Raw genomic sequence first — 144,179 nt, forward strand, 5'->3', positions numbered from 1 at the left:
GATCCTGGGTTGGGTGGCCAGGGACAGGGTTTGCCTGCTCTGGTGGGAGGGACCTCTGTAACCAGAGTCCCCCCGGAAGTGACTCCCAGGGGTACTACTCCAGTTAGGAGGGTGCGGGACTCTGGGAGGGGGTGCAGGGAGAGGGAGGACTCGCCCCTGTCACCGGTTCAGCCTGTGGGTTTCGGCTCCAGGTTGGGGAGAGAGTTGTGTGAGGGTGTCCCCCAGCGTAGGAGATGGAGGAACCCTAGGAGGAGAAGTAGGGGGAGGAGAGCCTCGCCCCTAAGGGCTGGTCAGTCTGAGGGTGTAGACCCCAGATGGGTGGACCAGTGGCAGTTTGGAGAGAAGAGAGTGGTCCAAGGGAATTACAAGCCTGAGGCTAGAGCCTCCCACTCTAGGAAGGAGAGACATCCCACTAGGGAACACCAGTGGGGTGGTGATGTTGGTGAAAGGAGGGATGCGAAAAAGAACCATTGGGTTCCCGAGTGGAGGAGAGACTGCAGGTGCTCCTGTAGTTGCAGGCCTGCGTCCACCTTTTACCGCCCCAAGCAGGGAAGCCCATCAAGGCATTGATATGTCTACCCTGGCTTTTGGCTGGGGGGGAGTCGTGTTGGACTTGGCCTTTTTCCCCCAAAATTTTTCGCTTTTGACCCCCTAATTTGAATGTCTCCCCCATGGGATTAAACCTGTATAGGCCATGAGTGGTGTGAGACCCCTTTTGAAAAATGTAATTACCTGACATAATGTGAGCACTTGTAAAATCCCCCATTTTAAAACTGCACTCCCATTTTGGAAATGTACCTGACTGAAATGTATTGCTTTTAAAATGGATGCCATGGCCATGGGGTTTGCCACTGGACTGACATAGGTCAGCGGTCTAGATAATATTACCCAGCTACCCCTAGTTTTGGAGGGAAAGCCTGGCACCCAGGGTGCTCACCCCCTCCCCTAGAACCAGTTTAGGCTAGATGTGCCAACATTCTAGAAGGTCCTGGCACTGCCTGGGAGGAGGGTATAAATAGGGAGAAGTGTCACCAGAGAGTCAGTCAGCGCTGGGACAAGGAAGGGAGGGGGACCTGCTGTGAGGTGCGACCGCCACATGGGCCTGTGAGCTGGGCCCTGCACCCCTATAAACCCCCCCACTGCTGTCCCCATGGGCCCCTGACAAGGGAGGACTCTTCATAGGTCCCTGACGCCGTGGGACCTTGAACTACGCCAGCGCTGAGGGAAAAAGGTGCCCAGAAGAGGAGGAATACTGTGGGCTTGAACCCCCCAGGAGGTGAGGAGTGTGCCCCTGGGACTGGCTGTGGAGCTGTTCGCCCCCCTCCGTGAGAAGCGCTATAATTTGGAAGCGCTGGGCTGTGAGGTGCCTATGGTGAAGGGCTGTGGACAGCTGACAGGCGTAAACTGCCGTATCACCCCATAAGCGCTGGATGTCTAAAGACTGTTGCTGCCTGTGGAGCTGCCTGGGGAGGATTGTGCCCCCAAGGGACTGTGCCCTGTGAATGATGTGGCCCCCGAAGTGCTGTTGGCCCTGAGGACTGTGTGGGCAGAGGAGGGAGTAGTGCGCTGTGAATGGCGCCATTCTCCTGAGGAGAATCACGCTGGAGGAGCCTACCCTCGTTTCAGCGCGCTGTCTGCCGCATTATTAATTAATTAAGAAGGGAGCCTACCCCTTGTCGCAGCCGGAGATCACCGTCGCAGCCCGGGTGCTGAGGAGACTGTGAAGGGACTTAATATCCAGAAAGGGAGCCTACCCCTTGTCCGGTCCTCGCGCTGTGTGGCAGCGCCGAAAATCACCGCTGCCGCCCGGCGCCGCCGTGAGGAGACCCCCCCTGCTGGGGTGTGCATCGTCGCGGCAGCCCCCGATGCCAGGAGGGGGCCGCCGAAGTAGAGTGAGGGCCGCGCTAGGCCTGGAAGCCGTCCAGGCCCGTGTCATGTGACGGGGGCGCCTGGTGGCGTCATTGGCCACGCCCCCGCCACGCCGCGCACGGATTGGCTGCGCGGCCGAGCCCCCGAGAAGGCCGCGCAGGGATTGGTGGTCGGCCGGGAAGGCCAGAAGGAGCTGAATCGAAGCCCCGGGTCCCCGTGAGGTAGGAGGGGGGACCCGGGTGAAGAATCGTTGCAGAGCTCCGATCGGGAGTGACCGGAGCAGGAGCCTACCCTGCCGGTCTGCGCCCTGAGTGTGAAGCTGGGAGGATAGGCGGGGCCGGGGCATACTGTCGGTGCCAGCCCCGCCTCCCCAAACAAAGCCGGGAGAGAGGCCGGCGAAGGAGGCCAGCCGGAGCGGGTGCCCACACTGCCGGTGAGTCCCCCGCCCGGCTCGGGAGTAAGGAGAGGCCTGGGCGGAGGCAACGGAAAGGCTACGGGGCCCCCAGTGAGCTGAGAGGAGCCCCGCGACTGAGGGAACCGCATGCCTGTAGGTAGGCGCCAGAAGTCCACGCAAGGGGCCTGAAGGCCCGAAGATAGCAGGTAAAGCCCCGGGGAGGGCGGAGAACCGGCACAGAAACGGGGCCTTCCTGAAGCAAGTAGGGGGACCCAGAACTGCCCCTCCCCTCAGAAGGACTAGAGACTGGCCCCCTTAAGGTACCAGAACTGGGCTGGGTGCCTATTAAGGATTAACCCCGCGCTGGGGGTGCTGGTGATTGTAAATTCCTAAGGAAAGGTGCCTACTTACCTGATGTTTCCTGCCTGTTGGTTGATCCGTGACTATTGAAATGATGTGCAGGTGCTGGTTCCAGGAAATGCTAATTGAGCTCCTTTTTATTGCCTTTCTTGCAGGGGCGGGCTTGGTGGAATGTTTATGGTGAAGCTACCAGGGTCATAGAATTGCACCCCTGTGAAATGTTTTAATAGGGGAAGGTAGGGAGAGGTTGACTACCCCCCTTTGCTCCTGCGGTGGGAGGATTAGTAGACTAAGCTGCATTGTGATGAAATGCCCAGTGTTACGCCTAAGCTAGGGGATCGATGCCCAAGTGCAGTGGGATTCAAGCCTGGTTCAAATGTTATTAATGCCAATGCACTACCTGATGTTTGTGTTGCAGGTTGGGGGCTAAGGAGTCATGTTCCCCAGGTCTTTTCCCTAAGGCTATAGCACCGGGGTTCTGTATGCCCTGTAGAGCTTGCGAAAGTGGCTTAAGAGTCCTATGGTTATGCCCACCTGCTAGTGGATGCTGGTATGCCATGATGTCTTTCCTTACAGGGGTTATGCAGGATGCTGCCTGTTGTAATTACAGCCGCTACCGAGGATGAAGGCCTGAGTTGGCCCTGCCTGACGCATAGTTCCTTAGGTGGAGGGGGGGAAGAAACCTGATGTTTTATTACAGGTGTTCCTGCCTAATGTTAATGCCAGGTGATTCCTATTCTTTTTGCAGGAGTCGCCAATGCCAGCTATTTTGGGTTCTTACCCCTAATGTTTGATTGCATGTTTAATGGGCAAATACGCCAAGTGCATTTTTCCCTTATATAGGTGTCACTGATGTTACATGCCAAATGCTAACCCTTTTATATTTCAGCTAGACACTATGGACTATGGACTAAACCCTTTTTGTCCCATGTAAATAATCCCCCACTGAAATACTTGGCTTGGGTGCCAGTTGGCGCCATGTTATGATTACCAGTGTATTTTTCCTTTTTACCTTGCAGGTTGGAGATAATACTAAAATTATTCTTTTCCAACTAAAGGTGGAGTTGCGTCTCTTTTGTAGTGTGCCTGGTGTGTCGTTTGTGGGTACTGCGTGAGTGCTTCACATGTCCTCCAAGTTTGGCCTGCCCGCTTGATGCCATGCTACCCCCTTTGAGACTTGGGCAACCCCCATTTCCAACAATGACCAAATACAAACATACTGATAGCCAGTGATTGAATCTAATGGTTGCCCGCTTGGGCTGGATGAAGAATATGCACAACATTTTTGTTTATTATGAGATATATATATTTCATTTTGCAAACGGGCTCACAACGGGATTACTTGTAACATGATTGCAAAACATCAAGTGTATATATTTACAAATATACAGTTATGTTACCTTACAGGATACCACTGCTTTAATTTGAATTTTGCTTTTGAGACAGCATTGTAATTTAATACATTGTAAGATACTTGATTACATATTGTATATATATTTCATGAAATGAAGAGAATCAGTCTAAGATGGCCGCCACTATTCTGGTTGTCGGAATGCCCTATGTGGGGGGAGTCCGTTTTCACTTTTTATAATGAATTTAAATAAGGAAATGTGACACCGTGTTGTTGATGACCGCGAACAAGACGTAATGCCGAAACGCATCCTTTTGTGTCATTAACCTGGATTTTTAGAGCATACTGGAGTGTCTGAGTATTTTCTGTGGACTGGGAGGAGATTGAGTTGAATGTCAGGGTAAACCGGTAACCCAAACTCAGACCGCCATTTTTGACAGCTAAGTATTCACCGGGACTGGTGTTTTGGATACATCTAAATGTATATTTTTTTTTCACAGGAAATAACAAATGTAACATTTATTAATATTTAGGTTGTAGTTTAAATGTTTCTAGTTTATGCTTATTGTTTTTGTTGGTGAATGTATTTCTATAGTTTTTGCTATATATTTTTGAGTGTGAAAAGTAAATGTAGTATGTTTTTGGTTAAATATCAGTATGGGTATAACATATTTGTTTGTAATTGTTTGATGTCACAAGTGTTTATTTAATATTTTTTTCAATATTATGGTCATTGCTTTTGTGTTTTTTGATTTTTTTGACATATTAAATATTTTTTATAGGCAACAATATTTTTGTAGGCGATATTTTTGTTTTTTATATAGTTAAAAATCAATATTTTTAACGATATTTGTTCTCAATATTTTTGCTTTTCCTAGATAAGTATAGGAAGTCTTTATTTTTGTGATCGATATTGAATTTGATATAATTTTGTGTTTCATTATTTTATGCATCAATTTTGTCAGTGATCCGGGTAGTTATAGTTAAAAGGTCAGCGTTTATACTGGAAATTCCCATTTTGTTTTGATGCTAATTACTTTAGAACCATATAAAGATTCTCACAAAACTTTCTCTAATAAATGATATTTTTTGCCGAGTTTATGCATGGTAAGTTTTCAGGTAATCTGTCAAGCAGAGACTGAGAAAAATGGTGATAACAAAATGCAAACTCCCATTTCTTTTCCATAGACTTTTATCAGCAGCGCTATCGCAAATACTGCTGGCAACAAATTTGGCAGGATGCTAGATCTGGGTTCAGAAAGTGTGCTTTTATGATTTGGTGTAAATCTGTTTATTCGTTTGTGAGAGATTGTGGATGAAATATATTTGAATATCTGGATGGTTGAGTTCAAAGAAACACTCATTGCAGCCCCTTAAACCCATTTTTTTAAAGCATTCCGACCAGCCTAAGGACCTATTTTTCCTTGGCCTAATTTGTTGCTACAGGAGCTCTCTGATTGGCTGCCTGCAACATTAAGAAAAATGTTGCATGCAACCACTACAGGACACGTGACCTTTGTCCGCTCTCCTGAATTCAAATGTGAAAAAATATATAAGTGGAAAGGGTAGGGGTACCCTGCCCGCTGCATCATGTGGTTGTGGTTGTCACACATGATTGTTACAGCAGAAAGCAAATAAGGTTAAATAAATCAAAAGAAAGTGTCTCCAACGCTCCACACCAAATAATCTCTTGTGCCAGGTACCTCTACCAGTATTATCTACTCTCGAATATTGGTTTCACAGCAAATCTGTCCGTGGTTAGTTCCTTCTTCTCAGTTCAGTATCCTGTCTATATGGACAAGTGTCCTATTCAATGGATTTATTTTGAGCTCTATTTACAGTCTGGTCTAATAAAAGCCAAAATATTCACCATTAGTGGATTTAGCTTCACTCTGTCATTGAGGTACCATCTCCTCCATACGGTTTCTGTTCTTAAAGGAAAGTGTCCCCATGAACTTATTGGTGAGTATGTAAGTCCTCCTCCATACTGACACTATTTGGTGATTTGGCATCAGGCTCAATAATGTATTTCAACTCTAACTGTCTCAATAGTTTTTCTCCATCACCGCTTCTTATATCTCTCAGAACTGAATCAATGACATACTATTTGAGCTTTTTGTCATTACTGAAATGCTTCTCTTCAAAATCTGGAGCTTCTGTATAGCTCTCATCCCTGATCTTTGTTGCACTCACATATTGAAGAATTCTCTTATAGACCTGCAAAATCGGACTACTTACCAAGAACTGTTTACAAGGGCATGTGAGGGCATACACTGCTTAATCTATTGTGCAGTGAAGCACTTATTTGATTTTTCTAGGTTTCATTTCAAATAAGGAAGAAACTCTTTCTTGTTAGTGCCATTTTGGCATGCTTTACATTAGCTATTTTTTTTCAAAGCCAATATGGCATGGGGTGTAAAGGCTCCTATATTTTTTTTTATTTGACTAATACGTCAATTCCTAGCTTAGTTATAACACATCCACATCACTCCCCAGTAGGCTATAGTGATTCAAATCACACAAATAGATCCTTGTACATACAGGAAATACTAAATATTCTCATAGATCAAAAATCTCAGAAAGTCCCCATAGATCCATATGAGGTAGACTGCAAAAAAAATACATATATGTAGGTTAAAAATTGTAGTTTTCACAAAATTGCAGCCCCAGTGTGCGACATGTTTATATATAAAACTGAAATGCTTACATTCTAGAAAAATCGTAATATTAAAAGAACCCCAATAAATGATCAACGTGATTTGGCACTAACCTTCTACCGGACCATAATACGCTAATTATTCTATCCTTAAATATAGGCCATTCTGTATTCAGATCAGCATCTAGCCTCTAACCAGCTCACACAATAAAGCTCTTCTTTTGTCAGTGACAGCTCCTGAGGCGGAAGCCAGGAGACTCGAGCAAACCTTAGCACTGCAATTTTAAAAATCTGTTTTTACTTGTGTGAATCACTTCTGCCCTGAGCACTCCCCCTACACCATTCGCCAAATCGCACCGCGCAGCCGACTTGAACGCTGCCGTGGCGCGCTGAAAACTTTCTGCCGCCATAACAGAGAGAAGTTAGGCCACGCCCCCCTTCTCCCTCACAAAATGTGCCTGAACCGGTCGCGCAGCGGACGCGCTCAGCGGGCGCACCGCCAGCGCGCCGAAGGCGCGCCAAAGGTAAGCCCGTCTGTGCCAGTCCGGGCCCAGCCGGCCCTAGGCCCAGAACCTATGCCCGACACCACTAGTCATCGCCTCAGGTACACACCAGGAGACCTCCTGGCCCTCAGACCCTCGAAAAACGCTAACTGCCGGTATATTCACGAAGGGGAGAAACCCTTCATTAACTGCGATCTCTGCAGCTCACCCCACACGATGGCTAGAGACTACGCCCTACAATTGGGCCTTCTGAACTGCAGATCTCTTCCGAAACACTCTCTAGAGATATATTTCCTTATATAGGACCACAAGACAGACATACTCTTCCTCACGGAAACGTGGCTTACCCCCAACTCGGAAACCGACATCGTAAATGCCCTCCCCCATAGATTCTTAATCCACCTTCAGAATAGACCCCTCGGTAGAGGAGGTGGCCTTGCCATAATATATAGGGAAAAATTTGTTTGCAGAGCAAAAAACAGTGGCATCGAAGACTGTGAGATTTGCCATTTCACTATGCAAATCTCACCCACAGTTTCCCTCTCCGGCCTACTCGTATACCGCCCACCCGGAGTCCCGACTCGGTTCTCCAGCGCCCTAATAGAAACCGTCACTACACTGGCAGCCTCCACCCCCAACTTCATGATCCTGGGAGATCTCAATCTTCACTTCAACGACCCCCACGACTCGGTAGCGTCCGATCTCCTTCTTGACCTCACCTCGTACGAACTTATACTAGCCAGTTCAGAGGCTACGCACAACAAAAGTCACTTACTTGACCCCATTTTCTCCAACATCCACGAGCTCAGAACCGCACCCCCTCTTCCGATCCCGTGGACAGACCACTTTTTGGTACCACTATCCTGGCAAATCAGTGCCCCACCACCCCAACCCCTTAAGACGCGGACCTTAGATAGAAGGTGGTCTAAACTTCCTGTTGAAGACTGGACCTCCTTGCTCAAACAGTCCTACCCCCCCCGCACTAGACCCAGTGGTCGCAGACACGCAGTTTGAAAAATGGCTCTCTCATTCACTCGACTCCATCCTTTCCAAAAAAAAAACCTGAAAAAGGAAAAGAGAGCTAACCCTGCCCCTTGGTACACATCCGAATTAAAACATCTACGGAAAGAATGCAAAAAATGGGAGCGCTCATGGAGGAAAGACGGAACTAAATCCGGAAAAGACGAATTTCGCACCGCCATGAGAACATACAAAATGGCCCTGCGGAACACAAAGAGGCAATTTTTCGATGAAAGAATCAAAAAGTCCTCCAACTCTGCTAGAGAAACATTCCTTATCATGAAGGAACTGCTCAAAGTGCCTGACCCTCCCCCAGTTCAGGATACCTCTGAGGATAAATGCAACAAATTGGCAAACTATTTTGACAAGAAGATTCAAACCATTCTTGCTACTCTGCCCCAAGCCAATCCCAGGGCAGACACTAACTGTCAAGCCAATCTAAGATCAGACACAATCACTCAGCCATCTAAACCAGCTATCCTCCTGGATACCTTTGGACCTGTAACAGTGGAAGAAGTTCTCAAAACACTGGCTATCATTAAAAGTGGCTCTCCTAGCGGCCCGGTACCTATGCGCATCCTTAAGTTGGTTGCACCCACAATCGCCACACCTGTCACTGACCTCATCAACTCCTCGCTCCTTCATAGAACGGTCCCCCCCCGGCTGGAAGAGAGCCATCGTCAAAGCCCTTCTTAAAAAGCAGCTCCTAGACCCCTCGGACCTGGCCAACTACAGACTAATCTCCCTTCTCTCCGGTATCAGCAAGGTCACGGAAAAGCTAGTCAACAAAAAACTTTCCCAATTCCTGGAAACAAACAGCCTTCTCCGGAATTCGCAGACTGGCTTTCGCCCAGGACAGGGCACAGACACCGCCCTCCTGGCAGTGGTGGAGGAGGCCAGATGCATTCTGGACTCAGGAGGATCGGTGGCAGTGATCCTCCTAGACCTCAGTGCGGCCTTCGACACGGTTAACCACCAGGTCCTTATCCAGCGACTAACTGACATAGGGGTGACTGGAACTGCTCTGTCCTGGCTCACGTCATTTCTAAGCAATTGCACCTTCCAGGTATGGGAGAGCAACTCCCGATCAGCAGCGATTCCCCTCCAGTGCGGGGTACCACAGGGCTCCTCCCTTAGCCCAACTCTATTTAATGTGTACATGTCCCCACTGGAGGAGGTAGTCGCCCCGTTCGGAGTTAAAATCGTGAGCTACGCCGACAACACCCAACTTGTCGTCTCCTTATCCCAACCTGACCAAGGATTGCCCACCCTCCACACCTGTTTATCTAAAATATTCACCTGGATGGGCGAATCTTCCCTTAAACTTAATGGCTCCAAGACAGAGATCATGATTTTGGGGCATAAAGGATCCTCCCTGCCTCCGAACATCTGGCCCACCTGTCTGGGGGAACCCCCTTCTCCTAAAAAGGGGATCAAAAGTCTTGGGATCTGGATGGAAAATGACCTATCCTTCAAGACGCAAGCCAAAAAAACTGCGGGAACCTGCTTCGGCCTCCTCAGATCGGCCCGGAAAATTCTGCCCCTTCTCCCCCAGTCCTCCCGCAAATTGCTCATCCAAGGACTGATCCTGTCTAGGCTGGATCACAGAAACGCCATCTTCTTTGGAGCACCGGAATCCACCCACAATAAGCTTCAACAAATTCAGAACGCCGCAGCACGGCTCCTCACTGACACCCCGGCCAGATCACCAGCTAAACCTGCGCTGAAACTGTTGCACTGGCTCCCAGTACGAGAAAGAATAAAGTTTAAATCCCTTTGTCTGGCACACAAACTTCTTCAGGACAAGGGTCCCTCCATTCTCAAAAACCTTGTCGTGCCCTACAAAGCTAATAGGCCACTCCGCTCAGATTATGAACGTCTAATCATTGTGCCTAGAGTGAAAAAGGCACGCACTGGAGGACGGCGATTCTCAGTCAACACAGCCAAACTGTGGAACGCCCTTCCCCTCAAACTCTGGAGCGAACCCTGTCATCTCCGATTCCGGAAACTCCTGAAAACCCACCTCTTCCCCTAAACCCCCCCGTCTTCCCTGTTCACTACCTCTGACTCTGCTGTCTTGGTTTTAGCGCTGGGATGCTTCCGGGTTACTACGCGCTCTATAAACCCACATTCATTCATATACCTTTGATGCTGGTGAACACAATCAGTTTTATAAACTTACAGCATTATTTATTTTAGAGGCTGAGATAATATTTTAATCTTACTTATAATGGGTGCAATAGCAATGCTTGTGCTTTTAATCAGCAATGCATCACCATTAATCTATTTACACGATATTGTTACTTTTCGGCATTATCGTCCAAAATCAATGGTCAGCACTTTTTTCATAAGCAAGCACTTTTTATATGTGATATGGATTTATAAGAATATTTTAAAAATCTTATCAAATTATCTTTCAATGATATGCTTTGAAACTATATCAAATTATGCTGTTTTATATATTTTGCAATGGCTTTAAGCAGTCGAGCAAAATAAAATAAACTTGAAACTAGAGAGAGCCTTTGCAGATGTCATGGATGCTGGCAGAGAAGTAGCACTGAAAGCAAGCACAGCTGAAGGAGAGAAATCTTATTTCTTTTATTAATACTGTACCTTGCTGGATATTTGTTCTTAGAAACTTCTTATGGTGTACTGTTTGTCTAAAAGATATCCCTATCTACAGATGAACAGGTGACTCAATGTTGATATTACAGTGGTGAAGAGTTTTCTTTGCTTCCACATGAGGATACAACGCCTGGGAAGATCCTGAGGCAGACAGTCCAGAGGCAAACAGAGAGAGGCACTCACTACTCTCTATTATCAGCTTCTGCTGTTTGCAGTTCACACATTATTAATTCAGAGAAATTCAGAGTAAAATGTTCGCACTTTAGACTCCGCAAATGGATAAAAACAGGTTCCTGCCCCTGTGCGGAGCCAGCGCAGCTCTTCCTGATGCTGCTCCGCGTATTATTTTCTGTGCCACAAATTGTGCTTCAGATTTACCAGGACTCGGTGCCAGATTCACAAAAGTGTCAACCAATGACGCACAGCAGACAAAAATGCTGCGCTGCGTTATGAGACAGAGATGGAGCATTAAAGTGCCTCAACTACAGAGATGGGGCTCTCTCCTCCCCTCGCTCTAGCGCCGGCGCAGAAGTGTGCGCCCGGGTGCCACGCACACATCTTTGAGCCATGGTGCAAGGGGCCTCATTTATGAGGCTGTGCGTCACTTTTACGCCGCCGGTGCGTCACTTTTTGTGACGCACCAGCAGGGTAAAAAACTGTGCCTTGTTGCACCATATTTACAATGTGACGCATCTAGGTAGATGCATCACTTTGTAGACCCCTGCGCTACATTATACCTACGCCAGGTATAATGTATGCAGGGGGGCGTTCTAACGCAAGAAAGGGTCATAGAAGTGACGCAGTGAAATCTATAAGATTTCACTGCGCCACTTCTAGGACACAAATGCGTCAATTTCTTACGCCTGCCTCACAGCAGGATTAAGACTGACGCAGGCCCTTTCACATGGGGCTTGCCCCATGTGAAAGGACACATTGCTGGAGTTGCGTCACTTTTGTGACACACTCCAGCAATGCGTCACTTTTGCGCCATACAGATACGTCAGAAATACTGACGTATCTGTAACACCTTGCGCCATGATGCGTCATACTGTAAATATGACGCATCATTGGTGTCGCAAGGAGGGCGCAGTGAAAAGTGACGCATCGCTGTTTTCACGCAGCAATGCGTCACTTTTCATAAATGAGGCCCAAGGTTTGTATGTGTGAGTCTAGCATAGGTTTTGTATTAGAAGGCTTAACTTCCAGCACAAAATACAATGCCTAGACAACGTTTGAAACTTGTCATACTTTGTTTACATTCTGTACAGTGAGGCACACATGCCAAGCCTGAAAAGAAAAGAGAAATTAAAACAGTTCCCCTTTTAATGCCTGCTTTCAAGTGGCATTAGTTTTTAGCACAAAACCATGTCTACTATTGCTAGTAGATAGAGTTTTGCGTAAAAAAAAATGGGTAGTTGCAAGGAAATGCCCTTGTGCCACCCTTGGAACACTCCTCCTTTACACTAAGTAAAGCAAAGCAGGGCTTCGTGCTGCTTTGCGTTACTTTTAGGCAACTTTCTAGTTCACAACTTGTGAATAAAAAAAAAATTGTGCTGGTTTGCGTCACTCTTGTGATGTAAACCAGGCACAAAATATTTGTAAGTCTACCCCTGGATGTCAATGTTGCGGTGCTTTTTTAACACAAACCCGATGCAATCTCTACATGTCGCTGATTTTCCTTTTCTGTGTATCCTGTAAGTTGGGTTACATGTTTGTGCACAATGGAGCATGATGTTTCACAGTTACATGTTTCACATATCAAACGTGCCCTGGCCTGTCCCACTCTTTGGATCGGGGGGCGTTATTTACACCAACCCTTGGATTGAAGTGTCTCAAACTTGTATTTGCTGTTTGATGTGATTTGTGGCGAGTATTATACACCGTATTTAGGCAAATTAGCTGATTTTTCAAAAGTCTGGTTAAAAGGTGAAACAGTATTCTAAAGCAAGACGCTAAGTGCAATGCACATGTTGAACCGGAAGTTCTTGCTTGTCAGTTACACACCCAGCACGTGTGCGCTTGACTGGGCCCACCTGTCTGTGGTGAGGGCTTGGACGGGGCGGAAAGCAGCTTTAGACTCCCGGTGGTGACGGCTTCCATCCGACAGCCACAGACTTCCTGCGTCGCAGGCCGGGGTTTCTTCTACAAGGTACATGGGAGTCACTTGCCTAGGGAATGGCCGGCGCCTGCAACTACGCCTCCCTGAGGTTCGTGAAGGCGCCCCCGAAGCCTCCGGGGTCTCATCCGGCAGGTGAGGTCCCTGCGCACCCCCTTACTCCCTCGGGTCGCACCATCACCCCTGGCAGGTGGCTCACCTGGTATGTTTTCTTCCCCAGGCGGCAGCCCGGGCTGTGTGGAGGAGGGGCAGCTCACCTATGCCAATATCAGGAGAAAGGGGGGTGCGGCGGAGCCGACCCACGGTCTGGAAGAGAAGCGTCCGGACACCCAAGGTAAGAGGCGCCCCTCGATGGGACCTCCCCTCCCCCCCCACACAGAGCTTGCCATGCCATCCACACATGGATGCTGGCCTCGGATTTCACGCCATTTGGGTGAAATGAGACAGTTGTCAGAGATGTGAATTGGGGGAACCTCAAAGAGAGCGTCTGACATTTGGCCGGATGCCGACAGGTATTGAATGCTGTTGGAAGCGCCGGTGTGAGTTGTGAGTTATGTGAGTGTGTGTGTGAGTGAGGGGTAGGGGAGGAGGGGGCCAGAAGGCAGGGTTACGGAGGAAACAAACGAACCAATAGAAAGCGTGCACGGGAGGGAAAGAATGACAAAATCTGCACAAAACTTTCGAAAAAAAGTTTGTCGTCCTTGGGTCCTTCATATCCATCAATCCGTTAAACGAGGACCATGAAAATGGGAGATTACACACATTTGCCGGAATAATTCCCATAGGAAAATGTGCTATTGAATACAAAAAAATGCTGAAAGAAATAATAATTTACTCAGAAAGTGTGGGTTTTATTGTGATTTGGTATACATCCGTCCAGCCTTTTTTGAGAAAAAGGTATTTCAAAAGGTTTTTGGAGGTGGGTTTGCAGGGGTTAGAAAGTTATATATATATATTATATGGTAGAAATTCTTTATTTAGATATAACACAGATATCTTTAAAAGAGGATTACATAGTTCACGTTGTATACAACTTATTAAAAATAAAAACAACAAGACAGTCAATTAGCCAGGCATGATAAAAATAGGGGTCTTCAGCATCCTCAGCCTCCTAGGTCCATAAAAAAAAATTATTTTTATAAAGGATAAAAACCAGAAGAAAAAATAAAAAAATAAAAAATAAATAAAAATAAAAATAGTACAAAAGTTAAAATCTAATATACTGGGAACTTCACCCCATTTTCTTTACTCTCACTGAGTTGGATATCAAACAACTAAAAAACGACCCAATTCTCCTAGGGGTACTACTCATATTCTTTTCGTTTCATCCCCCTAGAAATTTGGGATGTATCGTAAGGGTCATTAAGTAATAAAAAAGAAAAAGGAAATAAGAGGGAGGATTTAGCAGGACCTCTTTAAGTTAAAATTACGATAAGCTTGCTGGATGAACTTTGTGAGTCTGATATTCAAGTCAGTGTTTTCAGGGTTCAGAGCCACAATGATGGCTTGCCTGCAGGTTCGGGCGCCCAACCTATTCCATTCGGGTTTTAGTTTGCACCTGCGTTGGAGGTTAAAGGCTGGGCAAAGGCAAACCACGTGTAGCAATGTTTCGGCTGTTTTACCGCACCCTCTGCAGGTTAGATCTTCCACTGTCCGTCTCCAAGGAGGTAAATCTTGCAGAAAACGCCAATCACCCATTCTAATGGCTATAAGGGTTCGTTTTAGATACAGTATTATATATCTGGACGGTTGGCCCTGAAAAAACATTTATTAAACAGGGCTCTCTGAATGGCGTAGGGAACTTTTACTCCCATTGATCATTTCAGTGAATTGGCAGAAGGACTTGCCTCGCCGTAACGAATGATGGGGCATATTATCAAGAACGGCGTAAAATTTATCGCCGGTTTAGCGGCAGAAAAATGCAGCTAAAATGGCGATAATGGGCTTCATAATATTTCCTGGAGAATTCCAATAGAAGCCAATGTTCAGGCTCCATAGTTTGGTAATATTGGTATCCTGAGTTGGGCAAAATGGAATACAACCTTAGAGCCATGCTTACAATGCCAGTGTGAGACAAGCCACGTCACCTTTACATTGTGAAATAATCCGGAGTTCCACTAAATTCTCAGCAACTTTCTGGGACTAAGTTTCCACACCCTATAAACACAGAAATTGTCCATTACACTGCATTACAACAAAATAACATGAGCATGTGCACTTGTGGATAATCTCTTGTCAGCAGAAGCTTTAGCCTTTCTAACAGATTTTTTGGAACTGACTTTGGCTTTAAGCCGCAACCTACTTTCAAACATACCTCTGCAACTCACATCAGTTGCACTGATCCTTTATATTGTTAACAGGGAGTAATACTTGGAACCCAAATTTAAGTGATTTGTAAATAATGCACCACATAACTTTCAACAATCACAGGTGCCTCCATGACTTATGCTATTTCCATGATATGGACCCACACGTGCATGCCGAGTAAATCTATGCTGTTTATGACAATGGTGATATTAGTGATGTTACATCAGAGACCAAGTGATTGATATGCTGAGTCCCACAGGGATCGTCCCTCAGCCACACCCTTTTCATCATATACATGACACCGTCTGCCAACATCATCCGATCACAAGACATCACTGTCTTTCCTTTGCCAATGACACCCAATTTACCCTTTCGCTTATGAACAAGACAACCACCACCAGAACCAATTTCACCAACTGCACAACAATGGTAGCAGACTGGCTGTAAATCGTCTGCATGCAGGTCACCTCCAAGCCAGAAGAACTGGTGTTTGGCAACAAGAGCTCCACATGGGCTCCACCTGGTAGATGTTGAAGCTAGGAGCAACACCCACATCCACCGACCACACAAGATATCTAGGACATGACTGCCCAAGTCAATGCAGTGTGCACCTCCTGCTTCCACATCCTACACACACTATGAAAGATCTTCAAATGGTTGCCTCAGAACAACAGAAGGACCGTCACACAAACACTCATGACCAGCAGTCTAGACTACGGCAACACTCTCTATGACAGAATCTACAAAAAACTCCTACACAGACTCTAGAACATCCAGAACACCTCTGCAAGATGTTGACTCGACCTCCTATGCCACACCCACATTAAACCACACCTCAAGAAAATTCACGGGATCCCCATCAACAAGCGCAGCCAATGCAAACTTCTCATGCACATATACAAGGCCCTACACAACTTAGGAGCAGAATACCTGTATCGCTGCATACACTTTCACAAACCCATCAGAGACCTACGTTCTGCCTCATTTTCACTGGCACACATTCCCCACATCTGAGAGCATTCATTCTCCTACATTGCATCCAAGACATGGAAAAACGTCCCTCAACCCATCCAAGCCTCCTACTCACTTCTTTAGTTCCGCAAGAAGCTGAACAGATGGCTCATAGAAGCACGTTGGGCACTTCACACCTAGGCCCCTGCCTAAGTTCTGAGATGAGTATCTGAGTAGGTTACCCCCTAGTGAGGCCTTCTGGCCCCAGGCCTATACTATGCACCTGTGTTAATTCAAAAGCTCAGACTAGCTGCTGTTTGACATAGCATACCCTCAATTGGATTCCCTGTCGCCATCAGAGAAACCCTCCCCATTTCCAAATCATAGTCTGCAATTGCACACCCAATGACTTGTAAACTTAGCCTGCAGTACTAAATATTTATTCTTCATATTTGGTGCACCAAAGCAGTCCTTGTTGAATGACAGTTTTAACTTTACCCAGCTAATTCTGGGCTGCTTTCCTGCCCACATTGGTTCAATCATGAGCATCTTGAGTTGCATGAAAAATGCTTTGTTTAGAAGATTAAAAATAAATTGGTAAATGAATAATAGTGTTGGCAGGACCACTATCATCATCAAAGCTTTTCAACCTGCCTCCACTAATGGGAGTCCGATCCACTTGTAGCAAATTAGCAATTGAGGATATATATTATCCACAGTTCTCTGCCTAGTAGTTCTCTGCCTAGAATTTCTCTAAGCTACATTATCAGTAGGTATCTGATTGTTTTCCTCTGACATTGTAATGGAAAATGTATGCTGGAGCTGGATGTGCCAGACTGGGGCAAAGTCAAAAGTTAAGGCCAGCTACAATGGAGCATGCGGCAGATGCACAAGGTGGGTTGGGTACCGTCTAGGCTTATTTTTGGACTTAGAAGACATTTTAAAGAAAATTCCAAGAGAATGTAGAGTTTAGCAGGGCAAGGCAACATGCTGTGCTCGAGGATTCATCATCACTGAGGAGCTCTGGATCGAGTCCAGTGACTATTTTCACCTGCAGACTTAGACAAAGTTTTGGAAGTTGAAAACCTCCAGTGGGATGAAGCTGCAAGTTGTAGCCTAAGGGGGCTCCACAAGCCTAGATACCATTGCTCGAAGGTCCCACTGAACAAAATTTGCTGCTGTGGAAAAGCATCTACCATGAGCTACTGCAAAGGGAGTCTGAACTGCAATGTACCTTGGGTAAAGCAGATGGCAGGTAGGTTCTAGTCTTATGTTGTTTCAAGTTTTAGAGTTAGGCAGGAGTAGCAGCTCTAAGTTCATGTCCAAGGGGCCAGGGCCTGGGGAAAACCACTGGTGGGTAGGACTCACTCCAGGAGAGGCCAGGTGCAGGCTCCAACTTCTCTAGAGCTTGATATGTCCCTCTAGCTCAAGCAGGAGGCCAACCAACTATCACTTAGAGTAACTGCTGGTGGTCATGGGTTCAAGGAGATGCTTCAGTTGTCTTTCAAGAAGCAGGTCAAGCTTTCAAGCAACAGGGCAATCCTCTTAGGAAAAAGGCATGCATTAAGCAACAGGGCAATCCTCTGAGGTATAAGGCAGTTCTTCTGAAGTCTTCCCCATATCATAGAGTGTACCGAATATTTGTTCTGAGGGTCGAATATTTATACCTCCAGCTAGCTTTTAATGTGGGGAAATTTTTTATGCTCACCCCACATCTAACTCTGGAAAGTCCTTCCCTTCCCCTGCCAGGCTCCAAGAAGTCTGAGGTGGCAAAAGTCTATTGTCACTGTCAGATTCCTTTATGTCTGCTAAAGGTGAGCCTTTTGAATTATAAGTGGAGCAGGGAATAAATGGCAGCCAAGACATCCTGGCAGAATTGATTGCTCATACTGCCAAGATTTAGTCCCCTTTTGTCTCAATCTTGCAGAATGGCCCATACGGCCAAGACTTAGTCCCCTTTTGTCTCACTATCTGGGAGGAATACACATAGTCCAACAGAATGGCCATTTGACCAAGGACACTCAAGCAGGCACCAAATGGTCTGGACAAGAAAATGGCAAACTTTAAAAGTAGCATTTTCAGAATTGTGACTGAAAACCCAACTTCACCATTAAAGAGGAATTCAGGTTACAATTCATTTGAGTCTAAAGTTGATAACCCTATCAGCTCCCAGTCAAAAGGAACCACGTATTAAATGTAGTAAAGTAACACAATGTGATTCCATGTGAGAGAAAAACCTCACAGTAGTGAAAACAACTCTACCATGACATGTAAAACCTAAATAAGTATTGATAAACTCTTGTATATGTGGAATTCACTGATGGTAGTTGACAAAAAACAAGTGAGACCAGAGTCAACAGGCGGGCACCTGCCTCTGACAAATTGTTTCTAAAGTAAAACCCAAGAACACGTGTCGTACTTTTTAAAAACAATGCACCCTTACCAATTGGCCTTTAGGGCCTACCTTTGGGGTAACATTGTTTTAAAATAGAAGATTTAGAGCTGGCAATAGGTTTATTTTGCCAGGTTGAATTGGCAGTTTAAACATGCACTACATGCTGCATGAACTGACCCTTATTTTAAAGGGCTAATTTAGTGGGTGGCAGAATATGTGCTGCAGGCCCATTAGTAGCATTTAGCTTACAGGCCTAGTGTACATGTACCATATACACAGGTAAATTAAAGGTGCCTTTCAGGTGTAGGTCAACGTTACCATGTTTTAGGAAGAGAGCACAAGCATTTAGTACTGGTTAGCAATAGTAAAGATCACAGAGTCAGAATGATATAAAAGAAATTCTGAAAATAAGGGCGATGGAATAAAAATTGGGGGAAGACGATACCAAGGATGTTAGGTCTAACCCCTCTCTAACTATATCCCCCATCCATGGTGATGCGGGCGCAGGATACACACCAATGGATCTACCAATAGGGCAAACAGGAGGGAGGAGAACAGATATCCTTGACAGGTTCCCCAACTTACAGGCACTGGATGTGAACGTCTTTTATATAGCTTATTTCTGGCCAGTGGGTATGTATAGTTTATTGTAATCCAGTGCAGAAAGGCACTAATAGCTCATATACTGCAGAGCAGTAGAAGGCCACCCAATAAAGACAAATGCCTTTTCTGCATCAAAAAAAGTTGCCACATCTGGGTCAATGTAATGTGTGACCGCAAATAGGGTGCACAAATTATCAATGGTGTACATATATGGAATAACAATGGCTGGATCTGTTCAATTCAATGCAAGCTGGAATAGCAGCACTGTATTGGCCAATATTTTAGTACATATTTTACTGTCAACATTTATCAGAGACAAGGATGAATATGATCAGCAAAACTCAGGAGAGTTTTCTGGCTTTCGGAGTGGGACAACTATCACATCCTGAATAGTCTGCAGGAGTGTGCCCCTCTGGTATGCCTCATCATATACTTCAAACAGAATCAGAGACATGTCTTCAGAATAATAATGTAAAACTATGCTAAGAAGCCATTGAAACCTGGAGCCTTGACATTCTGTTTATTAACTCACAAATTTCCTAAGATGAGATTGGTTGACAAAGGGGCATTAGTCGATCTAAATCCACCGATGCTAAAGTAGCCCTGTCTAGGTATTTTATAAATATCAACTTCGGTAAACTGGAGCTGTATATTGTAAATTTGTACAAAAGCCTCCAGAATTTCAGGGGAGTCATATACAGCATGTATACAAATCCTTTGCAGTAAATATATAAATTTTCATAAAATATCACAATTATGCTTGTCTTGTATTTTAAGATGTCTTTAATTCGAGATCTTAAGCTTTCTTAGCCAATACATGTTTCGTCGTTGTTACAGGGGATTCCCTCACAACTTCTTCAGTGCTAAGGGAATATATAAACAAGAACTTGTTTGTGTATGCAATGGTAGTAAGGAAACTTTATCTTTCACATTTTTGACAAAGTGACTTTGGTGACTTGTGCGAATGATAAAATAGTGACTAATACTGTGTGGAAATCAATGTGAAACTGGTGTCGTAGGTGATTTTCCCTAAAATCTTCCCCTGAGGCGGAAAGCCGGGGGCTATCTAGCTATCCTCTTAGAGTGCCACAATTGCAATCTTGAATACGAAGTACTGCAAATTTTAAACTGTGTATATATTTTACTGGTGCATTTTTAGCCTTGTATTCACACGCACTTTGGGCGAGATTAGCGTTGCGCCAAAGACTTGATTTACACTCTGTGCATCCACGGGGCAGCCGATCTAGGGGCTGTTACCGGAAATACACATACCTCGGACGACATCTTGAGGGGAGGAAACGGGCGCGCTCCAGTTGTTGGACGCTCCCCGCCCTCCCAGCATATTTAAGGGACGGTAAACAGCAAACCTGTGATTTTCCCTAAAATCTTCCCCTGAGGGGGAAAGCCGGGGGCTATCTAGCTATCCTCTTAGAGTGCCACAATTGCAATCTTGAATACGAAGTACTGCAAATTTTAAACTGTGTATATATTTTACTGGTGCATTTTTAGCCTTGTATTCACACGCACTTTGGGCGAGATTAGCGTCGCGCCAAAGACTTGATTTACACTCTGTGCATCCACGGGGCAGCCGATCTAGGGGCTGTTACCGGAAAGACACATACCTCGGACGACATCTTGAGGGGAGGAAACGGGCGCGCTCCAGTTGTTGGACGCTCCCCGCCCTCCCAGCATATTTAAGGGACGTTAAACAGCAAACCTGTGATTTTCCCTAAAATCTTCCCCTGAGGCGGAAAGCCGGGGGCTATCTAGCTATCCTCTTAGAGTGCCACAATTGCAATCTTGAATACGAAGTACTGCAAATTTTAAACTGTGTATATATTTTACTGGTGCATTTTTAGCCTTGTATTCACACGCACTTTGGGCGAGATTAGCGTCGCGCCAAAGACTTGATTTACACTCTGTGCATCCACGGGGCAGCCGATCTAGGGGCTGTTACCGGAAATACACATACCTCGGACGACATCTTGAGGGGAGGAAACGGGCGCGCTCCAGTTGTTGGACGCTCCCCGGCACCCCCTCCAAACCTTCCCATCGACATGCACAAATACAATCAGCCTTCTCGGCCGCGCAGCGGACGGGCGCAGCGTGCGCGCCGGCGGTGCGCCGAATGCGCGCCAAAGGCAAGCCCGTCTGCGCCCGTCCGCGCTGAGTCCGGGCCTAGGGCCATGACCCTTGGTCGGCCTCGATCGGATCAAAGGTTGGTGTACTCTCGCTCAGCCTTGATAGAGCTGCAATCTTCCCCCAACTCTCACTGCACACGCCAAGATCTATACAGTCCATTACACAATGTTAACACCACATGTGCGGACTGTAATACTATGATTCATATTTATAATCACAAGATTCGAACCAAGCCTCTAACTCCACATAGTGACACAGACATCCTCATGGGCCTAATTAATGCGCGCTCTGCTTGCAAACATCGTCAGGAAATAGCGGACCTAATCACTGATTACAATTTAGATGTCCTGTTTATAACAGAGACTTGGACCGACGATGCTTCCGGTCCGGACCTAGTAATCGCCGTACCGCAGGGCTATAAGGCTTATCGATTGGATAGACAACGGAAAAAAGGAGGAGGACTGGCAATCATAGCGCGAGAAAGGTTTTCAGTTAAAACATCCTCTATTCCAATCACCACTTGCGAAGCTCTTCAGTTTGGCATTAAGCTTACCCCCCTTATTAATTTAAACGGTATACTGCTATACCGACCACCGGGTGGTAGGTCGGCGTTTTTAGCAGATATAAGTACTTTAATGGAATCTCTAATTTTGGAAGAGTCGTTTACTATTATGGGGGACATGAACTTCCATCTGGAACTAGAAGACGATAAGGACACTCAGGCACTCATCTCTGATATGGCCACATTGGGGCTCAGACAAATGGTCACAGCTGCCACCCATCAAGCAGGACATACTTTAGATGGCATTTTCTCTAATATGGAGAGTCTACACATATCCAACATCCAACCAATGCCTTGGACCGACCATTATGTAGTATTTAGTACACTCAATATTAAAGAAAAACGGAAGAACAAGAGTAACAACCTAATCCCTCGATCAGTCAAAATCTGGAAAAATATAAACCAGACTGAACTAAAAAGTCTTCTGGAAAGTACATGTCCTTTGTTGTCTAAGGATCCAAAAATTGCAATTCAACAATATCACGATTGGATTGCCTACGCCACGAATATGTTAGTACCAACCAAAACATTATCAAGTAATAGAAATACCCCAACCGCGCCTTGGTACACGGAGGAATTAAGGAGACAAAAACAGTAGAACAGACATAGGGAAAGGCAATGGCGAAAAAACTATAACACTGAGGACAAGGCAAAGTATAAAGAGTCACTGAGTGTTTATAAAACCATGATCATAGAAGCAAAAAAAAAAGTTTTTCTCAGCGCAAATAGAAAACGCCAAAAATTCAAGTAGGCAACTTTATGACATTACTAGATCACTGTCAGGCAATGCCCCCGATCTTATCCCACCCCCCTCCCAACTTCTCTGTGATGACTTGGCACAATTTTTCTTTTCGAAAGTGAATGACATCTATCAGGCTTTCACGTCGCGGCCCATAATACTCGCCCCATCGGTTCTTCCTATCGATAATGCCTTGACAAATTTTCACCCACTCACCATAGATCAGATAAAGGCTCTGGTCTCTACTATTAAATCTGGATCGTCGCTAGACCCATGTCCTCTATCAGTGCTCTCTCCGGTGATGGACACACTCATCCCTGTCATCACTGCAGTCTGCAACTTGATATTGACCTCCGGAATCTATCCAGATTCCTTAAAGAACACGCTGGTGAAGCCTCTGTTAAAGAAAGAAACCCTTGATAAATTAGACTTAAAAAACTACAGGCCCATTGCAAGCCTTCCATTCATAGCCAATGTGAGAGAAAAGGCTATGAATCACCAACTAGTCGAGCATCCAGAGAAACATTCTCTCCTGGATGAATCGCAATTCGGTTTTCGAAAATATCACGGCACGGAAACCGCTTTAATCAAGGCCGCCGATGAGATTAGGACGATCAGAGACCAGGGAGCAGCGGCAATGTTAGTAATGCTGGACTTGTCAGCGGCTTTCGACACGGTCGACCACAAGATCTTGCTCGACCGTGTCGGAAAGAAAGCCATTCTTCTCACTGCAAGGGATCTAATTGCATCTTTTCTGGCTGACAGATCCCAGGCAGTCACCTTGGGCCCATATCAATCAGCTGAGATGTCGCTCCCGTGTCTGGTTCCACAAGGCTCATCTCTAAGTCAAACACTATTTAATATATATGTGTCAGACCTTGCTAATGTCATCAAAGCATTCGGGATGAGCATAACCTCATACGCCGACGACACTCAACTTGTTCTAGCCATCAAAGACAACGGACCTGAGGTGGCAGAGCGCTTCCAACGTGGAATGTTAGCAATTGGAGAATGGATGGCAGCGAACTGCCTTAAGCTGAACTCCGGAAAAACGGAGGTGCTTATTTTTGGACCGCTTTCTCCTGACTGGTCAGTAACCTGGTGGCCTGCTGCTCTGGGTGACCCCCCCAGGCCTGCCTCCAAAGTTAGGAATTGGGGCATTATTTTCGATGGTGACCTCAATTTTCTAGCACATGCAAATAAGGTAGTGGCCACAGCCCACCACAAGCTAAGGCTGATCAGAAAAATTCTTCCATTTCTGCCGGACTCTGCCGCCAAAACCCTGATCACCACTCTAGTGCTATCGTCCTTAGATTACTGCAATGGACTGTTTCTAAATGCTCAGGTAAGGGTTACCACCAAGCTCCAGACTATCCAGAATGCAGCTGCTCGGCTGCTCTCGGGGACACCCAAGTTCTCTTCCATAGCAAACACCATCCGGAAATATCATTGGCTGACCATCTGCAACCGAATAAAATTCAAATCTTTGTGCATTGTATATAAAATACTGAACGATTCAGGACCTCAGTATTTTAAGGACCAGCTCACACCTTATAAACCAGCCAGACAGCTTTGATCGGCTAATCTAAATCTATTAGTCACTCCACGATCAAAAACCGTCTCTTGGGGGGACCGTCGCTTTTCGGTTGCCGCATCCAAGCTATGGAATTCTTTACCTCAGCACATTAGGTTGTGCCCCTCCCTGCTACAATTTCGCAGGGGCCTGAAGACGTGGCTTTTCGACCAATAACCAGTTAGCACCTGATGAGCGAGCGGGAGGATCTAGGGAACAATCTAGCGCCGAGACGCCTATGGGTATTCGCTGCGCTTAATAAATGGCAAAAATAAATAAATAAATAAATACATTTTCGTACGCCTCATTTGTGTATCAATTTATCAATGGGACAGAAAGAACAAAAAAAGGCCCTGTGATGTTTATGTTGTCGTTATATGACATACAAGTGCAGTTGGTATTCGAGACTCCATTATATGAGTAATCCTGTGGTTGGCAAGGTGCGGGCATGCAATGAACCCATTTGGTTTTATAATCCTGAGATTATTCATTAATTCTATTTCATTATATTTGTAGCGAAGTCGTGCTGCCTCATGCTGTCACTCAATAATAAATACATGCTGACTATATTATGTAGTTAAACAAGTGTATGGGAACGTAATTTGTTGAAATACGATACCTGAGGTCAGTTTCAAGTAGTCTCTAAATAAGAGAGAAAAGGGCACATAAGTTAAAGAATGGCAATCGGTACATTCTAATACGGTGTACTCGGTAACCATGATGGATCCCCCTACCTTAGTTCCGGTGATAATTCCAATCCGGAAGGGGTTCCTATAATTTCTGCCCCTGGAGAAGTCTACTATTTAGTCTTGTATCCGAATATCTTAATATGCTTCCAAGTGTAATGGAGTTTCTTTTAGAAGAACTTCTCCATCCTAAAGTGAAATTAAACATCGATTAGTACTGTTATCCCTTATTTGTCTGTCTAGTATTTTGACTATAATAAGTCAGTTTTTTCACTCCTTACCAGCAGTATTAGGTAGAACGCCTTGGATCTCCAGGCCATGGTGTGCTCGTCGAACAAATCAGTAGTTTACAGCCGGCCACCCCAGCAATGTCTTGAGTAATGGAGTGCTAGGGCGGACTAAACCGGTTTCTAGAGCCATTTTGGGGGCCATCTTAGAGTGGTGTTTTGGAGCCCCTGGGGGTACTGAACCCATTTTGGGGGCCATCTTAGACTGGTATGTCGGGCCCCCGGGGGTACTGAACCCATTTTGGGCGCCATCTTAGAATGGTGTATCAGAACCCCCGGGGCACAGGAATTGAAATTAGTGGGAACTAGCGAAATGTTGATATCAAAAGGCCTGTGGTATGCCCAAATGCTAAAAGCTGTACTTTACCCACCCCCGCATGGGAAAGGGGATGTTTCCATCTGGCCGCGCATCCCAACCTTGACAGCGGAGTTCAATGGCATGAGTAGAATAAGAGCTCTTTTGTCCCAAAAAGAAGTGGCCTTGAGTTCGGCTCGAGAAACATTTGTGCTTCACATAGCTAACACCCGCACAGAAGTTCAAGCCCTTTTAAATACTGATTTGCCATTGCATTTCAGCGAACTAGTTCATTCAATCTTTAACGCGTCCTCCACGACTGGGCTGGCGCATTTTTTTTAAATTGTTAGCAGCGGTCTCATGACTTCATTTGAAAAGATATTTGGGGTCATTCCTGCTTTCTTCCATTCTATTTTTTCAAGTCTGTTTGGTGGATTCCCGGTTTTACTGGCACTGGCGGCAGGCGTTCTGGTGAAATTTTGCTTCATTAAAAATGGATGTCCTTCCTGTGCAAGAAGCCGCGCAGCCCCTCCTGGCACTGTTTCGCAACAGGATGCTTGAATAGTATGGCACTTTGCCGCTTGCGACTTTAAGCACGGCATATGGATTATCATTTCGATTTTCCTATTTTACATGTGTCCCGCCTGTATTTCATTGCCTCAGCTGCGATTTCGACTGGGCCCTTGATTTGTGTCTCTGCAAGACGGTTTCTCCTGACGTCGAATTTAATCAGCTAATGGGTCCCGTCGTTACTCACAAGTTGGTTAGTACTGATGAAAGGATTATGGCCTTGTCAGCGATGCATGGACTAATTGGTCATTGGAACATACTCGAAGCAGCGCAAGATTTCTTGGCACATAGCTTTCTTGAGAACCCACCGAGTTGTCCTCTGATGGTGATAGAGGCTCCGGCACTAGAAGAGCATGTATGTTCTTTCCCACTGTTAAATTGGATGGCTGAACTGTTTTCGGATGAAGACGGTGATTTCATGTTGGAGGCTGTTGCTGCATATTTTGCATATTCGGTCTTGTCCTAAAAACCTTTCCAAGTTTCGGATCACGGCCCCTAGTTTTCTACTGACATAACTTTTAGTAAATTTTGCTTGCATTTTTCTCCTCACAGACCTATTGGCATGAGCAAAAGTGAACAAAGTATTGACATTTTGGATTTTTTAAAATGGATTCATGAAAAAAAAAATCCCATTCATTTTTAAATTATAAGTATTGGTCATCGTTCTTGAACTCTGCTTTCATGAGGAGGCCCTTATCTTATCTTATCTTATCTTATCCGTGCTCGGATCATGGGGGGTGTCATATAGTTAATGCTTATCTATATACTGTGTTAAGTTAGCATGAACTTATTAAATGTTTAAACGCCATTTTTCCTTTTTGCTGCTTCTGCACACGACACATAATTGTTGATTTAGCTTTTAACCTAGAAGAGCGTTGTGATTTACTTGAGAATAATATGTTATTGCACTGATATCAGCTTTGCTTAGTAAACTATGTCTGTACAGAGAGTGCTGAAGCTTCAAGGATAACACGACACAGAATTGTTATGAGGTCTGATCTCCGCACCTTCATAGACATAACATAAGTGCCGCTCCTGCCAAAATTCTGGCTTTAGGCGCGTTTTATATTGCTTTGCTAAGAGCACACATACACACTTGATGCGGTTCGCATGCAGAGAGCTGGTGGAAGCTGATGTGATCTCTTCATACTAGGATCTTGAGGTATGGGCCCACCCTGCTAAAACCCAAAGAGACCTTCTTAGATTTAATATAATATGCTCGTGAGGGAGGGTGAGAATTAGGCGTTGTTAACCCTTATTCATTTCAGCATCTTAGCATGCTGTCACCTTTTGCTTTCTATGGACTAGTAACTATGCTGATAACTTTGCTTCTGATAATATATTTCCTTGTATTATCTAAGATACTGCGTTTGAGAAAACGGCATTAGTAAATAAATATTTCAAATATGCATGTGTCCTCATTTATTCCACGTTCTGGTTTGGAATGATTGTATAACGAAAGAGTGCTCATGTGTTCCACGTGACCTGAGGTATCGTAAGTTTATGTTCTGGTTTGTCTAAACATTGGAAGTTTGCTATGACCAATGAGACACTGTAGCTAGCCTGGTAAGGGGATTTTGGGTACTGAGGAGAATTTTGGGCCACCCTAATTCGCCGAGGTTCCAAATCTCTATGCACAGTTCTGTAGGAGAACGGAATTCCCGCTACAATACAATGGAGAAAACATTGAACCCATATTCACCCCTTGTTTTTGTTTGTACTACCCTTCCTAAACAGGAAGATATTGTTGTCCAAAAGCATTTCAGTGTGCTCCGACACACTACTCTAAGATGGCCCCCAAAATGAGTTCAGTACCCCCGGGGGCCCCAACACACCACTATAAGATGGCCCCCAAAATGGGTCTAGGAACCGGTTTAGTCCGCCCTTGCACTTCATTACTTAAGACAACGCCGGGTGGCTGGCTGCAGACTGCTGATTTGCGCGGCGTACACGCCACTGCCGGTAAGGAGTGAAAAAACTGACTTATTATAGTCAAAATACTAGACGGAATCACATTAAGATCTTTGGAGACAAGACTAAATAGTATCCTTCTACAGGCGCAGAAATGATAGGAATCCCTTTAGGGATGGAATTATCTCCAGAACTAAGGTAGGGGTATCGTGCATGGTCACCGTATTAGAATGTACCGATTACCATTCTTTAGCTTATGTGCCCTTTTCCCTTTTACTTAGAGACTACTTGAAACTGACCTCAGGTATCGTATTTCAAAAAAATACATTCCCATACACAGGTTTAACTATGCAATATAGTCAGCATGTATTTACTATTGAGTGACAGTATGAGGGAGCGTACTTCACCACAAATATTATGAAATAGAATTAATGAATAAAGACATCTAAAAATACAAAGACAAGCATCATTGTGATATTTTATGAAACGTTATGTATTTACTTTTAAACGTGTGCACAGGATTTGTATATATAGTAGAGTGGTCTGCTTGCAACACACGTGGGGATTTGGGGATTTTCTCTACCTTATGCACCGTGCTAGATTACCTGTCTTAACTGATTTGTACTTGTGATAGACCTTAGAGCACCATGTTGCCTAATGATGACCACCGACTCTATACCTCATATATGTCATGCTCATCATCAGTCACTATATTGAGAACAGTATAGGCCACCCATTTTGTCTGATTATTGAGGCTAGCATTCAACCCAAGCGTTCTCCATATTTTCTTGCCATGGAGTATTTGCTGCTATGTTTTGCCTCCCGTCCAGCCAAATCTCTGAACTCCCTGATCCTATCTAACATCTGTTTGAGGATCACATGATTACTAACATCATCTTCCACTCTAAAATGTACATTTTCCTCCTGACCTCTGATCTTAAATTTATTTTGTTACATTGCTACTCTTGTGATACATTCCTGTTGAATCAAAACTTTATAGGCTCACCATAATGATGCCAAAAGTTGATTAACCCTTTATAGTTGGCAAAAAAGGATAGGGTAGCTCCCTTATCTCCTCCCTAAATGCTTGGTCTAACAAATATGTAGCATGTAAGCACCAACATTATTGAGGCAGCTAATTGTTGGGAAGAACTAACGATAGTTCCACAGTTGAGGGGTCTGAGAATATTCTGGGAAGGTGTATGGTTGATTTGTACTAGCCCACTATGTATTTAGGTCCATACCAGAAATACAGTTGTGAGTATGGATCAAGGACACAGGAGGGACATGTAAAAATCTTTTTCAGCTCTTTCTCAAAACAGCCACTGTTAGAAATGGGATTTCTGGTTGGCAAGGCCATGCGCCTAAGCCAGGCAGAAACCACCACTCTAGTCAGGGCAAGGGACTTACATTCTGAAGATAACCGCTGCTCACCCCCTTTGTAGCTTGGCATGAGCAGTCAGGCTTATCCCAGAGGCAATGTGTAAAGTGTTTGCGCAACACACACACCAGCAACCCACTAGGCACACCACAAAAGGAACTCCACACAAGGTTATATAAAAAATTGCCTTTGTATTATCATAAACACATTAGAAACATATTCACACATTTACACTGTGCCAACTGGCACTAGGCAACATTCACAAGGGATTATATACATGACAGGGCCAAAACGAGCCACTGTCAGAACCATCAAAAAGCGCAAGTAGAACATTTAAAACACTACCAGTAACTACTGGAAAAAGTAGGGCAAAGCACTGACCCCAGGAATTATCATATGATTGCCTTATTGGACATTGAGGGCAAGGCTTATGCAAGTACTCCTTTGGTGGAACTAGCCGGCTGGGTAGCAGTTACGTCTCTTCCCCTTCTACCAGACCGGATTCCGATCAGGAGTTTCCACCATAGATAACATCATTGTCCTAGCATACCTAGTACACCAAGCGGTGGCTCATGGCACCCTGCCGCTTTTTGCTTGTTTTATCGAATACACAGCAGCGTTTGATGGGGTTGACCGCAAAATCCTGTGGCAGAAATTGGCACATTGTAACATCAGCCCATCGCGGCTACAATCTATTAGATCCCTGTATTGCCGAACCTGGGCGAGAGTTAAACTCTCATGTGACTCTGCCACAGAAAAAATCGCCATGGATCACGGGCTAAAGCAGGGTTGCGTCCTCGCCCCGTTGCACTTTAATTTATACACATCGGATATGGGCAGTGCTCTGCACAGAGCCACTCTAGTGAACCCCAAGATCGGGCAAAACAAGATTCAGCTGATTAAATATGCTGATGACCTGGTCCTTTTGGATCATACCAAGATCGGTCTCCAAAAAGCATTGACAGCACTCTCAGAATGCAACGCCAAAAACAAGCTGGTCGCCAATCCAACTAAATCCAAGATAGTGATCTTTGGCCACTATCTGAAAAAAAAGTGACAATGTGGAGGCTAGGCCCATTAATCCTGAATTGTGCACACTCGTATAACTATCTTGGGGTCTGGATCTGTGAAACTTGCCGTTCACGGGTTCACCGCCACAAGCTCCAGAAGAAAGGGAAAATGGTTATATACCCTATCTGCAAACTCTATGTTGTTTTAGAAAGCCCACCAAGAATGGCTATTCAAAGAATCTTGAGGGCAAAACTACTACCCTCCCTCAACTATGTGCTACAGGCATTTCCAGGTAAATTGCAGTTTACAAAAAGTTATTTCATTTACCAGCCACCGGGTATTCTTTAATTCGGCTGGATTTCAATCTCAACCGACAAACTTTGAAAGAATTAGCGGCTCTAGCGAAATATTTGTATTTAACAACTGCAGCACCAGAGCACTCGATTAAGGCTGTCACAAAGAATATCTTTCAACAACCTAGGAATTCCTGGTCCACTGGCCTCACCTCAGCCAAAGAACTCTTGAAACTAGCCCCAGAGAATTGGGACTCCAAAATAATTGAGTATACCACCATCAAAATGATCAAGGTCTCGTATGTTGGACATTGAAGCTCTGGCAGCCAGAGGCTTTCACGAGATCCAAACTTCCCCCCACACATCACTTGGCATTACACTACTTCTTATGCAGCCATGGGGAGACTGGCCCTAAATAGGATTCTTTCAGTCAGATTACACCCTCTTTTACTAAAAGAACTGTACACAATGGTGAAAGTAAGACCGGTCATCATGGAGTGTCGCCTCTGCAACTATAAACGAGAGTCACTGGCTCACATCCTACTTTGCTGTCCCGCCTTGCAGCTAGCTCACCAAATCCATCTTACACCCATTCTCCTTCAACTGGGCACGCACACAAGAAACTAGGCAGTCTAACAGTTATATTTATTGGACACTGTGAAGCACATGATCAACTTTTCTAAATTTATTTAACACACCCGCTCAGCTCTTATGGATAAGTCTACATTGGATGTCTGTGGCAATCACCGGTTGAGGGGCCTACCCAGATTGGCCACCATCGAAAGACTGACTTGTTGCGCCAAAAAGACTGTTATTATTTCCACTGTTTTAAATTAACAACAGCAAAGGAAGTTTTATAAATATGTGGTGTACATATATTTAATAATTTTTTATACTTATATATAGGTTGTTTTTGTATTGGATTTTATTAACCATGCAAATAAATAATTCATTCATTCTTTAATGGTAAAACAATGACCTCAGCATTATATCTAGCATCATGAACGCATTAGGTCTGCATCACAGTAGGCATAAAAAACATATTAGGCCCAACCCTCCTAAGCGTAAAACATCTTACGCAATAGGCCACACAAGCATAATTACATTATGCTCAGCTCAGAGTGCATAAATCACTTTTGGCATATACATCACATGAATCATATTAGGGAATAAGCATCACCAGCATAAACACAGTATGCCCCAATCACACCCTAAAATGACCGAAAGGCCAACTGGCCTTCCTATAGGGCTCAAAATGCCCTCTGTCCACTAATGTCAGGGCATGCACCTGCCACCAGCAGCTAAAGAAAAACAATGCCCCCTCATTGCAGTTGCCCGCTACGGCGGTGCAACTGAAGAACAAAACAGCGGTGGCACAACTGTGCCACCAGAGCCCTACTCCAGGACTCTTAGAACAAAAAGTGCCCCCAAACGTTGCAGCTGCCTGCGCTCTCGCAGGGCAGCTTTGGTCAGCACCAAAGATACAGGCACCAATGTTCTGGGAGGGCTCCCCTCTGGGCCTTAACGTTGCAGGCACAAACAATGGTCCATCATGAAGCCCCACTCACCGGGGCTGCTTGGGATTCCACCTCTCTGTAACCGGTGATCTCTGCAGCCTTCCTTCCACTCTGCCAGGTGGGGAAGGCTGAAACAATGCCACTGTCGCCCACGAGGCTCCGTCGCCTATCACTCTGCTTTGCGACTCAGGGCTTCCTGCTACCACTGCACAACTCTTCCGGTCACGCCCACAGCCAGGCACACCTCGACCTGCCCTCCGGGTCATGTGTGGTGGCGGTGGCTCTCTTCTCCTTCGTCTTCGGCTGCGGAGGTGAATGCTGGCCAATGCGGGGAGGGTACCTGCTTCAGAGGCACAAACGCTGGATGGGCAACCACCGATAATTCAAATGCGGGGTGGGCTCCCACTCGACAGGCACAATGCGGGGTGGACTCCCGCTCCACAAAGCAGCACGGGGGAATCCTATGATGGGGATTCCCTCTGAAAGATGGGCAGCTCAGCGCTGAGAAGCCCACGCACTCCTCTTCTTGAAAATAGATAAAGCGCTCACGAGGTGCTAAGTCCTGCACAGTTCAAGGGGGTAAAGCTAAGCCAAGGCAGGTCAGCACATAGGACCCTCCAGTAGGGAGGCAGTCCCTCGTGGCAGTTCCTCCTGGAGCCCAGCAACAGCAACAGGCCCCCAAGTCCCAGGAAAGGCTCTCTTTCATGGGGTCACAGCTCCAGTATTTAAACACATATTCTCCTTTGTCTGCACTACAAGGCTTTGGGGGAAACAGTCCCAAATGGTTCTGGGGATTTTGGAGCACTCTCTTGACAGGGCTCGTCTTCCCCTATGTTAGGTGGGGGCTTGGTGATCAGACACACAACCGAGGGTGGAGCCAGCATTGTACAGGCTAGGCCCAGACCTATTCAGGCACCAGGGACTTCTTCTCCCACTACTCCAAATTCAGATGTTACATTCAGCCAGTGCTGACTCACCCTGCCCCTCCTGGAGCCACACACACCTCACCAGCCCCTGTCACTCAATAGACAGACATGCAATCCACATCCGGCAGGCAGACACATAGCACACAGAAATTCCAACTTCTAAAAGTTGCATTTCTAAAATAGTTATAATAAATCTGCGCACACCATTGGGTAGCATTTATTAACACTATTACAAACATACCAAACTTGACCATGCTGCTCCACTCATATCAGGAAATACTACTGGAACACTTATCATGGAATGCCCAATGCATTCCTATGGAAGGGCAGCCTCACAGTAGTGAGAATCCAAAATGGCTGTTTGTCACTACCAGGACATGTCACACACTTAAGGTACATGTCCTACCTTTTACCTACAATGCACCCTGCCCATAAAGCTAGCTAGGGCCTACCTTAGGCGTGACTGACATTGAGAAAAATGGGGTGTCACAGACATGGTACACAATTTAGGTGCCACATCACAGCGGCAGTAACACTGCGCACAGGACATTCGGCAGAGGCCTAAGATAGGTTTGAAAGGCGACTTTGGTGGGTGGCCTAATCAGCGATGCAAGCCCAGCAGTAGCATTTAATTTACCAGCCCTGGGTATCTGAGATACCACTTTACAAGGGGCTGACAGGTGAATTAAATAGGCCAGGCAGGTGTAGACCAAAATTATACTATTTAACACAGAGAGCACATTTACTTTATACTGGAGAGCAGTGCTAAAGTCCCCAGAGTCCTAAACCACCAACACCATGTCAGAGAAAAGGCTAGGAGAAAAGCAAAAAGTTTGGTGATGACCCTGTAAAAAGGGAAAAGTCCAACCCAACCCCCTTCCAGCCAAAACGCAGGGTGGACCAATCACCACTTTAATGGGCATCCCTGCTGTGAACACGGACACGGGCCCGCAACTGCAGGGATACACTGCAGTTCACCATTTTGAACCCATGTGGTTCCCTCTGTTAAACCTCCCAGGACCACCTAAGCTAACCCATTGGTACTCCCTAGTTGTCCACGGCCAGGACCAGGCCCTAGGCCATCCAGATGAATCTGGTCCTTGCCAACTCACAGAGTTGGGGGCAGTAACCCCAGGCACATAGTACCTCTTCTCCACTCTAACCCTCATCAGGGCAGTTCTAAACTAAACAGGTTGCACTGGGGTCAAAGGCGAGGACTCCCAACCTCTTCACTCCCTTCCAGGGTCCTGCACCCTCCCAACTGGAGTGGTACCACTAGAAGCTACATCGGTCAGGACACTGTTTACAGTTGTCCTTCCCTCCAGGTCAGGCATACCTTGAACCTGGCCTCCCAACCCAGGAATGGTACCCTACAGCTGAGCACCCACCTGGCACACCAGGATTTCCTGGGGAGCATGAATGCCCCCCCCCCAGAGGGTAACACATCTCTCATGTGTTATGTGACAGTCTGCCTGGTGCTGATCTCCCGACCCCTATCCATCTGACAGTGCATGAAGACCCCCCAAAACAGACGTGTTGTCACCATGGTCACTTCTAGAAAACTGAGTCCTTCTGGCTAGTCCCTGACCCATTGGTTCTCCCACTGGGAACTCTGTCCTCCTCTCACCCCTCCATCTGGACTTCTGCACCCTCCACTTAGGAGTGGCACCGCCAGACACAGGACCACTGGAGCTCTGCTTACAGACACTCCACGTTCTTCTGACACTCGGAGATCCCCGTCAAATCGACTTCTAGTACAGCCTAGGCTCACTACCTGGTGTTCCCTTAAGGAACCATCCAGGCCCTAAAACTAAGTTTCCGGTACCTTGGGACGCATCCCATTCTCACTCCTTCTCCGGAGAGACAGGCCATGAGTCCCTACAGCCCTCCCAGTACACCTGGACCTAGCTGGACTACTCTGAACCTTTACCACCACTCTAGACTGGGAACTACCTGAGCCACTCCTATTAGGGTTACTCTCCAATGCCTCGTCAGACCCTCTGGCACTCACCCAGAGGTCTGCCTCTCATGCAAGCACCCTGGGATCAGAGAACCCACACTCCAACATGTGTTGGCACAACCCTGGAAAACAATGACTGAACATGTACTCTTTGACAACCAGATTGAACAGCCCTTCAAAATCAAAATCATTTACCGTGCTAACCATCACCCACTCTTCCAGTGCATCATAACATTCATCCACAAACTCCCCCAATACTGGTGAGACAGTTTCCTACTGCCCCTTAATCTCAACCTATACCCTTCAGGTGTGACACCCTCTTCCTGGGAACTAGGTACCATGCTCTGTGATCTGGGACTTCCTGCACTGGACTCCGTATTGCTGCCACCACTGTACCCACTGGTGAGTCCAGACAACTAAAACTGCACTCAGGGGCTAATCTACCCTCCAGAACTAGTTTCTGCCGGGCAAATGCCCTCTCAGCCTCCTCCCTCCTCTCCTGTGCCTGGACCCTCTCAGTCTTTAGCTTTTTCCATTCAAGGCCCACAGCGCTGAGACTCAACTCCTGAGCCAACAATGCCATTTTTTCCTCTAAGGCTCTGTGCCCTGCATCCATAATGCGCTAGCACCATAGCATGATCCTGTTGGAGCTTCTCTAAAGCCAGCTGATGCTCCCTCTACTTCTGCCTGTCAACCAACTCCTCTGGGGACCATGAAAGGGATTGTTATATATGATAAAACAGTGCTTCCAGTGGATAATGGGAAAACAATGTAAGCACTATGTACACACAAAGGCAGTAAGCCTGTAAAGGACCTAGTAATATCAGAGTTCAAAATGAACTTTCTACACAGTTTGCTCATTAACAATTTTATAAATACACAGTAAAATAGTATAAACACTTTCTTCAATTCAAAAAGTGCTACACTTTGTGCATTGTGTCCCCAAGTGAAACATGGAATCAAAAAGTGACTATATACAGTGAACAATTTACAAGGGGTTTACATAAATTGCAAGAAGCGACCATTCAAATATACGTTGTCAGCAGCCTAGGTATATAGTGATACTAGCTGTGTGATGGACCCTCGTATAAATGTGTGGTCTCCTCAGGACTGTTAATGTGGGGACATCTACAAAGGATATGATGGGGAAAGCATTAGGCCCAATTACCGGCACATATATGAGAAACTTAATGAAGGACTAGGATTGAAGGCAATTACATGGATTATAAAAGGGCGCAACTTAAATGAAAGTGACGTGTTCCGTGCGTGATGAAAAATAAGAAAGAAGGACTCACGTGAGGACCCAGCTGGGTTCTTCAATATGCGGTCAAGCGAGGAAGGGGACACAGTTACATAAGTTGCTTGTTAACAATGCACAAATGCTAGCACACTGATGTGCCTTTCCTCACAGTAAGGAAAACTGGCTCTTTTTGGTGAAGGTCAAGGGGCTCTTCCAAAGCCTTTCTACAGCCATAGCACTATACTTTCCTTGTGTATAACACCGGATGGTTTCATGTGTTTTCATGTGCTGCAGGAGGAATGGGTGTAGTTTTAATAAAAAGGGTAACAGGGGCTAAGGGGTGGAGGAGAAAGGCATTTTCCACACTGTGGTGGAGTGCGGGGAGTTAATTACTTGATTAGTGAAGGGCTGAACGATCTCCGTATTCTGCCGTGGCAAACGTCTGAATCAGCTGCCGCCTGGCCTTGTAGTGTGGCTCTTGGTGCGATGACACAGAGAGCTGGAAATGCACTGTCTTATATGCCTAGACTCCCGCCTTTCAGTGCACAGAAAAGAAAATGCTTCAATTTCAAATCATCAAATGTATTCTTATAGACATAAATTAATACAAACAAACATTCAACACCAACACTCACTCTAAAACATCATCCACCCTACAACTAAAGCTAATCTATCAAGTGTCCTCCACTCACTCTGAGGAGAGTCCCGGCAGCTGTAGCCCTGGTCTCGAAACGCGTTGGCAGATTTTCCATGGATGATATAAAAAATGAAATAATTCCTGCATTCTGAAAGGGTAGATGATGAGTTGTATCAACCAGTTGCATTAAAAGCATTTCCCCTTGTGTGATAGAGTGAGTGGATGATGCTATAAAGTTAGGAACAACTCTGAGGATGGTCTGGAAGGTGGTAAGGAACCCTGACCCTATGGTTTTAAATAGGTGTACAAAAATGCTCGTATCTGACATAGTTACGATACGACCCATTATTTCTCCAAAATGTCGGGGGCAGTTTGTGTGGATTAGCACCTGTATCTCTGTCGATGTCCTCGCAACTTGAAGTTCAAAGATTTCTCATGCAGAGGTCAATGGCACGGTTTGCTGTAAAAGCATGGCTTTCATTCTGCTCAAATGTAAATGTAAATGTTAAAAGTTCTTATACAGCGCCTTATCACCGCAAGGTCACAAGGCGCTTGCTTTGGGAACCCGTCCTGGCTTTTTCCCTGTGAGATAACCCGTACTGGGCATCCCCAAGGTGAAAGCCAGGCATCCCTCCGTGGGGGGGCCATAGTGGAGATTAAGCAAGCTATTGCCCAGAGTTGCAGAGTGTGAACCCGTGATTCGAGTAGGCACCGAAGCGAGAATTATCGAGTCCGTGGACATTGGACTCAAGACTCTGCCGCGTCAGTAATTGAACCCTGGTCCCGGGTCTGACCTCTGCTTCAGGGTCTGCCTCCTCTAACCAGTGAGCCACACTTCTCCACTATATATCAAACTGTATAAAAGAAAGATTCAGTGAAGGCCATACTGGTGCCTTACTGACTGTATTTGTTGGAGGAAACAATACTTGCATACAGCAAGTAACCCTGGTGTTCACGGTGACCAGATATACAATGCCCGGAAGCATCCCACAACAACCTTGATCGTTCAGCATCAAGTAACTCCCATTTGAAAGTAACTCCAACGCTGGTGTGATCATGTGATAAGACAGATTCGAAACTGAACCACTACAGGCCCCGTGCAAAACGATATCTTTGCACATGAGAGAACCGCTTAAAGCACTCTTGCAGTTAGTACCACTAAGAAACACTTCTTGATCTCCACTCCGGCATCACAATCTATATGGTAAATGCCAGGATTTCTTAATGTATTCTTTGTCCAATTTTTCATATTTGCTTGCCTGCCTTTGTTCAAGGCAATAGTGAAACTGAAAGGCCGTGACCGGGAGATTGATTTGGCTGTGGGTTAGCCACTCTGTGGATGGTACTTCTGCCACTGGGAATGGAAGCCTGTCCAGTTTTTCAATTTGCAGCAATGTATATTTAGCTACCCTTAGTGCCATTTCTATATGTGTATCAGTTAGATTGTATTCTGAAAACAGAGACATACTGTTTATAAAACGCCAAGGCAAAAAGCCTGCATGGAAAGATTGTTATGTCCAGCTCAATAACATATTAGAACGTAACTGAGATTGGCTGTGTTGTAATAGTGCCAAATCCTGTTCCAGTATGTCAATAGCAGAAGATACAATGTTGCCCAATGAATATTTTCTAAGTTTATATGGTCTATTTCCCGTATTCTGTCTGCGGCTTCTTGTTGGGAAATCTTCCAGATTTCATTATAGGCAGCATAAATGCCTGCATATATGAAATGTTTTTGACGTTGTTTCCTAGGTCCTAGTAAAAAGTCCCTAAGATCCATGTCTTGTGGGAGTAAAGATAAGTGTTGTTTCACTTCTGCAAGTGTTGAGTTTTCCAGCCATTTTAGGCACAACTTCCCAACACTATAGGATGTCACTACCCGTGGATGTTCTCTCTGTACATATTGTGGATCTGGCCTATGAATACTGAGTCCCTTGGTTATGTGCAGGAACCGCCTATGACATGTGTTTGTGTCGAAGGGCTAAACCACCCACTCCTTTCAATTTGGTCTGATGTATTGTACTTCAGTATGTCATCAATTGTTGTCCCTTCCTTTGAAGAATAATTCTGCCACCCCTGTGTTGGTATAGGAAACTTTGGAGTGTTCAGGTCCATTTTCTCAACTATTCCAAGTCAGGATGTTTGTTGCACAGTATTATTTGAAAAGTTAATCTGCTGTGGAATGAGGCATGCCCTAAATAGTGCCTCTGGGCCCGATTCACAGAACTATCTTAAGACAAAATCCTAAACTTACTACTTTTGGTATTCACAGAAGGCATTTAGTAGTAGTAAAGTTAGGATATTGTCTTAAGTTTGACTTAAGTTTGACTTAAGTTTGACTTAAGACAGACTGAAGACAGTCATCATTCATTCATCATTCATTAAGCTTTATTGCGGCTATTTCTGCCAAAAAAGCACAAAAGTAATTTTTACAATACATTAAAACATAATCAGTGCAAGCATTGTCAATTGCAGTTTCACTTCATATAAATTCATACATTGTGCAAAGAGTCGCAGTAGGAGTGAAATAAATCAACCATATAGTTAAGGCTATATAAAAACATAATTTAAGATAAAAGGTTAAAAAGGGAATCTAAAAATCAGCGAACAATAATTTTTAAAAGAGAACAAAACATCCCAACGTAATACATAAAAAATGTATCCAGAAGAAGGGAATCACTAGTAACTATATAGCTTCCTTCACCAAAAACATACGCTTAAGCCACATTGCAAAGAGACATTTTGAGCACACTACAGCATGTACTAATGCAGTGTCAGATTTTAGAATCCTTAGAAGATCTTGATAGTTTCTAATGCCCATGTTCTTACACAATTGGATGATCCACTTTGCCCTGGATGTTTAATACGCAGGGCAAAAGAACATTACATGGGTCAGAGTTTCCTCCTCCACCATGCAGCCTGGGCATAGTGATTTTGCGTGTCCAGCCCACTTATCAGTTACTGCATAAAGCGGGAGGGTTCCGTATCTGAATTGCAAGTATAGCCTCCTTGCTAACGGTGGCTGAATCTGGTCTAAAATCAATTCACATTGATAAACTGACTTAAAATCCAGAAACACATGTGTTAAGCTTGTCGTAGCTACTCCCTGTATTACTCTTGTGAGTTTATAACCTCTCACAGTCTTAGCTAATTGACTTTTGGAGATAGCTGGACATGCTTCTTCGGGCGAGGTCCATAGGTCCTCCATGCGCATGGCACGGAAGGAGTCCTTTATAAACAACAACCAGGGTATACGGCCTGCAGCCCCCAACAATCAAAGTACCGCTTTCAGTTCATCCCTAAAATGCCTTAATTCCGGTGTGCTCCACAGCCGCTGCCAATATAGCAGCGGCCTAGCCGAGATAAGATCTTGTGTTGGGAGAATTCCCAAGTCCATTTGTTGCGGGACCAGGGGGGTGCTTGTTGGTAAAGCTAGAATGTTTCTTATAAGGGTATTTTCCGTAAGTTGGAGGCATTTAGGCGAGCAGTGGCCCCAGAGTCCTGCCCCGTAAATGGCAGCCGCCCTAGCTACGACTTTATAAATCTCAAGTAACGGACTTAAAATCTTTAAACCTCCTACAGCTTGTATTAATTTCAAATTTGCCTTGGCAATTTGGGTGCTCCATCCCATCTTGTCATTTAGTGACAGACCCAGATAGTCAAATGTTTTAACTTGCTCTAACGGTCTATCATCCATCAGAGGATATGGGCAGTTAGTGGTGGTGGTGGTATTGAAGACCGTATATTTTGTTTTATTAATATTAACCACCAATTTTTGCTTCTTGCTAAGCATGGGCGGATTTTGCGAATTGGCAATCCACGAAATTGCGTATTTACGGATTCGCAATCCGCAAAATCCGCGAACTCTCGCGAATTTGGCAGATTCCTTTTTTTTTGTGTGTTCACAAGTGTTTCTGCCATTTCGCAAGGGTTTTTTTACCAGTTCGCAAACGCGAACTTACTTGTCGGGTAGCAACGGTCGCGACCATGTTGTGTCTACGTCTGGTTCATCACAGCACCCTCTGTTTCACCACTGCCACCCTCTGTTTCACCACTGCCACCCTCTGGCTCACCCATGCCACCCTCTGGCTCACCCATGCCACCCTCTAGTTCATCACTGTAGATTATGGGGGGAAAAGCACACCTGCCCTGCCTCAACTGACATGAATGAATTAGGGGCTGATTAATGTGTCACTGAATTTGAACTTCCAGGCTGGCACCTGCTTCCTTATCTGTAATTGCTTTCTGTTGCAGTGTAATTTTTTTAACAGGACCTTTGTTGTATACTTGTAGCTATTCTCTGAGCCTGCTGTGAGGGTCAGAGCAGGGTCATAGAATAGTTGCAAGTAGGCAACTGAACTCTGAAGGGGCCCCTCAGGAAGCACTACAGGGAATGGTTACTAAAATAAGGATAAGATTGAACTTTTGCACCTGCTGAGTGCTTTCAGTTTTGCAAAAATCCAAATATCCAGCAGCATCCACAAAAAGTAATCCTTCCAGGTCAAGATCCAAATCAAAGTGACCAGCACATAAAGAAAGCACTGGGAGGAGCCTGCTGGACAGGAACAGGAAGTTGGAGACTGTGGGGCACTTCCTTCCTCCCCCCCCCCCAAAATGGACTCCTTGCAAAATAAAAGTGCAGGCAAATGTCAACCTGAGGAGTTATTCTGATAAAAATCATAAATTTCGAGGTTTATGCTGCCTGCTGGTGGATTTCTTGTGCGAAATTGCAAATTTTGCAATGCCGCAATTGCGAGATTGTCGCTGCCCGCCGAATCTACGTGTTCGCAAGCGTTTACTCCCGCGAAATTGTATAGTATTCTAGTTGGCAAGTGCGACCAAGCAAAAAATCCGCTTCGCACGGATTTACGAATTTTCGGCAAGTTCGCGAGAGTTCGCGGATTGCGAATTTGCCGAAAATCCACAAAATCCGTGAGCGGAACGGATTTTACGCCCATGCTTGCTTCTTGCAGAACTGGGCAAACTCATTCAACACCTTCTGCATCCCCATTGATGACTTAGAGAGGAGCAGGGTGTCGTCTGCAAACATTAGAGCAGGAAATTTAGATGACGAGATTCTCAGGGCATCTAGATCTTTTGCGAGAAGCAGGTCATCTATCAGACCATTTAGAAATAAAGAAAAGAGGGTCGGGGCCAATACACAGCCTTGTCTGACACCCTTTCCCACTGGGAAGGACACTGTTAAAGAACCTTTCTTCCCGTATCTTACCCTAGCATAGGTGTTTTCATGAAGGCTTTTAAGTTGAAAGCAAAGATAAGGCGGAACCCTCATGTCCAGTAAGATCTTCCACAACTGGTCACGATCCACCATCTTCGAATGCCGACTTCAGGACTACAAATGTAAGATACAAGCTCCCCCTTCTAAAACTACATGCTTCCAGTAAATTAACTGGAGCCTGAATAATTGGTCTGTAGTAGAAATTTTCGATCTGAATCTTGCTTGTAATGGAGTTAATATGTCTCGGTCCTCAATCCATTCCTGTAATCTGCCCAATAGTATCCTTCCATAAACTTTCTGTGTGACATCGATGAGACTGATTGGTCTGTAATTCCCAGGCTCAATCGGCGACCCTTTTTTAAAAATGGGGACAATCTCTTCCCCCACCCATGTTGAGGGTAATGGAAGACCATGTAGTATCCCATTAAAACAACAGTAAAAGATACAGTGCCCATACTGTCTGTTCATTTTTAAACAAATCCCCTGGGATCCTATCCAGCCCGGGCGCCTTGTTGGGTAGTCATTTTGCTAGAGCTAATAGAACCTCGCCACTTGTAAATGGGGGTGTTTCCTGTATTAGTTCCGAGTTAAAATAACAATGGAATGAATTACTATCAGGAGGAGGAGGGGACGATCCAGAATACGATTGTTTTAAAATATAGAAACCTTGATTGTTTGTCAATATTAGGATCAATATCTGTCCTTCCCTCAGATTTCCCAGTGTGAACAAGGTTCCAAAATGATCTGCCGTCCTTAAGTTCTAAGGTGGTCTTATTGGCCTGCCATCTGTCATCCTCCCATTCCAATTTAGCTTTTTTAATTATTCTTCTAAAATCAGCCCTGGCATCCCTGTTGCGAACCCTGTCACTCTCCTTGAGTGCACAGAGCAATGCCTTTTTGGCTACCCTGCAATCCCTACTATACCAAGATTCTTTATTAGACCCGGATTTCTGCTTTTGCGAACTGACATTAGAAAAGAAAAACTCAGCTAAAATCTGTACCATTTCAGTATGTATTTCCCCGAAATTGGTTAAAGAGGCCGTGTTTAATCTATTCTCAGTTAGGCCACTAACCTTTTCCAGTAGAGGAATAACACTTGTATAAAGAATTAATAGAATGTCCGGAGACTGGTTGATTTTGCCCACCTTATACGCCTACCTCCATGTGCCACTTCTAGATTATTACATAGCACAGTCTATTGACTGGTGGCCACTCCCACCAACAGGAAATCCAGATTCATAATCAGTGGGTTGTGGTCACTTTCAGGGCGTGCATTGACTCTAAAGTCAGTCACATGGTGCCAAAGTTCCACACTAAGCATTAGGTAGTCAATTATTGATGATACATCTCCTGACCTGAATGTGGGATTACCCGGATTGTCTCCATTAAACCTCCCATTACATGCTCTTAAGGAGTAGGTCAGTGTTAGGGTTGTTAACTGTAAAACAAGAGGTGTCCACCCCTTAGTGGGATAACTATTAGGAGGGGGAATTGACCATAATAAATCCTCTTTGGAACTTATGGGTTGTGTCATCTCTTTAAGTGGCTCATAATGACAATTAAAATCCCCCTCAATAATGAGGTGGATGCCACCCTCAAGTGTGCCGAGGAAGTCTGCCAGAGAATCTATAGTTGGGGAAGTGGACTAATATTGTACTGGCCTCGAGTAGGTATTAACAACAGCTAATCTAGGGAGATTACTGTGTATCAGGAGTATGCACATAATATCGGGGGAGTGCGTGTCTACCCGCCTTATTTTGAAGCCCAAATGGGTGCCTACCCATATACAGAGTCCTCCTGATGGTCTACCCATGGGCCCCTTGGACACTGCTTCACAATATGCCACATATCCTGTTCTATACTGAGAATCAATTGCCCATGTTTCCTGAAATAAGCAGATCTCATGTCCATCAATGAAGGACCCCCAGACCGGTTGGTCCATTTTGGACATCAGACCTGCAATATTCCAGGATAAGATTCTAAGACCACCTACATCTAGACTTTTCTCCCCTTGGGGGCTTATCTCAAGCATCTCAGACCTTGAATAAGAGTTTCAGAGTCTCCCCTAGGTCCCTGGTCTAGCGCAGGGTCTTCACAACTGGGCACAATAATTCTAATGGAATTCTCCCCCACATCAGCTGTATTGGGCCACAATGTTAAGTCATCCAAAGCCAACCCCTTGTTTACCTTTGGCACAATTCGGGGCAATATCCCCCCTCCCTAAACCCCACTAGATATTGGTTTTAGAATTGGCATAACATCCCTATTAGTGAGCGTGGGGTTTAGTCAGTCTACCAGATCTAAACCACTGAATCTATTACTAAGTGGGACCATGAATTGCAAACCGTTGTATCCGACCCTATTCCTTTCTTGGTGGTCATAATTAAACAGTTGTTTTAGAGGGCAGTAGAAGTGGCTAAGGTTGTAGGCCCTGATAGTTGTGCCTGTGGGTCTCAACAGCCATGCACATACGTGGATCACTGCTCTCAGGTCCCTAAAATTTACAACGATGCAATCCCCCACTTCATTTTTCTGTTGGTTCCCCACCCAGCTCACTCTCCTCACACACCGTATCTGGCTACGAACTTCACCCGGAAGGGGTCTGATAGCGTTTAGCCAGTGAATCGTTTTACATTTAAGTTGATCATGTGTTTCAGACTTGCCCTGTTCCAGTTCTGGGACCCGCGTCATTGTTACCACCTATGGCGCACAGTCTGGAGGAAGATCCAAATGGGGCTGGTTAGTCTTTGCAGCTACCCCATTATTAGTTCCCTTGCCAGACATGGACTTTCTTTGCGTATTTGGAGCCCCAGGGTCCTTCCCTCATGATCCTGCTCCCGAGTACCACCATTATTCACATTAACCCTTACATTAGGCGTGGGCCTAAAATCCGTTTCGTTCGCGGAATTTTCGGATTTCTGGCAAATTTGCGGTCCGCGAATCGCGCATATTTGCCCAAAAAAACGCAAATTCGCAAGCTGCGGATTTTTTTGCTTGGTCGCGCTTGAAAAATACAATATCGTGCGCACTGCGTTGACTAACCGCGATTCTGTGTTCGCCGAGTTGTTTTTCTGCCGGTTTGCGCGTGCTGCGCCATTTTGGATCTTGCTGCGTGATCGCGCGAGAGTTTTTCGACCTCAATTACGTCATCACGGCACGCCATCTTGCACAGCGAGTGTTTGACAACGCGAGTACGTCAAAAGGGCCCGGGATCACGCATTGCGGGAGTAAACAATGTCGAATACGTAGATGCGGCGCGCAGCTAATTTTCAGCGGGAGATTTGAACAGCTCGCTTTGACATTTGGCTGCACTTTTTGGTGCAAGGAGTCCCTTTTTGGGGGGGGGGTGGGAGGAAGGAAGTGCCCCAGAGTCTCCACCTTCCTGTTCCTGTCCAGCAGGCTCCTCCCAGTGCTTTGTCCATGTCCTGGTCACTTTTGATTTGGATCTGGAGCTGGAAGGATTTCTTTATGTGGCTGCTGCTGAATATTTGTATTTGAGGACTTTCTGGACTTTGGAGTTTGGATCACTTTTGGACTTGAGATTTTACAAGTAAGTTGGTGTTGTTTGTTTGGGGCATTGCAGTTGCTACAACTACAGTTTTAAAACTTTTTTCACAAAAAATATATTGTGGGTAGCCACAGTATCCAGTAGGCCCAGGGTTAGTCTCGGGTGCATGATACAACTGTTTCTGTGATTTTTTTTTGTAACTTCTCATTTATGTCATGAAATTTTAGCTCACTGTTAAATGTTTTTTTTTTTAATGTTGGGGTGCCTGTTAAGCCTCACTAGCCAGTAGGCCCAGGGGTAGTGAGTGGTGCATGGACCAAGTCTTTCTGTGGGGTGTCTTTAATTTAGACATCATTGAGGGCATGGATGGCATTGGATGGTGGTGTTTTTTGTGTGTTTTTTTACTTTTTGGGGTGTTGTTGGGGCCTGGACATGTGGGTTGGGGCCATTTTGAGGCCTGGTACAGGCAGGGCCTGACCATGTAGCTGAAGGTCAAGGGTCCATTTTGAAGCCAGGCAGTGTGCTCAGGCCTGCACCCAGTTTGCCTTGCTTTCTTCCATTAGGCACAGGGGCAGTGAGTGGTGCATGGACCAAGTCCTTCTGTGGGGTGTCTTGAATTTAAACATCATTGAGGGCATGGATGGCATTGGATGGTGGTGATTTTTGTGTGTTTTTTTTACTTTTTGGGTTGTTATTGAGGCCTGGCCATGTGGGTGCGGGCCATTCTGAGGCCTGGTCCAGGCAGGGCATGGCCATGTGGTGGGGGTCAAGGCTTAAGGGGCCATTTTGAAGCCAGACAGTGTGCTCAGGCCTGCACCCAGTTTGCCTTGCTTTCATCCATTATGCCCAGGGGTAGTGAGTGGTGCATGGACTAAGTCTTTCTGTGGGGTGTCTTGAATTTAAACATCATTGAGGGCATGGATGGCATTGGATTGTGGTGATTTTTGTGTGTGTTTTGACTTTTTGGGGTGTTGTTGGGCCCTGGCCATGTGGGTGGGGGCCATTTTGAGGCCTGGTCCAGGCAGGGGCTGGCCATGTAGCTGGGGGTCAAGGGCCCATTTTAAAGCCAGGCAGTGTGCTCAGGCCTGCACCCAGTTTGCCTTGCTTTCTTCCATTAGGTCCAGGGGTAGTGAGTGGTGCATGGACCAAGTCTTTCTGTGGGGTGTCTTGAATTTAAACATCATTGAGGGCATGATGGCATTGGATTGTGGTTATTTTATTTATTTTTAGACTTTTTGGGGTGTTGCTGGGGCCTGGCCATGTGGGTGGGGGCCATTTCGAGGTCTGGTCCAGGCATTGCCTGGTCATGTGGCTGGGGGTCAAGGGCTCATTTTGAGGCCAGGCAGTGTGCTCAGGCCTGCACCCAGTTTGCCTTACTTGCATCCATTATGCCCATGGGGTAGTGAGTGGTGCATGAGCCAAGTCTTTCTGTGGGGTGTCTTGAATTTAAACATCATTGAGGGCATGGTTGGCATTGGATTGTGGTGATTTGTGTGTGTTTTTTTTACTTTTTGGGCTGTTGTTGGGCCCTGGCCATGTGGGTGGGAGCCATTTTGAGGCCCGGTCCAGGCAGGGCCTGGCCATGTAGCTGGGGGTCAAGGGCCCATTTTGAAGCCAGGCAGTGTGCTCAGGCCTGCACCCAGTTTGCCTTGCTTTCATCCATTATGGCCAGGGGTAGTGAGTGGTGCATGGACCACGTCTTTCTGTGGGTTGCCTTGAATGTAAACATCATTGAGGGCATGGATGGCAGTGGATTGTGGTGATTGTTGTGTGTTTTTCAACTTTTTGGGCTGTTGTTGGGGCCTGGCCATGTGGGTGGGGGCTATTTTGAGGACTGGTCCAGGCAGGGCCTAGCCATGTGGGGGGGCCAAGGCTCAATGGGCCATTTTGAAGCCAGGCAGTGTGCTCAGGCCTGCACCCAGTTTGCTTTGCTTTCATCCATTATGCCCAGGGGTAGTGAGTGGTGCATGGACCAAGTCTTTCTGTGGGGTGCCTTGAATTTAAACATTATTGAGGGCATGGATGGCATTGGATTGTGGTGATTTTTGTGTGTTTTCTGACTTTTTGGGGTGTTGTTGGGGCCTGGCCATGTGGGTGGGGGCCATTTTGAGGCCTGGTCCAGGCAGGGCCTGGCCATGTAGCTGGGATTCAAGGGCCCATTTTGAAGCCAGGCAGTGTGTTCAGGCCTGCACCCAGTTTGCCTTGCTTTCTTCCATTAGGCCCAGGGGTAGTGAGTGGTGCATGGACCAAGTCTTTCTGTGGGGTGTCTTGAATTTAAACATCATTGAAGGCATGGATGGCATTGGATTGTGGTGATTTTTGTGTGTTTTTCAACTATTTGGGCTGTTGTTGGGGCCTTGCCATGTGGGTGGGGGCTATTTTGAGGACTGGTCCAGGCAGGGCCTAGCCAAGTGGGGGGGCCAAGGCTCAAGGGGCCATCTTGAAGCCAGGCAGTGTGCTCAGGCCTGCACCCAGTTTGCCTTGCTTTCATCCATTATGCCCAGGGGTAGTGAGTGGTGCATGGACCAAGGCTTTCTGTGGGGTGCCTTGAATTTAAACATTATTGAGGGCATGGATGGCATTGGATTATGGTGATTTTTGTGTGTTTTCTGACTTTTTGGGGTGTTGTTGGGGCCTGGCCATGTGGGTGGGGGCCATTTTGAGGCCTGGTCCAGGCAGGGCCTGGCCATGTGGCTGGGGGTCAAGGGCCCATTTTGAAGACAGGCAGTGTGCTCAGGCCTGCACCCAGTTTACCTTGCAATCATCCATTATGCCCAGGGGTAGTGAGTGGTGCATGGACCAAGTCTTTCTGTGGGGTGTCTTGAATTTAAACATCATTGAGGGCATGGATGGCATTGGATTGCGTGAGTTTTGTGTGTTTTTTGACTTTATGGGACGTTGTTGGGGCCTGGCCATGTGGGTGGGGGCCATTTTGAGGCCTTGTCCAGGCAGGGCCTGGCCATGTAGCTGGGAGTCAAGGGCTCATTTTGAAGCCAGGCAGTGTGCTCAGTCCTGCACCCAGTTTGCCCTGCTTTCTTCCATTAGGCCCAGGGGTAGTGAGTGGTGCATGGACCAAGTCTTTCTGTGGGGTGTCTTGAATTTAAACATCATTGAGGGCATGGATGGCATTGGATTGTGGTGATGTTTGTGTGTTATTTGACTTTTTTGGGGTGTTTAACTGATGTTCCTCTGGTTTCCATTGCTTTTAGGTGCACAAGAGAACCACCAGTGCCAGGAAGAAGTCCTGCAGCGGTGTGTGCAGCACAACGTCACATGACGTCACGTGTGGCCACTGACAAGACAACTCTGCAACTCGTGCAACTGCGGCCTGTTGTTCTGACATCTGAAGAAGATGGGCCCAAAGAACGGTGGCCGTAGTGCCTCAGCGAAAAAAGTTGCCAGTGCCACTGCCAGTAAGAAGGAGCAGAAGAAGCAAGTGGCACCACCTACCAAGGAGACTGGTGTGCCCACCGACACCTTTTTTTGGGGAAAAAAACCTACGCCTACAGCAGCAGCGGTGTCCGCCGGGGACCAATCTGGAAGCCGCACCTCCCCTTCGTTGGGCTCAGTGCCACCATGCCAAGTTAGGTCCAAGACCATGAGTGCTGCTGAGGCAGCCACTTTAGTTTCTCAATCCCCGTCGACTAGTGATGTAGGCTCATCACAAGAAAGTACCATCCAATCAACGCCGGGTGTAACTCAGCTGACGAGTGTTCAACAACCACAGCCGCAATGACAACCACAGGTGCAACTAGTACAAGCGCAAGTACATGGGCAAGGAGAGGCGCAAGGAGAGGCGCAAGTAGAGGCACAAGTAGAGGTGCAAGGAGAGGCGCAAGGAGAGGCGCATGGAGAGGTGCTACTAGAGGTTCATGGAGTGCCACACGTGCCTACAACGCTTGTTCCTCCAGAAGTAGGGGCACATCAGCAAATTGATATTCAAGCGGAGGTATCATCTGAGGAAGCCACTCCACCTGATGATGATCCATTGTCTTCCAGATCCCCAGCAAGAAAAATGTCAAGGAGGGCTACTACTACTACTACAAGTTCTTCTTCAATCCCCCTTCATTCTGATGACCTTGATCTTGATTGGAATCCACAAATGCAGTCTGAGAGTGAGGCACGCCATGAGCCGACAAAGGTAGCTAAGCCTAAAAGGAAGGTTCCCACAAGGCTTCTACTTATGGGTGATGACGACGAACAAGATGTGGTGTCTTCTTCTACTGATGAACAGTCTGACGACAACCCAGTCATCACAGTTGTCACTCCAGCCCCAGTGGGCATGCAGCAGACAGACATTTTCACCCTATCCCGAATGGCTGCTGAGCGGGATGTAGGTGGCGTGGCACTGGTACAACTACCAACACAGTTAAGTACAACACCAACACGACCTACAGCTTCCATATTTTTTAGTCAGAAGGGCTGGCAGGGACCTCCATCCAGCTCGACCTCCATTACCTCAAGTAGTGGTGCTGTAAGTGAACGACAGAAACAAATTCAGCCACGCCCATCCTCCACTTCATCTGGCATTGAAACTCAAAGTAGCACCTCCACCACCAGCAGACATCTCCAGTCCCCAGTTTGGGACTTCTTTACTGTTAGCCAAAAGGCGGAAAACATGGTAGTTTGTTCGATTTGTAAAATATTAGTTAGTCGGGGTAAGCTTGGTACCAACTATGGTACCGGAGGCCAGAGAGGTCATCTCAAAAAACACCACACTATCCAGTGGGATGCGCACCTAAGGAACATCCGGGAAGCCAAAAGTAGAACTGATTCAAATGTATCTGTTCACATTGCATCTGATGCTGACGAGGGGCTTATTGTGCAGGGGGGAAGTCAAGAACCGACCGACATTTTTTCTGGTAGACCCAGTACCCCTGGCAGCAGCACTGCAGTGGTAGCGCCCACATTCTCAACCCTGCCAACATGTAGGAGGCACACTAAGAGCGTGGGACAGACACCAATGTGGAAAAGTACATCAATAAACCTAACTGGTTGAAGAAGTCTGCATCCTGATCATCACGTCAAACGGTCCAGACCACCATTAGCAGAATGTTTTGGTCGGATGCGCCATTTGAACGCAACCACCCAACGGCACGTCTGTATAACTCAAAGCTGGCTAAAATGCTAGCGCTGGACCTTCTCCCTTTTTCTTTTGTGGAAGGGGTGGGTTTTCTAGAATTAGTGGCAACAGTCTGCCCTAAATGGAGGGTTCCTAGCCGGTCCTATTTTGCCAGAGTTGCGGTTCCAGCACTACATCAAGATGTGCTGGATGTGATTGGGGCAGCTTTGCAGAACAGTGCTGTTCACACTATCCACTTGACAACAGACATGTGGACCAGTTGCCAAGCCCTTGATTACATGTGCATCACTGCACACTGGGTCACTTTTGCAGGGGTTAGAGACAAGATAAATGCAGGTGTTGACCCGGACACAGTTTTTCAAGCTACTCGGAAACATGCAACTGTAGCCATGTTTGCTATGGAGAAAACTCATACTGCACCTAACTTTTTGGAGGAGTTTGATAGGAAGGTCTCTGAATGGCTGCATCCAAGAAATCACATAGTTGGTTATGTTTCCATGGATAATGGCAGTTATATAGTTAAGGCCATGCAGGAGGGTGAGTACTTCAGAGTGCCGTGTTTGGCGTACAGTTTTAACATCATGGTGCAAGATTTCTTGAAAAAAGAAAACACAGTCAGCAAGTTACTGATCACCTGCCGAAGAATCTGCACACATTTCAGCCATTCTTTTAAGGCCCGGAAGTAGCATTCAACATGAAAGTAGACTGCCAGTCAAAGGACTCATCCAGGAGGTGGCAACACAATGGAACTCAACCTTTTACATGCTTGAGCGTCTGTCTGAGCAATGGGGGGTAATAAATGATTATGTCTGTAAACTGGGTTCTACTATGAAAGACATGACGCTAGAGTTGGAGGAATGGAAGCTAGTTGCAAGCCTGACAGACATGCTTCGTCCTTTGGAGGTCTTCACGCTTGAAGTCGGCTTGGAGGACTGTTCTTTGGGCAAAGCTATCCCATTGTTGGTCATCTAGAGCACCAACTGAAGGCGGTGTCTTCAACGTTCCGTGATGATGCTGAAAAGGAAGACGCATATCAGTTGGCGGAGAGGTTATTAAGCCGCCTAGTTGACAATGCAAGGCTTAAAAACATACATACAGAACAACATTACATTTGCGCCGGTACAAAAAGGCAGTGGCCAGGAAAGCATTCATTCCTTTTGATGAAGTAGATGTTTAAAAGTACAAACATTGGCTAGCTGTGTCAGCCACTCGGTTCGAAAAAGAGCGGCAGAAAATTCAAGGAGCCGGCAGAAGTACAACTGAATCAGCAGGCCATCCGGCGTCAAGTTCCACTTCTGAATCTGTGGCCGAAGGGAATCACTTTCCCTCACAGCCGTTAACAACACCAGCAACCGTATCATCATCCTCACCTGCACCAGGCCCAGCCATAATATTGTCGGAAGCAGATTGGCTCGTTCCAGTGCTGCAAAGGCCACAGATCGTACGCGAAGTGGAACAACCCTGGAGAACCTTGAGTCGATGATGCAGGCCTATCTGGATGACCCAACAGAGGTCTTTGTTAATCAGAACCCATTGCTGTATTGGTATAGGAAAAGTCCTCTATGGCCACTGATCACCAACCTGGCTCTAAATTATTTGTCTTGCCCACTCGCAAGTGTGTCTTCTGAACGTGTTTTCGGTGCTGCTGGTGCCATTTTAACTTCAAAAAGGACCCGCCTCTTGCCCAAAAATGTGGAGAGGTTAACACTTATCAAGATGAATCAGCACTTCATACCACCAGATTACAAAATACCTGAATGCACGCAGGAAGAAGAGGACACCGACTTAGGTGACGGAAGTTCTTCTCTGTTAGCTGACCTACTCCCGTCTCAATTCCTAGAGTTTGAGGACGAGCTCTACTTCCCTGACACCGAGGCCTGAAAATGACTTCCTTTGTTTTCGTCCTTATTCACTTTTATTCCTGTGTGTCTTTCTTTGTTTTGCAACTTTTATCACAACAAAACTGTAATCACCTAATCACAACAAGTCCATCAGCAGCACTGTCTTCATCGTATTTTCCTTATTGATTTGAATGTGCCGCAGTCTGCAATCCTTAGGTTCACAAGTTCACAACTCAATCATGCTCCTCTATCCTCCTGCTCCAGACTCCCCCTATCCATTTCCCTCAAGGCAGATGGATGGATTATGAAGAATAAAGAAACTTTGTTTTCGTAGACGAGTCCCCTGAAATGGGACTGAAATTACTGACTGACTACATGCTTGCTGATTGCTGACAGAGTTACTTCTGAAATTGACAGGAGGAGAGGCTGCCCTGTGGGCCCTCCCTTTCCGAAGAAGATGCGGACAAAAAGTAGAACAGGTAATGAATAATGAGAAGATGGCATGCAGTGGACAGCAATGGCTGTCTGGCTCTGATGAAACCAATTGCTGTTTGTTTTTTGTGCATGAAATGAATCACATGTCTTGTCTTAGTTAATATTTAATCTTTTACACAGTAATTGTAACTCATGTCTACTACTCTGTTGTTTTTTTACCTTGTTTAATTCAAATTGTACTTCAACTTCAGGGGCCACTATGTTGCATTTTCCAATATGCAAAATGTCCTTGGAGTGGACTCACTTGCCAATATACCATGATGATTGATTAAATAATATATCTTTTTTCTTTACAGTCACTCACTGGGATGGATGGATCATCAGCGTCGGTTTACGGAAGAACTATGGCCAATTCATGGGTGGCAAACAGGTAAACAAGTCTACAACAACTACTACAGCAGAACTACATGTCTGTCTATTCGTGGTATGTAGTGGTCGAGGGCGAGGCAGTGTACTGTTGTTGTTATGCCAGGTGGAGTCCACTCCACTCCAGACATCAGTTCATGTAAAATTGGAGCTATGTGGCTTCCTGCATACAATTAGATATGCTTTGTCTGTCTGACAAAGAGCCATGGTATGCTACATCAGGTTGCTTCACTCAGTGGTGCCTGCTTTGACCGTCTGCATGGCACTGCCTCAAGCTTGGGCCAAACAGCCGTTATGTTTGCTAAATTTGCTGACAATTCGCAAATTCTTGAGCGGAACGTTTTTTTGGTCCATGCTTGCGGCAGCGCCATGCAGACGGTCAAGGCAGGCACCACTGAGTGAAGCATCCTGATTTAGCATACCTAGGCTCTTTTACACAGACAAAGCATATCTAGGGTTTAGGGTTCAGTGCGATTTACTAGGGTTTTGGGGTTTAAGTTGGTAGGGTTCCCGCTGAGTCTAGGGCTCAGGGCCCAATGCAGGCTCGTTCATAATGATGTTGGCATGGTTTGAGGGGGGTTTGTTGTTCTTTGGTCCAGAATTGGCAGAATTTTGGCCTTTTTTGGTGTTTTGCGGGCGCGTGTGTTTGGGTGAAAAGTGAAAACTAGTCGTAGACCTTCTTCTTCTCCAAAGAGCGCAGTGGTTCGATTTTGTTCTGCCTTGCTGAGATTCTTTGGAATTGCTGGAACAAGTGTCCAGGTAAGTTTCAAGAGGATCGAAGTAGTGGAAGTGGTGAAAACAGCAATTTTGTGTGAACAGCGCAATTTACCCTGTTTTGGATATACCAGTATTGCATGTTTTTTGGGGGCTGCTTGTGGGTGTTCTAGAGTTGTGAGTGTGGGTCGGGGGGTCTTAGAGCGTTGCTGGGAAGGTCTAATTTTGATTGCAAGTGGTTTAAAGAAAATCCATGGTGGAAAAGGGGGGTTTGGGCCTAGTTGCAGACAGCGTTTTGGCAAAATTTAAACTGAGGCCTAGCAGTATTGTGTGTTTTTGGGGGGCTGTTTGGGGGGGTTCTAGGTTTTTGGGGGTGAGTCGGGGGGTCAGGGAGCACTGCTGGGAAGGTCTAATTTTGATTGCAAGTGGTTTGAAGAAAATCCATGGTGGAAAAGGGGGGGTTTGGGCCTAGTAGCAGACAGCGTTTTGGCACAATTTAAACTGAGGCCTAGCAGTATTGCGTGTTTTTGGGGGGCTGTTTGGGGGGGTTCTCGGTTTTTGGGTGTGGGTCAGGGGGTCTGGGAGCACTGCTGGGATAGTCTAATTTTGATTGCAAGTGGTTTGAAGAAAATCCATGGTGGAAAAGGGGAGTTAGGGCCTAGCTGCAGAGCGCGTTTGGAGTGAATTTTAGGTAGGCCTCAAATTTTCTAAGTGTGACATTTTCCATTTTTGCTTTTGACCTGTTTGGGGGTGTTCTACTTTTTTGCGGGTGGGTTGAGGGGTCTGGGGGCATTGCTGGGAAGGTCTAATACTGGATGAAAGTGGTTTGGAGAAAATCCATGGTTAAAGTGTAAGAGGTGCACACCCTTTTGACATTGTAGGAGCTGGTACGCGGGCCCGTATCTTCCACTTGTCACTTGATACTCAATGTCAGATGTCCAGTGAGGTGATTGCTGACCGGCAATGAAACATGTTGGCCATCCTTGAATTGGTTTACAACATGCTGTGTTTTTAATGCTGAGCAAGCTCACATTTTGGATTAAAAAGTTGTAACTATATATGTGAATCCTAGCTTTATTTTACCGCTTTTTGAGACTTACGGTCTTTACTTTCTTTTTTCTTTTCTCAGCGATATGCTTATCACCTCCTACATCTCTTTACACTTTCTTTACTGGACACTAATTTCTTTCCTACATGAGAAAGTTACCGATGATGATAAAAATGGGGGCAAGCTGATGAGAACCTGCCAGTAGCTCCTCTAGTGGTGCGCACGTGAGGTGCTTTCTCATCTCTATACACATTTTCATTGTGATACACATACACCTATTTGCTGAGGGTATGTTTTTTACGAGTGATCCGACTTTCATTCTTTCTTTCATAAAACACTAGCTTACCCGTCGCACGTTGCTGCGATCTCAGAAGAAAGCAAATTTATGGAAACTTGTTATGGTACCAATACACAGTATTTTTTGTTTTTCCGTCGGGTGCGTACATGAATAAATCAGAAGGTTTTCCAACGCAAGACTTGGCCACATACAGTTGTCCATGTGAGAAGCACCGATACTCCAAATGTAGTCCACACACTTGCAGCGATTGTCCTTGTGCTTTGTTGATGGTCATTGCAAAAGCGAGTCGCACCGGAAACTGTAAACGTCCAGTATTGGAAAGATTTTGAGGGCCCTGAGGGTCCGGGGGGCTGATATTTAACACATTATTTTAATTTTTTGCCAGAAACCTTCGCGGGAGTGTAGTCAACAACTTTTAACAATTTTTCTTTTTCTTTTTTGCCAGAAACCTTCGCGGGAGTGTACTCAACAACTTCTTAAAGTTTCATGCCGATCGGATGAATGGTGCAGTAATGCATAAAGGACAAACAGACATACTTTCGTTTTTATATATATAGAGTAGAATAGTGGGCACAGGGGACTGGATTAGACTGTATAATTGATGAAACAATGGTTGGGTTGAGGTAGAGACTTAAAATGAATGGTTGTTGCCTGGTTCAGCCAGATCTTTTTCGTTTGAATGTCTGAATCTAAATGCCATTTTATTTATGGGATTTGGATTTTAGCGGATAGGATATCCGTCACCATTCTGACGGAGTAATTAATTTGCCAAAATCCTAATCAGGCCTTAAGCCATCTGATGGCAACATAAGGTGGTACCACCTGCAGGTATTCTACAAAGAGTTTACACTCCTAGCCACTTAGGGCTTGGAATGTGTTGAACATGACTCAGAAAGGTTTGTGGTAAGCTTGTGTTATTTAATCTCTGCTACAAAGCACATTTGAATTTTGTGTTCTTAAGGTGTTTACTCTTCGCTAGCAGATCATTGTGATTAGAAATTACTTAATTGTCTCATTCAACAACATCAGAGAATCAGTCTATCCTCACCCATACATGATCTACCCACATGCATTTATTTTTAAATCCTCTTCTGTTCTGCTTGGGTTCTCAGATTAGATAGAACCAGCTCATCAGAGCCTTACTAACCCAGCCAGAACGTTACCCTCTGTCCCTCCCTAGGACCTATTCACAACAGGTATCTACCCCCTAAGGACAGGGAATTCCTAAGATACATACCATGTACCTCCTATAATATTAGCAATCAGTGGCCTCGCGGTCCCATTCGAACCCAGACCTCTCTACCCAGACGGCAGTATCAGAATCGGCGATCTCGCGGTCCCATACGAACCCAGACCTCTCTACCCAGACGGCAGTATCAGAATCGGCGATCTCGCGGTCCCATACGAACCCAGACCTCTCTACCCAGACGGCAGTATCAGAATCGGCGGCCTCGCGGTCCCATTCGAACCCAGACCTCTCTACCCAGACGGCAGTATCAGTATCGGCGATCTCGCGGTCCCATACGAACCCAGATCTCTCTACCCAGACGGCAGTATCAGCATCGGCGATCTCGCGGTCTCATACAGACCCAGACAACCTACCCAGACGGCAGCATCAGAATCGGCGGCCTCGCGGTCCCATTCGAACCCAGACCTCTCTACCCAGACGGCAGTATCAGAATCGGCGATCTCGCGGTCCCATACGAACCCAGATCTCTCTACCCAGACGGCAGTATCAGAATCGGCGATCTCGCGGTCCCATACGAACCCAGATCTCTCTACCCAGACGGCAGTATCAGAATCGGCGATCTCGCGGTCTCATACAGACCCAGACAACCTACCCAGATGGCAGCATCAGCGGCGATCTCGCGGTCTCATACAGACCCAGACAACCTACCCAGACGGCAGCATCAGCGGCGATCTCGCGGTCTCATACAGACCCAGACAACCTACCCAGACGGCAGCATCAGCGGCGATCTCGCGGTCTCATACAGACCCAGACAACCTACCCAGACGGCAGCATCAGCGGCGATCTCGCGGTCTCATACAGACCCAGACAACCTACCCAGACGGCAGCATCAGCGGCGATCTCGCGGTCTCATACAGACCCAGACAACCTACCCAGACAGCAGCATCAGCGGCGATCTCGCGGTCTCATACAGACCCAGACAACCTACCGAGACGGCAGCATCAGCGGCGATCTCGCGGTCTCATACAGACCCAGACAACCTACCCAGACGGCAGCATCAGCGGCGATCTCGCGGTCTCATACAGACCCAGACAACCTACCCAGACGACAGCATATCCTATGATTACCATTACATAAAGGGATCAGTCTCACTATTCATCAGGGGTATAGTACTACAATATTCTGGATCACACAATAGTTGCCAAATTAGATGATGTACAACATGTTCTCTAATTCAAGGGGCTCCCCTCTCCCTTATTCAGTTACCACTTGCCTGATCAGGGTTAGCATCTGTTCACATAGCAGCATCTGACTAGAAGAACAGGTTACACACGGCACATGTCGGTTCACTAAGAACTGGGGTATCTTTATTACCTGGCAGTATCAGTGTCCTATGATTACCATTACATAAAGGGATCAGTCTCACTATTCATCAGGGGTATAGTACTACATTATTCTGGATCACACAATAGTTGCCAATTTAGGTAATGTACAGCGTAGTCGTTAATTCAAGGGGCTCCTCTCTCCCTTATTCAGTTACCACTTACCTGATCAGGGTTAGCATCTGTTCACATAGCAGCATCTGACTAGAAGAATAGGTTACCCTCTCATACAAGAACACACGGCACATGTCGGTTCACTAAGAACTGGGGTACTTTATTTCCTATTACAATAAACAAACATATAACACCATACTACAACACATAATAGACACATACACAGTTCTGCAGGGTCTCTGTAAAGACCACATCCACACCTAACTAACAGGGACTGTAAATAGACTGCACACCGCTGAAAGGAAAAGGATTAGTAATAATGATTCATGGGAACTAACATAACAGGACAGATATCACCTGATTAGTATGGAGTCTTGTTCTAGCTGTCATCTGGATTCCTCCCTCGTCTGTGATTCTCCTCTGCACTCTTGGACATGCATCTGCGCTGATCACTCTGCACTGGACACCTCTCCCCCACGAACTGTCTCCGCCTTCCAGCTTCAGTCTAATTGTTTCTGCCTCTCTGATAACCGTTCGCTCCACTAGCTTCTTCATTCTGTCTGATTATCTCTGTTCAAATATCCAATTCACTCAAGCTGCTCTCACAGATTAGTATAACTTTAGTCTCTTCCAAAAGGCATCACCTCAGACTCCAGCTGATCACAACTCCTCCGGATAAGTAACTACTTCTAACTGCTGTCTTCAGCTCCAAACATTGCTTCATCTCTCTCTGTTCAGAACACCATCTACTCACAACTGCTTCTAGTTTCTCTCTCTCTGGTTCCAGCTCACTGGCTGTCTGTCTTCCCTCTGTTCCAAGCATCCACCGTCTCTTCTCCCCTGCTCCATCTCCTCTCCTTCTGCACTCTAACGCTCTCCGTTCCAATCCACGACTGCACTCCTTCCAACCCAAAGTCCTTCTCCCTGACTCCGCCTCTGCACTTCACTAATATGGAATGCTGTCTCCTCATGGAAAGTTCCAGCCATCAGCCTGCCGCCCTCCAAATTCCTGTACCACTCCGTGCCAAGGACGCACCCCCAGCTGGCCAGCCCGATGTTGCGTCTTCAACATAGAGAAAAATACAATCCTTCGACAAGGGCCGGCCTGAACCGGTTCTCTCCAAGCGAACAACACCTCATAACTAAAACATCACCTTTACCCTGCAAGCATCTCAGTCTGCAGGGACAGAAAGCAAAATGGAGTTTCTCTAGTTCTGGGCCTTGTAGGCCTGAGAAGGATGAAATAACACCTAGCTCTGTCAGAGTACATACACAAACCATACCAATATGTAATATAAAGTCAAGACAACAGGATCCACCCTCTACTAGGTAGAATCATGAAAGGACACATAATTATGTCAAAGCCAATAGGCAATAGATGGATTAGAGTCAACAATAAGGGATCTATCATCATATTAAGCAGCTATCCTCTAGTTTATGCTTCTAGGTATGGCAAAAAGGCCTTAAAAGGACCAACACAAGGCAAGAATAGAGCTTCAGGATGGTAGCAAGCTTAAAGTCACCATCACTCATAAATAGAGCCCAAAAATCGAGCAGAACATTGCACCCTTGACTTTAACTTGCTAACATCAATAAACAACAACAAACAAATAAACAAACATTGACATGATCTATCAACAAAATCAAAAACAAAAAGACTCCCTAAAATAAATGACAACCAAGGAAATACTACCTAAGGCTTGATATAGTGAATGTAAATCTAACAACCAATTGAAAACAAATCAAAATATCTGATAACCACAGAAACCAACCTAAGCACCCTTGAACTAAATGTGCCTCAACTTCTAGTACTAACTCATGAAATTTATTAATGTAGGGACATGTCTGTGAAATAAAAACGACAAAGGGCCTAAACGAGGCCTACCTACTTCGGTCAACTTAAGAAACTAACCTAAGCACCCTTGAACTAAATGTGCCTCAACTTCTAGTAATAACTCATGAAATCTATTAATGTAGGGACATGTCTGTGAAGTAAAAATAACAAAGGGCCTAAATGAGGCCTACCTACTTCGGTCAACTTAAGAAAGGATTTGGTAAAGTCTGACAAATAACATAACAAAGGGTCCTCAATGTCTGGGCAACTATTACTAGTAAATCTAGGACATGACCTAACTAAATGACACACCTCCCGGGACAACTTAAAGTCTAGGGTGACCACCCTTGGAACTAATCCCACTGCTCCAATTAAAAGTTGATGGATCAAAGTAAAAGTGTAATAACAGGAAAACAAGGATAACCCCATTCCTACAAAATAGCTGGTGTAGCACTATGCATATCAAGCAAGAAATCAGAAACAGTGATCTAATTGTGGTGCATATACTCTTCTAAAAGATAATTCAGACATAGTCTGTCCAGAAATCCCTATAGCTAAAATAGCTGAATCAGAAACTTAAACTTGAAAGACTAAGTGATAGGAGACCATGCCAAAGTCAATAGGCAAAGGTCATAAGTCATCTAACTCAGGAAACAGTGTGCACCTAATCCCTCTGTATCAATCTGTGGAACACATGTGTGCACCATCATGCAGAACACTATAACACTACTTTCCCTTCATTGGCAAAACTGTTTTACAGAAAACAGGAAAACTATCCAATAGGTGAAAGATAAACAAGTGTAAAGTCAATCTGTAATAGCATAGTATACTAAGATCAAAATATCATGTATCACAGGGCATCAGATTACTAAAGCAGGTCACTAATTATATACTGCACCCTATGACTTTCAAACAAAATCATTTGCATAATCATTAAACCAAAGGCCAAATTATGAATGTGGCACTGCATCTTTCAAACTGAAAAATCAAAAGCATAAACAGGACTGCAAATTTAACATTATCATTGGGGCCTGTTTGTGGTAACTGCAAAGAGTGGCATAATGTCCATCTGAAATAGAAACATGGGAAAAAATGCAAGACTCAAGAATGCAGGCCAAGGAATTACATTGTAGACTCCTTTCATAAAGGAGCATCATCATAACCAATTACAAATGGGTTTCCATTTTTCAAACACAGAACTATTGACTTTGTCACAAAAAAATTTTTTTTTAGGGGGGAATCCAAACATGATTATCAAAAGTTCAGTTAATGTACAAGTTCTCTTCTGTAGGAATCCATCGTTGGTTTCTCCTTAGGAAAACAGTTCATTCGTGTAGGCCACGACCCTCCGTCTTCATCTGCATCCGGTGCCAATGAAGCACACCCTCCCGTCTGGTCAGCCTGGTACGTCTGCTTCTAATCCTGGATTCAGCCTCAGGGGGGGGGTTGGGAAGGGCAACACTCATCCAAAAATAACAAAGCCCATCACTCCAAAATAAGAAAGTCACACTCATACAGGGCCCCCATAGATCAGCAATCTGGAACGAAAAACACGTATCATCAATCTTGCTAAAACAGATTTTCCATTCAAAAAAGCACCCCAAGTGCTTTTCATTTCTGTAAGAAGAAAACCTCCTAATTCCTGAAAAGAACTCTCTAAATCCAAGGGATGATTTGAACACTCTCTTTAAATTTGTTTGGGCAAAATCCCAATTTTTTTTTTTTTTACACAAGTCAGAAGGGCTGGGGCCCAGTCACTCCTCACTCCTTTGAGAAACAGCCCCTCCCTCTAAAAGATGGTCGCGCTCAGAGTTTTGAACCAGCTCCAACCATAACAAGCAGGAGCCGAGCTTCGCTGCAATGCTCGCACAAGGCCCCCACCATCTGGTCTGAGGACGGGCCTGAGTTATCTCGTTCAAGGTTACAACAACAATTTCTGCTTTGTGGAGTTTCTCACACATTTTTAAATGAAACTCCACCCAGCTGGTATTTTACCTTTTCTCCTTTCAGACAAGCACCGTATTTCTCTAACTAATGTAATCAAGTTCTTAAGCTATTATTTTTTCTATAGCCATATGAAAAGTTAACCAACATTCAAAAGACGGCATTCTGCACTAAAGCAATTTTAAACTGATGTAAGGGATGTGAGTGTATTAAAGTCAAAATCAAAATAGAACCTCATAGCCACCCTTGACTGTATACACGAACATCAAACAATTCTGTCATAACGGTTCACTATTTGCTGAAAGGGAAAAAATATTAGAACAACAATGCATGCAGACACATTTCATTTTTTATAACATGTGAAACACCATCAAATTAAACAAGGGGCAACATATAATTTTGCATTGCATAACCAAGAATTCATAATTAAGTGAGCAAACTTTTCCATTCTACCTATAAAAAGGGCCAGATTCATCATTTCATTTAAAAGCACACGGTTGCATTTCACCAATTAAAGCACATTCTACAGTGAAATAATTTCATTTCCACAACCGAAGATTGCACCATCTGTGCACAGCTGAAAACGACCAAAACACCCCCTCGCATTCCGACAGGTTGATGTACACCTCCGAGTCAAACTCATTAAATCATGTGTACAAAGGGAATACACACAGAAACCCGTGGATGCATTCCAAACAGTACGTAAAAATGAACACTGCTGTCTCAATTCAAGATATTAACCCTTTGGCAGCTGAAACCTAAGCCTTCCCCGAGCGCTGCAGACACAAGGGAAAGTCCCAGGACTAATCTCTCACGTTCTCACATAACAGTCGAGCTCCTTTCAAAAACACATTTTCTCCCCCAACAGACAGAAAGGATCCGACCCTTCCCTGCTCAATGGAACAAACTATTCACCAATCTCAAGCACAAAGCGCTACACACAAGGCACACAAGCCTTAGTTAGAAGGCGCTATGCACAAGATCCTTAAAAAGCTACTCGCAAGTCAGAAGCACAAGGCGCAATTCACAAATAATTCAACTAGTCACCCACAAAGCGCTATGCACATGGATTCAACAAACTATTCACCAATCTCAAGCACAAAGCGCTACACACAAGGCACACAAGCCTTAGTTAGAAGGCGCTATGCACAAGATCCTTAAAAAGCTACTCACAAGTCAGAAGCACAAGGCGCAATTCAGAAATAATTCAACTAGTCACTCACAAAGCGCTATGCACATGGATTCAACAAACTATTCACACATCCGAAGCACAAAGCGCTATGCACATGGTCGTAAGAAGCCACTCATACATGTTAAGCACAAGGCGCTATTCACAAGAAACACAATGATAACACGCTATTCAGAGGCCAAATATACAAGGCACTACAGACCATATTTACAAGGCGCTACAGACCACATGTACAAGATTCAAAAGCCGTAATCACAAGGCGCTATCCACAAAGATTCAAAAGCCTTAACCACAAGGCGCTATCTACAAAGTTTCAAAAGCCTTAATCACAAGGCGCTATCTACAAAGTTTCAAAAGCCTTAATCACAAGGCGCTATTTACAAGATTTTCAGCAAGTTATATCACAGAATACATTTCACACTTCACAGCATAAGTAAATGCAGCAAGCAATGTGATAAGCAATGTACAAGCCTTTTTCATACACAAATGCACAATCTCATCAACACCAAAATGTAATTGGCTCCCACACACACAGTCACCCTTCCAGCCTGACAGTCCAAACACCAAGATGAAAAGCATTTCTCCTACACTGCATAAGTCAGATGCCATGATGTACCGCAATCTCCCTACACTCCAACTGTTCAAGCCAATAGGTCAGGGACCACACCTCACCATGCAATTCACAGACTGTTCACAGATGTCAAATTTTCAAAGGATTTTCACACAGGTGAACGTAAACGGTTCGTGACGCCAAATGTTCTGCTTGGGTTCTCAGATTAGATAGAACCAGCTCATCAGAGCCTTACTAACCCAGCCAGAACGTTACCCTCTGTCCCTACCTAGGACCTATTCACAACAGGTATCTACCCCCTAAGGACAGGGAATTCCTAAGATACATACCATGTACCTCCTATATTATTAGCAATCAGTGGCCTCGCGGTCCCATTCGAACCCAGACTTCTCTACCCAGACGGCAGTATCAGAATCGGCGATCTCGCGGTCCCATACGAACCCAGACCTCTCTACCCAGACGGCAGTATCAGAATCGGTGATCTCGCGGTCCCATACGAACCCAGACCTCTCTACCCAGACGGCAGTATCAGAATCGGCGGCCTCGCGGTCCCATTCGAACCCAGACCTCTCTACCCAGACGGCAGTATCAGAATCGGCGATCTCGCGGTCCCATACGAACCCAGATCTCTCTACCCAGACGGCAGTATCAGCATCGGCGATCTCGCGGTCTCATACAGACCCAGACAACCTACCCAGACGTCAGCATCAGAATCGGCGGCCTCGCGGTCCCATTCGAACCCAGACCTCTCTACCCAGACGGCAGTATCAGAATCGGCGATCTCGCGGTCCCATACGAACCCAGATCTCTCTACCCAGACGGCAGTATCAGAATCGGCGATCTCGCGGTCCCATACGAACCCAGATCTCTCTACCCAGACGGCAGTATCAGAATCGGCGATCTCGCGGTCTCATACAGACCCAGACAACCTACCCAGACGGCAGCATCAGAATCGGCGGCCTCGCGGTCCCATTCGAACCCAGACCTCTCTACCCAGACGGCAGTATCAGAATCGGCGGCCTCGCGGTCCCATTCGAACCCAGACCTCTCTACCCAGACGGCAGTATCAGAATCGGCGATCTCGCGGTCTCATACAGACCCAGACAACCTACCCAGACGGCAGCATCAGAATCGGCGATCTCGCGGTCCCATACGAACCCAGACCTCTCTAACCAGACGGCAGTATCAGAATCGGCGGCCTCGCGGTCCCATTCGAACCCAGACCTCTCTACCCAGACGGCAGTATCAGAATCGGCGATCTCGCGGTCCCATACGAACCCAGATCTCTCTACCCAGACGGCAGTATCAGAATCGGCGATCTCGCGGTCTCATACAGACCCAGACAACCTACCCAGACGGCAGCATCAGAATCGGCGGCCTCGCGGTCCCATTAGAACCCAGACCTCTCTACCCAGACGGCAGTATCAGAATCGGCGATCTCGCGGTCCCATACGAACCCAGATCTCTCTACCCAGACGGCAGTATCAGAATTGGCGATCTCGCGGTCTCATACAGACCCAGACAACCTACCCAGACGGCAGCATCAGCGGCGATCTCGCGGTCTCAAACAGACCCAGACAACCTACCCAGACGGCAGCATCAGCGGCGATCTCGCGGTCTCATACAGACCCAGACAACCTACCCAGACGGCAGCATCAGCGGCGATCTCGCGGTCTCATACAGACCCAGACAACCTACCCAGACGGCAGCATCAGCGGCGATCTCGCGGTCTCATACAGACCCAGACAACCTACCCAGACGGCAGCATCAGCGGCGATCTCGCGGTCTCATACAGACCCAGACAACCTACCCAGACGACAGCATATCCTATGATTACCATTACATAAAGGGATCAGTCTCACTATTCATCAGGGGTATAGTACTACAATATTCTGGATCACACAATAGTTGCAAAATTAGATGATGTACAACATGTTCTCTAATTCAAGGGGCTCCCCTCTCCCTTATTCAGTTACCACTTGCCTGATCAGGGTTAGCATCTGTTCACATAGCAGCATCTGACTAGAAGAACAGGTTACCCTCTCATACAAGAACACACGGCACATGTCGGTTCACTAAGAACTGGGGTATCTTTATTACCTGGCAGTATCAGTGTCCTATGATTACCATTACATAAAGGGATCAGTCTCACTATTCATCAGGGGTATAGTACTACATTATTCTGGATCACACAATAGTTGCCAATTTAGGTAATGTACAGCGTAGTCGTTAATTCAAGGGGCTCCTCTCTCCCTTATTCAGTTACCACTTACCTGATCAGGGTTAGCATCTGTTCACATAGCAGCATCTGACTAGAAGAATAGGTTACCCTCTCATACAAGAACACACGGCACATGTCGGTTCACTAAGAACTGGGGTACTTTATTTCCCATTACAATAAACAAACATATAACACCATACTACAACACATAATAGACACATACACAGTTCTGCCGGGTCTCTGTAAAGACCACATCCTCACCTAACTAACAGGGACTGTAAATAGACTGCACACCGCTGAAAGGAAAAGGATTAGTAATAATGATTCATGGGAACTAACATAACAGGACAGATATCACCTGATTAGTATGGAGTCTTGTTCTAGCTGTCATCTGGATTCCTCCCTCGTCTGTGATTCTCCTCTGCACTCTTGGACATGCATCTGCGCTGATCACTCTGCACTGGACACCTCTCCCCCACGAACTGTCTCCGCCTTCCAGCTTCAGTCTAATTGTTTCTGCCGCTCTGATAACCGTTCGCTCCACTAGCTTCTTCATTCTGTCTGATTATCTCTGTTCAAATATCCAATTCACTCAAGCTGCTCTCACAGATTAGTATAACTTTAGTCTCTTCCAAAAGGCATCACCTCAGACTCCAGCTGATCACAACTCCTCCGGATAAGTAACTACTTCTAACTGCTGTCTTCAGCTCCAAACATTGCTTCATCTCTCTCTGTTCAGAACACCATCTACTCACAACTGCTTCTAGTTTCTCTCTCTCTGGTTCCAGCTCACTGGCTGTCTGTCTTCCCTCTGTTCCAAGCATCCACCGTCTCTTCTCCCCTGCTCCATCTCCTCTCCTTCTGCACTCTAACGCTCTCTGTTCCAATCCACGACTGCACTCCTTCCAACCCAAAGTCCTTCTCCCTGACTCCGCCTCTGCACTTCACTAATATGGAATGCTGTCTCCTCATGGAAAGTTCCTGCCATCAGCCTGCCGCCCTCCAAATTCCTGTACCACTCCGTGCCAAGGACGCACCCCCAGCTGGCCAGCCCGATGTTGCGTCTTCAACATAGAGAAAAATACAATCCTTCGACAAGGGCCGGCCTGAACCGGTTCTCTCCAAGCGAACAACACCTCATAACTAAAACATCACCTTTACCCTGCAAGGATCTCGGTCTGTAGGGACAGAAAGCAAAATGGAGTTTCTCTAGTTCTGGGCCTTGTAGGCCTGAGAAGGATGAAATAACACCTAGCTCTGTCAGAGTACATACACAAACCATACCAATATGTAATATAAAGTCAAGACAACAGGATCCACCCTCTACTATAGGTAGAATCATGAAAGGACACATAATTATGTCAAAGCCAATAGGCAATAGATGGATTAGAGTCAACAATAAGGGATCTATCATCATATTAAGCAGCTATCCTCTAGTTTATGCTTCTAGGTATGGCAAAAAGGCCTTAAAAGGACCAACACAAGGCAAGAATAGAGCTTCAGGATGGTAGCAAGCTTAAAGTCACCATCACTCATAAATAGAGCCCAAAAATCGAGCAGAACATCTTCCTACTCGTAATTACCCACCCATTACTGTATCATCTATTATTCCTTCACTCACTAAACCTTCATCCACCCACATCTGGCCACATTTATACATCCATTGACTTATCCCTAAGCATTTATCATCAACTCTCACCCATACACATGTATATCAACCAACATCAAGACATATATGTATTAATTCACTATGTAACCACATGCATTGATCTACCCACCCATTATTATATGCACTTGCAGCTAATGGACCATCTATTTATCCTTGTATTCAAGAAACAATTCCTCTATCTGAACATATCATGCATGGGCCCATATGTGTATTGTCTGACTGCATTTGTGTTCAGGGGTGTATATTTTTGTCCCCATTGTGTGTGTGCCTATGTGCCTATATGTGTATCCAACTAAATCCAACAACTTACACCTGGTAATACAAAACAACACATAGACTAAAAACAAAACTGACCTATTGGCTTTGCCAATACTTAGATTTTAGCATTGAGCACACTTTGGGAGTGCATTTGTTTCCTTGCTCGTTATTTTGCTTGTTCTTCTGCCTCCCACACCTGGTCTTATACCCTTCGCTTCCCCCTTTCCATATTCATATTTATTGAATTTTCATGAAGGGTTTGCAGCTGATAACTGATTTTGGGCTGCTCACTTCCATTTGATGCACTGTTACTGGCACATAACATATATGCACAAATATTTGCACATCAATGGCATCTTTAAATGGGCAATATTTCATAAACAAAACATTGCAACACTGTTGTTCATGCTTGTGCATGCATCATGATGTGTGGTGACATGCGAAAAGCAACGAAAATAACACTGTCAAAGCATATAGCTAGACTTTTATCAGCAACATTGGCTTTGCCAGGGCTAGTTCATATTTTATTCCAATTACTATACTCAAGAGGTGTTTATTCAAAATGAAATCCATTTTTAACCTCTTGGCCGCGGCGGTAATTCCGAAGCAGCGCTGGGGGGTAGGGTGGGCCGCGCAGCGCCACCGTGCCTGTGACGGAACCACTCCGTCATGAGCCACGGGCCCGCTGTGCTTGTGACGGAGTGGGTCCGTCACGGCCCCACCCGCTCAATAAAACCACCGCGCAGGCGGGGAATCGTGGCAGCACCGTGATAGAGACACTCAGTCACCAGCACAGCGCGTCCGTGGCTCGTGACGGAGTGGTTCCGTCATGAGCGCTCAAGGGGTTAATAAGTGAACAGCTACACAGAATGTAGCTGTATAACTTCTATAATTTCAATAAAATCATAAGCATATACTAATAATGTACATAGGTAGAGTTCTATAACATATGCAATGTTGTTTAAAGTCAAAATAAACATCTTTTATTTTTTAGCTCTCAAGGTGCTGCCTTTCTGGAAAAAACACAATATACAAATCCTGCTGATGATGTGCCTCATTCTGCTGGCATCATGCATAGGAATAGGGTCACAATGTAAGTATTCAAAGACCTATCTGATGTGTATCTCATACAGTCACCAATCCAAAACATACTCACTGTTAATAATTCACAGTACATGGAAAATGTACAATGACATCTGAAATGTTGAAATCCAACACAACACAGGGGATCCTTAACATGTTGGTTTCAAGAGTGCTGTGCACATAGGAATGTCTATACTGTTTGCCTCAATACCTGTAATTAAATCTTTCATTTCTTTTCACCTGCATTAGTTTGAAGGTTGAAATTAAACTATTCATCTTTTTACAAATCATCATTTTACAAGAGAGACACGTATAGGTAAAAGAAAATGGTCCTTTAGGAAATACAAAGATGAAATAGATTTAATATTCAAAGTCCTTTTTATGAGACTAAGGAAGAATTTCCCAATGGCTGCAAATTGCTGATGACTTCTGATTCCAAATGTTAATGAAACATGTTCAATGCAATATCCAAAGATGATCTGTATGTCTGTATGCATCTTTTGGTATTTCTATAGCACAAATGTAATGGATCAGTGTACACGGGGCAGGCCCGGGGTGGGTATAAATATTGACTGGTAGAAGTGGCAGGCTAAAGTTATATTTCTTTGACTGGGTAAGACATATTCTTATGAGAAATTGTTATCTGTGAAGATATGAATTTTCAGTTTCTGCCCAAATTATAAGTCAATAGGAATGATTTAATTCCTGTGTAAATGAGGTACACAAGTTGTGTTTTCTGGTTTTATCCTTCTTGCAGTATTTAGTTTCAATCTGACAAAGTCAGTGCTCCATGTCTGACATTAGCCTCCAGACATGTTTAGTTGGTAGGGGTCTCAGTACAGATGCCATCCTTGTACAGGATGCAGCATGTTATAAAGATGATCTGGGCCTGCATGAGGAACCAGTGTAGCCCATTTATTGTGTTGGTGATATGGTTTAATTTCTTTAGAGGGTTGCCGAGATGAGTGTGTGTGACCTGACAGCCTTAGGGTGGTCTTCCCCCAACATTGTGCCTCCCGCCCTTTACTTTTTCTGACCTCGTTTTCGCTGACTTTAGGACTCCAACACACTTTGTCACTATTAATCAGTGCTAAAGTGCTTGGGCTCGCCTCCCTGAACATGATAATATTGGTTCATCCTCAAGTGGCATATTACTTTACATATAAGTCCCAAGTAAAGTGCACTACACCTGCCCAGGCCTTAAATTTAATTCTACCAGTGGACCTGCAGCACTGATTGTACCACCCACATAAATAGCCCCTTGACCATGTCTCAGACATACCACTGCAGAGCCTGTGTGAAGTTTCACAATGCCATGTTGACATGACAAGTAAGCCCTCTTGCCAAGCCTTAACCGTCCTTTTTTTTATACATATGTCACCCCTAAGGTAGGCCCTGTATACCTGACAGGGCAGGATGATATGTGGATTAAAAGCGGTACTTGCACTTTACATGTCTTTGCAGTGGTAAAAACTCCCAATTTCATTTTTTTTCACTATTGGAACGCCTCGCCCGTAGGATAACATTGGGCTTACCTTATTTCATCTTTTAAGTGTAACTCCTAATTGTGAAGAAATCAACTTTTCAGATTGAGTCTCACTGTACTGACAAGTTAAAATCACTACTTATGGTGAAGTTGGATGTTAGATGCCAGTTTAGCAAATGCCACTTTTAAACAGTTTTTATCAAAACATGCTCCTGACTGATGACTTATTGAGGCTCTTTGTTTATTAATTAGATTTAGACACACAAAACCTCTATGCAGTTACGGTCCACTGCATTGGACAGATTAACACGGATGAGAATAATTTATTAATAATCTAACCAGACCTGCAGAATACCGGTACACTGGCAAACACAAGCCTCATAACGGAAATTTGATTTTATCCTAAAATTATACAGATATTATCCAGTCCCTGAAGAGAAACCCCAATAACTGATGAAGGGGATCGAAGCACATTACCGGTTTTTCCTCCCGGGATATAAATAGAATAAGATTGATCTATGCGGAGTCAATTGTGAAAAATGTGTTTGCCCTCATAGACATAAAATGTTTACCCAGTAGGCCTCAGCCTAGACAACCACATAAACTAATAGTATTGAAACAACTCACATATAAGGCTGTCATGTCTAAAGATGACTGGTTAATGTTCAAATGTTAATTTGTTTTTGCTGACAATGTTTGTTTAATTCTATGTTGAGCAATGTATTTGTATTTTCAATGTATGTCTTAGGTAGTCGATCTTTTTAAAGGACATGCTTTAATAATGTTCAATCATCAACTGGAATACAAATAGGCCTTGAAGGCACATTATACTAAAATCCAGGATGACAAAAGATGCTATCTAAAAGCTAAAACTGAGACATCTGGCAACAAAGGCAAGGAGATCTTTAAAATTGTGAAAGACTTCTCTGCCCATCATCTGTTGCTAGGGCTATTCCCCTATCTCTCTAATGGACCAACCAACTTGCATATTTCTTTAATGACAAAATCATGAACATTCAAGACTCCTTCTCTAGGGGGTCTCTTTTGAGTCAGGACCATGCCAACAATTCAGCCCCTGTGGCGTTACCCGTCTCTATGGTCAGCCTGACTCTTGTACAGTTCCCTCTGCTTCAACCTGAGGTATCCTTGGATATCATCAATAGTCTGAAGTCAGGGTCCCCCTCTGACCCTCGCCCAGCTAAACTGTTGGCCTCAGTGGCCACATCTGTTAACCCTGTTGCAAATAAGATACTTAACTCATCCTTTGTGGCAGGCCATGTGCCTGGTTTTTGGAAATGTGCTAAAATTCTCCTTTTACTGAAGAATCCCTCTGCTGACTCCTCAATGTCTTAAAAGGGGGTGGTGATGGACAGAGTATCTGAATTAAGCAGAACACTCCTACCCAGTCAAAAGATCAGGGCTTGATCTATCACCGTTTTTTAGCTCACTGCACCATCCCAGTTCAGAACCTGGCTACATGCAAATTAGTCTGACCCTGGCCCAGTGCATCATGGGAACAGGGCAGACCAAACTACCAAGCCAATTCTTTACTGGAAAGGAAACAAGCTTCCGGGGACCGGTTTCTGGCATTACAGCCGTCTTTGGCCCGGCTTGCTTGAATCCTGATGGTGCAGTGAGCAAGGGACTCACATCTGAGCATACCCTTCCACACTTGTGGTGGCCAAAACGATTCAAAAGGGGGTGGTGATGGACAGAGTATCTGAATTAAGCAGAACATTCCTACCCAGTCAAAAGATCAGGGTTTGATCCATCACCGTTTTTAGCTCACTGCACCATCCCAGACAATAGGTAATAGTGATATAGGTCTGTAATGTGCTGACTCCTCAATGTCAGCACATTACAGACCTATATCACTATTACCTATTGCCTGTAAGGCCCTAGAGAAATATGTTGATTCAGTGATTTCTGATTATGCTGAGAAATTCAGCTCCTACACCAGAGCCAGTCGGGTTTCAATTTCAGAGCCAACTATAGTACAGAGACTGCCCTGCTCGAAGTCTCTGAGCTCATTAAGGAGAAGCTGGATCAAGGTGGTAAAACCATTGTGATTTTATTAGATCTCTCTGTGGCATTTGATACCATGCCGCACTTGAGACTCCTGAACAGGCTACAGGACTGTGGAATAGGCGGCACTGTCTTGAATTGGTTTTCCTCCTTCCTAGAGGATAGATGCCAGGAAGTCTAGACCCCCCCCCTTTGTGGCCCCATCCCAAGTTTGAAAGTAGGAGTTCCTCAGGGCTCGATACTAAGTTCCACATTGTTTAAGCTATATATGTCTCCCTTGGCTCCACTGGCAGAATAATGATCTCTTAGGCTGATGACACACAGCTCCTATTTAACTGCGACAAGGGAGCCAACTATGGAGGTGACAAGATCACCTCCTCTCTCTCGAAAGTGTTCTCATGGTTGAGGAATAACCAGTTAAAATGTAAGGTCATCTTCTTTGGCTCCCCTCATGGGGATGAGTGGAAACGCTGTTGGCCATCGGATATGTCACCCCTTCTTCCGCTCTTAGCACTGCCACAAATCTGGGTGTCCTGATGGACAGCACCCTCTCAATGAGATATGAAGTCCAGTCTGTAGCAGGCACCTGTTTTGGGATTCTTCCAATGCTAAGAAAATGTCTCCCCCCTTTTCCCTCTTGAACATAGGAGCACGTAGTCTGGGCATTGATTACTTCAAGACTGGACTACGTTAACGTCCTGTACCTAGGCCTCCCTGAATATTTGTTCATCCGCTTGCAGGTGGTCCAGAAGGCAGCCGCCAGAGCGGTCTTTTTGCTCAAACCTAGGACTCATATTTGCCCTCACATAAAGGCCTTGCACTGGATCCCTGTAAAAAAAAAGAGATCAGTTTTAAGGCCCTGCAGGGAAACAGACTGGAGTATCTCAGAAAGAGAGTCATGCACTATGTGCTACCAAGAACCCTGAGGTCCTCCACATTTATCATGGCATCCGTCCCTAGGATATACCGCTCCCATTCTAGCTGTCGCTCTCTTCTGTTACTTGGAGCCAACACCTGGGACATTCTTCCTTTGACTATCAGAAAAGAGTCTGACCTAACTGTTTCTAGGAAAATGCTTAAAACCGGGCTTTTCCGTAATTAACGTCCAGCCCCCCCCTTTCTTTGGGGGAAGAAATGGGTTTGATAGTCTTTTCAGCGCCAGGACACTCTTTTGTGATTAGCTGCGCGCTCCACAAATGCTCTTTCATTCATTCATTCATTCATATGCTTGTCAGTCTCTTCAGCCAAGTGGTGCCTCCCCTGCCCTGGACCCTCAGAAGTGGACCTAGCCGTTTGCTCCAGTGCTACTGAAGCACCGTCCGAGAGCAGAATCAACGCTTCAAATCTTTTGCGGGAACTGGCCAGGTGCATCACATTCAGAATCGCTGCATCGCATCCAGAAGTGGAAGTCCAAAATCAACACATCACTGCCACAGTATGTAGAAGATCAACATACTGCCCTTCCAGCATGGATTAACCAGACACATTGCCTTTGGAACCACCACGCTCAGAACTGGTTCTTTGCTCAGCAGAACAGATCCATCACCACAGTTAAGGGAAGAAATCCAACACAACACTCCAACTGTGTGAAGTTCATTAACACATCTCATGCTGAGACAAGGATTAATGTATTTGTGCTGGGTGTGGCCTGCATGGGTCCTATAGCTGGTCTAAACTCTATTTCAGGTGGCCCAAACCCTTGACTTTGTCCCAGTCCAGCACAACCAATTAACTCTTAGAGCGCTATTTGTTTCTAAGCTCTAATTTTGTGTTTAAAAAATTCATATCACTACTTCTACTGGATGGATGTTTCTCATTTTGGTCTTGTTTTTTTTCATAACATCATAATCTATTTTCTCATCTTGTGTGGAATTGTTATACAAATCTGTTGCACTTTGCCTCTTAAGTTAAGCCTGATTGCTTTGTGCCAAGCTACCCGAATGTGAGCACAGGAGAACTTAGGTTGTGTTCCTGCTTGGACATGATGCATACCTTTGCCAACCAGGAACCCAATTTCTAACATTGCTGATCAGCGGTGAGGATAGGGCTTGTGTTCATGCAGTGCCATACCGTAGATAGGTATAAACTACCCATCCATATCCAAGACCATTTTGAATTTTATTAATTTTTCCCTGCTTTGCCTTTTAATTCATCCTCTACATTATGTCTATAGCTGGTTCTGCAACTGGAGCCATGGAGCTTGAGCTGGCCAAGCTAGAGGATTACAGAGTGGCTCAGTTGAAATGTGTTTGCAAGGAGATGGGGGTAAATGCCCAGAGAGCCACCAAGAAGGTGGAATTTCAAAAGCCTTGAGAGCCTGGGCAGAATTCCTCTCTCTGGAGAGTGATGAGATGAGAGAGCCTGCGAACGGCTCTTCTGAGTAGCGAACCTGCAACATTTGAGGGCTACATCCTGAACTTTGAGCTCCCTGTGAGAGCAGTAGGCAGTGTCGCCTGTGGCCGATGCACAAAAAAGCTGAGTGCGAGGAGGGAGGAGAGAGAATTAAAGCTACAGATGGACAAATACTAAATGGAAGCTGTAGATTACAAGGCTGATTGGGAAGACAAACAGGCCAAGGCTGACAAAGACTTTGCAGAGAAGAAACTATTTTTGGCTTACAAACTGAGACTAAACGAGCTGAACATCAAGGCCAAATGCAACATGAATAATTGATAGACAGAATGCTGAACAATATCATACATTCACCCCAGTACAGAGATCTGGGCCTAAATCCATTGTTTTATTGCTCACCATGCCATTCCAGTTTGGACCCACCATATGCAAATCAGTCTCGACCCTGGACCCAATTAGAACAGTCCAGCCCGACCTGCCGGGCCAGGTCCTCCCTGGACTGGAAACAAGCATCTTAGGAGCAGTTTCGGGGTTTCACCCCTCATCAGCCAGGCCAGCTTTACTCCAGTGGCAAGGAGAGCACTGGACCAACGTCTGGGTATACCCGTCCCACTCGGGGTGACAAATACAAAAAGAACAGTTGATGGACAGAAAGCAGAGCAGTGTCAGACATTCACCCCAGCACAGAGATCTGAGCCTAAATCCATCATTTCTTTTGCTTACCATGCCATTCACAGTTTGGACCCAGCCATATGCAAATCAGTCATGACCCTGCGCCCACTGGGAAGAGTCCAGCCTGAACTGCCAGGCCAGGTCCTCCCAGGACTGGAAACAAGCATCCTAGGACCGGTTTCAGGGTTTCACCCCTAATCAGCCATGATAGCTTGCCTCCAGTGGCATGGAGATCACAGGACCCACATCTGGACATACCCGTCTCACTCAGGGTGACAAATGCAAAAAGAACAATTGATGGACAGAATGCAGAACAATGTCATACATTCACCCCTGGACAGAGATCTGGGCCTAAATCCATAGTTTTTTTGCTCACCATGCCATTCCACTTTTGACCCAGCCATATGCAAATCAGTCTTGACCTCACGCCAAATAGGAACAGTCCATCCAGCCTGAACTGCCAGGCCAGGTCCTCCCTGGACTGGAAACAAGAATCCTAGGACTGGTTTTGTGGTTTCACCCCCTCATCAGCTAGGATAGCTTGACTCCAGTGGCATGGAGAGCACGGGACCCAAGTCTTGGCATACCCATCCCTTTCGGGGTGACAAATGTAAAAAGAACAATTGATGGACAGAATGTAGAACAATGTCATACATTCACCCCAGTACAGAGATCGGGCCTAAATCCATTGTTTTTTTGCTCTCCATGTCATTCCAGTTGGACCCAGCCACATGCAAATCAGTCTTAACCCTGCGCACAATGGGAACAGTCAAATCAGAAAAGCCAGGCCAGGAAAGAATCATCCTAGGACCGGTTTTGGGATTATGCTTTGTTTGCCCTAAGTTGGTAGGGTATGCCCAGACGTGGGTCCCTTGCTCACTTTAACACTGGATTCAAGCTAGCCTGGCTGATGAGGGCTGTTAGCCCGAAACCAGTCACAGGATGCTTGTTTCTGGTCCAGGGGAGACATGGCTTGGCAGTTCGGGTTGGACTGTTCCTATGAGCCATATGGTCAAGACTGATTTGCATATAGCTGTGTCTGAACTGGGGTGGCGAAGTGAGCCAAATAACGATGATGGATTCAACCTAGATCTGAGACTGGGGGTGAGTGTCTGAAAAGTGTCAGCGCTCCGTCCATCATCTCCTTGTGTTTGCTTTGTTCGTCCTAAGTTGGCAGGCTATGCCCAGACAAGGGGTCCCTTGCTCACTTTGCCACTGGATTCACGCTAACCTGGCTGATGAGGGCTGTTAGCCGGAAACAGGTCCCAGGATGCTTTGTTCCGGTCCAGGGAAGGCATGGCTTTTCAGTTCGAGCTGGATCTGAGACTGGGGGTGAGTGTCTGAAAAGTGTCAGCGCTCCGTCCATCATCTCCTTGTATTTGCTTTGTTCGTCCTAAGTTGGCAGGGTATGCCCAGACATGGGTCCCTTGCTCACTTTGCCACTGAATTCACGCTAACCTGGCTGATGAGGGCTGTTAGCCTGAAACAGGTCCCAGGATGCTTTGTTCCGGTCCAGGGAAGGCATGGCTTTTCAGTTCGAGCTGGACTGATCCAGTGAATACACCTAACAGTAGTTTCAGGGTAAAGATCACTTAAAAATGTGTAATCGATCACATCAAGTTTGGAGTTATAAGCAATAATGAATAAGCAATAATAAATCTGTGAAAGGAAAAAGAAAAAAGTGAAGAAGCCCTTCAATCAAAAAACAATATTTTCAATATCAAAAAGTTATTATTTATTCTACATGGTACAAAAACTTCTAAAATAGCTACGCTCAAGACAGGGTGCTGGTATACAAAAAAAATATCACAAACCAGACAAGTGGCAAACAAAAACATTATATGTTACATTAAAGGAACAACATAAACATAAATATTGTGTCCTTAAATAAGTTTCTGCCACAAAAATGCGTCGATGGAAAGCCCTGGTTATCGCCCCCACTTGGGGTGGGAAAACCGGCAGGAAAACCTAGGAAGACAAGGAGGTGTGCCCACCTTTGCCAAGATCATCCCTCAGGTGGAGGAGGCAAAGTTGAGCACACTTTTCAGTCCCCTTCATCATAAAGATGAGAGTACATCTCAAAGCAGGGCTAGGCCAATGCCTCATCCCACAGGAGGGTGGTATAATAGCAGGTGTATTCACCTCATGGAAGGTGCCCATATGCCCTACCTGCTACTCCCTTAAAATATCCCCAAAATATAGTATTTAGGTTGCTGCCCCAGACCTAGACCGCTGGTGGTGTATGTTTGGTGCTGCTTTGTGACCCCCCCTGTGCTTGCTCTCACCCTCAAGGTTTGCTACTGCAGCTAACTTACTGACCTGCAAGCAGTGTGACTTCGAGCACCCCCAGTCTCCATTGAAACCGATTAGACCAACTCTGATTTTGACCTCTGCACCCAGCCACTCCTGCGCCACTGGTGGTGCAGTGCTGGTACTTAGCGAGCTTTGCTCCTTGCTGATCTTTGGGCCTGAAAACTGATATAGTAAGCTGCTTACCTACCTTTGTAACCACATTATTGTTATTCTTTTTGAAAGTGAAAAGTATTTTTATTTAATAACGTACTTACCTCATTGCATTGATCTTGATCTTAAAATGTAGTTAAATAAAGTACAAACAGAGCTTAGTTTTACAAAATTGGTCTGAATCTCCTTCTTGAGTTGTGTGTCCATTATTGATCACTATTAATACATGTCTTACACTCCTCTGTGATAGGCTGAAGGCTGCTCACCTGCACTACTAGAGCACTTTGGGTTTTACTTTGTGCCCTATACACTTTTGGGGAACCCATGGACTGTATAACCACCTAATGGCAAACCATATGCAGAACCAGCTTCTTAGACTCTATATCTATTCTACACAGTTGCACCGGCACCTGGTTCACAGTAAGCTTACTGACTGCAGGAAGCAACTTGGTGAGGAGGTTGACCTCCGGGGTGGCACCAGAGTGTCTAAAAAGCTCTCTGGGGGGGCCACCCACAAAGGTAGCTAGGGTTCCCAACAGAAGAAAAAGGGATGAGAACAATTAAATAGAAGTAATTCTCAAAAGGCCACCAAAATAATTCACATGGGAGTATTGCCAACTAGTTCCAGTCAAATCCAAAGAAGAGCGTGTTCTTTGACCATAAGGCAGGGAGATTAGTACCCCAATGAACAGAGTGCTTTAAGCATGGTCACTCTAAGGACAACTCCAAATGTCTGTCAAAAGCCCAAATGCCTTCCAATACTTTCAAGTATAGACAGTAGATCACCATTAATGGGCGATGGGTGCCTTCCAATTCTTCCAAGTATAGAAAGTGGGTCACCATTAATGGGCGATGGGTGCCTTCCAATACTTCCAAGTATAGACAGTGGGTCACCATGAATGGGAAATGGGTGGAGGCTTTGTGAAACACAGGAACCAGCATGATACCTGTCAAGTGTCAGCTGGTGTATGCAGAGCCGGTCCTCTCAAACATATTTCACCAAATCTTAGTCAGTGACAATTTGAGAGTACCAATGGCTCTGGTAATCTTTGAATGAAGGGGGTCTCAGGTTCTCTGTAAGTTGCTGTGAGCCCACTCATGCCGGTAGAATGTAGGGTAGGCAGTGACCTGGAGCATGCTTCCTGGGGATAGGTAGAGCTCAAGTCTCACTTGGAGATGATGGGATTGCCTGAGCGGGTCTTCATGAACCACACAAGCCATGGCTGCCCGGAAATGGAGTCAATGAAGTCTGGATTTAGGAAAAATGAATCAGACTTCTGCCAAGGTAATGGGCAAGGGGTGCATGACACCAGTCCCTGAAGTTCCCACAGTGAAAGTAGATAGGATCCCTGAGGAGGAAGCTCTTGAGGAAATCGGAGAGGACATTTCTAACCTAGGTGAGCAGGGCTCAGGTCCCCTGACTTCTCCAAGGAATTTATGGTGCAGACAGATGCTTCAGAGTACGGCATCGGGCAGTGTTAGCATAGCTGTCAGTCAGTCAAGAGCGTTAATTGGGTGAGTAGACATCAAAAGGCAGAACATAAATACATATATACGAACATTGTCAAAAGGATAAAATGATAAAGTCCAATTCATAAGTTTAGTAATTCGAGCATGGAGCCATTGAATTTGCGTACAATATTGTTTGTGATTTATAACAAATTAGAGATAAAGTTCAGCACCCTATGTTTGCTTTAAATCCTAATAGTGAGATACTGTGGACAATATTTGATATTTCAAAACTCTGGCTTTGTTTTGCTGATGAAAGAACATGGCTGCATATTTAGTAGAAAATCTAAGAGCATGGAGCTGTGTCAAATGTGTAAATATTGAAAATAGTTCTACACCACCGGAGCACATAAAAAAGTCATGCCCCTGTGGCGATAGGGGCTTGTAAATATGCCCCATGATTTTTACCTTGTTTTTTGCACTACAATTAATTTTATTTGTAGAAAGAAAAGATTTGGCCCTTCAAGATCCCAAAAAGTATGTTTAACATATGATAACCATAGCATATTAGCAGCATTATCTTGCCTTAAACAATAGGTATACGTTGAGAGTTCAATCTTCAGCCACAATAACAGCGAGGCAAAATGGACTAAATCGCTTCACCATTGAGTAGCAGGGAAAACTTGGACAGAGTTCTAAAGCCAGCAAACATATAAGATCCAGCAAAAATGAAAAAACTCTAAGGGGGGGCCATGCAGAAAAGATGAGTTTCCTACAATCATAAAATCCGCACTTAAAAAAAATCTGTGAAAGCCTTTCTCACAACCTTGCTAAATTTCCCTACATACACCTTTGTTAGCAAAGTAAACATAGACAAAGAGGAACGAAACAAACTCTATTTACAATGGACATTGATGATCAATCTGCAGTTTGTCTATGTGCAGAATTATTGCACTAATATATTAGAAATTTACAAAATATGTGCACACATTTACTAAACATCCATACATTCTATTTCATCCATAATCCATAATTTGTCCCCATGAAATATTTTGATCAAAACGATTATAATAATAATTGCTGGATTTTGCTTTTAAGGGTGCTTCGCATAAAACGGGTAAAGGAGGCAATTCTTGTGATATGGATCACAAAAAAGTATGGATTATTATATGGTGTGGTCATGCAACCTCACCTTGCAAAAAAGAAATAATTCTGTATCAAACTCCAGTCAGGATCATCTGTAAGTCCTTAGCTCAGTCCTGGGTAGCTGTGGTTTTATCAAAGAAACATGTGTAAAGGATTAAAGTACCAAAACAGTGAATAAGAAGACAATACAAATCTACCACTTAATTATAAAAATAGATTGTATTTTTGTGTTTAAATAGGCAGCTCTGCTCAACAACAAACATCTACTTGAATCGGTTTTATTGCACTGATTCTTTTGATACCTTAAAGTGCTGTACTTAGTAGTCTCGTTTGTAAGTTACTGCTGCCGAGTTCGCAATGAGACTTCTAGCCATGCTACATGAAAAGTTAGAATGCCGGGTTTTTACAGTCATGACATTAAACATGAAAGTTGAAATATTAAAAAGGAATGTTTAGGCTATACCATTGGTTTAAAAGGCAAATACGAGTAAGCACTTTAAAAACTGCTTTTCTACTTTTCAATGGCAGACTGGGAGGCAAGCTCTGTTTTGTCACACTCTTGGGGGCACTAAAAGTGGTGCAGTTCATGAGAGAACCCCTGATATAATTTACTAGGACGTAAAAAGTCAGTACATGTAAGTTAACTTATGTTAAATGTCTGTAAACCAATTAGATATACACCCTTTTAAGGGTCTGACCACTGTCACTGAGGGTTCATTAACAGGGCTCACTGAACTTTAAGGGTAAAAAAAACCAGCAGCATCAGTCCAAAGGTTTTGGGGTAATTATGCAAAAAAAGGCATTTTCTTTCATGGTTTCTGTATTTTTAATATACTTACCAGTTGCTAGCGTTACATGCCGAAAAAATGCAGCATCTACATATCTGAAATTGGTTTGATGCATAAAGATATATTGTGTGGGCCTGTGTATAGTTAAAAAGAGCATCAGATGAGTTCTCCTTTACATTTGTGTTATTATTGTGAAAGTTAGATTTTGTGATATTGAATGATGTTGTGAATATTATTTTAAGATGAGAAACACACATCAGAGAAACATAACAGCAAACTTTCAATGCCCAGTCTTTCAGATGTACAAGAACAACCAGAGACAAATCAGCAACCTTATACAAATTATAGAGATGATGAATTCGACAATGCAAATTGAGCAGCAAAGTTGCCAGGAGGCTCACCTAGCAAGTAACCTATCAGCTACACAGATGATAATCAATTGCACTAGCTTGTTGCATATCAGTTGGGAAAAACAGGAACTATCAAAACGAGAATTGCAAAATGCTACAGAAAAAGGTAAACAAATGGAAACTAAGCTGAACAAAATGGAAACACGACTGGAAGAAGTGGAAAGCCCACTAAATAAAGCAAGACAACTTCTAGATGACTATGAGGATACAGGTATTTATTTCTCGAGTTTTAAATTTTAGCTCATAATATTATGGTTAATTATGGTGAAGACAGGGACATTCTGCTTTTGGGAGAACTCATTTTATTCAACATTCAAAAGGACTACCTATTCTTATGACTCTTGATACATGTGTACATTACCTACATTTTATTGAACATTTAAGTATTCATTCATTTTTTTTAATTTCACATCCATAGCATCTTGAACAGAAACCTTCCACTAAAGAAACACGGCACATAGCACAGTGATAGATAACATTGTAGATGTTCAACCAAAGTGATCAGGTGTGGTGTGGGTGATTAGTCAGTGTGGATGTCAAAGCCATAAGCACATTGAGGACTACAACTTTGACTTGTGAATCCTAAAGGTGAAAAATATATATATTTACAGCAAAACAGGTTCAGAGTTTACTTACTTACAGTGGTGACTAGTGAGTAGGACAGTAGTCATATGTGGCCTCCTAGTTACAAAAGATAATGTTTCAGTTAAAGTTGAATGCCTACATCGAATGGCTTGCAAAAACATTGTTTAGTAGGTAATCCAGTGTAAATAAAAGAGATTGCCAAAAGCCTCGGGGGTGTTGTTATGCCCTCACCAGTGGACCCTGACTGTTAAAGGACCCCGGAGGACCGACGCTGCAGCCAGTCTCCCGCCGCCGCATTCTCTGTCATCTGAGTGCCGCCGCGGTAGAGAGGAGAGCTGAACAGGTGGGACTTCAATCCCCAGCACCCTCAGCGGCCGGAAGCCGCGCACCGCAAGATCGCGCCAGGTGGTGCATAAAGACCAGCGCTACTCCCGGCAGAGCAGGGGAGATTGCCAAAAGCCACGGGGGTGTTGTTGTGCCCTCACCAGTGGACCCTGACTGTTAAAGGACCCCGGAGGACCGACGCTGCAGCCAGTCTCCCGCCGCCGCATTCTCTGTCATCTGAGTGCCGCCGCGGTAGAGAGGAGAGCTGAACAGGTGGGACTTCAATCCCCAGCACCCTCAGCGGCCGGAAGCCGCACACCGCAAGATCGCGCCAGGTGGCGCATAAAGACCAGCGCTACTCCCTGCGCGGCGGGAGCAGCCCGGGAGAAGCCCGGGACAAGGGCGGGGCCGTCTGCAGCCGTCAGCGGCCAGAAGAGGCCGGGCCGGGCCACCTCCCCAACAATACTTCTTCCAAGGTATTCATTTTTTAAAATAATTCTGGCAGGTTTTGTGCCCCATTGCAATTTAAGCCAAAAGTATTTTTTTTTAAAACGTTTTGGGGCCTTGGGGGGGGTCAGGGTGTTTCTACCCTGCCCCCTTTTCTTGATTTTAAATGCTTTTTCAACTATTGTGTTGTGACTCGGTTCTACTGAGTCACAAGATGGCTGCCAACACTTCCTGATTCAGAGTGTTGGCAGCCAATCACAGTGAAGCTCGTGGTCGGGAGAATTCGTGAATCCACCGCTGCCCTAGATATCAAAACGTTTTCTTTTTCGAATTTCTCAGGAACTACTGAACACAATTTTACCATTTTTGGTATAATTCCTTTTAGCAGTTCGGGCTGCAGCTGTGTCTAAAGTTTCCTATGGAAAATTACATGGGGAAAGCAAGTTTTGGAACACCCATTTTTTATCAGCCTCCACTTATTAAATCACCCCCAAACTTTCAAGACAGGAGCTGACCGGAGCGGGCCACTTGTTTTGAACATTTGGTGAAGATTTATCAACTGGCGCAAAAGATATTGAGAAAACAAGAAATGTTTTTCCTATGGAAACTTGGTCCTAACTATAACTATCTACTGGCGACTGCCAGTAGATAATATTACATTTTATATACGTATGTTTACAATTTTTAAATTACTTTTATTTGTTATGTTTGGTAAAATGTATATTAAATCAAATTTATTTTTTAAGTACATTTTATTATTTAATATATTTAATATTATTTTTTATAAACATATTCAAATCAATATTTTGACCAACTATATTTTTACATCAACATTTATAGCTCGATATTTGTGTATGGGGATGTTTTGAGGGTCAATTTTTTATGAGTGGACCGAAGTATGCCTATGTGGCTGATACAAACAGTGCACTACACTAGTTGACCAGTGTGGACTATGGTGAGATGATGTGGCCTCATGCAACTGTGCGCCCTAGAACTATGACTAAAAGAAAACCCTACACTCTCTCCCATGCTAGACAAGGGAATTAAGCCAGACTAGCAATGGCAAGTTTCCTGAAGGAGGGCAAACTCCATCGCAACACTTAAGGCCAGATTATCATAGAATTGCATTGCCCATGAGTCACACATGAGTCGCAAGGGTAATGCAATTCAAAAATCTGATTTACCAAGCAATGTAAGACACCTTTTGTTGACTGTGAAACATAGGAATGCGCCAAAATGCCATGCCTTCCCAGGGGAGGCACAATATCTGTATCTCTCCGTTTTGTTTCCTATTTTTACGTGTGCTGCTTTCCTGTGTTCTTTTCCATTCAAAAACAATCCTGGGGGCAAAGGTGCCTGCATTGATGATAGGCAGCAAATTAGGCCCCAGTGCAAGCAGAAATCAGTAATGCACCATATATTGGTAAATATGGCGCATTCCTGCCCTCTCTCTTTCACAAAGCGCATTGCAGGTGGCTGACTTCCTGCATTGCATTGCTATAAAAATTGATTGATCTGGCCAAAGTTCATAACAATGGACTAGTACTCGGGGGAAGGAACTCTGACATCACTATATATATATTAGACTACCTTAGACTAAGACACACAAGTACGCACATAAGTGTCTACCTTTCCTGGTGAGCCCCAAGATTTCACTACACTCATGCAGATGATACTGCACTCACAAGTTAGAGCCTGAATTTCCTATCTGTATAAGCCATAGAAGGGATAAAATACTCCCTCTTGTACATTATAATCATATTGCAAGTCACAGAAGAGTTATGATTCTGAACTCTGAGATGGCTTGAAATATCCTTATCCTTATCATGTACATCAGTGGGCACTCTATCCAATATAATACATGGGCACACCATCACCTTTCCCACCAACCACTTAAAACCTTGGTGCATAGCTCTTTCATATGAGAGACCTTTTTTTCTAACTAAGAGTGCAAAATATAAAGATAGTCTCACTGCTTGCCTTGTGAGCTATTAGCGTAAATCGGAATAAAGAAACGTTTTATTTTCATTGCTTTAAAATTTCACCTTGTCGACTAGCAGCAGGTATTGTAACATTAAAATTTTACTGTAATAAGTTAAAATAGCTGTGTTCTGATGTCTTTTCTTAATAATCTGTGACCAGGTGCGTCACAAGTGACATATTATGTTTCAACATAATGCAATGCATGAGCCCTGCAAGATCACCCTACATGGCCCTGAATGAATTTATAAATCAGGAGTAACGCAACACAGTGCAATTCGCTGTATTGTGTTACTCTGCCCTGGGATTGTGTTGTGTGAGTGTTCCAACACAACTCCAATGTGTTTTTATGCATTCCCAGATTTACCAAAGAGACAGACTAAGGAATCCACTAAAGGAAGACTAAGGAATCCACTAAAAGGATACACCTTCTTAAGGGAGGCGTAATGATGAGAAATATATTTATTTTATTTCTCCTAATTTCTTCCTCACTTATATGTGTGCTGCATTCTGCATCACGCATAGAAAGAGGAATATGCCTCTCAGGATTGTTTTTGTGCAGAAATGTGTCCCTTCCTGCACAAAATCAATCTTGCCTACAACACAGGCACCCTTGAATCATGGTGCAGGGGTGCCAGCATTGGCACAATGTAGCCAAATTGGAACCAGCGCAGGGACAAAGGCAGAAATGTGTAGTATTCTTTAAAATAAAGTGCATTGTTGCCCTTTTCCTGTCACGTAGTGGAGCGCAGCTAGTTGGCTTTCTTCTCTGCTCTGAGTGCCTTCCTCATACACATGCCCCATATATACTACTGTTTACCCAGGGATTACAGAATCCCATGTATTATGCACCTATTCTGTAACCATGGCTGCGAGTAATATAATAGACAGACAAGAGGCTGACCTGTGAGACTGTGTGGATCCTGATAAATGGAAAGGTTGTTAGTCAGAAACGCATAGGGTATTCATTAATTACAGACATAAGTTGATGCACTTCAAATTCCTCAACAGCTGTATTGGTCCCCCAGCTTCCTGCATTGGCTAAATCTCGAACAGCCAGTCTGTTGCTTTAGGAGTGGGCAAACCCCAGTAAATTTTTTCTCCTAACATGTATGTGCCCTGTGGTGACTACTTACTGGAGAGAGGAAGTCAGAGTTATTGGGGACGTGATGCTCCTGAAATACTACTTTTGGGATTTGTTAAGCATGTTCAACAGTAACCCAGACAATTGGTGGCATTATTAATTCTCTTTTCTAAAAAAAAAAATCCTGAGCCTCGAGAATGCCTGGGTGGGGTGTGAGGCTGCTGGTGAAAGTATTGCATCTTACTTTGACAAGATGCAGGGCCTGCAATGCTGACCTTGACTGAGCCAGCTTTAGCACTGGTGGCTCCCAGTGCGATAATGTTTTTTGGCGCCCCCCCAATGACCACCTAAGTTGGATTCCCTCCCTACCACCCTTTAACAGTCTCCATAACCTCTCTCTCAGGTGCATTTAATACATTTTATAGCATCACTCATAAAAGTGAAGGGTGTCAGAGCACTTTACATAACACACAAATTACACAGAGATAATCATATGTGTGTAAATCAGTGTATAGTAAATTTTACATAAGACAGAGGACAACAAGGGGTGGATTTACATGTCATCTATACAGATAGGCAGTATAGTTGAAGAGTACTTGGTCTGGAGAAGCACAAACTGTGAATTTAAAATGTAACACAATGGATTGGGGCTCTCTTTAATAACAAGAACTGATTTGCACCCAAATTAACCCTTTTTGCAACTTTAGAATAATGAAAGTCTGGGAAAAAAATCCATATGCTCTAATCTATACTTTAACGTCTGCATGCAGTTCTTTGATGACAGTTAATAACTCACTGTAAACTGCTACTAACAAAAGTAAGTCTGACAAAAGCAGTAACCCACTGACCTGTATACATTATATTCACTTTGTGGTCTGCATGGTGCATGTTCTTTGAAGCAGGCATATTAACCCTCTGCACTACCTTACTATGAATCAAAATGTCCACGAGTCAAAACTTCTATAGACAAAACTCCAATCTCACCTGGAAGAACATTAATCACCAGAGTTTTCTTCACATTTGTATTTTTGACTGAAAATTGTGGACACCAGGAACAGGGCAGCAGGTGCTTTTAAGCACAATATAAACTAGCAAACAGGCGCCCTTATGTGAAGTTAGCACCCGGTGCTGTGGCACTGGTCGCACCATCCTAGAGCTGGCCCTGGATCTTGGGAGAATTGGGGCCCCTCAGAAATTACCAGTCCTCACAGCAAATAGCAAGATGAGAGTGAATTGGCAGTATCTGATTGTCAGACACCGTACTGAAACTAACCCGCTGTGCGTTTGTATGGCAATACATGAAAATGGGCCTCTTTTTGAAGAGGAGATATGTGGCCCTTATGATTCTGACAGAGCCATGAACCTTTTTCTCATATGAGTGAGTGCATATTAACTATATTTTTGCCCTGGTACTACTTTTTGTTTTGCTCAACGCAACTTTATTGAAGCATGCCACATGTACCTGTTTGTTATATGGTTGGGTTTAATTTCCATATACTCTGGATAACTTAAATGAAGTTAAAAAAAAGAAAATGAAATAGCAGGCAGGGATGCACACAGTAGAGCTACTTTTAGATACAGAAAAACCTCATAAGCTTGTTATGGGGAAAACTGGTTTCAGAGCTCTCAGTTCATAAAACAGTCCTGGACAGTTGGCATTGAGCAGATAAGCCACCCGCGTGCCAGGCCTAGAATTCAGAATCAGGTGCCTTGAATCTGCAGTGAACCTAATGGCTCATGTTCCTCTATCCCAGCTTCATATCTAAAATGGCATACTTTTACTTTGAGCAAACCTTCTTCTCTCTGGCGGCACCTAGACCTTATGAAAAATTGGAGGTGACCGTTTTGACCTTGCTGCTGCATGTTCACCTGCAACTGCCATTTATGTCTCTATCTGATATATGCTATGTGAATAATGATATTTCCCTTTGTTACAAACCCCTTATGAAGGTATAGAACTTTGATGCATTCCTAGGTCTACTACAAATGGTAAAACTGGGAATGTGCCAAAATCCGTAAGTGGATGCATGGGAGCACCCTTTTCTCCACCCATGGAACTCCTCCAAAGGGCAGAATAACCCGAAGCGGAGATTTGCACTTCCTTACGTTAATGTAGATAATCAAGCCAGACAGGGCCACAAAAGGTGTCCTTGTTTAGCTTGATAAGATGCCTTTGTGACCCCCTTGCATGGCACAAGGGTGATTCAAAACCTTGCTAAACCTTCCCCTGTGTGTGTATATATATATATACACATTTTTTTCACTTATTTAACACCATTCTTTTGGGATTCATTTTAAGTACTTGCCTTCATTATTTTCTATGTTAGTGTATTTTAAGATCTGTGGACGGCCATGCGTGGTGCTGGACTTACTCCTAGACAGTGTTGGGCAAATGTTTTAGGACCTTTTTGGCTGTAGTAAGTTTAGAAGTGTAGTTTGTGAGTAGCAATAATCTTACGCTCCTGTAAATGAGTGAATGTATTATAATTTTCCTCCGTTAACCCTTCCCTTTCCTGTCCTGAGCCCCTTCATAATCTAACCTTACCCCTTTTAATCAGAGGTACATATTTCTGGTTTTCCAGCCACTGCTCCTTCTCCCTCTTTCAAGTACCAACCAAACCATAGTCTTCCATGCTTGGAGATCTTTGCACAAGTGCTAGAGATGTCTACACAGAACACATAGGAGTAGCTTAGTTTGTGTAAATACAATTTTTTAGTACACATGTAGTGCTACTGTAACACTACAAAGTGCAGGTTGTCAAAATGCATCACAGAAAATTGTTTACTGTTAAAGGAAATCAAATCATCCTAAGTGAGTGTTATCCCTTCTATTTACAGATTCATCTGACAAGTTTACTGCTTCCTAAATGAGATCTGGCTCCGAAAACAGAAACTATCACAAGGATACAGTGCTGCTTGTTGAACGTTCATTGGAGAAGACCTCTAGCAACAAAGACCAAATGACCCATTGACTTTTTAATGGTCCTTGCATGTGATATTCACAAGAAAGTTTCTTAGACTCATTACAGATATTGGGTAATTAACTATTTCTAGAAGGATGACCCTAGGCAACCAACTATCACATGCAAAGACATAAAAAAAAAACATTACAATGAGCTTAAAATATACTTCTTTCTTTCTTTAAAATGGCATAGATATTTTCATGTCCTGCCTATTTTGTAAAAGTCGTATTGTATATAATATTGCAATAGATAGAGCAGGCATGGGTCAATCCCTTGAACATGATTGGAATGCTTTATTGTTTATTTAGCTTCAATATTCCTTTGCAATTGCTATTATTGGAGGAATTGTATCTTTCCACGGCTGAATTTGGATGCGACTTTTCTTGCCTTGTAGCATTCCACAGGACTGCATGACTGGCCTACATTGTCTGCCCACAGTTGCATCTATTGCTTGCCACAGCCAACCCCACTTCAAGCTACATTGCTTACTTGTAATACTTTTTTACCAATAGCTTTTTAAAATACCTGGCAGGTGCAAACTGCTACTAGGGTATCTGATCATCTGACCCTTCTCTTCCAAATTGTTTTTTTAAATAGTTTTCTAGCAGTTGTGGACTGCTACCCGGCTATTTGTTTAATTTCGTCTTTCATCTTGTACTCCTGCACATACCTTTTACATCTGGCCTGCAGGAGTAGGTGATGACTATTAAACGTGGTGAGGCATAACACTTAGCAAACCCACTGACCTAAGGAGAGTGCTTGGCGATTCTCCCCATAGAACATTTTGAAAATAATCATTGGTAAATGCATTAGGTTTCACCAACGAGATTATTAATAAGAGGTGTGGGAACAGTGTATGAGTTCAGGGAGAATGGTGTGAGTTCTCTTTGTGCAGGGAGTGTGGTGCATAAATGAAGGTTGATAAGTGACTGAGTGCAGGGTTAAAGTCCTGAATGTATGGTGATTGATGTGTGTTCTGTGCAGAACGAGAATTTTGTGAGTGTACAGGGTGAGAGATGTTACACTGCACAAGGTAAAACATGTGCAAGTATAGTGTGAGTGGTGTATCAATGGTATAGGTGCAGCTTGAGAAGTTGGAGTTCAGGGTGAGAGGTGTGGGTGGAAGGGGGTGGGGCAGAAATGTGAATGCTGGTTGAGAGGTATGTCAATGATGAGTGAGACCAAAGTCAGCACTGTTTGAGTGATGGGTGAGCAGTATCTGAATCTGACTGCCAGTGCAGTGTCATGTTGGCTGTGCAAAGTAAATGGTGGGTGAGTGTGCTGGGTGAGTGGTGTTTGAGAGTTGGTGAAAGATATGTAAGTGTTGTGCAGCAGAATACATTTTATAATATGGAAAGGTGACCTCTTTCTAGAAAATCTAATTAAAACAGTGCACAATTGTTTCCACCAATTCACCCTTTGCATGTGTCCAAGTTTATGCAATCATGAAACATGAGCACGTTATTAAAAGTAAAAAGATGGAGAAACCCTTGCTTCTGTTTGATGAAATGTTCAACCAGCTGCAAAACTTTCTCCCTTGTTGGTGTAGACCATCATTTATAATGGGTGCTCTAAGCCACTCGTTAGAGACTAATAGAACTATACCCTACTGCTGCAAAACAATTCTCACCTGGCAGCATGGCACATTGAGTTAAGGATTGCTGCTTAGATGTCACCACCTTACAACAGTACACATAGTAATCAAACACAGAACATGCACTCAACTCATCCCGAATATGAAAGCCAAACAACAACAATTTCTACCATCAGCTACTTTTGCCAGGCAGTAATCACCTAAAACAAATGATGACACATCCAAGCAAGTTATTACAGACTTGGTCCTCACCCACAATAAACCACACAAATCAACATTGCCATACTTAACCTTGACTGCACATCTCCACAAAAGCACTCAGACTGCACTCTGTGTTTAATCTTAGACACCATCTTGTAAAGTGAGTAATTACTTTTGGGAGTAAATGTCATCACAGCTAATATTATGTGGAAGTCCTCACATGAGAGTGCTGGTGCTCATGTAGCCTCTAAACACATTTGTAATCAAATGTAACTGAAATTGACAGACTCTTAAGGTGCAGTCTTTCTGAGAGAGAAATGCCTTTGCTGTCAATTTGTGCGTTCCTTCACATGCAAGGACATAGCTAAAGTAGGTGCTAGAACAAGGAGGGCCACTTTTGTTTTCAAAACATTCCTAAAATGGCCCCGGCTATATGCTGCAAGTGGTTCTGCTTCGTGCTAACCAGAGACAAAGGTCTCCTCTTCCCTTAACTGCTGACCTGCACTTCAACCGCTTCTCAGTTGTTTTCTACTAAGTTCTAATACCGAGGGTCAAGTGCTGCCCAGTCTTAGCTGTTAGACATGCCTTCGGTTTGAATTGTGCCTCTTCATAAAAACGTGCACGATCATTGGCCAGTATCAGGGAACTTCGTAGTAAATTACATCAATCCCCAGAGATCTAAGAGTCAACTTGCGTACTTTCATGCAATACAACATCCTGAGAGGCGGCCATATTAAAGTGAGGCTCACTGAGTGTAACCAAGCTAATAATAAGAATCATAATAAGAATCATAATACTCATAATAATAATAATAATATAGTAATCATATCCTTTTACATCTAAGAGTCAACTGGCACACTTTCATACAAGTCAATGACCTGAGAGGCGGCTATATAATAAAGTCAGGCTCTCTGAGCATGATGAAGATAATAATCATAATAAAAATATCCAGTGAAATTTAAGAGTCATCTGGTCCTGAGTGGCGGCCATATGGAAGTCAGGCTGCCTGAGCACACAAAGATAATAATAATAATAATAATGCAAATTCTAAGAGTAAACTTTCATGTGAGGCAACGTCCTGAGAGGCAGTTATGTTAAAGTCAGAGGGCGTGTGCATGAGAAAGATAATGCTAATAATAATACAAAAGAAGTGCTGGCAAGAAACTAACAAGGCACATTCAGTTCCATATGAGAGGGGGCGTGTTAAGATTTGTCGGCTATTTCCACAAACTCTGTGCAAGAAAACCTAAAAAAAAAAGTTCCACTTCAAAAGTGAATGAAAAGAGTGCTTGGCCCTCGGGACACTGATTAGAGAGATCACATGAGGATGAACAGGAAATAGCATATAACAGGCAATAGAAATGGAGGGAAAGTAAGTGGCAAGCACAAGAAACCAAGAAAGTATGGGGTTGAGATGTAAGCCCCTTTTAAGCAATATATTAACAATAGATGTTCCACAATTTAAAGCTACATGTTTTGATGAAGGATTTGGTGAAAAAAACATAAAGATTGTAAACGAAATCTGAGAATGTATGCTTGAAATATTAAAACATGAAAGAGTGACCGACATTTCACAGCAATACATATTTTTTTGGGATATAAATTTAGCATTTTGCTTTAAATCACAGTTATTTCAAGGAGCAGGACAACAATTATCTTCATACATGAATGGTACCTTTATGGGTTTTTTGAGGGCACTGCGTTTTGCAAAAGCATTCATGGCTTAATTTGAAGATAGGCATGTCTACAGGGAATGGTTCTGGGAGAATGGTTTACTAATGAATGTAGGATATATCCATGATATTCTTGTTAATTTGGTAAGAAACTAAAGACAATTTGGACATGAACATCAAGAGGTTAAAATCCAAATTTGAACACCTTACTTTCACCCGTAACCTCAGTCAAAAAGAGATTTCATATATGGATGTACTAATGAATTTATCAAATGGTAGAATCACAATCAATCTATTTATTATACAGTCAGTCACGTGCCCACTGAATCATCTATATAGCACTCATATACCTTGTGAATCACCAAACACTCACAGACACTGTGGGAGAGCATTATAAGCTAGGACTCACCCACGGAAAACCATTGATAAAATAGACTGCATCTGTTTTCTTCCGGTGTCCCCCTTGTGAGATAAGTCCAGGTTAAGGGGGACCGGACTGGTTACAGGTGGACACATGTGCACCCGTGTGTGTATCTGTGTAAGAGCTGTGCAGGTGAGATTCTTGTTGTGTGCTGCCCAGGAGCTAGGTACAAGTAAAATGTTGTAGAAGGTTCAATGCAGAGTTGGGTGCTGACATGAAATTGGCCTTATAATGTGGGGTTACACATGTAAGGGATAGTCAGTTTGGGTTACTGTTTCACTGTAGGAACCCTCCATTATACTCCTATAGAGAAGGAGACCCCAGGGGGTAGTTTCAGTTCCCTTGGGCCCAAAATCTTCAAGAAACAAAGAAAGGTACACTGTGGGATGTGTGAAAAGCACAATTCGGCTGTGTCCAAGGTACACCTGTCCTGCTTATGGGTAAAGCAGAAATGTCATATTTCTCTGACTCAGCTCAGAACCAGAGCCTGGACCTGGTGTGACCCTACTAGGCTGGATTAATTGCCTTCCCCCAAGTGTAGCACTAGAGGCCTAACCCGTCAATGTAAGCATTCCACAGGGCAGAGGTTTTCTCTCCAGGAGTGAGAGGTGGGATGAAGCTAAAGGACGTCAATCAGCAGCTATCACTTAGTGCCAGTCTGCGGGTTGGCTCCAGGCCCGAGCTGTGAGGTCAGTAAGTGGGTGGTGGGGAAAGGGGCTTTTTAGAAACCAAGTGGCATGGGACCCCTGAACAACGCCATCTTGAAGTAACCCAAAGGCCTGTGTAAGAAAGATGGATCCAGGGCAGAGAAGTGATTTGGCACTGCAGGGCAGATATGCATACCTTATAGCCCCCTGCGCCCCTTCTTAAAAGGTTTTGCACAGGAAGAGGAGCTCTCTTTGGGAAGTGGTATTGCTGAGGAAGTCTGGTGCTAGACACTGTTGCTATGGGAAGTTGGAAAGAGGAACCCCCTAACTGCCCCCAGGACTTTTGACTGTGCCTCTGAGGGAGTCTCGTACCAGTGAGGGAAGTCCTGGGTCTCTGCTCATAGAAGAGGAAACCAAGTGAAAGGCTGGAGCAGGGAGCCAGTGAAACCTCCTCCCTGCTGAGTACATCCTCTGGGACACCAGGAGGCAGATGGAGACTGCTCCCAGTGGCTAGGACTGCCTAGCAGGAACAAAAAGAGGCTAACATTGTCACAATTGGGCTCATGAGGGCTGAGAAAGGCCCCCAGAAGGTAGGCGACCTTTGACCTCTACTGGACCGACAACTAAGCACATATGCTCCACCACCGGTCTCTGATGTGCCCTCAGGGTGGGTCCAGTCCCAGGGGCTGACCCCAGAAGAAGACAAAGCACCCTGATAAGTGGCCCTTGTGAAGACAAAGTTGGGGAGTGCTGTTGGGGGCCTACGATCCTGACCCTGGTCTACAGAGGGAAAAGAGAAGTCCGAGAGCACCATTGCAGTACCCGTGAAAAGGCCTGGGGGCTCCAGGATCCCAACCCTGGGCCCCAGAGAGGTACAATGTCGGGGAGCACCATTGCACTCACAGTGATGTTTCCTGGGGTGCCAGGATCCCAACCCCGAGTTCCAGAGAGGTGTCAGAATCTCAGGGAGCACCGTTGCGCTCCCTGAGCGATGACCACGGGACCCAGGATCCCAACCCTGGGCTCCAGAGAGGGAGGGACACGTTGTTGCACTCCCTGTTAAGAGCCCCAGGTGGCTAATGGCCCTCCTGTCAAGAGTGCATCTGCCCGCAGGAGTGGTCAGACCAGAAGAGAAGGGGCAGGCTCTCATGAGTGTGCTGGCTACCCAGGAGATGCCGGTAAGAGCAGCCATGGGTGGTATCCCCAAGCTGCTCTCCAATATCATACCTGTGTGTTGGATGCCTGGGTGGTACTGGGCCCCTGAGAAAAGGTAGAAAACTGTCAAGGTCGCCAGGAAGTAAAGCACAGCTCTCCCCAGAGCAGTGGGGGAGCTGCTGCTCAATGATACATTCTCTAGAAGTAGCGCCCCATAAGTCACTGCAGGGCATGGCCACATTAGTATGGAAGAACTGCTTTTTTTAGGCTTGTAGTGACCCCAGGAAGAAGGGAGAGGGCTGATATCATTTAAGATGTTATCACTGATATAATCGGTGATGTCACTGACCATATCATGAAGGATGTAATAGGTGAGGACATAAGCAGTGCATTGAAGAGGTGTGAGTTATAGTTAGCTCAGCTATATATAACTACTGAATTTCTCTGGTTTTGTACAAGTGAAATGTCAGCCTGACTATAACGTCCCTGTAACTTTTGTTTGTCAATTAATTTGTAATGCTTTTTTAATTATATTTTCTAATATGACGTCCCTGTAACCTTTGTTTTTTTTCAGTGAATTTCTAAGTATTTTTTAAATGCTAATTCTTAACTATAACGTCCCTGTAACCTTTGACATTTTCAGTGAATTTCTATGGTTTTTAAAGTAGTAGTCAAGCAGTAATGCACCAGGAGCCATGTTTTCAGAGTGGTAGAGAAAGGGGGCGTGGCCTTCAAAGACCTCATAGCAATCCCACTGTGTGGGACATGCTAGAGGTAACAGGAGGGGTAGTTGGTCCCCAAGGACATCCTTGGGCACCAACACCCCTCCTGTTAAATCCAGTAACTCACAAAAAGCAGGATTGCCGAGAAGTTGTCAAAGGTCTTGTCCCCGTTGGGGGCCAACAAGTCTTCCTGTTACCTCCAGTGCATCTCGCACAGTGGGTTTACTGAGAGATTTTAGGTGGCCAGGCCCTCTTTCTCCACCACTCTGCAAAGGTGCCCCGGCACAATAATAGTTGAAGGATGATGTCCCTTGGCTTTTCATGGTCCTTGGGGCCAAATAGCTCCCCTGTTACCTCCAATAAGACCTGGGGGCCCCTTCCCTATGATCCTGTGCCCTGTTTAATTTCCTCTGTCCCTTTTGAAACTTTTGTTTTGGTGGGTGGAATGTGTTTGTTGTTGTGGGTGGAGAGTGTGGGAATGCGGGATTTGCGATCATGGTTTCTGGACGTTGTTCTTTTTTACAGACAATGATTTGGGACAGGGATATTTCATTTTTTTGTGAGAGGGGTGGGCCAGGTGTTGCTGTTGGTGGATGAGTTTTTGTTTTGTCTTGAAAAACAAATATTTAAATGCCTTTATGCCTCTAATGTCTAATCAAGGTCTTTGGGGGTGTTTTACTTTTTAAAGTTACCTTTTAGTGCAAAATAATAATAAAATATGCTGACAGTTTGTAACTAACAACAATGTATGTGCTATGCTTGTGTCGTACTTTTGGACTACAACTCTTGTAGTCTCTGCAGCCTAGATGCATCTATGTTGCCCAATATAAGGGGGTTTGGGTGTTTGCCAATGTCTTTCCTAGCTACAACAACTTAGTTGAACAACAAACTATAGTTCTCTTTCCGACTAGAAGTAGGAGCAAGGGCTGCAGGGTTTCCCAAAGTGCCCTGGTGGTAGTAGTACCAGATTAGTGCACTAACACCGGTGCGGGAATCAGAAGTCAGGTTCCGCTCCCGCCTAGTTGAACTGCAACTGTAGGATTTTAATCAGCAGCACTACTCCTCATAGGCAACAATTTGAAAATAAAAAGAACTGAGTTTGTGTGGTATGATTATTAGTAGGCTTTACAAACACTTGAGCGTTGATACCAGACTAGTCTAGCACACAACAAGAACCTGATACAGAATAGCAACAAAATTAGAACAATGGATAGTAAGCTAGTTTTTCAAGGAAACTAAAGTGACTCTTAGTCTTGCATTGTGATTTATTAAGAAGAGACTTAAGTCTGAAGGGCATGGTTATTGTAAGCATTTAACGCAACACACAATGCCTGAATGCTGATACTTATGAATGATGTTCCTCTATAAGTAAAATGTACACCTTTTATGGGCGGGGCCAGCTTGGACTATAGTTTCAGTAATAGGAAAAAACCTGAAGATCCTGCACTGAGTTGGTGTTGCTTTAACTACATTTGCACCAACAAGTATGTGGTCCAATGATGGTGTACATTAAGCCACACCTCAATGAATCACACAGCCCGGGGAAAGATGGTTAGAGGCTGATGAATGGTTAGAAAGGAGATTTGGGGTAAGGTTTTGACAAAGACAAACACTACACAAGGACGACATTCATCTGGGCAATGATCAGCCAACCATCATAAATCCGATAGGAGAGTAAAAAGAAACAATGGAATAAGTACAGATAACTTAAATGCACAGCAAACCAAATTGTCTGTCTCTTCCCAGAGAGACCCAAGTTACATAACATTATATATCTAAATGTCCTAGCTTTCAAAGATAGCAACTATTTTACAAATTCTGTAGGAGTCAAGTGAACAACACACACAATTCTAAGGATTATCTAAATGATATTGTACTGCCAAATTGATAGTTGCAACTTCATTCCTCTTGGACTGTCTGTCAATCTAGGGTGTCTAGGGTGTCTGACGCAGATGCAGTCTGAGAAGGTACGCATAAGTGTTATGCTGCTTTTCCATTTGGCGCAGGTTAAGAAGAGGGCCTATGTATTGAAAAACAAAAATGATATTGTAGAATCAAGGAGAAAGAAAGAAGTTGACCTTCATAAGGAGTGCACCGAGAAGACTCCGAGGCAGCGCAAGAGAGAAGAGACTAGCGTGGCTAAATTCATTAGTTGGGCTTGGATTCTTCGGTCTCGGAAGATTAGCTTCTGATTTTCTGGTCCACAAGATATGCTGTGGCTACTGGGGTAGCGGCTATTATTAAGGCCGCAAGGATAGTTGAGGAGGGTCCCATTTGTTTTAAATAGTTTCATTAAGCTGTCAAGTCTTTTTGCAAAATTGTATATTTAATATCTTTTTATGACAGGTTTTAGCTATCTATCTATTCATATGTTTTATTTTTTTACATACTATGGATAACTAACTTTATATATTGTTTTGGAATATTTGTACCAATGTAAATTATGAATGGTATAGTATGTCTTTTATGATGAAATATTCGCAATATAGACTTTATGACTGACTGACTGACTAGCCCTTTTAGCACTCATTCATTTTTATGACTGGTCTGTGAACATTTAGGTGAGGGCAATTTTGTAACAACCTAAAACCATTGAAAAGATTTTGCATGTAACTATTAGTATCATGATCATCAATTCATCATCATTTATGAATCATAAGAATAATATGTAGCTTAACAGCACAATCATTAATAATGTGATGATCATTAATGACTAAATTTCTGTCTCCAGGTACCTATACAACATCATGATCCCACCCAACCACCACTTAACTTTAAATTGGAGCCAGACAGAACTGACTAAGCACACACATCCAGCAATATTGCATTTCCAACATCCAATAAATTAATCAACGCACCCCTGTCACCACTCACCACCACTACACAGAGTTGGGTAGGCCAATTAAAAGTCGTCACCAAGTGTATTGGTTTCAGTCAAGTTGGAAAACTTATTTTTCTGGTGGCAGTTTCAAAGTAGTCACATTTATGCCTTGAGTCCTTCCATCATCCCTGATCCTCCTGACTTTGAGTAAGGTGTCGAACTCCTTACCGACTCTGTCACAAGTCCAACTCAAATGCAATTGATGGACCTGTAGTACAATGCTGTTGATGCAAAACAAGAGAAACAATGAGTCATTTTTTGTTTAAACTAGATGTGGGTTATCTACTCTGGAGGGATTGGTTGGGTGTGACTCTTTAAGGAGTATAAACTAAAGCAGAAACCTATCATCATATGTAAATCATCACAAACACATTTAAGAGCAGTAGTTGTAGATAAACAAACACCCAGTGTCACAGTCACTGCCTGCCACCACATCTATCATCTCAACAACACACTCAGAAACAACAATAACTCAGCCTGCAATGCATCACATTTACCTGTTCTTCTAATTCAGGTGTGGTCACTGTGACATTGGCATGTCTAAATCAAATAATGTGGGGCAGACTTGCTAGAGGAATAATACACTAGGAAATGATAAATACTCATGGGTCACAGCCCAGGTTTGGAGACAGGGGCAAACTTCTTTGTATCAATTCAATTTCAAAATCCAATGTACTGGAGGAAAAAGGGTGGGATGTGGGATTTCTTCACTGCACGCTGTTGCATCTCCAATGTCCTAGAGGGAAATGGCCGGAGTGGGGAATTCTTCACTTACAACTCCAATCCGGAAATTAAATGTGTCTAAGAGTAAGGCAGTGGGGCTGTATTAGTCAATCAGACACCAACAAATACAACTAAATAATGTTCCCCTAGCTACTTTTCTTTTAGGGCATCAAAGAAAAGAAGGAAGATCAGCGATAGAGAGAGAAAGTTCTATGGTTGTTGGCCAATGCCTAGTAGTCAGGGAAGTGGGGCTCATCCTCAAACACAGGTAGTTTTCCCAGAAGTATGTCATCAAACACACTGCATTCATGTCATGAGTCTCCCTCGTCTTCCTCCTGTCGTACTTCAGGTGTGGAGTAATCTGAAAGTATTAGGTGCTGATTGATTTTAATCATGGTTAATCTCTCCACATTTTGGGATGACATACTGGTCCTTCTCACTGTGACAATGGCATCAGCAGCACTGAAATCACACTCAGCTCAGACGGTGACTTCATGGCAAGCCAGATTGTTTATCGCCAGACTGCTGAGCACTGGCCATTTGTGCCTCTTCTCATTAAAATACACCAATGGGTTTTGATCAAGGTAGCCCTCTTTTGCGCCATCCAGATGGTTCTGGGCTTTTGTTCAATCTTCATTGCTGATGCTTCACTTTGCTCAACCTCTTTTGCCTTCGCCTCTGCACTAAAGTTAAGCCCTGCCAGTAGAAACCACTCAGTTTGAAGATGTGGGATCTGATGCTCCTGGTCTTGTTGTTGATAGTGTTCCTGTTGTTGGTTTTGGCTGATATAAGCCAAATGCACTGCCCTCAGGATCAGAACCTGAAGGCTAGCCTGCAGAGCTTGTGCCCTGGAAGAGTGGGCCTCCACTTCCTGGCCATTCTTTTCTAGCTCACTGGTTTGCTCAGCTATCCATGTTTTGTATTTTGCAACATCCCCGTCTAAAAAAGGAATGACAGTAGACAGTTTGTACCATGGACCTAGAATTATGGCACAGATATAATGTTTGGATGACACAATGTCTTAGTGTGCCCTTACATTAACATATAAGTGAAGGAATGTATTTTCCTCCACATGTGCATTCATTGCAGACACCTTCTTCAGCTATCCCTGTAGCATGTGCAAAAATGTGATAGCTTGGCCCATTGTACTGTCCTTCTTGCTGACTTCCTGTGTGAACACCTCAAAAGGAAGCAACATCTTTGTCTGGAATTTGACAAGGCTCCATTGTTCCGTCTCAAATGATCATGCCTTCATAGTTGCATCCCCAATTTGCATGGCATATTCATTGATCCGTCTGAACTGCTCAAACAGACGTTGAAGCATATAAGTCACGGTCCAATATGTTGGTACTCCCTGTATGAGGGCTTTGACTGGCATTAAATTATCACGCTGAATGACTCTCAGCTGTATCCTGCCTTTAAATGAATAGCTGAATGATGGTTCGTTGCCTACTTGGTCTTCTTTTTTGAGAAAGTCCTGTAAAATTATGTTTATTTATTTATTTATAAAGTTTTATATATGGCAAACTTGATCCCGGAGGATATCAGAGCGCTTTACAATTTGAGGCAAATACAAAATAAACATGAGTCTAACATGGCATTGAATCTAATAGTACTAACGTAACAGCTCATTTATAAACCTGAGTGATTGAGTATGAATGGGCATAAAGACATAAAGGGATTATGTCCAGTAAATGTATACAGGACTAGTGACCAGTACCAAGACAACAGTCAACACATAAGTCAAATGGGGAGTCTAATAGGCATTGAATCAAATGTTGAACCAACACATCATTTATACTCATGGGTGAACAAAGAATGGGCTAGACGATGGAGCATAATGTCTTAAAGGGAGAAAATTCAATAAGCATGTACAGGAGTACTAAAAACAAAATAGTGATCGTATACAAGAATGATATCCAATACTATAATATGTGCAATGTGCTTAAAGCAAAAAATTGCCCCTCATGTTAAGGTAAGAACTTGTTCATGAGGAATCTTTTTGCATCCAGTTTAAAAGCAGCTTTAGAAGAGATCCTCCGTATTTCAGGTGGAAGGTAGTTCCAAATTTTAGGAGTGGCGCCAGAGCAGGCTCGTTGGCATGTTCTATTTTTGCAGAAGATCTGTGGTTTCAAGAGGAGGGAGTTAGCACTCCTTCATGGTCTACCCCCTCCGGATAGTTCTAGTTTTTGTGCAAGGTAGATGGGGGTTTTGAAGTGGAGGGCTTTGTGTGATAGGCAGGCAATCTTCAGTTGAATTCTAGCTTTGTAGGATAGGCAGTTTAACGATTTTAAAACTGGGGAGAAGTGTGCATTTCGCTTGGTTCCCATGACCAATCTGGCCGCAACGTTCTGTGAAGCCTTTAGGGGGGCCAAAGTATATTTTGGGAGGCCACATAGCGTAGCACTACCATAGTCAAGTCTCGGCAAAACTCACGCTTGGACCACTTGCTTAAAATCTGCTTGAGGTAGGAAAGGTTTGAGATTCCGGTGTGTTCTCAGAAGGTGGTTAGCTCCCTTACACACATTGCTAATGTGAGTCTTCATATTCAAATTCTTGTCCACGGTAATTCCTAGAGACTTAGCTGAGTCAATAATGCAGGGGGAGCAGTTGAAGGCGGTGAGTTGGATCATCCATTCGTCGATTTTAGGAGTATGTTTCGGGGGAGAAATGAGGAGGAATTCTGGTTTGGAGGTGTTTAGAAGGAGGTGGTTTGCAGTTAACCAGTTTTGGGTAGTCAGTAGGGTAGAATTGAGTGATGTGATGTCATCCGGGGAGGAGATTTTCCGATAGAGTTGGGTGTCGTCTGCATACATAATGAAGTGAATATCCAAGGATTTTAGAACATTAGCTAATGGTTTCAGGAACACCATGAAGAGAATGGGAGATAGTGAGGACCCTTGGGTAACCCCCATGCTGACTGGGGATAGCTGGGAGAGTATGTGGTTTGATTTAACTCTTTGGGTTCAGTGCTGCAGGAAGGACGAGAACCAGTCCAGTACCTGACCAGAGAGGCCCATCCTATGCTCCAAAATGAATATTAGGTTGTCATGATTGACAGTGTCAAATGCTGAGGAAAGGTCAAGTGGGATAAGGAGGCAGGATTCATTTCTATCAAGCATTATTAGGATGTCATCCATCATGTGGGTGAGAGCCAATTCAGTGCTGTGCCCATTATGAAAGCCAGATTGATGTTGGTCCAGGAGATGGAAATGTTCGATGGGCGCACATAATTGTGACTGGACGCATTTTTCAAGGAGTTTGGCTAGAGCGGGGATGCTGGAGATAGGTCGGAAGTTGTTAAAATCTGTACTGTCGGCTGTGTTTTTATAGGTGTTACCTGAGCCTCTTTTAGGCATTCTGGGATCGTGCCTTGCGACAGAGACGCATTGACGATCTTGGTTCAGAAGGGGGAGAATTCATCCTTAATTACTTTGAAGATGGTAGGTGGTAACGTGTCACTGAAGTGATTAGATGGGTTTATACTCCGAAAGACCTTTTTGATATCAATTTCATTGAGGGGGGTAAAGGTGTCCCAGGACGCGTTGTTCTTGATACCCCTACTACATGATGCTGTCTTGTCTAGTATGGCCTGTGGGGGTGCAGGTTCATTGGGTAGCAATAGAGCCTTCCTTGCTTTCATATTGATGCCAATGAAACAAGGTTTAGAATTGTTTGCAGGTGCATTTATTTGTTGTAGTGGGGCCACAGAGTACATGATGTTGGAAATAGAAGAACTGTAGAAGTCTGTGAGAGCCTAAACTTCAAGTATATCCAATTGGGGAGAGAGGGCCTGATTACAGCGGGTTGCTGGGTCAGCTGTGTTTTTATCTCTGAGGTCCCTTTTCCATATCTTTGGTTTGTTTTTTTGTGACTTACACTGATGAACTTCAGAGTTGACTTCGAAGAAAATGATGTGATGGTCCGACCAGTCACATGGTATGATGGAATCCAATGAGATGGTATGAGCTTTGGAGATGATGAGGTCTAAAGTTTCACCTTTAGTCTGAGTAGGCTGGTCACAGTGTTGAATCAATTTGTGGTCATGCAATAAGGAATTGAGGCATGAGACTACTTGATTATTAGTGTTGGACCAGTGAAGGTTAAAGTCCCCAAGGTAGATGTGGGACTGGACTGAGTCCACATTGCCAGAAATGATTTCCATGAATTGTTCAATGTAGCGGAGATTCTTGCCTGGGGGGTGATAGAATGTGTATAGTTTGCAGACCAGCTGATTGTTACTAGAGATATTCAGACAAAGGTATTCGCAAGTTACTGGCAGAGATGACTCTGAAATGGAGACCGCAAGAGTACTTCGAGGTATACAAGCTAGGCTGCCACCCAGCTTCTTACCTCTGTCAAGATGAATTATGTCGTGGGTGGGGGGCACCTGGAGGTCAAGAATTGGAGTGGACGAAGGGTTGAGCTAAGTTTCTGTTAGGATAATGATATTGATCTCATTCTTTTCAATGAGGTAGAAGATCTCAGAGGCGTGTTTGCTAGCTGACTTACAATTGAGTAGTATGCACTTGAGTGGACCCGGAGTATGGGGGGAGGGGACTGAGTGATGTTCCAATGGGTGTTGCCATAGCCCTGGAAAACAGAGACTTAAAATATGGTCTCCAACAATTGAGTCACACAGCCCCTCACAGGTGTTAACCACGCTACCCTTCACCTTACCATCCAGTGCCTCGCAAACACACCAAAACATCACTCTCCTGAAACTGGCAAGATAGTGTCTGACTGTATCTGTCATCTAACCCACACTCTTTTGGGAAGTCTCCACACACACATCCCAGGACTCCGACCATGGGGGAACCCTTCTCCCTGCACCTCTCATCTAGTGTCAGTAAAGTATCACTCCCACTGTTAGTACTATGAACCCCTGTGCCAGTTCCCCAATCCACATCAGGGACACTGCACACCATTGGAGCTACCTCATAAATATGAACCCCCTGTGTATGTCAACCCACTCCTTCAAGTCAGGTGCCACATATGGGTATATGTACTTCTCTCTCAGCACTAGACACCACATGTTTGCTGCCACCATATGAGCTGGAATCCACACTGGTGGCTTCTATCTCCAGCCAAGCTCAGTTCCTGAGCGAACACACATTCCATTTTGCTTGGCTAAGGCAGGACTCAATCCTTTCAAACTTCTCATCAAACTCTCTAATTTTCACTGCATGCCACAACAGCATTCTTTTTCTTGTCTTCAAACATTTTGCTTTCCATTTTGAGGTTCTCAAGCAATAACTCATAAACCCTGGCCCTCTTCTGTCCACCAGAGCCTCTCTGGAAATACGCCTAGAAGATACATTGCTGCCAGGCCTGGAGGTCCTCACTCTCACAGGCAGATTTTGGGCTACCAAACCCCCTGACTGGTTTTCCTCTACAAGTTTCTCGTCATCATCCTCCACTCTCCGGTTTTTGGCTGTCCACCAGGCAAACAAGGACTCCTGCAGTTCCACTCTCATGGTGGAACTTCTCACATGACATCCAAGTTCCTGACAGAACTGCTTTACATCACTCATAGTACAGAGTAATAATAGAACTTGTTAAAGTTAAACATACTTCCTGCCACAAGAAATTTTGGATCACCCAGGTGGGAAATAACTGACTTTCTAGGAATAATAGCAACAAGGGGTTTATTTGATGCTCATTTATGCATAAATAAGTGTAATTTGTTCTAGACCTCAAGCCAATATCAATTAAATTGTTGGTTCAACGTCTGATAAATTAATGTAGCAGCATTTAAAAGGTGACAGCTAGGACACTTCTTGCTCTTAGTTTGACTTTCTAGGGGTCTCACAAAAAATAGAAGAACTCAGTGGTCTAAGTGCCGAGTTTGTAGTGCAACCATTAGTCACTGCGTTACTCTGCAAATGCAAGTCCTATACTCACTGCTGACAACCAATGTTCAAAAAGGGGTTTCTGGTTGGCTAGGGTATACACCTAAGCCAGGCAGAACCCAGCACTCTAGTCAGGGTAAGGGAGTTACACACACAAGATAATCCTGGCTCACCCCCTTGGCAGCTTGGCAGAGCAGTCAGACTTATCCCGGAGGCAATGGGTAAAGCATTTGTGCTAACCAAAAAAAGGGAGGTAGAGCTATTCGTCGGATTTGTGCTCCACTCTGATACTTACATAAACAAAGAAAATCCAACTTTGGGGGGGAAAGGGAAGAGTGATCAAAAGGATATTGAAGCACTCAGTGTTTGATAAAATACCCCTCACACACCAAAAGGCCCCTTGGTGTCATGCTTCATCATTGGGGTCTTCGCACCCCTCTATCGGGATGCGGCGTGCTGCGACCTACGGATACGCGGGAGCACTTTCAAGTTGGCTATGTGTAGTGTACAATGTGTGGGGTATGTGAATAAAGTGAGTAGGGAACGTAGTGAAGGTTTAAAAAGTACCTGGCACTTGAGAGAAAAAAGATTTTTATTCCGAACTCTGGCTGGTACTATTAAAAATAAGTGCAGGGCGAGATCAACCTGTTGTGTTAATGAACAGGATCTCTGGTGTGCTATGTTGTCGACATGTTTCGGAGACTGGCTCCTTCTTCAGGACAGGGGCACAAACTCCCTTCCCTACTCACGTCTTCTTCTACAAAAAAAGGGTGATTTTTACAGAAAAGTGAAATTTTTGTAGGAATAGGCTAAGTGTGCCTACAGCGGTCTGCTACAAGTACAATGACCTGCAGAAAGACAAAAACCAAAAGACTAATGGTTACCCATGTAGCGGGTAGTTGCAAGACGCAGTCGCCTTGAACCACACCATTTGCTTGATAATAAGCTAGTAAAAACGGACTCACACCACATACAACATAAAACACATAAAACTAGGATTTTACTGCCAGTTGTACTCATACTTGTGAAGCCTGGTTGGTGGGCTTCATGAACAGCGTGTAGGGGTGTTGCTCCAATGGCTATCTGTAGTAGAGAATGATGTAGCTGTAATTTTACAATTCAATCTCACTTACTTTGGAGGAAAAAGGATCTCTTGTAGGATGTTCTTTTCTAGATGATATACTCACAAGGTCTGGACACTCTGATCGCCGCCTACCCCTCGCGCTACTCCGCTGGTGTGGAGTCATGCGAAGGACATGGGTATTTATACTCTGTTTCGTTAATTGGGCGGAAACGAGAGTGACACCATGTATGGGTGTTCCGCATGTCAGCCATACAGGGCGATCGTATGTTACTGCTGCGTGAGCACAGGATCAGTGTCTGTCTGGTATGGTTAGTTTCCCATTGTGCCGCTATGTCTTTGCGCATGCGTAGTGCGAGTTCTGGTTGTCTAATCACTCGCGCATGCGCGGTAAGCCCCAAGCGCCAAGCGCACTGGGTTCTTTTATCGGGGGAGCGCGATTACGGTCCACGTGTCTGCTGGATGCACCAGTTATTTGTTGAATGGTGCTGAGTGAGGATAGCGACCTTGTACATCCGAAGTGATTAGTAACCCCTTGCTAAGGTTGAGAATGAATGACAGTGGATCATGGCAGGGGAACCTTTTGACAGATGGGAATTACTCTATCAAGTACTGTACTGATGTTTTAGTGGTACTTATGCTGATAGTTGGCTCCAGGGCACATCATCATTAAGCCCAATGATATGGGTGCCCAGACGGAACACCCATCTTTGTTCCTTTTGGAAAAGACCAGCATCAGTGGGCAACTGTTCGATTATTGTCCATTTCAAATCGTTGACGCAGTGCTGCATAGTGAGGAAATGTGTGGCCATTTTCGTCGTACTTTTCTTACATCTCACATTGCTTTTGTGTTCATTCAATCGTGTTTTGACGGCTCGTGTTGTCATTCCCACATATTCAAGATTGCATGGGCACTTGATGAGGTAGATAACGTTTTTAGAGTTACAGTTCGTAAATCTCCGCTGCTCCCATGTCGATCCATTACGGAATGTGAGTTTTTTGCTTTTTTCGGTTAAATGGCAGCTGCTACAATTGCCGCATGGGAAATGACCTTGAATCCCTATGGATGGTTGAGGGGATGCTGTTGTAGGTTTCGGTCTGGTGTGTACCAAAATATCTCTGAGGTTGCGTCCTCTGCGGTGGGCAAACATTGGTTTGTCTAGATCCAGATCACCGCTCGTCAGTATTCTCCAATGTTTGTTCACAATCTTGGATACTGCATTGGACATTGTGTTGAAAGTGGTCACACAGATTGGTCTTTTGTTTTGAGTGGGTTCCTTGGTTCGTTCCTCCAGTAATGATTCCCTGTTATTGTTTCTTGCTCTTTTTAGTGCTTTGTTGATGATCCTGTCTGGATACTCTCTTTGTCTGAGTTTGTCTTTAAGGTCGGTCGCCTGTTCCTTGAAAGCAGACACGTCAGTGCAATTTCGCCTGAGCCGTAGGAACTGCCCGTAGGGCAGGTTTTCTCGTAGGTGGCGAGGGTGAAAGCTATCGTACCTTAGTAGGCAGTTCCTGGAAGTAGGTTTAAAATGGGTGGTTGTTTTAAGTAAACCAGTATCTGCATAGATGTTGAGATCCAGGAACACCAACGTTTGGTTTGAAATGGTGCTCGTGAATTTCAGGAATGTGTTTTGGGTGTTCAGCCATTCCAAAAAGAGCTTCGCTGATTGGTGGTCGCCTTGCCATATGACCAGGATGTCATCTATATATCTTTTCCAACATTTTATATTTGGCCAGTACGGGTTGTGTTCATGGAGTATCTTACTGGTCTCGAGGTGGTGCACATAGAGACCAGCTAGGCTCGGAGCAAAGGTGCTTCCCATGCTGGTCCCATGGCATTGTTGGTAAATAGTGGACTTGTACTGGAAAAAGTTTTTCTGCAGGGCCAGTGAGATGCATTCCAGAACTAAGTTACGTGGTGTCTGGTATTTCCATTGGGTCGAAAAGAGAACTTCTTCGATGATCATCAAAGTTTCATCGTGGGGCAGGCTGGTGTATAAACTTTCCACGTCAAGAGACATTAGTAGTTGGGTTTGAGGGTCAAAAGTCATTTCCTGGAGGAGTTGTAGTACTGCCTTGGTATCCTTTAGGTACGTATTTGTGGACTGCACCAGGGGTCTCAGGAATGCGTCCGCAAACTTCGACAAAGGTTCTAGAATAGATCCAATGCCCGAGACTATAGGTCTACCCGGCGGTTTTCTGATGTCCTTATGTATTTTGGGGATACTGTAAAAATATGGAATGCGAGGTTTCTTTTGCATAAGGAATTCGCCTTCCTTTTTGCTCAGCCAATTGTGTGTCAAACCTTCCTCAATCATGCATCCGATTTTTACCCTGAGATGTTCAGTTGGGTCCTGTTGTAAAACCATGTAGTTTCGTCTGTCAGACAGGAGGCGCATGCATTCATTGTCGTAGTCCTCAGTGGACTGTAATACTATTGCTCCCCCCTTGTCCGCTGGCTTTATTACCATGTTGATATCTTCAGATAAATTCCTTAAGGCAAGCTGCTCCTCCTTGGTCGTATTGTGGAAGATTTGTGTGGGTGACACATCCAATTTATTGACATCCGTCATAACTGCCTTCTCAAAAGCGAGTAGCTCAATGGGGAGTGTAGGGTCAGGAGGTGTGAAGGTCGATTTTGGTCTCAGACCAGTGTCTGTCATCACAGCTTGTGTTGGTTTGTCACTGAAAAAGACCTGTAGTTTTAGTTTTCGTACAAATTCCTTCATTTCCACGTTTACTTTGAAGATGTCCGGTTTTTGTGTCGGTACAAATCCCAAACCTTTATTTAGTACCTGTCGTTGGATACTCGTCAGAGGTTTGGAAGTGAGATTTACCACTAGGTCCCTCTCTGGTTGCTGGTTGATGCCTGGTTGGGTAGGGAGCCTGTCATGCTCCTGGTTTGTCTGGGGTTCCCTTGGTCCGTTGATTCCCAGGTGACGTTGTTGCCCTTCCGGTTCTTTCCCCGTGTTCCTGGGCGGGAGCCTAAAAAAGGCTGTGGATCGTAAAAACCTCCATTAAAGTCCTGGTTCCATTGTGGGAAACCCTGTATATCCGGTTGGTGGTTGAACTGGAAAGGTTGGAAAGGTGGGGGTGCCATAAATTGTGGGTACTGGGGCGGGTATCCCCTCCATCCTCTTTGTCTTGGGAATTGTTGTCGTCTTTGTCTCCACCCGCCTCTATTCGGGCGGTTCCTTCTGCCACCGCTGGAATTCGAACCGGTGGAGCTACCGTCTGACCCATCACTATCAGTGTCATTTCTCGTGGACACATAGTCCGCCTTAGTGTAGGGGTAGGTTCCCTCTGGTGTGAATTTGTCTTTGTCCTTACTCAATTTGTTAAGTTTGCTTTGTTTCAAAGTAAATTCAAATTCTGTCATTTGTTGGTTCAATTCATCCAATCTGATTTTAAGGTCTTCCGTTGACATGTATGTATTGAGTTTGACCTCAATTTTACCGATCTCTATTTTAAGTTCTTGTGTGATTCTGGTTGCTGTTTTAATTATTAGGACCAACCAGTCCCTGGTACAATGCCAAGAGATCAACGACCATTCTTTTTTAAATTGCATATCAGTCTGGAAGATAAATGGTTCATTTTTTACAATTAGTCCAGCTGGTCCCATCTTGTTCCTCAGGTATCCTGTCATTATCAAACCATGTAAAGCTGCCTTTATTTGGTTGCGTCTTAGTTTTACCAATTCATTCCAATCATCAATGTTTGGGCCGGTTTCAGGGTTAGTGAGGCCCTCAAAAGGATTTACTGCTGCCAAGATCCTGTCAATTTCATCCTCGCCGAAGGTTAAGCCATGTTCGTCCTCCATTTCAGAGAGACCGCTGTGGTCTACAGTTACCTAGTGTATGTGATTATGTGTCTGTGGTGTGATAGGAATACTCCCGCAGCTGCACGCTGCCTAGACTATAGTTTAAACCAAAAAAAGGGAGGTAGAGCTATTCGTCGGATTTGTGCTCCACTCTGATACTTACATAAACAAAGAAAATCCAACTTTGGGGGGGAAAGGGAAGAGTGATCAAAAGGATATTGAAGCACTCAGTGTTTGATAAAATACCCCTCACACACCAAAAGGCCCCTTGGTGTCATGCTTCATCATTGGGGTCTTCGCACCCCTCTATCGGGATGCGGCGTGCTGCGACCTACGGATACGCGGGAGCACTTTCAAGTTGGCTATGTGTAGTGTACAATGTGTGGGGTATGTGAATAAAGTGAGTAGGGAACGTAGTGAAGGTTTAAAAAGTACCTGGCACTTGAGAGAAAAAAGATTTTTATTCCGAACTCTGGCTGGTACTATTAAAAATAAGTGCAGGGCGAGATCAACCTGTTGTGTTAATGAACAGGATCTCTGGTGTGCTATGTTGTCGACATGTTTCGGAGACTGGCTCCTTCTTCAGGACAGGGGCACAAACTCCCTTCCCTACTCACGTCTTCTTCTACAAAAAAAGGGTGATTTTTACAGAAAAGTGAAATTTTTGTAGGAATAGGCTAAGTGTGCCTACAGCGGTCTGCTACAAGTACAATGACCTGCAGAAAGACAAAAACCAAAAGACTAATGGTTACCCATGTAGCGGGTAGTTGCAAGACGCAGTCGCCTTGAACCACACCATTTGCTTGATAATAAGCTAGTAAAAACGGACTCACACCACATACAACATAAAACACATAAAACTAGGATTTTACTGCCAGTTGTACTCATACTTGTGAAGCCTGGTTGGTGGGCTTCATGAACAGCGTGTAGGGGTGTTGCTCCAATGGCTATCTGTAGTAGAGAATGATGTAGCTGTAATTTTACAATTCAATCTCACTTACTTTGGAGGAAAAAGGATCTCTTGTAGGATGTTCTTTTCTAGATGATATACTCACAAGGTCTGGACACTCTGATCGCCGCCTACCCCTCGCGCTACTCCGCTGGTGTGGAGTCATGCGAAGGACATGGGTATTTATACTCTGTTTCGTTAATTGGGCGGAAACGAGAGTGACACCATGTATGGGTGTTCCGCATGTCAGCCATACAGGGCGATCGTATGTTACTGCTGCGTGAGCACAGGATCAGTGTCTGTCTGGTATGGTTAGTTTCCCATTGTGCCGCTATGTCTTTGCGCATGCGTAGTGCGAGTTCTGGTTGTCTAATCACTCGCGCATGCGCGGTAAGCCCCAAGCGCCAAGCGCACTGGGTTCTTTTATCGGGGGAGCGCGATTACGGTCCACGTGTCTGCTGGATGCACCAGTTATTTGTTGATACCAAGGCAGTACTACAACTCCTCCAGGAAATGACTTTTGACCCTCAAACCCAACTACTAATGTCTCTTGACGTGGAAAGTTTATACACCAGCCTGCCCCACGATGAAACTTTGATGATCATCGAAGAAGTTCTCTTTTCGACCCAATGGAAATACCAGACACCACGTAACTTAGTTCTGGAATGCATCTCACTGGCCCTGCAGAAAAACTTTTTCCAGTACAAGTCCACTATTTACCAACAATGCCATGGGACCAGCATGGGAAGCACCTTTGCTCCGAGCCTAGCTGGTCTCTATGTGCACCACCTCGAGACCAGTAAGATACTCCATGAACACAACCCGTACTGGCCAAATATAAAATGTTGGAAAAGATATATAGATGACATCCTGGTCATATGGCAAGGCGACCACCAATCAGCGAAGCTCTTTTTGGAATGGCTGAACACCCAAAACACATTCCTGAAATTCACGAGCACCATTTCAAACCAAACGTTGGTGTTCCTGGATCTCAACATCTATGCAGATACTGGTTTACTTAAAACAACCACCCATTTTAAACCTACTTCCAGGAACTGCCTACTAAGGTACGATAGCTTTCACCCTCGCCACCTACGAGAAAACCTGCCCTACGGGCAGTTCCTACGGCTCAGGCGAAATTGCACTGACGTGTCTGCTTTCAAGGAACAGGCGACCGACCTTAAAGACAAACTCAGACAAAGAGAGTATCCAGACAGGATCATCAACAAAGCACTAAAAAGAGCAAGAAACAATAACAGGGAATCATTACTGGAGGAACGAACCAAGGAACCCACTCAAAACAAAAGACCAATCTGTGTGACCACTTTCAACACAATGTCCAATGCAGTATCCAAGATTGTGAACAAACATTGGAGAATACTGACGAGCGGTGATCTGGATCTAGACAAACCAATGTTTGCCCACCGCAGAGGACGCAACCTCAGAGATATTTTGGTACACACCAGACCGAAACCTACAACAGCATCCCCTCAACCATCCATAGGGATTCAAGGTCATTTCCCATGCGGCAATTGTAGCAGCTGCCATTTAACCGAAAAAAGCAAAAAACTCACATTCCGTAATGGATCGACATGGGAGCAGCGGAGATTTACGAACTGTAACTCTAAAAACGTTATCTACCTCATCAAGTGCCCATGCAATCTTGAATATGTGGGAATGACAACACGAGCCGTCAAAACACGATTGAATGAACACAAAAGCAATGTGAGATGTAAGAAAAGTACGACGAAAATGGCCACACATTTCCTCACTATGCAGCACTGCGTCAACGATTTGAAATGGACAATAATCGAACAGTTGCCCACTGATGCTGGTCTTTTCCAAAAGGAACAAAGATGGGTGTTCCGTCTGGGCACCCATATCATTGGGCTTAATGATGATGTGCCCTGGAGCCAACTATCAGCATAAGTACCACTAAAACATCAGTACAGTACTTGATAGAGTAATTCCCATCTGTCAAAAGGTTCCCCTGCCATGATCCACTGTCATTCATTCTCAACCTTAGCAAGGGGTTACTAATCACTTCGGATGTACAAGGTCGCTATCCTCACTCAGCACCATTCAACAAATAACTGGTGCATCCAGCAGACACGTGGACCGTAATCGCGCTCCCCCGATAAAAGAACCCAGTGCGCTTGGCGCTTGGGGCTTACCGCGCATGCGCGAGTGATTAGACAACCAGAACTCGCACTACGCATGCGCAAAGACATAGCGGCACAATGGGAAACTAACCATACCAGACAGACACTGATCCTGTGCTCACGCAGCAGTAACATACGATCGCCCTGTATGGCTGACATGCGGAACACCCATACATGGTGTCACTCTCGTTTCCGCCCAATTAACGAAACAGAGTATAAATACCCATGTCCTTCGCATGACTCCACACCAGCGGAGTAGCGCGAGGGGTAGGCGGCGATCAGAGTGTCCAGACCTTGTGAGTATATCATCTAGAAAAGAACATCCTACAAGAGATCCTTTTTCCTCCAAAGTAAGTGAGATTGAATTGTAAAATTACAGCTACATCATTCTCTACTACAGATAGCCATTGGAGCAACACCCCTACACGCTGTTCATGAAGCCCACCAACCAGGCTTCACAAGTATGAGTACAACTGGCAGTAAAATCCTAGTTTTATGTGTTTTATGTTGTATGTGGTGTGAGTCCGTTTTTACTAGCTTATTATCAAGCAAATGGTGTGGTTCAAGGCGACTGCGTCTTGCAACTACCCGCTACATGGGTAACCATTAGTCTTTTGGTTTTTGTCTTTCTGCAGGTCATTGTACTTGTAGCAGACCGCTGTAGGCACACTTAGCCTATTCCTACAAAAATTTCACTTTTCTGTAAAAATCACCCTTTTTTTGTAGAAGAAGACGTGAGTAGGGAAGGGAGTTTGTGCCCCTGTCCTGAAGAAGGAGCCAGTCTCCGAAACATGTCGACAACATAGCACACCAGAGATCCTGTTCATTAACACAACAGGTTGATCTCGCCCTGCACTTATTTTTAATAGTACCAGCCAGAGTTCGGAATAAAAATCTTTTTTCTCTCAAGTGCCAGGTACTTTTTAAACCTTCACTACGTTCCCTACTCACTTTATTCACATACCCCACACATTGTACACTACACATAGCCAACTTGAAAGTGCTCCCGCGTATCCGTAGGTCGCAGCACGCCGCATCCCGATAGAGGGGTGCGAAGACCCCAATGATGAAGCATGACACCAAGGGGCCTTTTGGTGTGTGAGGGGTATTTTATCAAACACTGAGTGCTTCAATATCCTTTTGATCACTCTTCCCTTTCCCCCCCAAAGTTGGATTTTCTTTGTTTATGTAAAGCATTTGTGCCCCACACACTAGCCCCAGACCTTGCTGGGGATGGGAACTTGAGGCACGGGGCCTAGGGACTAGCCAGCCTCCAATACGGTATGTATACACAAAAATGGGCTGGCCCTACTTTGGGTTCCTACAGTTTTCTACAGAGTGATCTTAAGATGCAGCACCAGTGGGGACATCTCATAAAAAGTGACGGACTGGCCTCACACACCGCCCTGTGTCATGCTTCATCATCGCCTGTCCTCACCCTCTAAAAAGTTTGTTTGATAGAGGGTGGGCATACACCTGGAGACAGGGATACATTTCTAAAGCTAAGTAGTGGCCCGTGAAACAGTGCGAGGTGATCTAAAAACCATTACATTTGTCAATAGACTGTATTTATTCAGGGAACAAATGCATGGTATTAAAAGAGTTGAACGGTGATCTGGGACCAAACTCTCCCTTCACTGTGTTAAAGTGGTCAACATGTTTCTGCATTTGTGTCCCCGTAGGGTACGTAGTATTCATCAGGACGAAAGGGTTTCCAGATATGGGTGCAGCCTTTTTGCACATAGTGCAAAAAGGACCTACTACTAGCTACCCTGTCAATGTAGTACCGGTGTGAGTGATTTTGTAAGAAAAAAAGGAAACAAAAAGAACATACATACCAAAAGTGTAAGTATATTTCAAGTGGCACAATTTTTCTTCCATGCAACGTCACACCTATTGCGTGAGTGGTGTGGTCTTTATGAGAAACGTGGCAAGTATAGGCTTCTTACCCTAAATTCCTATTCTACTTGCTCCCTGGGAGGTCGAGGGTGGAATGGTCTACTGTGACTTTCTGTAATGGAGAAGTACAAAGGGTCATAGCCTGTGTGTGCAGTTACAGGTCTGTGACTCCAAAGCCAACATATACTACTATGTGGTTTCAAAATTGTATGCCCTGTGTAGGCAACACACACACACTCAACAGAAAGTGATGCAAAGTTACACCTTCGCAAACATATGTGGCAATCACACTCTTACTGTCTTAATTCAGCGCATCCAGCCATTCCATCTACAGTCGTCCTCTCGGTCTCCCCGTCGATGGAATGTGGTGTGAACCCGGAGGGTTTAAATACTGTTGTTAAGTAGTTGGTTAATTGCCTAATACGTGCTAATTGCAAGCGCATGATGTATATCCTGTGTTTTTCTGTGTAAAACCGAAAGTTACGAAGAAGTCGAGGAACCAGAAGGAGCAGGGAGGCCACATATATTTGTGAAGCTGTCACTTTAGGACTCACAACCGGATTCTGCCTGTCACTGCTACGGAGTGCCTGCTTGCCTTGTGGAAGGGATAATACCTCTACCGGATCACACGGACTGAACACAGGGGCCAAGACTGCGAGAACCAGGGTCCTTTGCGCACTTCCAACGCAGCGCACCTGGTGTCTCTTCCCGCCCCTGCTCCGCCCTGTTCCACCGCCTACTTACAGCTCGCGGCCCCCGCTTTGCGGGCGCCGCTCGAAGCTGTCACTTGGGACTCACAACCGGATTCTGCCTGTCACTGCTACGGAGTGCCTGCTTGCCTTGTGGTAGGGATAATACCTCTACCGGATCACACGGACTGAACACAGGGACCGGGACTGCGAGAACCAGGGTCCTTTGCGCACTTCCAACGCAGCGCACCTGGTGTCTCTTCCCGCCCCTGCTCCGCCCTGTTCCACCGCCTACTTACAGCTCGCGGCCCCCGCTTTGCGGGGGCCGCTCGAAACTGTCACTTTGGGACTCACAACCAGATTCTGCCTGTCACTGCTACAGAGTGCCTGCTTGCCTTGTGGAAGGGATAATACCTCTACCGGATCACACGGACTGAACACAGGGGCCGGGACTACGAGAACCAGGGTCCTTTGATACTATGGATAACTACCTAGTTCAGGTAGTAGCTAAAATAAATAGCGAGAGGAGATCCTCATTGGGGTTGGGTGTATCTCCTAAAACTACTTTGCCGGATCCTGATCTTGCCCAACTCCCCGATCTAGATAGCAGTAGCAGCGCTGTTGTATTATTTGACCCCGCTGACAAGGTCATTTCGGCTCAGATCAACTGTGTAACTGAAGATAGTGATAGCGAGGGGAGGTTGAATTACATCAAATTGAGGAAAAAGCCCCAACCCCAGTCCCTGCACTGTGTACCACCAGAGGAGTAAGAAAGGACCAGCCTAAACGCGGAGGGTTACGCTCGAGCCGGAAAAGGCCTGCTCCTCCACCTAGTAATACTGTTGTGGTCGAGGAAGTAGGGTCAATTGATGAAGTTTGTATGTCTCTGACTAATGAGCAATTTAAGAAGCTGTTGGGTATGATAGATTCGAAAATTAAGGGCATTGTAAAGCCTTTGGTAGGCAGGATTGAGAAGTTAACTGCTGAGGTAGACAGATTAGGGCATTTATTGAACAAAACTCTAGTTGAAGTAGAAAAGCTGCCTGACAAAGTAGTATCTAGAGTGGAGTTAAAAAAGGGAACCTCCAGACCTGAGGGTGGAGATGGAATTATTCCTTTGTTTAATCACCCGGCGGTCCCTCAGACAGCCATAGTGGATGATGAGCTAGGAGAAGTTGCCTCTCCAGTTGTATCTACTGTCCTGAATCCCGTGAAAGGCTCGGCTGAGCTTATTGTTGAGGCTTCCCCCCTGGTTCTTGTTTTAGCTAATGTCCCCACCTTGGCTCCTGGACAGGATGAAACTACTTCATCCCTGCTGTCTAAGGCCCTACATTGGCTGACTAACAATATGGTTATAACTCCCTGGGGTAAGCAACAGTTGGCAGAAGAATTAGTTATGGCTAGGAGGGTGGAGTGGATTGGAAGTAGCCCTAAAAGATTTAGGGCTGATTGTGTTGTACTGAATTTTTCAGATCCAGATGTATTAACCAACATTCTGCCCAACCTTCTCCCGCCACAGCGAAAAACAACTCATATTATTCCACTCACTTTAGACTTTTTTTTATCTCCGAAGAGGGAGGAGTCTTAACCCGTGTACACTAAGGACAAAATGGAATGTGGTGACAAACAAGGGTAGGAGGGTTGCCCAATCTACTGAGTGGGGATTAAATCTCGAAAACAGGTTCTCAGCCCTCTCTAACCTGAACCAATGTGATTGACTTTTGGGGGGTAAAAGTTCTGTATTATCAGCTTCAACGGTTCAGAGTAGTGGTAGCCTGCCTTCCCAGAAGGGCATGTGCCCTAGAAACAAGATGGTGCCTAGGTCTGGGGCCGGGTTCGGCCTGACGGATCCCCAAACGGTCACGGCCTTACCCTCTGCATGCTGTGATTTTGTAGTTGGCTTACCGGGGTGGGTAATAGTGATGTCATATGTAATGTAGCCCAGGCAAGTTCTGCAGTGACATTAGCGGGCGAGCCTAGTAACCCGGGCCCTACTCCTAAGTTGCAAGCTGGTACTTTGATTGGGATGGGAAACCTAATCTCTTGGAACTTGGCCGGGCTGTGTTCTAAATTAGATTGTGGGGACTGGCTTGGCTTTGTTAGTTTATTTGATGTATGTATATTCCAGGAGACTTGGGCATGCGAACCCGTTTATGTGTTGGGATATTTAAATTTTTCTGTGCAAGCAATAAAGGGCCCTAAAGGGAGACCAATGGGGGGTCTCACAATTTGGGTTCGACAGTCCCTTAAACAAACAATCAAAAGTATGGTGACTAGCCATAATGATATCCAGTTAATCAGGATAACCAATAATATTTCAGGTTCACTTGATATCTATAATATATATGCCAGAAGTACTAAGGTTGGTCGATCTGAAGTTTTAATTGCCTTGGGTAACCTTCTTGATACATACTCGCATGATAACAATATTGTTATAGCAGGTGACCTTAATCGGACTTTTGAGCCTTTGGTCACTGGCGAGGCCTTTCTTGGAGTCGAAGAGGATTCCCTTTGGAGTATCCCTGTGCTAGAATTGAAGCCAGTCACACGTTGGACTAAGGACATAATAGGTCTGAATGCTATGTTTCTCGAAAAAGGATTAAGAGCTTTGAATGGAAGAACAGCACTGGACAAAAAAGGCTCTATGACATTTGATAACGGGAGACATAAAAGCAGAATAGATTTTGTAATTTGCAGTATGACATTATGGCCTTCTGTCTGTGACATGGAGGTTGTTGTGAGACCCGAGAGTGACCACAATCCCCTATGTGTGGAGCATACATGGTGGCCCACTGGGAATGATTCATTTTGTCCTAATGCTCTTGTACCACCTCTGATTATTCCAGGAAACGATATGCGTAGGCTCAGATGGGCTAGCGTAGTAACAAACCAACAGGTCATTGATAATATTAATTTTGAAACCGATAAAGCTATATTGGCCATGGAAGTGTCTAGCGTTTCTCCCTCGGGATTGGGCACGTGGCCAATATTCATGATACCCTCTTTGGCAAGATCAAAAATTATTTCCTGAAACCTGCTAAGCGCAACGGGGCAAGAGCTTGCAAAAGTGCAAAATGGTATAATGCCGAATGTAGGGCGGCACGACTTGCTCTGGGTCACGCCATTAAGATGAGGGAGCCCGTGGCCACCCGCCTAGCCAGAAAGGACTATAAAGCTTGAATAGCGAAAGCAAAGAGAGCCTGGGATGAGCAACTTTGGTGTAATTTGAAAAGAGCTAGTGACAGAAAGGATTCCAGACTGTTCTGGAACATCGTTAAATGGGGATGCGAGAGAGTGGAGGACCCCATTAATAACAATGTCCCACAAGACGACTGGGTACAATTTTTTAGTTCCCAGTACGCTGCTAATAACCAGATCATCGTCGAGGACAGTATTATCCCGTCTTTTTCCCAAGGTAATCTTTTTACTTACAAAGAGACTATGTCTGCCCTAAATTCAGTTAATAGAGGGCGTGCTCCAGGCCTAGATGGTGTCCCTGCTGATATTTTCCTAAATGATAAGGAGCGATGGTGTAAATATATGTACTTACTTATCAACTTCATCGCTAAAGGTGCTGAGGTTCCGGCATCGTGGCGGGGTGCCGTGATTATCCCAGTGTTCAAAAAGGGAGATCGTGCTCAGCCAGGTAACTATAGGCCAATAAGCCTAATTGACACTGTGCAAAAAATAGTCGGCCGTGTGGTCGTAAACAGGCTCCTTGACTGGGCAGAGGACAACAACATCTTATCACCCTTTCAAGCGGGGTTCCGAAGGGCAACAAGTACGGTGGACCAAGTATTCCGCTTCCAATTGCTGCAATGGAAGACTGTGGTGCTGGGAGGAGGTAGCCTATACGCGGCTTTTGTCGATCTTCGGGCTGCCTTCGACCTGGTGCCACGGGTTAAACAGAGTTTTACAGAGTTTTACAGAGTTTGGGGGTCCCTGTGGAGCTATTGACTTTGATAATGCGCCTCCACGAGCTTACTTTTGCAAAACTTCAGTGGGGTGGCCATGGGATGGTCACAGTGGACTTTCCCGTTGAGCGTGGGGTTCGACAAGGGTGTTCAATGGCCCCAACCTTGTACACTTTATACATTAACGGTGTTGTCTCCCGTATGGTATCAGCATCAGTAGATGCTCCTTCTCTTTCTAGTCTAAAAATCCCTATTTTAATGTTTGCGGATGACACGCTTATTTTATCCAAAACCCCTTGTGGCTTGCAGCGTGCTCTGTCCATTTTTGATACATTTTGTGGGGAACACGGTCTAGAGGTGAATATGACCAAAACGAAACTCATGATTTTCATGACTAAAATCGTCATGAGTGGCCGGCTTCTCGAGGTGGTAAATTCATTTACGTACTTGGGTATCTATATAGCAGATAACAACAGGTGGTGTCAGCACATAAATATTGCTACTCTGCATCATAAGCAACTAGCTGGTGCTATCAGTTTGGCTCACAGAAAGTCTTTGACCAAACCCGTCAAGCCAGCATTGCTGGTTTACGAAGCAAAGGCAATTGGGTCCGCACTTTACGGTGCGGAGATGTGGGGGTTTGAAAAGTTGAGTACTTTACAAGCCTCTGAGAACAAGTTTTTACGGTTACTCACTGGTACCCCGAAAAGCACTCCATTGTTGCCTTTAAGATATGATCTTGGTAGGAAACAAATCATGGATCTAGCTAGACTACGACCAATTCTGTATTGGCGAAGGCTCTGGACTACGCCAGAGCTTTCTCATTATGCTGAAGGTTTTATTGATGTCATCAAGGCGGACTGTTTTCATAAAATTAGCTGGTTCAAAACATTGAAAGCAAAACTGTTTGAGCTTGGGCTAAGCTTGCTATGGTTAGACCCAGCAGGTGCAACATTTCCCACTAAGTCTGTCTTAAAAAATATATTTTGGGAAAATGTTGCGAGCAGGAGCCGGAGTAGATCTAGCATTGAGTCCATGACTGCGGGTTTTCTTGAGGCTAAATTGTATCCCGCTTTGGAGTCGTACTGGGATATTATATCTAAGCCGGGAGATAGAAAGCTCCTATTCCAATTGAGAACTGGTGCCCTCCCCTTAAGAACTCTGTCAGCAAAATGGGGAGCAGGGGGGTGTGACACCTGCCCAGCCTGCGGAATTGGAAAGGAAACACTTGGACATTTTTTGTTTGCTTGTAACGCCTACTGTGCTCCAAGACGCGTCTGGTTAGCACCAATGTGCAGGAATCTCGGGACCAACTGTAGCTCTGTTGCCCTGCGTATCATATGTTCAAGCTCACTCACATGTATATCAATTGCCACTGCTAAATATATTGGATGGGTCTGGGCGATCAGACAGAGACTGCTAGTTAATTAACTATTCTCTGTCTGTAAAACCTGTTTTCATGAATTTGTTATTATTGTTTTTAGACCGTTAATGTTCTTACAACTCTGCTATTCCTAACAATGTATTAACCTTTTTTTTACTTGCTAAACAAGTATCATGGGAAACTTTTTTAACTGAGTGTATTTTATGGATTCTATAGTGCACTGTCTTTGTGATTGACTGTAAATTTAATTGTATTTTAATTTTTTGTGAATGTCTTGCTTTTATGAGTAATTACTCGAATAAAGCACTATTTGAATTGAATTGATATCCTGTGTCTCGCTGGGGCTGCGCATGGTCGCCTGGTGTAGGGCGTGCCCAAGTACTACCTCACAAATTGGGGGAAAGGGAGTTTTCCGCCCAGTTGTTTAGTATTACTATGGTGCACATGCACTCCCAATAGTAGCACCCACATTATCAGTCTGCCATCACTCCGGGGCCTGTTGCCATTACTGAATATGCGCAGTCCGAGTCACTAGATCGAAAGTCGATTTGTCGCTGCTATGCACCGCTCAATGCACGTACTCATTGTGGGTACGAAAATGCTCGTCCTACTCTAGCACCTTGATCTTATGGAATGGTGGAACAAAAAAAAATGTCCACTCCTTTCTAATCGCTGCTTTTATCCATGGTGGCCTGAATGTGGGTGCAATGATCTCTATTCATTCGCATGTTCTGCGTTTGAGCCAGCTAACTTGCTCGGAGGTGGTTACGAGGCTGGGCATAACCATCCCAATTTTTCTATTTTGAGTGATTCCTTGTGTACTAATTCTTGGATATTGAAGCGGTTGGATATTGCTTGTGGTTGTTATTCTGTAGCCTGCGGTGATACCTCTAATTCTAACCCCGTGGACTGTCCAAGTGTGGGTTTGTTACAGTGTTTATCTACGGTAGTGAACAAATGCGTGAGCAGATGGTAATTCTGTACATCGGGCTAGGCTTGGTCACTTTGCCAACTGTAGCCATGGTATTTCGTCATTAAGGCCTGTCTCCCATGTATGTAACGTGTACACCCAACGGTGTTTGGGATGTGTTGTTGTCTGCTAATGTCAGTTTTATGTTTTTTCATCACCTCCAAAATGACCCAAAATAGATCAGAATCATTATGGTTTTTTCGGTGAAATGCTTTGTCAGTTTTGTGTATGTTATCCTACACCGGATTGTGCTGCGATGTTCGCTGATCCCTGTTTTCACCTTCCTTGTCGTCATCCCGACGTACTTAAGATTGCATGGACAGGTCAGGAGGTAGATCATGTTTTCCGTATTGCAATTACTCAAGTCTTTTAAACTCCATGGGTTGTCTGTGCCAATGTCTACTTCCTTGGTACTGGTGGTCAAGCGACAGCACACACAGTTGCCACATGGGTAGTGGCCTGTTGGTTTTGGGTGGCTCCATAGGGTCATTTGGTTGTCATTGACTTTGTGTGTGATCTTGGAGTGCACCGGGTCATTCCTCAAGTTTCTACTCCTTTTGAAAGCGAAAAGTGGGGGTTCCCACTTTCGATGTCCGCTGTTCAAAATTGCCCATTTCTTCTTAAAGATGTTCTGTATGTTTTTTTAAACCAGAGTATACGTGGTTACACACACCATGCGGTCTGAAACCATTGGCTTCCATATTATTTTTAGGAGTTCCAATGAACTCACAACATTGCTGTTGAATTAACCCATGTGACCTTCCCATCAACCCTCAGTCAAATATAAGTGGGCAGGTAGGTCCTGCGAACTAAGCCAATGACTATCATGTATCAGGTCACCGGTAGGGGCCTCGATAAACTAAAGGAAAGCATGCACCCGGTGAAAACCCTGATCTATTCCACAGATAGATAGTTGCACCGCAAACAGATCTGAGGTAATGACCCCAATAAAACACGTGTAGCCAAATGCTCACATTCTCCATAAATACCACAAAGCTAGATACCACATGTAGATAGGTACACTCAGCCAATCAGTTAATGACATGCACACCACATATAGTGATTATGTGCTCCTCATGCCGGACATCTGAACACAAATGTAATGACCATCTCCCAGACGGTTGATATCCATCTGTGTCCTTAGCAGATGCACACATTTGATTGTTTTACGACTTAGATGCTCTTTAGGAATGTAGAGAACATTTTATTGCACCTCATGAATGGTATAAATAGATAGGCAAAACTTTGTACATCAAGAAATTTTGATAAGACACACTTTTACGAAGGCTCTCCTTGCTCACCGTTTAATTAAACAAACTTGTTCATGTTTTGACAAACACCTCTTGTCTTTTCATGTATTTAAGGCAAATTCATTTCTGAGCAACACCTGATTTTATATGCATTTTTCTGCTGTTCCCTATTGACTTCAATGGTGTGTTATTGCACACAAAAGTGATATATTTCCTGAACTCTCAAAAATCATACTTACTGTAGATTTACATTCTTGGTCTTAAAATATATATAAAAATCAATATAATTTGTATACATTCTTCTCAGATGTATTCTTGAGTGTGTCTCATTCATTGCCTCAGTGAGTAAAACAAATGGTTAGTACTACCCTCTAATAAGCCTAACTGCTCACCCACATTATCACAAAAAGAGCATTAGTATTATCTACGTTAAACTCATTGTAACAGTAAGGGACCCACTAGACTCTCTTCATAGTTTACTTTGTTTTAGGACACTATATAGAGAGCCAGATTCCTACATTAGTGATTCAGCAGTGGGATAGAAGAATTTGCATTTTCTGGAACCACATTGTCAATAAGTGACCACATGAGGAAATGCAAAAATTGTATTAAGTCTAGCTGTAATTTTCTATTGGCTTATTTTTTTCTAAATTTCTAAAATTGACTGCTAGGGCCTTGGCCAAGTCCCTGAAACTAAGTGGTTAGAACGGTAAAAGTATGTTGCTATAGTTAGCACAACGTATTTGGTGTGAGAGTTGTCTTATCTTCATAAAAAGTTCCCAAGTTTAGTAAAATAATGAGTAATGCAGAAAACCAGGCTCAGTAGCTCAATCTGACCCCTTACATTGACCTGTCATATGCCAGTATGAGGGCCATCTGTAAGGGCTATGATATCAATACTAGCAATCATTCTAAAAAAGACAATCTTAGAAGACTATTAGCAGAGTTTGAAAGAGGCCATCCAGAACTAGTAGCTGACTCTGATAATTATGAAACTGATGGGAAGACACTGAAAATCAAACAGGGGGTGGCTGATTCCATCCACCAAAAGCCAGATGAGATTCCTGCAGAGGGGCATATCATGCTGAAAGTTTTTACCGGAGATTGAAATTAGAAGCTCAACTCCTGTACATAGAAAGGCAAAGAAAAGAGATGGGTCAAAGACCTATCTCTGGTGGCAGCAATTTTATAATAAGAGAGAGAGAAGAGTACTTTGATTCCAAAGTCCCCAAATGGATTTTCCTTAAATATTCAGAGGGTGATAGCATCACTCGATAGTTCACTGCTTTGAATGAGCCTGCCTAGCTAGAATGGTACCCTGAAGAAATTGGGCTCCTCTCTTGTGGGAACTATTCTTAGGAAAACGCAGGGATAGACTCTGAGTCCTGACTTTGAATGTGAACGATGCTCAGTCATATGACCTCATGAAGTGTACCTTGTTGGAAAGCGTTTGACTCACCACTTAGGAATACCAAATTAAATTCAAGGAGACTCAAAATCCTAGAGTCAATTCTGGGTTGATTTTGTGGACTTTTCAGTGAATACATAAGGTAGTTGGTTAAAAGGTTACAAGGTGAATGATTATGATGGGCTTAGAAATGAGATATTGAAAGAACATCTATTAAGTAATTGTGTGCAAGAAAAGTTGCATCAATACCTAGTAGACCTGGGGCCAGTCTCTCCTCAAGAGTTGGGGAAGAAGGCATATCATTGGGTAAGAATCAGAGTCTCCGAAACTAGACATAGTGGTGGTAACCAAAAGAAAGTGCCCTGTAGGCCCTCAAACACCTCTTGAGGGTGTTGGGCCCAGAGACACCTCGCAAACTAATGGTGTGTATCAGTTTAAGAAATGGAACCCCAAGAAAACTTAAATGCAGGAATGCAGGGCACCTGGCCAGAGACCCCTATTATCCTAAAAAACAAACTTACTAGTGCACCTGCAGTGGTAATTAGTGTAGCTTTAGAGGGTAACTCCTCAGACAAGGAGGTTCCACTCATCTTTAACTGGGAATTGGGCCCAAAAGGTGAGCCAAAGATTCCAGTGGAGTAAACACTTCCACCACCTACTGGTAGATGGAATCCCAGCCACTGCCCTGAGAGATACCTGTACCAGTCACACTGCTGTGCATGACAGGATGGTTCTCTCCAACCAGTTTATCCCAACTGAGACAGGGAGGGAAGAGTCATCCCAGCTGAGATCAATGAAATACCTTTGGCTGTAGTGCCCCTAAAAATAGCTGGGTCTCTTCCCTTCAGAATGGGGGCAGTCAGTAAATAATTTCCCTTGACTGTCTCTTTGGAGATAACCACCAAGAGGGTGGTCTGAGCCAAACAGAGGTACTGGTCCAGTGCCAGACCTCCCCCAAGGGTTATGGGGAGGCTAAACCTGCAAATAATGCATGTAAGCCCCAACAGAAAAAGAACAATAGGGATTGTAGGAAGGGTGGGCAACTGTTAGCGACAGTTCCTGTGAGCCAAGTAGATAATATGCCAGTGGGGGAGAAATACAAAGTTGGCACTTGTAGAACCTTCATGCCTCAGAAAACTCTGACTAGTCAGGCAGCTGTTCATCTTAAATTGGTGGCTCCTCAGCTAACAGAAAAGAGGTTGGAAGAAGGGTTTTTGCTACAAGAGGTAATAACCCCCCACCCTAAAGCAGTAGACAGTCAACAAGAACCCCAAAAAATATGTAAGCTGGCTCTTTCACCTGTCAGTGAAGTGCTAAATGTGTGGTCCTGGGCACAGACAGCTGTCAGTGGCCTCTTCTAGGTGTTAGCCTTTCTAGCTAGCTGCATTGTCCTTGGCATGGTGGTCTGACCCCATTTCACATAGTGAGTTAGGCCCCCTGTTCATGTTGGTCATGATGGGGTTACGCCAGCTGTGGGCAACCTCTTTGGGTAAACTGGATGTTGCCCTGGCTAAGTTAGAATTAGAAGAGGTGGATACCTCTGATTACAAATTAAAAATATTTAGTAAAGGCACTAAAGCGGTAGAAAATGGGCACTTTCAATTGGGTCCTGAAAATGTTCAAGTAGGCCAGCTCCCGATAGGGACAGACCTGAACAGAAGAATGGAAGGCAGAGTAGACCCTGCAACACTCTAACCAGTTTCCCTACTCTTCCTCACATGACAGACTGGGAAGACTAGGAGGTTTGGCTGAGCCTCCTGGCCGGTTGGCTGGGGGGTTGTATAAGAAACTGGTTGTTTGCTATAGGGTGTCTGGTACACCGGGTATACTTGTTTGATGGCTCCAGTAGGTTTTGGTGTCTCCAATCTTGGTGGGGAGACAGAATTGATATACCCCGTCTAGTTTGGGAGCTGTGCTGGGGTTGCCCAGGACTTAGCACGATAAGTGCCTATATTGTACAGGGAAGTGGTATCATCACTCCAAGGGAAGTTCTCAGTGATTTCTCAAAGGCTGGAAAAGCTCAGGTATTCTTGGAGTGCTCACAGGTTCAGGACAAAACTGTACAACCACGATTGTTGAGTCCCTAAGGCAGAAGGCTGAGTTTGCTGCCAAGTTTCTAATACACAGGCCTTCTTTGTCATTTTCTTCTTCTTGTCAGTCAAATCTCATTTGAAGGTCACAGGATTTGACCTCAATGATAGATGTAGGGTTGTTACATGGGAAACAGGCAGTAGCCAATGGGCTAACTACCGTTAGGTTGCCTACACCCTCTAAGGGACCACTTCATATGGGAAGGTGTACTACCCTAGCCCTGATAGGTAGTTTTCTCAGGATCTCAAGATGGTGGATTTCAAGAGAGAGTTCCACATTGCCTGACACACCTTAGGGGGTGGTGCTGGCTGACTGTAGACACTCATCCTCATTTATCTATTTCTCCCACCTGTCCTCCTGCCACATGTGTAGCAGGGCATTGGGGATGGTATCCCCACTATCTGGAGAAGCCTAGGCTGCACTTCAAAGGCAGTGAGATTTCTCAACACAGGCGGTCGCAGGTGATCATATGTTAAGTTGCCATCCATTTGCGTTGAGAAAGGTGCCACTCAGCTGGAAATTCTAACGAGGTAGAAAATGGGCACTTTCAATTGAGTCCTGAAACTGTTGAAGTAGGCCATCTCCCCAGTTGGACTGACCTGCACAAAAAGATGTAAAGCAGAGTAGACCCTGCAACACTCCAACCAGGTTGAGCCTCCTGACCTGTGGGCTGGGGGGGTTCTATAGGAAACTGGCTGTTTCCTGTAGGGTGTGTGGTACCACAGGTATTATTATGGTGGTGCCCCAGTAGGCCCCGAGCAGTAGAAAGAAGCAGCACATGGTGCCGCTAATGCTGATTTGCCAGTACAGGACAAACACCTAGTGCTAGAAATCAGTGAGAACCATGCAATCTAATACATTGTACCTCTTGCGTAACTCCACATAGTTTGGTGGAGTTTTTTGGTCACTCCATGGAATTCCGCATAGCAATCTCCGCCTAGGCCAAATCCTAAAAGCTGTATACAAAATTGAGATACGGTTCAAACTCTAGTGTAGTTTGTATTAACATGTAATCTTATCGTGGGTTTTAATTAACTCAACCTGCTCATGTTGCCTTTGTCTATAATCCATAAAAGATGTTTTAATCCATGAGCTTTCATCTTTCGGCAGGTGCTCCGGTTGAGAAAACATATATGGCCCGCCCAATGTGATGTGTGTCTTCTTACTATAGTCTAACCAGGGTATTAGGTGACTCCAATCACAAGACAACAAATCTAATTAGCATCAGACATAACACCACAGCAGAAAGAGGGGAAAATGGATATGATCTTCAATATAATCAACCTAATTCCTCAATGTAATATATTCTAGGTTTTAACTAACTCAACCACCTCCTAGTTCTGCTGTCCATAAGCCATAAAAGATGGAAACCCCCAGGTACAAAATTGAAAATAAATTAGCAAATTTTGCCACAATCTTGCAGGACTCCTGAGCAACTGCAACAAAAAGTGGCAGCCTGGGCCAGCATTCTTTATTTAAGGAGAGGGGTATGCAGATCCGCTCATTGAGTCATTTCTGCTCCTGGGGACCCATCCCCATTGGCACAATTTAGTTAATTAGTGGAAGGGACATAAAGTCCCTGAGACATATTCAGCTTCAGGGACCTCCATCTCCTGGGGCACCAATTTATAAATATGGTAAGGGGGTATGAACCCCTCCCCAAGCCTTATGCTGTAGCAGGACCAATCACTCGGGGCTCAATGTATTTTTTAAGGAGAAGGACCATGCCTCTTCCTGACCTAAGCCTTTAAATGGCCATGGGGACCCCACCTCCCAAGGCTGTGTTTTTTTTAAAAGGGAGTGACTCCATATGGCCCCCCTCCCTGAGCCTCTAAAAGCCCTATGTATGCCATCCCCCAGGACTGGCTGACATACTGTGTCCTGGGGAGCCTACCCTGAGCAAAACATAGTTTCCCTTCCTGCACTGGCGTGGGCAGAGGGCATTTTTGCAACTCCTTCCACACTGGAGCAAATGCAAAGTCTGCTCCCAGAAGGCAGAGGCTTTCAAAATGCTCCCATCGCTGGGAGCAGATTTGAGATCTGTTTCCCCGCCCACACTGAAACGTGCAGGGAAACAGAGCAACATACTGCTCCTGCCTGGAAAGCTGCTCTCTGTGTGTAGCAGCAGCCCCAGGGCTCCCCCTGCACCAGGAACAAATTGTTTGTGGGAGCCAGAGGGTCATTCATCTTTTTTTAAATGAGGCCGCAGGAGAAAGGATCCTGGGGATATATGAAGCTTGGGAAGAGGGTCCCACCTCCCTGTAAAATAAATGGGCCTAAAGAGGCTCAGGGAGGGGATCCACATGGACCTTCCACCTTTAAAATATACAGTTCTGGAGGAGGTGGTCCCCAGGGCATAATATGAGTTTGTGGGGGGCCACTTGCCCCTCACCTATTCTAAATAGTTTGGCCACGGGGTAATGGGGTACTGAGGCGTAATCGAGAAAAAAAGGTTTTTCTTGGAACAACTTTCACAATTAAAAAAAAGATAAAGTGTGCTGTATGGGTGAGTGAGTATAGCAGGCCCAAGACATGAATAATACTTCTTTGCATGGTAGACTTGAAAGTGTCTTTAGCAGATATCTGATTGAGTGTTTTAGTTCCTATCTATGTACGTTTGTTAGTAAATGACTGCCTGTCTTTGTGACATGTATGCTTCTCTAAATGTGTCTGTAAGGGGCTGCATATATTGCCTCCTGGGTGGGTTAGTGACTATTTGGTTATTTAAGTGTGTGTGCAACTGCATCCATTAGCACTAGCTACCCATTTGTTCTGCTGTCTATGTGATTGCATGCTTGGCTGCTTATGCAACAGTCTGTATGGGTGTTTTAGTGTTTTAGTGTCTGTCTGCTTTTTTCTACTTAGTTATGTTAAAATGAAGCCTGGGTGGAGTGTGAATGTATAATTAGACACATGGGTCTCTAGGAGAGAACATCTATTTTGGCTGCATAAGGGGTGCTTTAGCATATGTAGTGCTTGCAATAGCAGTGTGTACTAAAACTCAAAACAACACATTTCACTTGTTTAAGTAAAAAAGACCACACTTACGGCACATCTACAGCATATCGCACAGGTCAGTTATCAGTTGTAAATCAAGCTTTCACCACTTCACAAAAAGATGTTTTATGCAAGGTCAAGCTGGCAGTGAGACTCCACGGGGGCAGTCTGCACTATTAAGCCTACCCATCTTTCAACAGTGCATTTTTGACTATGCGAGCAGCCCCATACTATAGACGTGACTTAGTAGAAGCTTAAAGAACATGTCTCACCATATAAAAATATACAAACCTGTCTTATAATTTAGAAAGAGGCACTGTAAAGAATATCTAATACATAGTAGGCATCCTGAATCATATACATCTACACTGCATGTTTCCTCTTTCAATGATGAGTCTTCTTTTAAAATGGAGTAAATAGAACTGGGGGCCTGATTCACATAACTAACTTAAGACAAAATCCTAAACTTACTACTTTTGGTATTCACAGAAGTTAGGATTTTGTCTTAAGACAAACTTAAGACAGACTTAAGACAGACTTAAGTTAGGATTTTGTCTTAAGTATGTCTTAAGTCTGTCTTAAGACAAACTTAAGACAAAATCCTAACTTCTGTGAATACCAAAAGTAGTAAGTTTAGGATTTTGTCTTAATTTAGTTCTGTGAATCGGGCCCTACATGTCCCAGAACTTTCTTTGTGACCAGCAGATCATATATATACATAAAACAATTTTCACATCTTCAAATACACTATTACATAAAATGTTAACCTTTAGAGATAGGACTAAGGTAGCACAAGGAAATATGGAGCTTAATCGCAACACATTGTTAACTAACTTCACAGACACCTAATCTTCACCTAATACAAACTGTGTCTTACTCTTCTAATAATAAATATATAAAAGCAGACATACTACCAGTTATAAACATGTTGTGTACTTTAAATTCTTTTGTATACATTTAGAACTCTTTTTAACAATCTCACACACAGATATACCTTCTGAAATATTTTAAAAAAGAAATGTAAATCACATTCAGAAGATTGAGCCAATTGATCAGATACATTTTTTGGCTCTTATTAGATAGATGCTAGAGTCTCATAATTTGTAGAATCTAAGCATAAGAATGACACACCACTCCTATACAAAACAATCATTAACTGCAACCTTTACAATTTTGCAATCTAATACTGCAGAACTAGCATGTGGAAATATCTCTTTCATATTTTAGCATTGTCACTGAACTTTTCAATGGTTAGTATGTGTTAATGGTTTCACTCACTTTTACAAACACTACCAAAGTGGATATTTACCTTCATAGTTGTATTACTTTAAGAGTATACTAAAGTTTGTTTAGCAAACCCTCACTAGGAAATGAAACACTGTTTTATAGTAAAGTTACTCTAACACCTCAATTGTTTTTTAAATTGACCTGCGTCCTTAACATATTTCCCCAATACACTCCAAGCAATAGTTGCCATACCAACCTAGTAGTTCTGGTAGGTAATAAGTTCACAAAATATTCTAGAAGGACCAAAATAAACTGCAGCAGGTGTAGTGTACTGTATACAAAATCATATCCAAGTCTTTATTACATTTATTTTTTACAAGAGCCAATCACATATCTGGTTACTATTCCTCTCAACACACCACCTAATTGAATTCACCTACATTTTCAACATATCCAATCAAATATGTGTTTTGTTTTTTTAACCAGGAGAATACCTCAATTTTAGCTCCAGCCTTCTCCTGTCTGCTTCTTCTGTTTCAGTTCAAAATGGTTAGATTGTGGATTCTGGACCATAGCTATGTCTTTTGGGCTAGAGAAGCTGCAAGAAATAGTGGTATTGACCGGGACTTGTGTTTGCCCAATGTGGACAATTGGATTGGCTAGAGAGGGTTAAAGTGTAATCCATTGCTGCCTTTATTTATTTATTTATTTATTTTGTATACTTATAAAGCGCGATCCTGTCACCCAAAGGGCATCCTGGCGCTTGAACTTCGGTCAACATCACTTTTCGCAGCTCAAACATTTTTTGGAAAGAGATGCGTTTTTAACGCTTTCCTGAACGGAAGGTAATCCCTATGGCTTCTCAGAGAGAGTGGCAGGGAGTTCCAAAGTTTAGCCGCTGCTACACTAAATGAGCGGCCGCCCATCCTAACTCTTTGAAACCTCGGGACCACCAGCAGTTGTGCCGAAGAAGAGCAGAGAGGCCGCGAGGCAGAGTACCAGGCGAACATGTTCTGCAGTAACACTGGACCCTGTCGGTGTACTGCCTTAAACACCGGACAAGCCGCTTTATACAGTACACGCAAGTGCACCAGAAGCCAGTGAAGATCACTTAAAGCTAGGGTAGAGGAGCTAAAATTGGGGCGAGAGAGAGCCAGCTTAGCGGCCATATTCTGCACCCGTTGTAACTTCCCCAGCAGAGTTTTTGGAGCCTCCAGAAGTAGCGACTTAGTATAGTCCCATGCACTACTTCTGGCCTGGCCTGAGCGGGGAGAAGGGGTAGAACTTTGCACAGCATACGTAACAGCATCATGCACGTAGAGATGGTCTTGTTAACGTGCATATCAAGCTGTAAATTTGGGCCGAAGATCACCCCCAAGTTACGAGCTGACTCCGCCGCCGACACTGGCTCAGGAAAAGTCACAGGCCAAAAGTTCTCTGGAAGTACTCGCGGGATCCGGTCCATGGAGCAATGAAGCACCTCCGTCTTAGTGCTGTTAAATTGGAGGGAGTTAGCCCGCAACCACTCCGCTGTGGCTGCCATACAGCGATGGAAAGTCTCCAGTGGGACCGCGTTATTTCCTTCCAAAGAAAAGACCAGCTGGGTGTCATCAGCGTAATTAAAAGCCGAGACACCAAAAGATTTTATAAGCTGGACCAAAGGGCGGAGGTATAGATTAAAGAGTATAGGGCTGATGGCCGAGCCCTGAGGGACCCCCTGCCCTACTTTCCGTGGTTCCGATCGAAATGGAGGTAGCGAGACCAGCTGCTGCCGATTGCTGAGGTAGGATACCAGCCAGTCTCTTGCTCCCTCTGTGACCCCGCACTCCTCAAGCCTCCCGATAAGGGTCCGATGGCAAACCGTGTCGAACGCTGCTGACATGTCGAGCAGCACTAAAAAGGCCGCCCGACCACTGTCGACACGCGAGCGAAGATTGTCCAGTACGGTTACCAGTGCGGATTCCGTCCCGTGCCCAGGACGGAAGCCAAACTGTGACTCATCGAACCATCCAATTTCCTCCAGGAAGCCCGAAAGGGAGCGGGTCACCCATTTTTCCAAGATCTCAATAGGAAAAGGGAGCAAGGAAATTGCTCTGTAATTGGAGAGACAGGCAGGATCCAGCGTTGGTTTCTTGAGCAGAGGAGACACTACTGCTAATTTCCAGCATTCGGGAACAGGAGCCAGATCCAGAGATTGGAGGCAGATGGAATGTAGAGGCTGAAATAGTTCAGCCTGAAATGCCTTCCAAAATTTATTTTATTTATTTATTTTATTTACGCAACTTTTATAGCGCGACAAATACCCGAAGGTGTCTCGGCGCTGTAGAGCAACTGGAATCTATCATCAAACCATCCTCTTACTGATTAAACAGCCATGTTTTCAAGAGCCTGCGAAAGCTCATCAGATTCGGGGCGGTTTTGATGGCTAGTGGCAAGAGGTTCCAAAGTTTTGGAGTGGCCACAAGAAAGCACCTGTCTCCCCAGGTGACCGATCTTGTGCGTGGCACAGGGAGGAGACTGATATTGGCCGATCTTAATTGCCTGGTGGGAGTATACAGTTGAAAGGCTTCAACCAAGAACCTAGGTCCCGTGCCATGTACAGCCTTATAAGCAATACAGAGGGCCTTAAACTTAAGGGGGCAGTGGATCGAGCGGAGAGCCCGATGACACCGTGTGTGCTATGCTGCAAAATTCCTCAAAGGAAGGGTTAGGAAAAGATCTTAGTTGGGGTCGACTGGAGAGATTTTCCGGAGCTACCAAACTAAGAACCGAGTCATTCTACTGGGGTCGACTGGATAGATCGTCCGGAGCTCCCAGCCCGGTACCAGAGACAACCGGCCGAGGTCGACTGGACGGGCTAACCGGAGCTCCCGAGCCGAGATTGCCCAAACTAAGAGACCAATCACTCGGCTGAGGTCGACTGGATGACCCGTCCGGAGCTCCCAGACCGGGCCCCGAGAAAGCCGGCCGGGGTCGACTGGACAGGCTAACCGGAGCTCCCAAGCCGAGATTGCCCGGGCTAAAAAACCCGTCACTCGGCTGAGGTCGACTGGGTGACCCGTCCGGAGCTCCCAGACCGGAGCCAGAGACAACCGACCGGGGTCGACTGGACGGGCTGACCGGAGCTTCCAGACCGAGAGCAGGAGGCGAAGAGTTCTTTAGACCGTCTAAAATCTTAGCGGTCTTTTCCTCAAAGGCGCCAGCCAGGGAGTCACACAGAGCCTGTGACGCAACAACCGTATTGGCCACGCATGCAGGATGAGACAGGTCCCTGACGATTTTAAACAGAGCCTGAGACTTGTTAGGCGCTTTGTTCAAGGTGGATTCCAGAAAAGTCGCTTTAGCCAGCTTTATCTGTGCCTTGTAGCCCTGCAATGCCAGCCTGAACGAGGCCCTTGATGGAATCAAATAGTGCTTCCTCCAAGCCCTTTCGGCGCGTTTACAACTTAGTTTCAGTTGGCGCAGTTCCTCCGTATACCAGGGGCACGCCCGATTCAGTCTACCTCGAGACTTACGAAGGGGCGCGACCTTGTCTAACGCATGAGTAATAGATCGGCACAGAGTTAGATAGCCTTCCTCTACCGACTTACTCAGACAAAAGTTCTCAGGTAATAGAGAGAGTGACGAGGATGAGTGTAGTAGCCGGGACCAAGGTCTACCCATTTTAGCCTGTCCGACACCAGCTTCCCCAGATGGATGGACTCCTATCTGAAGGGAGAAAGCAACCAGTGAGTGGTCGGCCCAATATTGACAAAGAATGTCATTGACCACTGCAGATTGTGTGTCAGCAAAGACCAGGTCCAAGACATGGCCCCCCCTATGGGTTGCTGATCGGACCAGTTGCTGCAACTGAATATCTCAAAGAGCTTGGCATATTGTCGTAAACGCACCATCCAAAGGACCACCCTGCCATAAGTTGAAGTCCCCTAGGACCAGCAACTTAGAGTGGGTGTTGGATAGATCGTATATCAGGTCGATAAAGTCTGATAGGGAAGAACCAGAGCCCGGCGGGCGGTAACACAGCACGCCGGTAAGCAGTGTTCTCTCAGAATCTTTTATAGAGAATCCCATCAACTCAAAGCCCAGGACCTCCCTGATTTTAAATTGGAGGAGCCCCAGCGTTTCTCTATAGATAACACCTATTCCACCGCCTCTGTTCTTCGGCCGAGGAGTGTGAATGATTTTAAAGCCTGGGGGGCAGGCCAAACCTAATTCGACCAGGCAGTCCTCACGAGTCCAGGTTTCAGTTAAAAACAAAACCTCCAGCCCTGAGGACTCAATGAGAAAAGCGATCTCTGTGTGGTGCTTACAAAGCGACCGAACATTAAGCAGACCGCATGACAAAGAGCGAGCCGAAGATGAAACAATAACATTCTGCGTCGAAGATGCCTGGCTCGGTCTCAGATCCAACAGGGCAGCCCGAGAGTATACTAAGCAGGGAGAGTGTGAAAGGCCAGAGGTAGCGCCCGCTGCGCGTGACCGCTGCGCGCTTGGTCCACCATTCCTTTATTGTATTGGACCGAGCGGAAGTCCACCTCCTGCATCCCTTGACCTTCTCAAGATGGCGCCCGAAGTGCCCTAAGCTTCACCCCCACCCAAGATGGCGGTCGGACCCGGTAATCTATCTATATCCCGCCAAATACGGGTGTAAACAAGTTTAAGGTGCAGGTAAGCCTGTCCAGATTCCCCGGCCTACGGAGCCGACACCAGGTAACAGCGCGATGTTAACGAGCTCTAGCAGCGATGACCGACAGCGTGAGTAAATGAAAAGAATGAGCACAGTTAAAAATGTAGCAGCAATAAAGAGCGCGCAGGCCAATAGTTCTGACCTGTTGGTGCACTCGGTGGCTTAAATAAGCACACCAAGTGCGGAAGTCCGCCTCCTGCGTCCCTTGACCTTCTCAAGATGGCGCCCGAAGTGCTCCCAAGCTTCACCCCCACCCAAGATGGCGGTCGGACCCGGTAATCTATCTATATCCCGCCAAATACGGGTGTAAACAAGTTTAAGGTGCAGGTAAGCCTGTCCAGATTCCCCGGCCTACGGAGCCGACACCAGGTAACAGCGCGATGTTAACGAGCTCTAGCAGCGATGACCGGCAGCGCGAGTAAATTAAAAGAATGAGCACAGTTAAAAATGTAGCAGCAATAAAGAGCGCGCAGGCCAATAGTTCTGACCTGTTGGTGCACTCGGTGGCTTAAATAAGCACACCAAGTGCGGAAGTCTGCCTCCTGCGTCCCTTGACCTTCTCAAGATGGCGCCCGAAGTGCTCCCAAGCTTCACCCCCACCCAAGATGGCGGTCGGACCCGGTAATCTATCTATATCCCGCCAAATACGGGTGTAAACAAGTTTAAGGTGCAGGTAAGCATGTCCAGATTCCCCGGCCTACGGAGCCGACACCAGGTAACAGCACGATGTTAACGAGCTCTAGCAGCTCTAGGCGCGATGACCGGCAGCGCGAGTAAATTAAATGAATGAGCACAGTTAAAAATGTAGCAGCAATAAAGAGCGCGCAGGCCAATAGTTCTGACCTGTCGGTGCACTCAGTGGCTTAAATAAGCACACCAAGTGCGGAAGTCCGCCTCCTGCATCCCTTGACCTTCTCAAGATGGCGCCCAAAGTGCTCCCAAGCTTCATCCCCACCCAAGATGGCGATCGGACCCGGTAATCTATCTATATCCCGCCAAATACGGGTGTAAACAAGTTTAAGGTGCAGGTAAGCCTGTCCAGATTCCCCGGCCTACGGAGCCGACACCAGGTAACAGCGCAATGTTAACGAGCTCTAACAGCTCTAGGCGCTATGACCGGCAGCGCAAGTAAATTAAAAGAATGAGCACAGTTAAAAATGTAGCAGCAATAAAGAGCGCGCAGGCCAATAGTTCTGACCTGTCGGTGCACTCGGTGGCTTAAATAAGCACACCAAGTGCGGAAGTCCGCCTCCTGCGTCCCTTGACCCTCTCAAGATGGCGCCCGAAGTGCTCCCAAGCCCCACCCCCACCCAAGACGGCGGCCGGACCCGGCAATCTATCTATATCCCGCCAAACACGGGTGCAAACAAGTTTAAGGTGCAGGTAAGCCTGTCCAGATTCCCCGGCCTACGGAGCCGACACCAGGTAACAGCGCGATGTTAACGAGCTCTAACAGCTCTAGGCGCGATGACCGGCAGCGCGAGTAAATTAAAAGAATGAGCACAGTTAAAAATGTAGCAGCAATAAAGAGCGCGCAGGCCAATAGTTCTGACCTGTCGGTGCACTCGGTGGCTTAAATAAGCACACCAAGTGCGGAAGTCCGCCTCCTGCGTCCCTTGACCTTCTCAAGATGGCGCCCGAAGTGCTCCCAAGCTTCACCCCCACCCAAGATGGCGGTCGGACCCGGTAATCTATCTATATCCCGCCAAATACGGGTGTAAACAAGTTTAAGGTGCAGGTAAGCCTGTCCAGATTCCCCGGCCTACGGAGCCGACACCAGGTAACAGCGCGATGTTAACGAGCTCTAGCAGCTCTAGGCGCGATGACCGGCAGCGCGAGTAAATTAAAAGAATGAGCACAGTTAAAAATGTAGCAGCAATAAAGAGCGCGCAGGCCAATAGTTCTGACCTGTCGGTGCACTCGGTGGCTTAAATAAGCACACCAAGTGCAGACGTCCGCCTCCTGCGTCCCTTGACCTTCTCAAGATGGCGCCCGAAGTGCTCCCAAGCTTCACCCCCACCCAAGATGGCGGTCGGACCCGGTAATCTATCTATATCCCGCCAAATACGGGTGTAAACAAGTTTAAGGTGCAGGTAAGCCTGTCCAGATTCCCCGGCCTACGGAGCCGACACCAGGTAACAGCGCGATGTTAACGAGCTCTAGCAGCTCTAGGCGCGATGACCGGCAGCGCGAGTAAATTAAAAGAATGAGCACAGTTAAAAATGTAGCAGCAATAAAGAGCGCGCAGGCCAATAGTTCTGACCTGTCGGTGCACTCGGTGGCTTAAATAAGCACACCAAGTGCAGACGTCCGCCTCCTGCGTCCCTTGACCTTCTCAAGATGGCGCCCGAAGTGCTCCCAAGCTTCACCCCCACCCAAGATGGCGGTCGGACCCGGTAATCTATCTATATCCCGCCAAACACGGGTGCAAACAAGTTTAAGGTGCTGGTAAGCCTGTCCAGATTCCCCGGCCTACGGAGCCGACACCAGGTAACAGCGCGATGTTAACGAGCTCTAACAGCTCTAGGCGCGATGACCGGCAGCGCGAGTAAATTAAAAGAAAGAGCACAGTTAAAAATGTAGCAGCAATAAAGAGCGCGCAGGCCAATAGTTCTGACCTGTCGGTGCACTCGGTGGCTTAAATAAGCACACCAAGTGCGGAAGTCCGCCTCCTGCGTCCCTTGACCTTCTCAAGATGGCGCCCGAAGTGCTCCCAAGCTTCACCCCCACCCAAGATGGCGGTCGGACCCAGTAATCTATCTATATCCCGCCAAATACGGGTGTAAACAAGTTTAAGGTGCAGGTAAGCCTGTCCAGATTCCCCGGCCTACGGAGCCGACACCAGGTAACAGCGCGATGTTAACGAGCTCTAGCAGCTCTAGGTGTGATGACCGGCAGCGCGAGTAAATTAAAAGAATTAAAAGAAGCCTTTGGTTAAAATCCTTTTGGATTTCCATCCTCCTAACCTCATGATTGTGCACTGTGATGACAATGAATGTTATAATTTGTAATGTACTCAAATATAGGCCTGGTTAGTAACCTCACCTTTCACCTAAATTTTCTCTGCTATTCTACTACATAACAGTTTTTGGTTTAGATATTTTACCTATTAGGTACCGCATAAAATGTTGTATGGTTTTCCAGAAAACTAGAATCATTTATTATGCATGAAGATTCTCAGAATCACAGCAGTATTACCATCTTCTTCATAATAACTATGTATAAAGGTCATCCCTTTCGTCATCCTTGGCCAACATGACACAGCAAGGTAGATCCCCTGAGGGTAACTTTTTTGGTATATACACACCATACCTTTACTGAGGTAGGCAGAGGAGAAAGACTTCCATTTTAAATCTATCAATCAATCAATCAGGAGTTTGTTAAAGCGCGACTACTCACCCGTAAGGGTCTCAAGGTGCTAGGGGTGGGGGGGTTTGGGGGGGTGCAGGTTCCATTCCATCAAGGAGGGGGTCTGTCGAAGAGCCAGGTTTTGAGGTTTCTTGCGAAGATGGGGAGCGATGTTGTCTGTCTGAGGTGGAGCGGAAGGGCGTTCCATGCTTTGGCCGCGAGGAAGGAGAAGGAGCGGCCTCCCGATCTGGTCTTTCTGGTGCGGGGGACCACAGCGTAGGAAAGCTGGGCTGATCGTAGGGTCCTTTGGGGTGCGTGGAATTTGAGTCGGCTGTTCAGGTATGCTGGTCCGGTGCCGTGGAGGGCCTTGTGTGCGTGGGTGAGCATCTTAAAGGTGATTCTCGCCTCGACGGGGAGCCAGTGGAGTGTGCGCAGGTGCTGGGAACTGTGGCAGTGTTTTGGCAGGTTGAGGACCAGTCTTGCGGCGGCGTTCTGGATGTTCTGTAGCTTGCGGATGAGGTTTTTGTTTATTCCGGCGTAGAGTGCGTTGCCGTAGTCGAGTCTGCTGGTGACCAGGGCGTGAGTGACTGTCTTTCGGTGTTCGAGGGGGATCCATTTGAAGGTCTTACGAAGGAGGCGGAGGGTGTGGAAGCAGGAAGATGAGACAGTGTTGATCTGACGGTCCATTTTGAGCTCGGAGTCCAGGATGATTCCCAGGTTGCGTGCGTGGTCTGTGGGGGTTGGTGGGTTTCCGAGGGCGGTGGGCCACCAGGTGTCACTCCAGGCATCGGGGTTTGGGCCCATGATGAGTACTTCTGTTTTGTTGGTGTTTAGTTGTAGGCAGCTGTTTTTCATCCATTTGGCGACGGCTTCCATGCCTTCTCGAAAGTTGCGTCTGGCGGTGTTGGGCTCGTTGGATAGGGAGAGGATGAGCTGGGTGTCGTCTGCATATGACACGATGTTGAGTCCGTAGGTTCTGACGATGGGGGCAAGTGGAGCCATGTAGACGTTGAAGAGCGTCGGGCTGAGGGAGGAGCCCTGGGGGACTCCGCAGGTGATAGGTGTGGGGTCCGAGAGGAAAGGGGGGAGTCTGACCCGCTGCATCCTGCTGGAGAGGAAGGAGCAGATCCAGTCGAGGGACTTGTCCTGGATTCCTGCATCGTAGAGTCTACAATCTAAAATCCATTTACTCTGTTGGTGTCTTTAATTATTTATATTTGCTTCTGTCTTATAGTTGTTTCAGCACACATATTTTACTGTAGAATGACATTGGTTCAATAATTGTTTATTGAAAGCATCCCCACCGTTTATTCTTTGTATCCCCTTGAGTCAAAGTGAGCATGTGTGACTGAGTGAAAAGTACTGTACTGTTTCCTTGATCCCTGATGGGACAGGGTTGTCATGTTCAATAGTTGCCAGAAGCTATTCTCTCCTTGGTAGGAGGATCTCATAGTTACACTGTGAGCTAGCTGGTTTACAGGTGATAATACCACGTGGGGCGTTTGGAATGAGTCTGGACACCAATCCTACAGTTTCTCATTGTCTAAATGCGCAGATCATATAAAGATTGATGCCGCAAACGTTGGTTTGGTTCTTATTTAACAGTCAACACTGACTAGTTCAGTCATGCTTTTCTCAGAGTCCCCGACTCACATTTACCCAAAGATGTATAATGTGGGAAGGGAAAAATCTGCACCAGCTGAGTAGGCATACCCTATATATTGGCTTTAGGCTTATTCAAGCTTCAAGGATTATAGTTCCCAATTATGCATAAACCTTATCTTAGTTTCCTTGAAACTCCTTCAAAAATGTCTTAAGAAGAAAACACTGTACCAGCATTACATGCGAATGCAGCAGGGGAAGGAGAACAAGCAGGTGCTATAAACATTTCAGAACATGTCAGAAATGTGCTCACTTTAAAATTGGTAGAATCTGGAGTCACAGCAAGAGGTGGGACTGTAACCTTCGTGATTAAGGCACACGAGTCATACAGGACAGAAGTATTCTATTCATGGGTCAAATTCCCAGCAGATGCACTCACAAATACATTTCATTAATACACTGAAGATAAAATACCAAATACCAGAGGAATACTGTCCATATGAGGACATTGAAGTTTCGCTCACCTACCAGGAGCATATAAACTGGTTTAAAGGTGCCCCTCAACACACAGCAGATAAAGTAAAACCCAGTCTGCTCAGCAGAGATGGAGTGACTTGGCCTGTCCTAGCGATTTCCACACCGCATCCAGAAATAGACACAATGCCAATAGCAGACTAATGTCCACTTCTCTAAGAAATAGTACAACTCTACAGAAATCTGACACAGTTTGTCATGAGAACACACACTTTAACCAGCAAGGGTTACACCAACAGGACGAATATAAGAAACTGCAATAAAATAACTCCATAAACACTGAATGCATTCATAGGTAGGATGCCTACTAAACACAAGCAAATGCCATTTCCGATAGCTTAGAAAATAACACAGTTAGAGGTAGTGTTCCCACACACAGGCCATCAAGAAAAACACAGAATTCTAACAAGCTGCTTGCCAATGGGTAATAGCTCTCCCGATAGAGGATTGTACCTCTTGGGGTACAGATTTTACTGCCATCTATACCCAAACTCATGGTATCCCTTCAAATGCTGTGATACCAGGCATTTTGAGGCAAATGCAGAATGAGTATATAGCAGAACCTGCTCCGAACTTAGGTATGAAATTGTTAGGAAGTTTTGCCCAGGTATCCACAATTATGTTAGCAAACATAAAAGGAAGGGCAGCAGCGTTGGCGATACGCCAATGCTTAAGGGATTTCACTCCTGTACAACAGGATCATGAATTACCACAAATAATTGAAGATACGTATGCCAAACTAGGTAGAAATAATGTATGAGCAAGAGCAACAAAACCTGACCTGGACATGAAAAGGATAGCACCAAGCAAGCACCTGATTCGTCTAAGAAGAAATGGGATAAAAAACAACAAAAGAATAGAGAGAATAGATCACTATAAAGAGGTGGGTCTCCTCAAAAGAAGCTCTCCTAAATGAGGTACAACCTTAGGAATTGTGATAACATTAAAAAAACTGACAGGTATCAGGATACTGATACACTTTCCTCTCATTCCTTTCAGGGTTCATCAAAACACTCCGAGAGGGAAGGATGGTGAGAACACAGATTAGAAGAATTAACAAGACCACAGATACACATCGGACTATAAAATCAAAAAAGAAGTTAAACCTCAATTTAAAAATAAGAATGTATCTGGCCTTAAAGAAAGAAATGCCAAGGATACTGAGGACTCAACTTCTCAACAGGGAATGGGTTCTGATGATGCTAGACAGCACAGCAGAAGTAATTGCCAAACCTGATGGAATTTCTGGTGACAGCGGTGTTGAATGAACAGATCGCGGTAGAAACACCTGATACTAGGGTATGTGTCCCACATCCTTTATATGAAATAGCACTCCAAATGGAGGGGGACAAGCCCCAAAAAATTAAATGTCTCTTTTGGGAGAACGTGACTTATGGCTATGACATACTTTTGTCTGAAAAGGATTAGCTGCCTGAGATGGTTTTAGAGTGCCCAAATAGAGAAACAAACTTTTACCGGCCTTTCCCAATCTTGTTCCAGTATCATTAAAACATTCATATGTGCAGGAGTGGGCGGTAGGATTAGCTCCTGCATCACATCGCAATCATGTTGGTTGGGATGCTGAGTCACCTCACCATGTAATCCCAGTAAAAACTACTCCAACTACACAGAGACAGTACCCAAAAAAACAAGAAGCGAAAAAACAAGTCAGAGAGATCTTAGATAAACTTGAATACCAAGGTGTGATAGAGAATTGTACCTCTTTAATGAATAATGCTTTGCTTCCCATAATGAAGCCTAACAATTCATACCACCTAGTTTTAGACTATAGACATCTGAACACAAGCACAAAGACATTTGCAGCACAGAATGCACACATTGTCTCATTAATGAATAACTGTGCGGAAAAAATACAAAACTACAGTAGAAATCTCAAATGGATTTTTCTGCCAAAAGATAGTGCCTGAAAGATTATATTTGAAAGCATTCTCAGCCCAAGTCTCTCAAAGTCAATTCTGTCAGCTGCCACAAGGGTCCAAGAATAGCCCCGGGTTGTTCTAGTTAGGGTAAGAGAGTTGCTTCAAATATTTTGATGGGGAGGAATTGTCCTATGTAGATGATATTTATCTGATGGATGATGATTTATTGGATCATTTGACCAGGGTGAGCAACATATTGTTGGCATTTGTCTCTGAGGACTATAAATTCAACTTAAAAAAATCAAAAAATAGTCCACCTCAATGTCCCATTCTTGGAATATGAGTTATCAAGTAAAGGAAAAAGCCTCGCAGCTAACTTTTTAGACACGTTTGCACTGTTCCAACTTCCAAAAACTCTGAAAACTCTGAAAAATTTACAGTGGGATTCCTGGAATTTGGCAGAATATACATTTTGGTTTAGGCAGATAATTATGATCCAATCAGACCTGATTTTTCAGTTAAACATTGGACACAGGAAAACACGGATATACTTCATTCCTTAGAAGCGTACATGATAGCTAACCAAACACCTACACACACGTGTATAACCACAAATCTGGTGATCCATGTAACAATCAGGGTACACCTACCTAACCTTCATTGAATGTGAAACAGTACCCATAGCATACAAATCACACTTGTACACAAACGCTGAAATGCACTTTTCTTCAACAGAAAAAATTATGACAGCAGTACAGACTGCCGTAGTAAGAGAACAGGGAAACAAATAATTGTCGTAACTCCAGTACCAGCCTTAGAGGCTGTTAAAAAGGCAAGCAATCCAATGCAAAAGATTTACATCCGCGATGGATACAATGGACTTATTCTCTCACTGTGAAAGATGAAGACTACAAATTTGGTTCTACATTAAAAACACAAGAATTCCTGCAATAGAACAAGAATATCGTCTCCTGAATCAAATAATGCCTCTAGATCAGTGAGAATACATTATTTACACTGATGGTTCCACCCAGCCTGCCATAGGAAGTAAACAGCAATACAGCGCAGCTTTTGCGACTGTCAAAGGACGTATGCAGGAAGGCAAGTTCCATCCTAGCATTGTGAAGATGCAGTCTCTGGGAGACTGCACGGTACAGCTGGCAGAATTAAAAGCCCTATCACTGACACTTATAAATTTGGATCGGTAATTCCCCAGACTTATAGTTTTATAATGAATATCTTTACTACTGGGGTCAGAGTGGGTTTAAAGACTCAAAACGGTGCACAATAAAGCACAAATTGCTTTGGGAACAAGTAG

The 144,179-nt window shown here is 44.8% G+C and overlaps 1 protein-coding gene across 1 annotated transcript; it reads left to right on the plus strand.

Annotated features, from left to right (window-relative positions):
* Positions 1-12,917: 12,917 nt before the first annotated feature.
* On the plus strand, positions 12,918-98,264 carry LOC144820071 (uncharacterized). Its single transcript, XM_078677725.1, has 6 exons — positions 12,918-13,029; positions 13,115-13,228; positions 13,912-13,919; positions 68,846-68,936; positions 81,599-81,928; positions 98,245-98,264. Exons 1-6 carry the CDS (start codon positions 12,954-12,956, stop codon positions 98,262-98,264), a joined length of 639 nt encoding a protein of 212 aa, XP_078533851.1. The 5' UTR covers positions 12,918-12,953.
* Positions 98,265-144,179: the final 45,915 nt, after the last annotated feature.

Source organism: Lissotriton helveticus, chromosome 2_1 (assembly GCF_964261635.1).
Source record: "Lissotriton helveticus chromosome 2_1, aLisHel1.1, whole genome shotgun sequence".
NCBI lineage: Eukaryota > Metazoa > Chordata > Amphibia > Caudata > Salamandridae > Lissotriton > Lissotriton helveticus.

Bases quoted from the DNA above. Each gene is read 5' to 3' on its own strand.
- LOC144820071 (XM_078677725.1), top strand. From the start codon at position 12,954: ATGGCCGGCGCCTGCAACTACGCCTCCCTGAGGTTCGTGAAGGCGCCC. The intron at 68,937-81,598 runs GTAAGTATTCAA...TTCAATGCCCAG, and splicing joins CATAGGAATAGGGTCACAAT to TCTTTCAGATGTACAAGAAC. The intron at 81,929-98,244 runs GTATTTATTTCT...TTCTGTCTCCAG, and splicing joins AGATGACTATGAGGATACAG to GTACCTATACAACATCATGA.